The 144,179-nt window shown below is 37.8% G+C and overlaps 9 protein-coding genes across 13 annotated transcripts; 4 read left to right on the forward strand and 5 right to left on the reverse strand.

Moving 5' to 3' along the window:
• Positions 1 to 1,806: 1,806 nt before the first annotated feature.
• Positions 1,807 to 34,870, reverse strand: cemip2 (cell migration inducing hyaluronidase 2). Its single transcript, XM_087794734.1, has 24 exons — positions 34,439 to 34,870; positions 31,516 to 31,873; positions 30,118 to 30,258; positions 29,472 to 30,042; positions 24,934 to 25,103; positions 24,437 to 24,628; positions 20,157 to 20,326; positions 17,184 to 17,396; positions 16,863 to 17,068; positions 14,117 to 14,186; positions 13,689 to 13,817; positions 13,112 to 13,200; positions 10,484 to 10,615; positions 9,554 to 9,589; positions 9,322 to 9,477; positions 8,574 to 8,751; positions 7,513 to 7,728; positions 7,227 to 7,438; positions 6,269 to 6,451; positions 4,875 to 5,094; positions 4,717 to 4,818; positions 4,508 to 4,653; positions 4,323 to 4,429; positions 1,807 to 3,116 (listed from the first exon to the last, which is right to left on the reverse strand). The coding sequence occupies exons 2-24, from the start codon at positions 31,853 to 31,855 to the stop codon at positions 2,920 to 2,922; spliced, it is 4,176 nt and encodes a 1,391-aa protein (XP_087650860.1). The 5' UTR covers positions 31,856 to 31,873; positions 34,439 to 34,870; the 3' UTR covers positions 1,807 to 2,919.
• Positions 34,871 to 36,103: 1,233 nt separating this feature from the next.
• Positions 36,104 to 50,818, reverse strand: abhd17b (abhydrolase domain containing 17B, depalmitoylase). The gene is made up of 4 exons (XM_087794735.1): positions 50,445 to 50,818; positions 45,859 to 46,335; positions 38,935 to 39,114; positions 36,104 to 37,398 (listed from the first exon to the last, which is right to left on the reverse strand). Exons 2-4 carry the CDS (start codon positions 46,323 to 46,325, stop codon positions 37,179 to 37,181), a joined length of 867 nt encoding a protein of 288 aa, XP_087650861.1. The 5' UTR covers positions 46,326 to 46,335; positions 50,445 to 50,818; the 3' UTR covers positions 36,104 to 37,178.
• A 548-nt stretch (positions 50,819 to 51,366) lies between these two features.
• On the forward strand, positions 51,367 to 53,497 carry c1h9orf85 (chromosome 1 C9orf85 homolog). The gene is made up of 4 exons (XM_087803404.1): positions 51,367 to 51,525; positions 51,616 to 51,722; positions 51,959 to 52,072; positions 52,786 to 53,497. Exons 1-4 carry the CDS (start codon positions 51,424 to 51,426, stop codon positions 53,021 to 53,023), a joined length of 561 nt encoding a protein of 186 aa, XP_087659530.1. The 5' UTR covers positions 51,367 to 51,423; the 3' UTR covers positions 53,024 to 53,497.
• Positions 53,498 to 57,579: 4,082 nt separating this feature from the next.
• gda (guanine deaminase) lies at positions 57,580 to 67,769 on the forward strand. Its single transcript, XM_087803497.1, has 14 exons — positions 57,580 to 57,713; positions 57,802 to 57,890; positions 58,294 to 58,465; positions 58,556 to 58,643; positions 62,687 to 62,792; positions 62,864 to 62,891; positions 63,790 to 63,897; positions 63,971 to 64,078; positions 64,904 to 65,001; positions 65,146 to 65,213; positions 65,493 to 65,645; positions 65,848 to 65,966; positions 66,050 to 66,077; positions 66,835 to 67,769. Exons 1-14 carry the CDS (start codon positions 57,597 to 57,599, stop codon positions 66,909 to 66,911), a joined length of 1,359 nt encoding a protein of 452 aa, XP_087659623.1. The 5' UTR covers positions 57,580 to 57,596; the 3' UTR covers positions 66,912 to 67,769.
• Positions 67,770 to 69,044: 1,275 nt separating this feature from the next.
• Positions 69,045 to 76,793, forward strand: entpd4 (ectonucleoside triphosphate diphosphohydrolase 4). Of its 3 annotated transcripts, none has more exons than XM_087794736.1 (13): positions 69,045 to 69,116; positions 69,369 to 69,485; positions 69,551 to 69,745; positions 69,820 to 70,025; positions 70,235 to 70,385; positions 71,599 to 71,702; positions 71,823 to 71,882; positions 71,955 to 72,109; positions 72,481 to 72,647; positions 73,556 to 73,880; positions 73,961 to 74,046; positions 74,125 to 74,286; positions 75,899 to 76,793. In XM_087794736.1, the coding sequence occupies exons 2-13, from the start codon at positions 69,478 to 69,480 to the stop codon at positions 76,131 to 76,133; spliced, it is 1,854 nt and encodes a 617-aa protein (XP_087650862.1). In that variant the 5' UTR covers positions 69,045 to 69,116; positions 69,369 to 69,477; the 3' UTR covers positions 76,134 to 76,793. The 3 variants fall into 3 exon arrangements, with proteins under 3 accessions (XP_087650862.1, XP_087650864.1, XP_087650863.1); XM_087794738.1 differs by having other exon boundaries at positions 71,955 to 72,085; XM_087794737.1 differs by lacking the exon at positions 69,045 to 69,116 and having other exon boundaries at positions 69,136 to 69,485.
• A 2,148-nt stretch (positions 76,794 to 78,941) lies between these two features.
• On the forward strand, positions 78,942 to 86,720 carry slc25a37 (solute carrier family 25 member 37). 2 transcript variants are annotated; one of them, XM_087794741.1, is made up of 5 exons: positions 78,942 to 79,218; positions 82,065 to 82,293; positions 83,128 to 83,184; positions 84,979 to 85,323; positions 85,410 to 86,720. In XM_087794741.1, exons 1-5 carry the CDS (start codon positions 79,048 to 79,050, stop codon positions 85,580 to 85,582), a joined length of 975 nt encoding a protein of 324 aa, XP_087650867.1. In that variant the 5' UTR covers positions 78,942 to 79,047; the 3' UTR covers positions 85,583 to 86,720. The 2 variants fall into 2 exon arrangements, with proteins under 2 accessions (XP_087650867.1, XP_087650866.1); XM_087794740.1 differs by having other exon boundaries at positions 84,979 to 86,720.
• A 6,366-nt stretch (positions 86,721 to 93,086) lies between these two features.
• nkx3-1 (NK3 homeobox 1) lies at positions 93,087 to 94,005 on the reverse strand. Its single transcript, XM_087803622.1, has 2 exons — positions 93,858 to 94,005; positions 93,087 to 93,773 (listed from the first exon to the last, which is right to left on the reverse strand). Exons 1-2 carry the CDS (start codon positions 93,979 to 93,981, stop codon positions 93,385 to 93,387), a joined length of 513 nt encoding a protein of 170 aa, XP_087659748.1. The 5' UTR covers positions 93,982 to 94,005; the 3' UTR covers positions 93,087 to 93,384.
• Positions 94,006 to 100,005: 6,000 nt separating this feature from the next.
• On the reverse strand, positions 100,006 to 101,635 carry nkx2.7 (NK2 transcription factor related 7). Its single transcript, XM_087779209.1, has 2 exons — positions 101,389 to 101,635; positions 100,006 to 100,460 (listed from the first exon to the last, which is right to left on the reverse strand). The coding sequence occupies exons 1-2, from the start codon at positions 101,633 to 101,635 to the stop codon at positions 100,006 to 100,008; spliced, it is 702 nt and encodes a 233-aa protein (XP_087635335.1).
• A 14,606-nt stretch (positions 101,636 to 116,241) lies between these two features.
• stc1 (stanniocalcin 1) lies at positions 116,242 to 120,483 on the reverse strand. 2 transcript variants are annotated; one of them, XM_087794743.1, is made up of 4 exons: positions 120,033 to 120,483; positions 118,422 to 118,561; positions 118,132 to 118,343; positions 116,242 to 117,704 (listed from the first exon to the last, which is right to left on the reverse strand). In XM_087794743.1, the coding sequence occupies exons 1-4, from the start codon at positions 120,211 to 120,213 to the stop codon at positions 117,404 to 117,406; spliced, it is 834 nt and encodes a 277-aa protein (XP_087650869.1). In that variant the 5' UTR covers positions 120,214 to 120,483; the 3' UTR covers positions 116,242 to 117,403. The 2 variants fall into 2 exon arrangements, with proteins under 2 accessions (XP_087650869.1, XP_087650868.1); XM_087794742.1 differs by having other exon boundaries at positions 118,422 to 118,564.
• Between the last annotated feature and the right edge of the window lie 23,696 nt (positions 120,484 to 144,179).

A 144,179-nucleotide genomic window follows, 5' to 3' on the forward strand; every position in this document is an offset into this window, starting at 1 on the left:
CACAGGTGATCACATGACACTCCTGTAGCAGCGCGACGATAAATAAACATAAAACATTAACAAAAACTCTTTAATGTATTGTAGCTGGTATGATAGTTTCCTTCACGTCTGATTAACGTTAATGACCGCATTCCTTATTGGACCAAAAACTTGCTAAACACACAAATACATGTTTATTCGCGTTAGCTTAGCTTAGCTTAAGAAGTATATAGTGATGGTCTGATGAAGCTTCATGAAGCAGTGTCATTATTCTCAGAGTCCACTAGATGGTGGTCTCTGCACTATTTTTCTTTTGTTTTGAACAACTGTTCTAATGAAACATAATTTTCAAAGTGATGGCGCCACCTACTGACCTCTAAACAACATGACACTGTTTCATGAAGCTTCATCAGACCATCACTAATGTAAAGGACATGTAACTAAAGGAGGAATTCAACGGGAGCTCCTTCTTGCTTCAGGTAAGAGAGGAGCCTACATGGACCATGATGTTTGCTTATTATATAGTGATTTGTAGTGACAGTCAAAAGTAGAAAGAGTTGAAATTAAAAGTTGTTTCTTAAGGAGATATTTTAAAATAAATATATATAACATTGAAGTGTTTTTTTTATAAGTGAAGCGAAACTTTACGATGTCACATAGAGATTATATGTGGATAAGCTGGTAATAACTGGTAGTCACTGGTCCTCACAAAGCGATGGAAGGTAAAGGTCCATGAAAGTACACATTCCCACGCTGGGTCCCCGCCCTTCCCTCCTCCGTGTCCCCGATAGGTCCGTCTTTATTTTTAGCTCTGGCATTCTCTAATTGTATTTGCTCACTTCAAACACAGCTGATACATAATTCAAAGTCTGTACCGACGACACCATCAAAGTGCTATTTATCAACTCGGGGTCGATGAAACTAAGATATCAACCGTCAGCCTGCACTTGATGAATGACTGACACTCGTCACAGCTGTCATTGTTCTGGTGTCAGCAGAGGCACTTCTAATAAAAATCACAGGTTTTTATTGACATTATCAGTGAAGGGGTTCAACAATTAAGAATCAGCTTAAGTACAATATGAAAAAACATCGGAATATTGAGATACTTCACGATATATATTCCCTTTTATATTTAATTAATTATTTAAACAATACAATTTCCAGACTATGTAAGAAAATGAGGTAGAAGAGAGGAGAAAACAAATCAATAAACTGACACAGTAATTTTTGATTGGATTATTACAATGAGAATTTTGGGGGTGAGATTTCGCAAAAAAAAGATTTAATTGGTTTATGAAAGAATACAAAACGAAAGTCTCGTTTTTAGTCTTAATCCTTATGTTGCCCCCTAGTGTATTTATAGTGAATTACACCTTCCGGAGTTCCAGAGTCCATTAATGCAATCGTAAAATAACAAGAATTAATTTACACGTGTTAGGTATATAAAAGTTGTTAATAGAATAAATAACCGTGGTGACGGCTTGTGTTTATTTTTAAATGAACAGTTATTAAAATAGATTCACTTCTGAATTGACACAAAGAAAAGGATAATTAATTGTATCATAAACAAATAAAAAAAAGGGATGATAAATGCGATAAAAATAAAACTATATATGTGTACGATCATAATTAATTTAATCAGATAGATAAATTAATACATTTGTCTTTGGGAGTCACTTTTATACATAAGAGATATCAATAAATATGAATTAAAAACAATGTCAACAAGTGAATAAAAGTGTATTTAGTATTAATGGAATATTAATAGAATATGAATGAATGTAGACATTATGTCAGCTATTAAAACTGACTTAAGAAGCAAGGTTTTGTTAAAAAGCATAAATGTTTATTTCACATCCAAAAAAACAAAAACAAAAAAAAATCCACTTACAGTACATTCCCCAAAAAAATCGCATCTAGATTTTTACCTTTAAGTCTCCAACACTACATATATTAACAAATCTCAGAAGAAAAATCTCGTGATCCTCTCGCCACGAAACTTTCTGCATCGGTCGAGTGGTTAAAATCAAAATCACTCGCTCAGTGGGGGAGCCCTGCTCGCGTACACACACACACCTGGAACACACACTTTTCTGCCGACCACGAGAGCGCACGGGTGAAGCTTGTTCATTGGAAAACAACTGAGGCAGATTGAATAAAACATTCAGAGTATAAAACAGGAAAAAAAAGGGTTGCGTGCTGTGACCAGCACTCACATTCTCTAGAAGATAAATAAAAGCATGATCCAGTTTCGCCCGAGTAGGAATCCACGTAAAGGTGCTTGTAGAGCTGCGCTGTGACGTCCAGTTACATAAAGAGTTTGTCGAAAATCATTAGAGCTTGGAATAAATAAACGGAGATACAAAAATCCTGCATCCTCCTCCATCTTATTCCACCTGCAAAACACGCCTGATTCCTAATTTCCCTCAGGCCAGGTGAGACTAATGACTCCGGATGAAATCCGTGTTGTTGAAAATAAATATATGATTTATTCTTGTTGCTTTTTTGATTAAACACGGGTAGAAAATTAAAGCTTCGGTTGAAGAGAAAATAGTTGAGAATATAAATAATAATTTTTGAAATGTTACATAAATACATGAATTTAACTGAATAATTTCTTTACATTTAAAGCATATTTTTTAAGTGAAAAAAAACGTCTATATTGCTCATTTTTTTTAAGACAATTTGATAATATTCTGAGTAACTATTTAAATCACTGAACAAAGCCTAAAGATTAAGGTCCTGCCTGAAGCGTGTTGTTTGGAAAAGTAGAAAAGTGCATTGCTCAATAGCCCCGGGCATAGATGTGCGCGCACACACACACGCATATAAAAAAAAAAAATCTCCCTTTTACTATAAAAGACGGTCGCTTGACGGACAGGTAATAAATTAAGGGTTCAGCAGTTCACATTCATCAGCTGGTCGTGTTCACATTGGTCATTGTGTGGCTCGCCTAAGCAGCTCCAGGTCTCGGTGGCTGTCGGCGGAGGTGGCCGTGCAGCCGTAGGTGTCCAGACCGAGCGGCAGGTAACGCTCCAGCAGACCCAGGGTCTCGTCTCCCTGACCAGCCTGGAGCGAGACCCACGGGGGCGGAGAGAAGGAGCCGCTTTGGAAACCCCAGAGTGCCAGACTCTCTGCGTGGACAACCAAAAAAATGAATAGTAAATAATTGATCGATTCCAAAAGCTGAGGCCAAAAGTTACGCAATCGATGAAGAAGCTTCTATTAAGGTTTTTAACAGCCTTTGAATTGCTCCGTTTAGATGTAAAACACTGTAGGAGATTTATACAAAAGTAACTTTTACTTATTTTTAATGATGTTTTTTTAAGTTTTTGATTGAGGCTGGGAAATTTGCTTATACTTAGTAAAAATACCAATAAAGAAAAAGTATTTTTATTTGAATAAGATACTTTATTTCGCTGTTGAGAAGAAAAAGAAAATCGGAGAAAAATAAAACAAATAGGTCCTCTAGAGGGCAGTGTTTCAAAAGTGACGTTTTAAAATTGAAATGGATATTATAAGTACGTAATCACTGCCATCAGACTATTGACTAGTTAAATTTGATATTTCAACTCTTTTTATTGAATGATTTAGTTTTTAATTATTTAATTCAATACTATTTATATTTAAAGGTTGAAAAATGTTGTATTTAATAATTTCATTAAATAAAATTGTATGTTCAAATTGTTATTTTTTTACTTTATTTTTAAATAATAATAAAACCAATTATTATTATATATATATATTTTTAATAATAAATAAATATACGTTTTTAATACATTGAATTGGATATTCTAATAATGTTTTAATTTCAATATTTTTACATTTGTATTAAATATGTTAGTATACATTTTTTATATTAAATTTAAAAGGCTACAAACGAAAAGAAATGAATTCAAAAATGATTTTTTAATATACAAAAGTGTGTAAAAAAAGGCATCATTTTGAAAATATTGAATTTTAGAAATTAAATTATTTAAAAAAAATAAAATAATAAAATTTAGAAATGATCAACGTCAATTATTTAATGAAAACCAATGAAATCTTTCATAATCAAACTATTTAAAAAAATGTATACGATGTACTGAGAGACTTTTTTAAGTTACCAGGAAGATAAAACCAGAAACCGACACAACAAGAGTCTTAACTCATTAGTGTGAACAGATATACAGGCGAAAAATTGTCAACAGGAAAATAAAATATTAACAAAGTACAATATTGTAGTTAAATTCTTCCGACAATAGACAGAAGAAGACAGAAACACTATTTTTAAATCTATAATAAGAAGTTAAAACAAACTTATTCTTAATGTCATTTGTTTGAATAAAGTTTCGACAAACCTTTCATGTGCAGGTCGGCAGCTTTAGCCAAACCAAAGGAGACGAGTTGCGGGGCGAGCGCTGACATGCCCTCAGGTGAGCCTCGTGTTGCCATCAGGAGCACAGATCTGATCCGAACAACAAGAAAACAACATCATTAACATCTTAACAAAGAGTAAATAAGCAGTAAAATCTCCTCGGTCCACCTCTTTGGTATGGCGGTCTTCAGGTACTGCTCCATCTTCGAGTCCATCCTGCTGAACAGAGTCTTCTTGAGAACTTTCCCAGAGCAGGCGTCCACAGAGACCAGGAGGTAGCCGCGCTCGGAGAAGCTCATCTCCACCTGGTTGACCTGAAGGACAAGAGAGACGTGAGCAAAGTCTTCTCGCTGGTGTTCACCCGTCAAGGTTCTCACAGTGATGAAGGATCCGTTGTCTCCTCGCTGCTCCTCTCTGCTGCTCAGAGACTTGACTTGCGTCTGCAGGTACGACGTCCAGGGCTGGCTGGAGATCACCAGCTGCCAGAAGAACGTTTGGTCAGAACGGAGTCGGAAGTCTGGTGGGGATCGCTCACCTGTGACGCTCCGCAGTCGGGGCAGGGTTGAGTTTGGAGGGCGGGCATGGGGACCACGGCCGAGGGGGTTCTCTTGTACTTGGGGTACGCCTTGTCGGTGCAGTTGCACGTCTGCTTGACGGAGGTGGACACCGTGACCTTCACTCTCTCGCATCCTTTGACGGAGCAGTAGCTGTGACCCCGGCGTCCATGTCGGGCCCTGAGGTAGAACCACAGCAGGCTGGAGGACAGACAGATGTCGTTTTGGTGAAAAAGGACAAAGAAAAAAAGCCTTGAAAATCTTGTTAAATTGGAAAAAAGGATAAAATGCAGAAAGAAAAAAAAAAGGTCAAAACATCATTCACTGTATATTATTTAATTGTGTACTTATAAATCAAGTTTAAAATTAAATTATTAAAGCCTTTTATTTTTAAATATTAACTTTGTTTACTTTCATTTATTCTAAGTAACAAGTTATACTATAAATAAATAAAAACATGGAAAAATCAGAGATCACATGGGAAAAAAAGTTTTAGAAGTTATATTTAGAATTGAATTAGAATTTAATTATAAGAAGGTAGAAGCTTCAAGAGGTTGGAGATACTAATCCAGGCGTGTGCAACTAAATTTCCTCAGGGGCCACATATTATACAGTGGCTGTTGTGAGGGGCCACCAAGCTGAAAATAAAGGGCAGGAACCCTAAATATAATAGGAACACAACAAAAAAAAAACATTTGTTACAAAAAAAATCTATAATAATCCATCTAAATGGGCTAAACAAACTTTATTTATTCATTTTTAATCTGATCTAAAAATTACTTTTAATTTTTTTACCTAAATATCTCCTTGAATGACAAAAAAAGTAAAAAGCGTTGTAGTCAGATTTAGAGTTTAACCAGTAATAAATAATAAATGAAAAATTAAATTAAAATAAAGTTAGTTTCTACATGATCTGTCTGATGGGTTTAACCTCCTGAGGGCCAAATAAATACAGTCAAAGGGCCGAACGAGTCCCACTGGCCGCACTAACTGGGCCACAGAGAAAGAAAAAAAAATGTATATGATTTCTGATCTATTGACATTTACCGTCTGTTTAGTCTTGAAAACATATTTTCTCTGATGCAACCAAGCCTGTCAAGTGAAGTTTAATAAAACTGTAAACTTGTGGAAAAGAGTGAAACAAAAACTTCATATGATTAACTTTTACTGATTTTATCTGAAAGTTAATATAATTCTTGTCTACGGTGTTTAAAAAAAGTTGGGCTCCCTTGATTTAAACAACCACGAATATAATGTAGGTGCGTGTTTTCAATCCACCGCTAGATGGCGCCTTCGCGCGCTCCCAACAGGCTCCTGTTAAAAGGATCCTGACTCTGGTGTCTTATAATAATAATATATAATAATGTCTTCCTACCCTGCGCTCTGGTCGAAGAAGTACTTCCTGTCCATGGGTTTCTTCTCCAGCTCAGAGAGAGACGACACGGTGCCGTAGTCCACGATGTCGTCGAAAGTGTTGCTCTGCCGGTCGTTGATGTCGGCCATGAGCTGGAAGGTACTGTCCGAGGGGTAGCAGAGTCCCACCAGGACCCAGTCCTCCCTGCCAGGACCAGGAGACATCGCTTAGAGATTCTTATGTTTTAAAAGTAGGAATTGTTTACATTTTGAAACATTGTTTTGAGAATGGAAAAAATTGAATCATTTTCATATATATAATTTAGCTAAAGAGGCTTGAATGATTGTTTTATTGTATTTAATTTAACTTTTATATTGTTTGTTTGTTTTTTCTGACAAAAAAGCACCCTTTAAACTATATTTTTATACAAATATTCACTATATTCACATATAAATATTATAATATATTCACTTAAATAATAAAAGGGAAAAACAGAGGACAAAAGTCATAAAAAAAACAACCTTATAGTCATATTTAGAGTTGAACTAGTTGAATATGGTATGAATAATACCAATAAATGAAATGATCTGTCTGATTTTCCTTCAACCTTAAAGGGCCAAATAAAAACCCCTTGACTGCACTTTGCTCATGTCTGTGGTAATCCATTTAAAATAGCATTTGTATGTGAAAATAAAAATCAATAAATAATGATTTTGACGTTTTTATTTCCATTCCACCACTTTTCATTCTAACATTTCTATTATAACAGAATTGTGTTCTGTCAGTATTCTTTTGGGGATAAATTATTTGTTAGTGGAAGGAAAATTCAATGCATTTTTTCATTTATTTTTAGAGAATAATTTAGTTTTTTCACTGGTTATTACCGTTTATGTCAGAACTGACCCCACAATGGTGGCAAAAGGTCCAACAAATGTCTCGGTCTTGGATCTCTCAGTTTGCTCCACAATGCGTGACTCACTTGTCAAAGTTGATGAGGGAGAGGACGACCTCTCGGGGGGCGGCGCCGCTCCAGTGCAGGGTGTAACTCTTGCTCATCATCAGCACCGGCTGGTACTGCTGCGAGCTCGCCGTCTGGCTGTTGATCCCCCTCAGGACCAGAGGCGACTCGGGGTACTCGTCTCTGAGGATGGACAGGCTGAGAGTGGGGGCTCCTTGCGTCTGAACGTAGACCTGAGGGAAAACGTCCGATGAAGGATTTAATCCGAAGAAAAGAAAGAAAAAAAAAAGGCTTCTGACAAACGTACTTGTGAAAAGCGTCCGCTGCAGACGACGCCGCTCCACGCCGACTCGGATTCACATCCGGGGTGTCGGATCAGGTAGTTGTCGGCTCTGCCCACGTAGGTGTCTCTGTAGCCCGTCACGGATCCGTCCACGTCGTGGAAGATGGAGTTCTTGTCCCCGTCCAGGTCGTTGCCTTCGAACCACTGACCGGGACGACCGAAGAACGTCCGCAAGCTCACCTGAGACACAACAGTGAAGGCGTTATTGAGGCGACTGATCTTAGAAGAGCTACATTTTATACGGACATTACATTTACTGGAATATGATTTCGCTTTCCTTTAGACACGTAAAAATGCCCTGGGTTTAAGACAAAATTCCCAAATAGACAGTTAATAAACTAGATTTTTTTTTGCTTTCTTAATTGTTGATTTGGAAAAAAGTGTCAATATAGAAAATGTGAGTTTTATAATTATGTAGTAAATGTAAATAAAATAAAACTATAGCAGGGCAAATGTGGAAAAAAAGGAATGTTAAGTTGAATATAGCAAATGTTGAGCTAAAGAAATGATAATAATAAAATCATTTTTTTAGTTGCAAATAATGACATGATACAAGACAATGATGTGTAACAATTAAAAGTTACTTAAAATAATATACAGTACATGTACGAGATACGTATATATATATATATATATATATATATACATACATACATACATACATACATATTTACCATGATAGATCTGTGTAAATAAAGAAATACAAGGATGCATAGGGAAAAATAAATAAACGTATAAATAGCTAAATAAATATACTTAATGGAATATAAATAGAGTTTAATATTTATGGTTAAATATCTACTAAATTTAGATGCAAACTGATAATTACACATCAATATGTAAAAAAGTGTATATTGAAATAATAAAATCCAAAACACATTAACATGTTGTTTACATATAAACAATGGATATTAGCACACAAACTTGTTTTTAGGGATCCTCCAAATTAATTAAATGATTGATGCATCTTGTGAGCGACACCTGGTGGCCTCACGGTGAAACGTTATCAAACGATCATCACTCACAGACGGGTGGAAGTGGATCTGCGACAGGTTGTTTCTGGGCGAGAGCTGCCAGTTGTTCTTCAGGCTGAATCCAACGGCGCTGGTGTATCGCTCCCGGGTGGAAACGAAACCACGGAAAGTGCTTCGCGTGAGCCGGACCGGACCGTCGTAGATCTGAAAACCTCTGATCGGGAAAGTCCTAGAGAGGAAACAAATCCGCTGTCACGCTAAACGGAACCGTCAGAGAAAAGTAAGAATATTTGAAACAACAATAAGTTGAATCACAATCCCCTCCACACAAGTTTTTAATCCCTTCACACGCCCAACTTCTGTCTTAAAATCGAAACCTCAACTTGCAGAAATCCATTTTTTTTTCCTGAGTCAACTAAAAGCTGGCAGCGACCGTGATGACGACCGAGGGACAGAGTCACAGCGTGGACAGGAAGCCAATAAAAGGTCTATAAAGTAACACACAGTGGTCACAAACCCACTAAACTCTAGTTCCTAAAGCCGAGGAGGCTTCTAATTGCATGTTCACTCGCTTCAGGTTTCTTCTCCGGAGGGTCACGGAGTGAGTGACGGGACAGAGACCAGAAGAGACGAGGAACAGTAAAAAAATAAATAAAAGGTTTATTCACTGTTACTGTGTTTCTTTCACACACACAACTCTCCCAAAATAACATTAATTACCAGTTAGTCTCGCCCCATTAAGCCCAGGTTTCACTTTAATTTCCCTCATTAAATCCACCCTTTTTTTTTCCTCCTTTACCTATTCCTGGGAAGAGTTCGCATCTTTCCATCGGTTCCTCCTGAGCCCCAGTATTTGTTCTGCCCTCCGTTGCTGCCTCGGTTTCCACTTTCACCCACAAACAGAGACTGTGTCACTTCCTGGCTGGAGCCCTCGTCCTTCGGGTAGCTGCCGTCGCTGTGGAGGACGAGGACGAAGAAAATTAGTTTTTTAGAAGAGGCTCAATGTCAGAGCAGTTTTGAAGGTAACGTACCTCGCAAAGGAGAGTCCAACTCCGTTGTCAGCAAAGCTTCATGGAGACAAAAATAGATTATTTGTTTGTCATGGTTTCTGCGTCACGGTGTCATTTTTCTTCATCACTTTTCACTAGCAGTTCAAGGCACCTCAGATAAAACTGGGCTTTTTTTAACTTTTAAAACTACAGGGAGATTTGATGAGTTTTTAATCACATGGTGGAAAGAAATGCTAGTTAAATTGTATGAAAAAAACGCTTAAATACCTAAAATGCCATATGACAGTTTTTAAAGAAGTTAATTTTTGAAACCCCTTAGATATTTAAGATGTTTGTGACTTAAGAAAATCACTTGTTTTTCATCAAGTTTGTATTCCAAACTGGGACTTATTCTAAAAATTAGGGACTCAAAAATTTATAAAAAGATTTAAAAGGTACAATCAACAGTAAAAAAGTGACTCATTTTTTAAATATCTATTCTTTATTTAATTTTGGTTCTTGTTTTTTTTTTAAGTTCTACTGTGTAAAACCAATTAAAAATTAGCAAAAGCAATGAAACCAAGAAAAATCTATTTAAGATGATGCCAAAAATACCTTTTTTATAGTTGAAATAATAATTTTTGGAGGTTAATCTATTCACAAGTCGTATATGACAGACGACCCTATGATAGCAGACTATATTTTAAGAACAAATCATGATATTTAATCACTTAAATGTATAAAATAAAGTTTGTATCTAAACTGGGACTTCAAAAACGGGGCTCAAAAATGCATGCACATTCTACTCTGTAAACTCAATTTAAACGAAGCAAAAGCGTGGAAGTAAGAAAGGGTGTCGTCATATTCACAGAAGTGTGTAGAAACCAAAGCTAACTCCTCATTTTCATCCTGGTAGAAATCCAGAAACGCGTCATGTGTTCCGGCTGCTGGAGAGGGATCGAGTCATCTTACCCAGAGTTCTGGATCATGATGTCACCGCCCCGGATCCACGCTCCCAGGTCGTTGTTCTTGAAGGACACCAGCGTGTCCACGACGGCGGTCACTCGAGGGCGGCTGGGGTCGGCGTTCTGATGAGGTCTGAATCTGAAACGTCCACAATTGCACTTACTCATGTAAGTAAGTAAGTAATTTAAATTTATAGAGCGATTTTTCAGACCAGGGTCACTAAGCACTTAAACCATCAAAAAAATACTCAAAAATATATACTAAAAAGATCAAGATAACACCGAGACAAACACAGGTGTCCCAGAAAATCAGGGAAAAGCCTGCACGAATAAGAAAGTCTTAAGATGTTTCTTGAAGGAGTCAGTAGATCCATCAACCCAGAGAGAGAGGAAGATCGTTCCAAAGCTTCGGAGCAACAACCTGGAAGGATTTCTCTCCTCTGGTCCTGAAGCATGTGTTCAGGAACCATCAGTAGATTCTGATCCAAAGACCTCAGAGCCCGAGCTGGGGTGTAAGGCTAGATCAGATCACTGATGTAAGGAGGAGCCTGACCATGAATAGCTCCAACAGCAAGAACCAGAATTTTAAAATTGATCCTGAAAGAAACTGGCAGCCAGTGAAGAGTTTTAAGGATCGGGGAAATGTGAGTTCTTCTACTAGATCAAGTCAGAATTCTCACAGCAGAGTTTTGTATTAACTGCAGGCGTGACAGCTCCTTCTTGTTTAGACACGAAAATAAACTGTTATAATAGTACACACGAGAAGACACAAACGCATGGATTATAAGATCCAGATCATGTTGTGACATTCATTTTTAGTTTAGAGATTTTCCTCAGTAAAATAACACTTAATTTGTGAAACATTTGAGGAATAATTTGGTGTTAAAAAAAGGTGAATTTAAGTGTGGACTGGATTAGTTCTGCACATGTTCTTCAGCACAAAAAATCTGATTCGTTTCGTAATTCTTTTACAGAAACGGCCCAAAAAACGAAAATCGAGCTGTCAATGACTTGAACGGAGGTCATGCGTAAAGAGAATGAAAAACAGACTCTCCACACATAGAGGAGGTTTGCTGGATGTAAAACCTTTTTTCCGTCTGCCTGACAGCTCTGTTTGGACAGTCGGGCGAAGAGCACGGACTATCTGTGACGCCTTGTTTTCTCTGTCAACACGACGCTGGCGGACTCTGCACTGAAGGCGACAGTGTGGCAGCGGGGCCGTCCATCCTTCCCGGTCCGTATCCATATCGAAGAAAGTACATTATCCCGGCGGGTGTCGTAAATATCTCGTCGTTACACAAACACATTAGCAAAGCCGCTAATGAATAAATGTTGACTTTTTGTAACCGAGCTTGTGGTGGCGCAGAAGGAAACTTTTCTTTAAGTTGCTGATGACTTTACTCTTTACATACAGTCTGTGCAGCACGTGGTCGAGTGAGCGGCGCTTTTTAAAGATACATTTTTTATGTTTTAAAAATACATTTTTAAAGAAAATATAATATTCAATATAAAATACTAATGTTGTTGCCCTAAATTTTAAGTGTAATCATTTATAACCAACATTAAAAAATTATATAAACCCTTTCTATGTACATATATAAATATGTATCTTTCATTTCATTTCCCATCAATATTAAAGAAGATAAATGAATATAAAGATAAAAGAATGCATGTAAAAAAAACGTAGTCACTTTAAATAATAACTAAAGGGTTGTTTTTTTTCCCATTAATCCGTCTTTGGACAAACATTTTCGTTGCTCAATTGTGATCATGGGAAAGAAAACCTTGACGGAGTCCCTAATTACCATCTGGATCCACAAATGTCTTGGGGAATATTTTCTCCCTTTAGTCGAGTAAAAAAAAAAGCAAAATGGTTGAATTTAAAATGTTTATATGTTGAAACTTTAATTGTATTATTGAATAACAGAATATAATATTGAGTGGTTGAGTACATTTTTTTCATTTTTATAATTGAATTAAAATTGTATTTTTTTTTATTTTTATAAATATAGTTTGATATTCAAATTCCAATAATTCTACATATTTTTATCCATAGCCTATTAAATTAACTTTTATGTGAACGTTTTGTTTCAAAATTTAAACAGCAACTAATATAAAAAATAAATATTAAATATCAAATAAAAATGTAAACACCAAAGTCTATGTGTAGATTTCTAAAATTAAATTATAAAAAAAAAAACATATCAATGCAAAAATGTTTGAATTGGACACGTCTTTCTTATTGAGGTCATCCCTTATTATCTCAGGGTCAAGGTGACCTGATAGCACGAAAACAAATATGTTTGTGGTATCCCTTGTGTTATCTCAGGGTCAGGATGGCCCGAAGGCCCGAAAACAAATGTGTTTGTTGTATCCCTTGTGTTATATCAGGGCCTAGGTGACCCAAAGGTCTCAAAACAAATGTGTTTGTTGTATCCCCCGTGTTCCATCTGGGTCAAGGTAAATGACCTCCCTGGCATCCAGAAATACATATGAAGTGGTGGAGGTCTTTCACCTTGACCCAGACACAGCAAGGGTTAAACATGAATTAAAATACAATTATAAAACCAACGTAATACTTGTAAAAAAATGGGCGTAAATTTTTATGACTTCTTGACTGGAATATTCGACCAACCTTGCATTGTTATCCAGACACAGATATTCTCGAGGATCGGCTGCACTCGCGTGTGTCGTCTTCACTCCTTTATCGATGAACAATCCAGCCTTTAAGGAGAAACATACGGTTCAAGTTAAACATGATAAACATTTTTTTCTAAAAAAAAAAAGTATGTGAATCATTTCTTCCATGTACACTGAGTTTATTTTCATAACATGTTCCGACACTGAATATGCGCTTGTGCGGGTCATGCGTGTGGAAAAAAAAACCATATTGAAACGCGTGTGAATGAAAACCTAGAGTAATTTATACAGTAGCCTGTAGTAAAAGCGAGGTATAGTTTGGACCCGGAGGCCCCGTCCTCTGTGAGCAAGTGTGCTGTGGTCACGCTGGACAAAGAGCTCACAGTTCACCTGCCTGACTTCTGTCGCGACACAACACACGGCAACTGTGGGTCCAAAACTCAAAAAGTGTGTGTCTCTCTCTAGACATGTGTGTGTGAGCACATGTTCAAGAAGCAAGTCAGGAGAGAGTTTGTAAACACGTTTTTTTTTAACGGGAGTAGCTTTAAAAAAAAAAAAAAAGGTGGCGATACCTTGAAGTTGGAGTGGACCCGGTTGTTGTAGAAGATTCCCAGGGGGGTCAGCTCCGCCTTCGTCTCTGGTAACAAGCCGTGCGAGTCTCCCGTGGAGGAGCTGTGGAATACGAACCATATGCCAGCATCCTACGAGAGGAAGGAGACAAAAAAAGCTCAGCAAAAATATCCAAAGAAGGGAAACAGAAGATAAAAAAGCAGGAGATGAAGGGGTTAAGAAAACGAAATGGGGTCATGCTTTGTTTTTCACTTTATTCCCTTTTTAATCCTCATTTTATTGATGGATCTTTTTTGTTATGAGCATGAAAGCATTTAATTTCTCATTTACCGAAAGTTCATAAAATGCCAAAGCCGGAGTTGATTCCTCCCAACGTCACTCCGCTTTATTCCTTATTGGTGAGAACTATTTTCTAATATAACCCGCTTACCTGAGAGCCCGCAGCTGCGTTGCTGATGAGGTTGTTGTTGGGGTTGGCGATCCAGAACGTGGACACTGCCCTGGAGAACACCAACATGAAGAAGTATATTAAAAAAAAGGGCAGATGTTTGGAACATGTTTGACAGTCGGGGAAATTCATTGGTCTCCCGAAAAAATTCCTCAATCATTCATCACAACAAAAAAAAGAATACTCTGCGGGAGAACACACACACGAACACACAACTACTTCTGAAAGCTTTCAGTGGTTTTCTTGCTGTTGCTAAGAAAACATTTGCTCCGGAGGAGAGATTGTTTTTACTTTACTGATAAAACCACCTTAACTCAACCAATCTTTGCTGACGTTGAGGTTTTTTCCCCCTTCACTTCCACTGTGACCTCGGAGTGAAAATAACACTTTGACCGATTCAACAGTGGCATACATCAGCAGGACAAGAAGCAGAAGAAAGTGTAAAAGATAAACCTTCTAACCGAGCCAAAGAATACTCATAAATAAATGCTTCTCGATATTAATTGCAGATTGCTGTGAAAAATACTGAATTCAAGGGGTGTTGGAATATTTGAGGCAAGACTCCAGATATAAGTAGTGACGGTCTGATGAAGCTTCATGAAGCTTCATTATCTTCAGAGTCCACTAGATGGCGGTCTCTGCACTATTTTCCTTTGTTTTGAACAACTGTTCTAATGAAACATCTTTTTTTAACTGATAGCACCACCTACTGACCTCCAAACAACATGACACTCTTTCATGAAGCTTCATCAGACCATCACTAGATATAAGGAGCTAAAGAAAAAATAGACACACTTAAATATTGTGATATTTTTATTCAACTAACCCTATCGATATTCAACAGCACTTTTTTTTGTCTTCTTTTTTTTCATTTTGTTCATCCAATAAAACTAGCAAATGCTTGTATTTCTTTAAAAGACATTCTATAGTAGTGATGGTCTGATATAGCTTCATGAAGCAGTGTCATTATTCTCAGAGTCCACTAGATGGCGGTCTCTGCACTATTTTCCTTTGTTTCTAATGTTCTAATGAAACATCACATGATTTTTCAACTGATGGCGCCACCTACTGACCTTTAAACAACATGACACTGTTTCATGAAGCTTCATCAGACCATCACTAGTCTATAGTATATCGTTTTTCGTATAGTATCACAATATATTGTGACCTTGTATCGTGATATGCATCACTCACCACATTCTTGCAAATACACAACCCTGCTAGATTTATTATTTCACATCCTTAAAATCTTTCATGTTTTACAAAATATTACCGTTTTATCGATTTTATTGCATACAGTGTTAAGTGAAGAATTCTTTAGTCCACATGGTAACCCGGAATATAACCTTGACTCTCACACACACTCTACCCACAGTGACGCTTCTATCAACATCTCCAGGGATTTTAACCATGCAAACCTGGACTCTTACACGACTACTTTCAACCAGGTGGTGTCCCACCAAGACAAAAAAAAGGACTTCTATATATCAACCTGAAGAATGCGCACAGAGCCAAACCTCTTCCTCCACTGAGGAAGTCTGATCACCACCTGTTCCTTCTACAGTCACAATACACGCCTCTGGTGCAGAGACAGACTGTGACCACTCGGACAATCAGGACGTGGACACCAGTTAATTTACCAATTCCCCGAAGCAGATCTCCAGAGGGATTAATAAAGTTTACCCATCCATCCATCCTTGTCTTGGCCTTTGAGGGTTTTTAAATGTGTATGTATTTTTAACTGTGTATTGTTTTTTGATTGTTCAAGCGCTTTGTGACTCTGGTCTAGAAAGGCACTTTACAAATAACTATTACTTACTTACTTACTATCTATCTTTGATATGTTCGTATTCTTTTAGAGCTTTGTGTCTTTCTCCTTGGATCAATGCTCTTTTTATTTGCACTTTGTTTTTGTTCTTGCTTTAATAAAACCTGCTGTACCTTCTATTGTCTGCTGTGACCTGGGAATCTAATTTCCCGAAGGAGATCTCCAGATGGATTAATAAAGTCAATTTAATCTAACAATTCCAGAAATTGTCAATGAAATCTGTTCATATCCATTTGAGGGTTTTTAATAAAAGACAGGGATTTGCGAAGTAAAGCACATGGACCACTTGCGGCCCTTGAGGCAGCAGGATTCGTTATAAAAATGTATATCTCAGGAGACTTTTTAAACCTCATAAATATCTTCAATGAATTCAACAAATAGTGAAGCTGCCAAGTGTTGATGCTAAATGCTAAATACTGAAAATATTTGTGTCTATGTGTGAAGAAAAGTATACACACTTTATCTAACGTCTGATAGAGAAAGGTGTTGTTATGATGTTGCTGTTCTCATTAGACCCCCGGCTCGTTTTCACCTCATCTAATGTGTCCCCCTGCTCTAGATCCTCTCCCTCTATATATATATATTCAAGAGGATCTTCCAGGCACACAGTCACACCCCAGCTGGCCCCAGACTTTATCGCTACTCCCTGTGAAAGCTGAAACTCCTCCAGCCTAAACATAGGTGAGGTTTATTTAGCTCGTAACAGTCCAAAACCCCTTTGACGTCAACTGCTTTCATAGACGCTTAAAGCCTTTTGAATTCACGAGCTCTGTTATCGCTCTTTTATTATGGCAGACAGTGAATCCATTCACATGTCAGAGTCCTATCTCCACGGACGTAAAGCTATCAGCTTACACACGCACTTCAAAGATGTTTTTCCTGATATCCAATAATGCTTACTTGCACTCGGTGCTGGGCGACGGCGTGTATCCCTTGTACACTTTGTCCTTGATGCTGGTGCACACGGTCTCGTTGCGGTCGGTGGGCAGGAGAGTTCCGGGTCGAGTCAGAAGGCCCAGGTTGTGATAGAAAGTGTTGCGTTGTTCGATGCCGTCCTCCAGGAAGAAACAGTGACCCAGGGTGTCGTAGCCCACCGTGTCCTTGACCTGCAGGAAGGACGGATAACCGTTTATATTTGGAGCCAACAGCACAATCGAATCACAACCTGAACTCTACAGGGAAGAAAATGACTTGGAGTTACGACGAAGCATCATTACGTACCAGCAGCCCGTTGGTAGCGTGGACGGTGACACAGCGCGAGAAGGAGTGGTGAATGGATAGTCCGTCGAGGTAGGTGGGCTCCCGGTAGCCTCCCCTCTGGTCCACGTCTCCGCACATGTGGAAGTGGACCGGGTAGCGACCGATCTGCCCCTGCTGACCCATGTTCTTGAGCTCCACCTGGGACAGATGCACCGACGTGAAGTTGGCAAAGATCTAGGAGAGAGAGAGGAGATGGAAGTCGATGAGCCAAACTGTTCATATTAGAGATGGTAAGAAGAAATGTACTGGCAAGACTCATACGATACGACACAGTTGCAAACGATCCACTACGTTGTGAAACATTTACAGACCTTATGACTCTTGAGGAAGTTGAAACTGCTTTCTTTTGTTTTCAAACCAAAATATGTCCAAACATCAGCTTTAAAAGCTGCCAGAGACGACTGTATCCTCTCGTCCTCAGTCACCACAAAGATTTCATTGGCATGCATTAGCAGCGAAGGGTTGTAATGACTGCAATCTAGTGGTTGGAAGTTGAATTAAAACATATATCTTTCTCTCTCTGAATATACATATATAGTTTTCCTTTAACATTATGATATATAGACATATAAAGGAACTGTGATGTAAAAAATATGATTTCAAAGCCAAAGCAATTTTTTTTTTTTAAATAAACAAAAAAATAGAATGAAACGAAAAAGATAAAGTGCTGTTGAATATCGATACAGTTTTGTAAAATAAGAATAATACCACAATATTTAAAAATCTCCATAATACCCCCCTACTAAAAAAGAGTATAATATAAATTAACGATTTCATATTTTTTATACATTAATTATGCTTTAATTGGGATAAACCAGGCATTTAAAAAACGTTTACAAAGATATTTTTTTGAATGAGTTGGTGATATCACCACATTTAACATGACCCTAAGAACAGTGAGAGACCAAAGTGTGACGCAGTGATCAAGTCTTCTAGTAACACAGTGAGTCACTTGAGTAACTGTCAGACAGCGACAACTCCCTCCTACAAGTGACTCAAACAAGATTGTTCACAAGTTGTAAGTCACTATTTAACAAGCAACATGAGTCGTTTTGTGTGTGTGTGAGCAAGAGAGAGTGAGGTTTGTGAGACTAAATCTGTAGATCTCAGTAGACGTAGTTCGAATGAAGAGATTCACTTGTCATGAAATCGAGCTTAGCGGCTGAGACAGGCTGTCCTGAAGGAAGGAAGTGAGGTCACTGAGGACGGTCCATTAGTATCGGTTGTGTCATTGCATATGTTTCCCTCTCAGTGAAGCCAGGCAACTTTTAAGGATTTCAAAACCATCCACTCAATTCTTATTCTGCCCAACTTTTGAAGGCAACACAGCTTTTCAGTGATGAGGTGATGGTTTAGTAAACCTTTCAACTTGGTAAGTAAGTAAGAAACTAAGTAATGTTGTAAGATGAAGAATTTTCCGAACTTATCATGACTCATCTGAGCTATAAATATCTGCATTTCTGTAAATGTTAAATAAAGATTTTCTTTTGGGAAAATATAAAACCAGAATGAAAACAAAGAAACAACATTTATTTTTAATCTGGTTACTCTGAAAGACAATAAATGGCATAAAACTAAATACATAAATGCAAATAAATACACAGGTTTATACATTTACAAATGTCGAGATAAAATAGAAACGTTCAAGTAAAGAAAATTACACAAATACATTTGGAAATGTATGTAAACCTAAATAATTAATTATAAAAATTCAATGAAAATAAAAGCAGAATAATTAACATATAATAGTAACTAAATGTTGTTATCTATAGATATGTTAATGTATTTTTGAGATTTGTAAATGTATAGTAACAGTATGTATTTTAACATTTTATTATTTATTTATTATTTGATGTCAAGATCATGAACATTTCAGTTATTTATTTATTTAATCTTTTCAATTTCTTTTAGTCTCCACTTTAATGTACAAGTCATATTTTATTTCAATACGTTTATATTCAATCAGTAATTACATAGATACAATAATTCATTTCATTGCATCTATATTTATTTTGTTCATCCCATTTTACAATGTAACAAAAACACAGCAAAAATATACCGTGTTGTTTTTAAAATACTGGAAATAAATGTTTTCTGATTTTAATGTAATTATTCTTCCCTCATAGTTACCTACTGTTGGGTAACTATACCAACTAAAGTGAATTCCATCCCGTAAGAAAGCGAGTCAATTGTGATTACAAAACATAACATTTGATCTTTGTGTGTTTATGCAAAGAATTATGTGTTTCCTGTGACATGAAGTCACAAAGTTGCTGCACCTCTCCATAAGAAAAAGAAAATCACTCCTTGCAGTTTCAAACGGACGGCTGGTAATATAATTAGACAGGAAAATACAGTGCAACTCCGCTCTTGGAGGTCCTCTGTGGTCTGGCATAATCCAGAAATCTGGTTTCACTTAGAACGAAAATCGGCAAAAAACCCTCAGTCAACCGACTCACCCAGACGTACAGTGAGCCCAGATTAACACACACACACACACTGCCTCTGGCAGGATTTAGACTTCGCTTATGTCTACGTCCAGGAGATAATGAAGACAAATAGAGCCCAGTCATTTCCCGAATGCTGCCTTTTTTTCTTCTTTTTTTTTACTGCACAATTAGGCTACCAAGCTGACGTCAAGTGCAGAGAAGAAGTGTGTTTATTTTATCAAGCGCATGTGGGACAGTTACTGTTGCAACGTTTAAGGACCGTCAAAGCGGTTCTGAGATGATCTCAGCTGGTTATCATATTGCTCAGATGTGGAGCAAATCTTCTAATGAATGACTGCAGGCCACAAAAATGCAAACTTGAAAGATTGGCAGCGAGAAAAGTAGTCCAGTGGTCAGGAAAACTCAAATAACCTCACACGAAGGAGGAAAAAAATGATGATGTGGACCGTCTGGTAGAAGCCAAACAGGAGAAAAAAAAACGCACCTGAATGTGACCTCCGTATGTGTCGTGGTTGTAGAACTGGCAGGCGTTGTTTCCATAGCAGGAGTTTTCCATTTCCCCGTGGATGAGAATGTTCCTGGAGAGAAGAGCCACTTCAGCCCTCATGTCCACCCCGTCCACGATCTCTCCAACGTGGCCGTACAGAGGCTTTCCTGGACGATGGAACACAAACACATTAAAGATAGATAATGAGACAGACGTTTGCAGTCAACAACAGCTTCGCGTTTTCAAAGATGTATGATTTTAGAGAAAACAATACACTTGTTTAGTTTTTTTCACAAAGGTTTTTGAGTTCATCCAAAAAAAACATTTTTTATTCCAAACAGTATTTCAAGCACCGTCATGGTTGAAGAACTTCTTGAGTGCTGGTTACCAACTCAATTATTCTTGATATCCACTGGCGGATGATAAAGGAATGTTCAAAGTCATGCACCAAATATGTTCTGCAATCTTCTCGATCCACAAGATGAGAAACACTGGATGGAAAAAACTTCCATTACGTGTCCCGGGGAAGAAATACATCATTAGTACTTGCTGCCAAAATAGCAAATGAGTCTCAAACTTGATCTTCACGGAGGCTAAAACAAACCAGTGCCACCTAGAAACAATCTCGAAACAAGAAGAGACACAGAAGTCCAATGATCCACTCAAAGAACGCACACCGTTGTGTTCATATTCACACTATTTACCTCATTTTAAGGTCAAACTTGTGAGTTATTGTCTCGAAGTAAAGTTAGCCAAGATATTTACCGCAAAATCCATTGCCAACTGTTCCTTTTAGGAGACAACCAATGGTCGATAAAAAGAAAATCAGTTTATAGCTCCAGCTGTTGTTTTTTTGTGTGTTGGCTTTTGGCAAATATAGTCTCTAGCGAAGAAATGTATTTTAATGAGTAACGGTTCTGATATAAACTGGAATAACCACATCAAATATCCACACAGAATATCAGTGCTTTTTTTTGTATTTAACTTTGGAAAACTATTGAATGACATTGTATAGAAATCTCATCATATCTGTGGATTTAGAGAACTGAGAAAATCCACAAACAACATTATTTTGCCCACAAATAATACTGACAGAACAAAGCAGACGTCTCAACGACAATGGAAAACGTATTCGACTTACAATTGTAATTTGTCTCTATTTTAACCAACCCAAGAAACACCAGCAAATCTTCCAATAAATGAGACATCATTTCCACTTGCACCATTATTAAAGCATAGTTTGTGGGACCTTTGAAGCAGCACCTTGGAGGTACAGAAATGGGAGGGAAGGGAAACTAAATAAATATAAATAATAATAAATAAATGGAATTTAATATAATATGGTATAAAATAAAATGATTTTCCCTGAACATACAAACTATCTTGTTCTTCATATTCTACAGTTTAGGACTGTCTAACGACACCACTAGTGACAATGTCAGATTTGGTGTCAACCTGGCTGTTACCAAGAAGCTTGTAGCTAGCTAGCTAAGTAAGTAAGTAAGTACAAAACTAAGCAAGTAAGTAAGAAACTAAGTAAGTAAGTAAGTAAGAAACTTAGTAACTAAGTAAGTAAGAAACTTAGTAGGTAAGTAAGTAAGTAAGTACGGAACTAAGTAAGAAACTAAGTAAGTAAGTGAGTAAGTAAGAAAGTAAGTAAGTAAATAGGTAAGTAAGTAAGAAACTTAGTAAGTAAGTAAGAAAGTAAGTAAGTAAGTAAGTAAGAAAGTAAGTAAGAAACTAGGTAAGTAAAAAACTAAGTAAGTAGGTAAGTAAGTAAGAAACTAAGTAAGTAAGAAACTTAGTAAGTATGTAAGAAAGTAAGTAAGTAAGAAAATAACTAAGAAACTAGGTAAGTAAAAAACCAAGTAAGTAGGTAAGTAAGTAAGAAACTAAGTAAGTAAGTGAGTGAGTGAGTGAGTGAGTGAGTGAGTGGGTAGGTAGGTAAGTAGGTAAGTAAGTAAGAAACTAAGTAAGTAAGTGAGTGAGTGAGTGAGTGAGTGAGTGAGTGAGTGAGTGAGTGAGTGAGTGAGTGAGTGAGTGAGTGAGTGAGTGAGTGAGTGAGTGAGTGGGTAGGTAGGTAAGTAGGTAAGTAGGTAAGTAAGTAAGTAAGTAAGTAAGTAAGTAAGTAAGTAAGTAAGTAAGTAAGTAAGTAAGAAAGTAAGAAACTGGGTAAGTGAAAAAACCAAGTAAGTAGGTAAGTAAGTAAGAAACTAAGTAAGTATGAAACCAAGTAAGCAAGTTATCATTATTCATAAAGCACCTTTCTAGACCAGGGAGCAGAAAATGGAAAGGTTTCTGACAGGATAAAGACCAAAGCAGCAGAACAACAGCCCTTCTGTGGAAGATTCTGCTGAGATAAAAATCTAGTATGACTTTCCAGCCGTATAGAAAAAAGGCCAAGATCGGCTGAGATTGTTAACAAATATAAAATATTCAAAAGCGACTCAAAGTAAGAAAATACACTCTAAAAGTATTTTGAAGTTTGTTGCCTTGGGCTAATGGTGTTTGCACGGTTGAGACCCCATCTCTAAACCAGAGTTGAGGAAACTTTCTCCGGGTCAAACATCTTCTCGAGATCAAAGCTGGGGTCACCGGTGCACTGAGAGGATGGGAAATCATCTCGTGCCGCTTCAGCTGTCGAGAAGATTAATACACATGCGAGAGCCGCTTCCTGTTTTGGTACTCCAGCCTGGTAGACCACCTCTGCAAAGTGACTCCGGGGTCAGATACCGTGTCATCAGTCGAGTGCCGTTATTTATTTATGGAGATTTCTCCGACCGCTCCAGCCAGAAAAACAAACCTCCAGCAGGAGCCAGTGACAAGCCCTCCCTGGCTCGCCATGAGAATGTCTGGCTCAGTAATAGCTGGTGGACCGTGAAGCAGCCTTTTTTCATGGATTTCTGGTCCTCTCTCTGTGCAGGGCCGGTTGCTTAGCATGAGGAATGTAGCTATGGCAGCGTTGGAAAAAGAGAAAAAACACATCCAAGAGTTTCTTGGAGCACCGAGAGAAACAACAGACGCAGCCAAACCAATGAATGACATTTAGTAAATAATGACATACAACACAAAAGAAACCCACATGAACTAGTGGGTCGATGATGCAGAGAGTAAGAACCAGAAGACAATGATTGTTGAAACTGTTCAACAGCTGCTGTACACTTAAATCCTTTCTCGGCAAGGCTAAGTAGTATTATGAGGCGAGGCTCTGTACTATTACTCCGCGAGGCTCAGTAGTATTACTCTGGGAGGCTTCATAGTATTACTCCGGGAGGCTTCGTAGTGTTACTCTTCGAGGCTCCACAGTATTACGCTGTGAGGCTCCGTAGTATTACGGGGCGAGGCTTCGTAGTATTACTCTGAAATGCTCAGTAGTATTATTCGGCGAGGCACTGTACTATTACTCCGTGAGGCTTCGTAGTATTACTCTGCGTGGCTTCGTAGTATTGCTCTGCGAGCCTTCGTAGTATTGCTCTGCGAGGCTTCGTAGGATTACTCTGCGAGGCTTCGTAGCATTATGGGGCAAGGCTTCGTAGCATTACTTGGCAAGGCTCAGTAGTATTATTCGGCGAGGCTCTGTACTATTACTCCTCTGCGAGCCTTCGTAGTATTGCTATGCGAGGCTTCCTAGTATTACTCTGCAAGGCTTCGTAGTATTGCTCTGCGAGGCTTCCTAGTATTACTCTGCAAGGCTTCGTAGTATTGCTCTGCGAGGCTTCGTAGTATTACTCTGCGAGGCTTTTTAGTAAGATGCCAAAGTATTATGGGGTGAGCCTCTGAACTATTATTCTGTGAGGCTTCGTAGTATTACTTCATGAGGCTTCGTAGTATTACTCCATGAGGCTCCGTAGTATTAATTCATGAGGCTTCGTAGTATTAATCCATGAGGCTTCATAGTATTACTCCATGAGGCATCGTTTATTACTCCGCAAGGCTCAGTTTTATTACTTCGTAGTATTTAATAGTGCGCCATATAATCCAGTATGCCTTATGGTCCAAAAAATGTGGTACAAATAATATTTATTCTAATATATGTATCAATCTTAACAACGTTAGGGGCCACATTAACAGTCAATGGGCCACAGGTACTGTCCACTGCACTGACGACAATCTGGAGCTTCTTAAAAGTCAACGTTGAGGTTAAAACGCTTGAGAAATATGTGAAAAATCTCAACAATCCTCACATAACATGAGCACCTTTCTTGTGCTTGTTAAACACGTGTATTGGGTTTCAAAGCATAGCTCAGGCGAACTTCAGGGTCTGCTCAGCGTCTCACCTTGGATCCGGACCTGCCGGCTGGTGCAGAGTGGGCAGGGCAGCAGGGTGAACTCCTCAGCCTGGTGCATGGAGTAGTCGGTGCTCGCCATGACGATCTGATCGCCAGCTCTCCAGCTCTGCTGCACTTCATCGTGGAGGTTGAGAACCAGCTGGTCCACAGCGTCGATCTGGAAGCCAGTGATGGGGAAACCTGCAGGAAAAAAATTAAAAAAACATGTCATCATCATCAGCATAGATGTGTTGACGTATTGAGCAATAACAAAGAGTTCCATAGTCCACCTGACGAAATGTGTTTCACGAGGTGTGTGTGTAGAGCAGAAAGAAAACAGCTCACGGTAACATGACCTGGTATTTGTCGTCGCCACACGACTCTTTTGACACTTCACCTCAAGAATGTCTTTCATGTTAATGCGACTGGTTTCAAAAAAAAATAGTGGGCACTAAAAGTCAGAGCTCCAGGATGTTATTTAAAAACTTTGTTGACTGGTCTCTTACCGTTCTTCCACTCGCTGTAGCCGGTGACCGAGAACCTGACTCCGTTCACGGTGGTGAAGTTCCTTCTTGCGAACGCTTGTCCTCCCGTGTCGTGGTTTTCGTGTTCCCTCACTTCCTCCGAGCAGGAAGCGTTGCCACCGCCGACCACCGATACCAGAGCCCACGCCTGTCTGAGGAATACATCTAGAGTCATTTACTGAACACAATGAAGTTACTAATACATTGGAAAAGGTCTCAAAGTATCCGTTTGCTATTTGACTTTAAAAATATTACGTAAAAGTCACCATTATGCTCATGTTTACAACTTGAAGTTCAAAAGACTGGACTCTGAACTAAGGGTGCGGACGGTGAGATCCGATGGGTGTTGGTTCAAGAGCCAGTGACTTAAAACCAGATGCTACGAACACGAACAACAAAAACGATAGTTTAGCTCTTCCCCACAAGAAATAATAGGAATTAAACATGTCCATGAGTGAAAGTGTAGAGGTTTCCAAACTTCAATCAAGGAGCCAAAATCCTTTTCTAAATTGCCAACAAAATGCATATTTTCCACACTGTACAAAAAAAACAAATCTTTTTCACGTGACTGTTCGTTATTGAACAGTACCGTTACGTTTTTTAGTCCCATTAATTCACATTTAAAAATATGTTTTCTTTATAGTTCTTTTATGGCTTATATTCAAATAGTGTGTATTCAAATAATTCGATTTCTTTGGAATTTACAATTACCATGCAAACATTGTGGGAAAACCTGCAATATCCCGGCCGTGACTGAGGATGAGAGGATACTACAAAGCTGATACTTAGACATATTTTGCATCAAGTTCTATTTATTTAACCAAAATAGAGTAAAACAATCACAAGATGTCAGCCCAATTTAACACATGTGATGTAAACAATGTTAATTTACGTGCAGGAGCAGCAGCAGTTTGAGGCCATACAAGTAAATGATGAATCTATGAATGAAAAACCTATGTTAATCCAGATGGAAAATACAGAACCTGAGAGAAGTGTGAAATTAAAATACTGCAATGTTGAGTTCAAGAGTATGTCCTTCATCGTTAAAATACAACACAAGAATTTTGTAGTAAAAGTGTAATTTGGAAAAATACTAGGAGATCATGTCCTGCTGCTTTTTAATCATCACCTCATTCACATTTGTGTTCTAAGCGAGACGGAAGAGTGATGTTGCCGTCAGGGAGTCTCTGAAGTAGTTCTGACACCTCACGATGAGCCGTTCTAGACGATACATCAGAAAAAGGTGTTTTTCTCTCGACATCTATACAGATCACTTTGGATGTTGACAAGCACACGTTGTCCTTGTTCGGCAGAACGACTCCCACCGGATTAATCACTGCCAAGTGTGCCAGCGTGGAGATGAAAGACCCCGTGTCACGTCCCCTCGTACCACCGTCATAGATTCACAAAGCGGATCCATCTGTCAAGGAAGCCGGGTTTGGCTCGAACGTCCACTTTCCAGCTGAGAGTGAAAAGAGGAAACCACCCGCTGCCCTCTTTTCGGACCAGAGGCCAATGATCTAGAACATGTGAGTGTGCACTTGGCTATCAATCTGTCACTACTTCATTATCTCACAACACACTTTTGTGAGAAGTCAGATGTAGGTAAGACCTTAAAATGCTGCATCCAAGTTACTGATCACAGCCAGAATTTAAACATTTAGCCAAAACATGTTCATAAATATGTTGACAACAGGAGCATCGGGGCTTGCTCTACACACATTACTAGTTTGTGAATAGGTCATTTGGTTATAGATCAATTCAGTGAAGATTGAAGATTACAGGAGCAAAAGAAAAGTAAGTAAGTAAGTAATTTGTATTTATATAGCGCTTTTCCAGACCAGGGTCACAGTAAATGTTTTCTGCAATGGATCAACATTTATTTTGGATGATTCAAATGTTAATACTTTGTTCATAACAGCTCATGAACATCTTATGCACGCCCAATAAATGTCTTAAAATGGCAATATAAATAACCACATCCTTCCTCTCCATTTACAGTCAAGTAATTCATGTAGATCACATGAGTCAAGCTTAAGGCCCGGGGTAGCAAATCTGGCCCACAAAGTCCTGCAAAATGGTTAGCGCAAAGTAGACAAATGTGAATTTTCGTGACCAATAAGGATGTTTTACGGTTTAATATAAGATAAGGAACATTAAATAATGATGTCTACAATTACACAGGGACTTCCAATAACGGTAAAACTGTTGTCAAAGGAAATAAATTGGTTTAAGAAAGGATAAAAAAAAAGAAAGAGATAAATCGAGTTTCCAAAAATTTGTCATAGTTCCCGTAACAGAAAGTTTGTAAGGTACGCAGTTCAGCTCGCAATTTACATTGTAATATTTTGAGAAACGTTTTGTGATTTCATTTGAAATCCTCGAACTAGACAATGCTTTTCATACGGAAGTAAAACCATTTTACATTTACAAGAAATATGTATTATAACCTTATCTTTGCTCCGAGACTCAGTTTTTGATGTCAGTCAACATCCAACATTCCTTTGAGCAGATTAGATCTCATTTTCCTGTAGACCACTATTTGAAATTTGACTGATATCAACAATTGTTTCTGCCAATAAAATTATTTTGAAATAAAAATTATATTTTAAATCTTGTCAGACACTAGGTTTTGCTTAATGAACATTTTGTTATGAACTTTAAATATTCTGAACTTGACTCATTTTTGCATTAACAAGTAGTTGTTACAAATAATAATAATGAGTAAAACAACAGGACATAAATCATAAGGCAATTAGGAAATTTATCTCCACAATTTAGTTGTATTTTTTGTCATTTCGGAAACGCAAGAGGTTTTAAAAAAGAATAATCTGTTGCGTCAACTTTAAAGTCGACATAAAAAAGGGGGCTTTTGAATTGAAAAATACATTTTATTGTATAAAATAAAGATTTTTAAACTCTAACATTTCAGAGAAAAATTACATTTTTAGAACCTTCCACTTGTCATGCGAAGAAGAGGTGCATTTAGAGGCCAACGTCACAAGAAAAACAAATAAAAACCATACATTTCCATAAATGTCAGTTTGCATTTATCCCAGAAGTGACTCTCGTAAATCATTAGTTGACTTTAATGAGACCTTAAAAAGTTCCCGTCCCAATAAATTGTTGCTACATTTCCTCCTGCCACCGGCTAATCCACAGCGAGCTAAAACAACAACCGGCTCTAATAAAGAGTGAAAGGATTAGCAGAGTGTGCACACTGTTAGCTGACACAGGAGCACCCGGCAAAATCAACTCTGAGCCCTTTCAAAAACCACACGGTTGTGGACGGCTGTGGATTTGTTGGAAGAACCTCCGAGCTGCCTTGGCGTCCGCCGCCACGAGAGAAACACGGCATGGGAGAAGCGAGTAAAGTGGTTTGCCTTTTTTTTTTTTCAGCACCACAAGAGTAAAAAAAACTCCTTCAGATAAATCAAATCAACGTGTGGTTTGATTTAAAAGAATCACTCGGGGGTTTGTTCGAGAGAAATTCAGGACAAACCCTGGAAACTGGGTATCAGTGAATGTAACCTCGGGTCCCGGCGCGAGCGGGGAAAACAGGAAACAGGAAGAGAGATATCAAGATATTGAGGTGGAATCCCAAATGAAAGGGCGGAGAAAAAGGTTTATTTTCCAACGCAGCAGGAACATTAAATGCTACATTGTTTTGTCTGCGTGCGTATGAAGGGGTGTGAAGGTGAAGGTCCTTCATAGAAACAAGGGGTTCATCAACTTCCTTTATCGGACCCCGTGGAGCGTAAGTAAACAACACACACCTAACAATGTGTCATTATCGCTACACCTTGGAAAATGAATTCAACAATCTCGATAAAGTGGGAAAAAATTCTAGTCAGTTGGTCAATTCTAAAATAATGCAAAAATACTGTATTTAAAAAAGATTAAAAAAATAAGTAGGAATGTAAAACATTTACACCGATAAAATGCTGTATTTTTATTTTTCTGTAATGATATTCAACAGCATCAATTTATTTTTTTCAAAATCCTTTTCTTTGTTTGGCTTTTAAATCATATTTTATTTGATCATAGTACCTTTATCGTTCATTTTATAATAAAGTGTGTATACAATAAAATATATATATAGTGTTAAACTTGGAATTTACGTGCAAATATTTTTAGTCGTTGTGTTGAATTTTGCGATATAACTTCCGGCCACTAGATTGCAGCAGTCAATAAGTCTCCCGCAGCTTAAGTAACAATGAAATCCCTCAAGATCTGGAGTCATGTGGTGATGACTGAGGACAAGAGGATACAGTCGACTCCCAGCGGCTTTTCTAAAGCTGATTTTTGGCCATATTGAAAACAATAAAAGCAGCTATGAATTCACCAATGGAAGAGGCAAGTACTCAAACAATATTCCAACTATATCCTTGTTCCTACAATATCGCAATCTATCGCAATATCGCAATCTAATATATGGTATCGTCACCCCTGTATCGTGATATTTACTGTGCAAAAAACACACCCATAATAATGAGTAATATTATATCAGAAATATTTACCTGTACTTGAGATCGTGGACCAGACTACTACCCAGAACCTGAGCGATGGCCTTCTTGGTTTCCTCCAGGAGGCTCTTGACGGCAGAGTCTCCGACGGCCAGGGTGACGATGCGACCGGCCGGCAGAGAGCGAAGCAACTGCGTCAGCTGCTGACTGTCGTTCCGGGAATCGTGCGTGTCGTAGCGTTCGGCCAACAGCAGGGCGGCGGTGTCCTGGTCCACCACGCGCAGGTTGATTCCGCGGCTGAAGTTCTTCTGGAAGGCGTAGCTCCCCGCGGCCAGACCTGAGGCCGGGATGCTCCGGGTCAGCAGGGACCACGACACTCTCTCGGTGCCGTGGAGCTCCAGGGTCCCTCCGCCCATGACGGCGATGAACTTCCCGCCCAGACCCGGGACCTCCTCCGGCGCCGCCTTGTCGTCGGAGCGTCCGACGAGGGAAATGGTAGCGCGCGAGCGGTAGCGACATTTAGGCGCTCCGACATGAAGAGCTCCGCCCTCTTTGATCTGTATACGACCTGTTCTCAGGGTGATGTTTTTGGAACCGTCGGCGTTGTCGGCAAAAACAACACGACCTTGAGAAGAAGAACTATTAGATTCGTAGCAAGAGGAAACTAGCGTTATGCTACACATAGCTTCATGAACTTTACCTCCGGACTGGATGGTGAGGGAACGGAAAGACGCCGAGGATTCCAACAGAAACAAGTTTCCCTTCCCGACGACCACGTCCTTCTGCGCTTGATGACCAGGAGTCCAGCTGCTCAAGGACGGGTGGTGGTCCGGGCAATTTTCTAAACAAAAACACAATTATAAACTTTCAATATGGATGTGAATATTATAAAAGGTTGAAATGTAATTAAAAATAAAAATAATGTAAATAATTATTTTTACAATTACAATAATTTAAGATCAAAATCAAAGAATCCTATTCTCTAAACACAACTATTATATACTCAAAAATGTATTATTTAAACACATTGATATTGCACCAAGTTTAATCATTACATGTGTGTATGTGAAAGGTATAAAGAGGAAATAATTTGATATATTGAGATACTGTAGGAAAACAAAATATTAGGTTTCTCTTTTAGAATTTCATCACAGAATAACTGTAATAGCATAGTTAACACAAAATACTTTTACATGCTTAACATAATCTTATTCAGACAGGGTTATATTTCTATTTGACAAGAGAACAAAACAAATAAAATATGTTGAATACGTGCATTTTTATTTTTTATTTTTTTCAAATCAATACAGTTCTTATAAATATCGATACAGAATTGTGAGAAAAACACATTTTGATGATCAAGTGTATCAATATTTTCTTACACTCAATTCATATCAATTACAATCTGAAAAATTGAGTAAAACATGGCACAAAACAATAAATGAAAGAACATTTAATTGCAATTACATCAATAAAAAAAGATATAAATAAAATACTATAAACACAACCCAAGACTGACGGCAACGAATAAAGGATTGTTTACAAAAATATGACTTTAAGGGGGATTTTTTTAAATCAAATATTTATTCGAACCTCCACTGTTTTGATTTATTTCTTTTTAAATCCACATGGTCCCATAAAAAAAGGATTTAATTAAAAGTCTGATGTTCTCAGATAAATACTAGTACAATTATCTTTGACTGTTCATGAACACGCTCCGTCAACTCCAGCGATTCATCCTCCAACCAAACAAGGAGCAAAAGGTTAAAAGTGCTAAATTAAATTCAGAATGAACTGTAATCTTAAGGGTTTTTCCAGTTCAGCTTTGAAAATAAAAACTTTCTTCGAAGATCTTTGCGAAACCGTCACCATGACCTCGTAACTCATCTCATCAGATTGGATCTGACATTTACTGAACAGCAAACTCTAATAAAAACCCTGTGAGTGACAGATTTGGATGGGACTTCCTCTTTTGTTATCCATGAGGATGACAGCGAAAAGATTTCTATCGTCAACATGTTTTCAATGTTAGTCCCATCGAAAAACCGAATCTCGTCTGAACTTTTAAAGAAATCAACTTAAAAAAATATTGACTCACCGTCTAAAACGTTCCGGCTCCTGAGGCAGAGCACCAGGATGAGGACGAAGAAGAAAAGTCCCGCCGACACCCCGAAGCAGATGAGCGTGTTCTTCCTCTGCTGGATGTTCTGAGCTCGTTCTCGCCGCTGGTTCTCCATCGACACGCTGAACGTGGCCTGCCTCTCCAGCGCCGCTCCGTGGCCTGCTTTATGGGGCGGGGGCGGGGGGGCTTTGGCAGGTGGGGGGGAGCGCACCACCGGAGCCACCCGGACCGGAACGTAGCCGGGGGATTTGGGATGGTTGCCGTTGGGCGGCGCCGCGAAGACTGCGTTGCGGCCCGGGCCATCGCTTGTCGGCATGGTGCAGGGGTCTGCTATCTGAGGGGGGAAATGAGACATTTTTTGCTCGGTGAAAAAATGTGACCCCCTTTTTTGTGTCGCCTTGAATTTTTAAGAGGTCACTCGGCAGGAGGGAAGGAAGTAAACAGTTAAGAGTGAGCAGAATCGGGCTTAAAGGTGGGGGAAAAGGGACCAATTCTTAGGAAATGACTAATACTGAGCCAGTAAACTTCCTCTCGGAGACACAGGAAATGATCCACCCGAAGGTAGACAAATAAGGGAATAGTACAATAAAATATTCCTACTGTGGTATCAACAAGTGATTTGAGAATTAATTCATTATCACAACATTCCTGAGACCATGTTAACACATGGCACCAATTACAGTTGGGAAGGAGTTCTCCAGATCCCCTTTTTTTTTTTCTTTTTTTTGTGGTTAATCCATACAAATATAGAAGCAGAAGTGAGGGCCTCACACACAAACACCTGTGAACACAAACAGAACTCAAGGAAATGACACAGCAGAAAAAGAAAAAAAAACACTGCTGTAACTTTCCTTGACATTTCGTGGAAGACTGAAACTCGGGGACATTCTCACTTTAAAAAAATGACAATATAAATAGATTACAAGCTCAATTTGAAGTGGAGAACAACACACTGGTGCAAACCTCTCGACAGCCGACTATTGTCTCCTTTGTCTGTCCGACTAGTCATCGAGTCGAGCCAGAGGGAGACAAACGTCTCAGTCATTACCAAGGAATTACAGCAGAGTGTTTTTTTTTTTTTTCATAGCTGAGAAGCGAGAGTCAGGATTTTCATTCCAATCACACGAGTGATGAACTCCCTGTTAATTTAATTTGATCTTCCAGGGGCTTGGATGAGTCGGATGAAGAAAATTGGAGAAGGTGAACCGCGAAGGGAATGGATTTATTACAAAAAGTACTTGCGTTTTTTTTTTTTTTAGAATGAAAATAAAGCTTTGGTTCAGTAGAGTCCATTATAACAGGGTGTGTACACTGAATATCAATAATTAAATTAATCCAAATGAATATTTAAAGAACAGGAAACATTTAATAAATAAGAATAAAACGTTCTTTTTTTAATAGAGCGTTACAAATCCTCGGTTTCTGTCACACACATGGTTTCAACGAGGGATTACTACAAAAGTACAAGCTTAATAGTTAATAGTTTGTTTCATTTGTGTAATCCTGCAATTTTAAAATGACTGGTGTACATGAGAGTGTTTTAAATCTTCTTAAAACACACTTTTACTCTTTGGCTTGTATCCAATCACACAGCTGATCACATACTACTGCTACTTATACACTTCATTTAAAATTGAGTAGTTTTATATGTTATTAGTTGTCTTATTGCATTTTATTATTTACTTGATGGATTTTATTGTTGGTTTTACTTACTTTTGTAAAGCATTCAGTGACAAAACGTGTGTTGTTCTTAAGGGCTTCATGAATAAAAGATGGTAAAGTTTGAAAAAAGATTAAAATGAATACATCTGAGGAATAGTTCACGTGTAGAAGTTACGCAACTAGTTGGATTCCAACACTTGCAGAGGAGACGTGTAGGAGGAGGAACATCGGAGATGGAGATACCAGGCGTTTATAATATGAAACGGACTCAACAATATTCAACAAAGATCACGCTTTAAACGGCACAACAAAGTTATAACTGAAAACATAAACCTAGCTACTGGAAAGCTTAAAGATATTTTTGCAATTACGAGCCAACATAAATATGCCATTATCTCCCTGTAATTGCAGGGTTGGTCAATCCAAACTCCATTTACCAACCACAGGCTAAAACCATGCAATCAGGTTTGGTTTCGACTCCCCGGAGGTGTTGAGAGTCGAGAGCGTTCCCCCGTCTTTACATGTGGTCAGTGATGGATGGCGGCATGTTCCACGGCTGTCACCGGGATGGATGCTCAAAAATGAACAATCCAGCATCTTTTCTACTTTAATCTAAATACCTGGTTTCCCCTTCTGTCTCCGTACAATCCCGGATAAGTGGGATCTGTGCTGTGGAATTATCCTCCAGGCATCTTCTGTCCTAATAACCAGGTTTATTGTCTTCAGCTCTGTCCATAAAAAACAGGGGGGGCCCTGTCACAGGGACTCACCTTCATATATAAAGGATGTGTGTGCCACAAACAATTCTCTTGGGTCACAAGACTTTGCACTTTTCACGTTAACCCCTCATGACTTTGTCTGCTGCTGATGTGTAAAGACACTTTCAATAAACTGAACTAAATAATAATGAATGATGTGTGCAACTGGAAACTAAAACTTAAATTACTCCAAACCCGATTATCTAAGTTTTTTATGTGTTTTTTTTACTTTAAAAACTAGAAAAGAGAGAGTTAAAGATATAAATGAGAGGCTAAATATTGCGTGTTTAAACCAGTGTTGCATTAAACAAAGTATCTCGTCTGACAGTTCATGGTGTAAAGGATGCAACAGGAAATGTTACAAAAAAACTTGTGTAAACTAAACAACCAAAGCATTCATTAAAACCCCTTTTTTTTGTGGCTCCACTTCATCCAGATCTTGACCCGGGTTCACCTCCCAAAGGTCGCTCCAAACGTACCGTCCGCGAGGCTGTCCTGCTCCACCTCCGCTCCGGCCATTCGCTCGCAGACGAGCCCTAGTTTCTCCGACTCCAGGGGGGCTGAGATTCGAGTGGAAACAGCCCCTCAAGATCGCACACTCAGCGTCCTATGTCCCTCTATATATACTTTTCCTTTCACATGGCGTTTTTTGTTTCCGGTCGGTGGGCAGTCGTGCTGCCGATGGTCAACCCCCAGAAGTCTGACCCACCGAGCAGCAGCCGCGGCCAGAGGCAGAGAGAGAGTGGCGGTGCGTTCAAGTGCTGTCGGGAATCAAAGCTACCATCAAATGTAATCGTGGAATAAAACGCAGTCAGAGATTCTGATTCAATTAATTATATATTTTAAAAAGTCCATCCGCGAAAAATCGTTTTTGACAGTAAATTTAATGTCGAAAATCTGATCAATTCGAAGAAAGTCATGAGTAAAAGGGAATTGATTTCGAAATTCTTTGAACGCCTCCTCGAGCAACGTGGGTAGATGGGAGGAGCCAGTCGAGAGTAAAGCAACACCGCCACCTGCTGGAGAGAAAGAAAAACAAAGCGGACGGGAGTCCCAGCTATACGTCACTTTCTTCTTGGACCAGAGACAAGCAATGAGGTCATTAGAGATGAGGAGACTGTGGGAATAAAATGTGTGACATTGGACTTTTAAAACTTAATTTTTACACCATTAAAATCAGACTTTGAATTTGAAAAAACATAAAATGTCTGTAATTTTGTTTTGCCATCATTTTTTTTTCAATGTAAGTAAGTAAGTAAGTAATTTTCATCATTATATTGTATATAAGTGTAGAATTTATATGTAAATATATATTCAGTGTAAACTTTTAACAGCATCAAAACTGGGAATTTGAAATTGAAAAACCATCAAATTTAAAGCTCTGACTATTTTTTTGAATGCATAAAAAAAGTGTCAAATTAAATGTGTAAAAAATATTCAGTGTAAACTTTACCAGCATCGAAATCTGACTTGGAATTTATGAAATCATCAAATTTAAAGGTCTGTAATTATGTTTGCTGTCCATTTCCAATCCATACTTCTTTTTTTAATATTCAGTGTAAACAAAAAAATTGTAAACATGAAATGTTTAAAAAAATAAATAAAAAGAAGACATTTTTATTTGTGCAGACTTTTCCTTGATTTTCTGGAACTCCTGTGTTGTTCTCAGTATTATCTTGACCTTTAAAATATATATTTTATTGAGTATTGTTTTGATTGTTTAAGCGCTTTGTCACCCTTGTCTGGAAAAGCGCTATATAAATATAGATTACTTACTTACCCTGGTCTGGAAAAGTGCTATATAAATAAATATTACTTACTTACTTACATTCAGCGTAAAATAATTAGGTGCCAACATCCAGGCAATGAAAGAGAAGCAATTGATCCGTGCAGTTGGGTCACACACCTATGTCACGCTAAGGTCATGGAAGTAGGCGTGTTCCATAGCAACCAAAACTTGTAATGGTGCTTCACAGAGTTTGTTATTGTTTGTAACATTATATAATAGATATTACTTGACACGTTGCACCAGTGCGTGGCATTTAAAAAAATTGAGTTTAAAGATTTGTATACTATATAAATTGATCGTTACAAATTCAGAATTAAAAATCCACAACCGTCAATCAAACAATACTGCTTATACATTATGTTTTGAATATACCATTTTATTCTCCATCAACATCATGTTTGTCAACATACTAGCTCCTTCTGTGCTGAAAGAAAAAATAGTCACAAGTTCCAGGGTTAACTGAAAATCCATTAAACATTCGGGGGAGGGAACATGTAAGATACGGTTAGTAAAGGAGACACAAGATTTGTTTCCATTTAAAAAAAAACAAAAAAACAAAATAAAAAAATGAGACATCCAGTACAAATATTATTTACAACATGACAAACATTAACAAAAGATCCTGACGGATCGATTGAACACATTTCTTCCATACATCTGGTTGATAATCAGACCTGAATGTTTACAGTAGCACCCATAGGCGTGATGGTTTCATCTGTTAGTTGATAATCGACCTGGTGAACACTACGACTGCATTTCTACCCGAGTAGTATGACATCAGGTTTCTAGAGTTCTCATGGAAATGAACATGGGTTTTTTAAAGATTTTAACAAGAAATACAATTAAAAAAATAAAGGACAGAAATATGGTTGGATGATAAGATTTTAGTACGTATGGGACACCATTTTTTTTTGTTTAGAATAAAAGCATTGGGCAACACTGGCACTTCTTAAACTAACCATCAGTTTGTCATGTTGGTTCTCCAGTGACTTCTGACGTGTGCAAATTATTGAAAGTATAGAAAAAAAAAAGAAAAATCATTGCCGAGAGTGTGATCGGACCACAGTGATAGAACTCAAGTTAGACTGAGGAATCTGGCACACGCTCAATGATCAAGGCTGTTTCTCAGAACCTGGCGAGTGGATCAAGAGGTTCAAAAACTCTTTCAATTAAAGGCAGCGGAAACGTTACACACACACACATGCCAGCTGAGCTGTGGCTTGGCATGTTCCTTCTCTAGCATTCAAGATATGTGCAAGAGTGCAACACGATAAAACAAGAACAGAACAAAAAAAAAGTTTCTAAAGGTAAATTATCTTCAAGTTCACAGCAGTTGCATGTGGCGTGGTTGTTGTTGTCGTTGTTGTTGATGATGATGGGACTTTGGCTCGACAAGCACTGAAAACTCAACCAAGCATTTCTGTCGCCCCCTACAGGTTGACCAGCTCCTGTGCGACGAACTGTTTGAGCCTCTCCAGGTACTGTCCGTAGAGCTCCACGTCATTGTGACCGGCCCCCTCCACCCACAGGGGCTCCACGGGGCGCTGGCAGCGTTCGTACAGGGCCAGGCCGTGCGAGAAGTCGATGATCTCATCCTCGGTGCCGTGGATCACCAGGACCGGTGACGTCACCTTCGAAATCTTGTCGATGCTGCAGAAAAAAAAAGAGATTGAGTAAGGATCATGTTCAGTGAAACCAGCAGAAGATTATAACGATAATGTTTTTCTATATGGAAAATTGCCTTAAATAAAAGCAGAATTAAAAACTGGGTACATTTAAAATAAAAAATGGACATACTACAATAAAAACAGCACAATATTAACATCAATATGAAACAAGACCAGATTATGCGAGTTAATAAAATAGAACATAAGAACACATTGCAAAAAAAAAACAAGAAAATAGTTTTAACCAATTGATTGTCTCTTGTTTTATTTTAATTTATCGTATTTTATTGAATTATTTTTTCTCATTCGTATTTCATTTTTTATATTCTGTAATGAAACCACAACGAATTCCTGTGTTAGTTTTCTGATTATGAAGATGAATCCAGTTTAAAAAGTTAAAAGAAAAAATAAATATAAAGGAAAAGTGTACTTTTAAAGGAGCTTTAATATATATATATATATATAAAATAAAATAATAATAATAATATATATTTCAATATATATAATATTTAATATATTATACATTAAGAAACAGGTTTACTTGTTTACATGTTTATGTTTCTATATTATGCAGATCATCTTGATTCTAGATGATGGCATCGCTTACCAGCAAGGACTGAGGTCCCAAACTTGTGGCCCGCAGGCCATTTGACGTCTAAGATTTTATAGGTGCCGGGCTGCAAGATTAGGCTCCATCTTTGCACATTGTCAGCTAGTTAAGAATTTAGATCATCACTGTATCAATTGTTATCATTCATATGGCTTTGATTATGCGGTTTGTATGGATTTATTACAAAAATAAAAATAAACTATTCTTACAAAACGTGTTTGTGTAAATTAAATTTGATCAAAGAGCCCCCAGGCCAGAGACCCCGCCTTTTGTTTTTCGATCCAAGGCCTGACCTCTCGAAAAATGGTGTTTAAAGAAGATCAACCTTTATTTTAATGTAATAATTGGATAAATCGTTTTTTTTTTTTTTTTTTAATCAAAATAATTATATTTTACATAAAAATAATAATTAATATATTTTAACATACAAAATTGCAAATTGCTTACACATTCTAAGCAAATGACAGGACTTTACTTTTGATTCACCGTTAATCTTGATTTTTTAAATTCTCCATAAACAAATCCCTGCTTCTTCTTATAATAAAATCTTGAACGTTCTCTCCTGACATCTGCAGGCAAACTTCGTTATAACAGAAATATCTAAAAAACATTTTGAAGAAATTTCTTCACCCCCTTGATTCTTGGCTCATGCATTCCATGTAAAAACACATTTTTTACGTTTTACGTTTTAACGTTTCTTAGTTTTAAACACCAACAAAGCCAAGAGAACGAAAACTTCACAGATATTTTCGAAGCAGTGCCAATACGAACGCATGAATAAACGTGCTACATGACATGATTACAGTTTTCCACCAACACAGCCAGGAGGGCAGATGTAAACATCGTGATAATGTCTTCACTCCATCATGGAGGTCACATGTCTTTAAGATGGAAGACCGGTGTACTCACTTTGGAAAGGCATCGAAGCAGTAGGTCTTCTTCGTGTCAGGGAACGCCACTCTCATGCCAGAGGTGAGCGGAGAGTGCAGGATGACTGCGGCGCTCTCGTAACGTGACGCCAGGTCCACAGACGGCACGGTGCCAATGCTCTGACCGTAGACGATCACATGCTCGGGCCGGATGCCGTACCTGCAGGAGAGCAGAAAACACACATCATTACAGACTTCTTTAACGTAAACACTTGAGGCACTTTCAACACCACAAACACCTGCTACATTATCATTACTGTAATACCACGAGGGGTGTGTACTAGCAGTACAATATGTATTACAATACCGGGGCATTGATATGATATCTGGAGATATGTTGCAATACTGTAGTAACAAGGGTATATTTGTAGTATTGTCCAAGTACTTGACTCTGGTGTTGCAGAATACACAGACCACATGACATGTAACTGCTTTCGTTTGTTTTGAAAACCAAAATGTGTCCAAACATCAGATTTTTAAAGATGCTGGAATGGATTGTATCCTCTTGTCCTCAGTCATCAATCTCATTGTTCCTGAAGCTGCAGAATGTAATGATAGGTGACATCCAGCAACTGGAAGGTTATTTTCAACATTAAAATTAACAAACGCTGTGAATATTGGCATTTGAATTAGAAATGAAAGAAATCGAATTATTTTATGAAAACATTAATAATAAAAAAAATGATAAAAAAAAAAGGAATATGAACTGGAAGCCAAAAAGCCATTTTTTCTTTTTTAAATCGATTCAGTATCGTGAATAAAAAAATGTAGTGAAAGGTGTCATCTAGCAACTGGAAGTTTAATTTCAACATGAAAATGAACAAACACTGTGAATATTGGCATTTTAATTATAAAGTATAAAAAAATCAAATTATTTTATAAAAATATAAACAATAAAAACTGATAAAAAAAAAAGGAATATGAACTGGAAGCCAAAAGCCATTTTTTCTTTTCTAAATCGATTCAGTATCGTGAATAAAAAAATATATATATATATACATGCAAGTATAGAGTGTTTCTCACACAACTCATTAGTATTAATACTCCATTTTAAGTTCAAAGGAATGTTCATTTTGAAACAGTTCCTTTGTGTATAACTTCCTAAAAGTCTAGAAATGTGTTTCACAAGAACCACAAGCCAGACTGTGAAGAAACAGGAAGTGGATTGTTTGTCAAGCACTTATGAATATTTATTAAAAAAAAAGAAACTTAAAACAAAACAGTGATCTTGTCTTCGGCAAGAAAGATTTACACATAGAAAGAAATAAACTAATGTTTATTGCTTTTAACTGATGCTAATCAGCAGAGTGTGATCGTGAGAAACTATTTTACTAAATCTACAATAACCGATTTTCAGATTAAAGGCAGTTGTTAATCGTCGTAAAAATCGTAGACGACTACTTCAGTCCTGTGACTCATGGAGAGAGGTGAACAAGATGTGAACAGATAAAGGGAAAGACTGAATACAACAGACAGAAGCAAAGAAAAGAATGAAGGAGAAAGGGGAGAAGAAGACATTCCTCAGATGATTATGGAGAATGTGAGCCACTACGACCAGGGAGTCAGCTGATGACCTGGAAACATGCTCCAAGAACATCACTGTCTCGCCTGACACGCTTCAACTCGACCAAACTAATTAAAACATTATTTTGCTACAGCTTTAATCACAAAACGTAACATTAGTCGCACAAAAATGTGATCTTTTAAAATGTTTACGAAGTCACCGGCAGGAACTGCAGAAGTGTTTACCATCAGCGTGTCAGCTGACCTCGCCCCATTATTATAAATAGTGGAGAAAAGTGGAGGGCGTGAGAGAGTTGCAGAGAGTAACGACAGCAGTGTCAAGGAGGATTAGATGAAGATGGATTAAACTGGCTATACAAACTATTTTTTTTCCAATTCAACTTATTATATGTCAGGAAAATTGCGAACATATCTCCATGGAGGTGCTGAAATATTGCAATAAATTCAGTGAAAGTAAGACATTGTCCCGTGAGAGCATTTGCAGAAATGCAAACATGTATTTACACAACTCATAATTAAATTAGGCATTAAATAGTAATTAATTTAAGCAAGTAATTTATATTTGTAGAGCGCTTTTCTAGAGCAGGGTCACAAAGCGCTTAAACAATCAAAACAATACCCAATAAAATATATACTTAAAAGGTCAAGCAACAGCCTGGAAATACTCAGCCAGAGTCACAATGTTAAAGGAGGACCACAACTTGTAGGTTTTGTGGGTCATGTTTGGTAGCGAGCTGGCTTTACAATTAAAATGAAAAAACACTTCTGTTTGATCGATCATAATATTGCTCTACTCTGAAGACAAGAACAAAATGTGCACACAAGCAAGTCTAAACAGCGTAGGTGGTTATGATTTACTACTTAACTACGAGTTGAAAACTGAGTTTTTGTGGTCCCGCCTCCGGTGGAATAGTGTGACTGCAATGTCGTCAATGATTTGTTTTGTGTTGTTGCCAAATTTACTCTTGTTTTGCAATATTTGTTTGCTATACAAAATAAAGACTCTTGTCTGTCCGTTTTTGGTTTTATCTTGCTGGTAACTTTAGAAAGTCTCTCAGTAGATTCCCATATTATCTGGTTGTGTTCTGAAATAATCACATTCTGGAAGGATGTACTTTTTAAAAAGTTTAAAAAAACTGGCATATAATTTCCCATAGACTTTTACTTATAGGTATCTTTGTAATACATTTTCCAATACAGTACTGAAGGAAGACAAATACCTTGTAAAAAAAAAACCTATGGTTGTGTGCTGCAAGAAAACCATCAACGATTACTGGTACATGGAAACACCAAAAAAAACTTTTCTGGATATCATCAGATGCATTTGCATTCACGGAATAAGAAGAATAAGAAGGAAAATGCTCCAGGAAATGGTATTAATGGACAAGAAATACATCTATGCGGCTTAATGACTATTTCTATTCCATCTTTTGTCCTGTTCTGTAAAGCAGTTTGGTGGTCACACAACACAGAAAAGAACGACTTATCTCCTACTATCTTCTACTTATCTGGGTGAAGCACCTTCAAAAACAACAACTGAAAACTGGCCGTAAACCTTTACACCACCATCGGTGTCACAACATCTAGCTGGGTCATGGGAAACGAGGAACCGTCGTTCAGGGTCTCTCCACGGACGACAGGAAGTTGGGTTAGGTAAGACGGAGCGCTACGATTCACAGATATCTTGTGACTTATCATTCACATCACCGCCTGAACTTGTGACCCGTAGACTATAGAAAGCCACAGCTCCATGGCAACAGCCCCCTCCCCCCACACCGCCATCCATTACTGGGTTAGACAGGATTCCGATTGATCAGGCATCACATCCTCCTTCTACTTGCGACGCCGTGTCCTTTTCCGGCTTTCTGATGGAAAGTGATGGGTAGATATTCTAGGATATCCTGGGCATATGTTCTTCTTTTCTGCCATCTGCACTACAGCGGGGGATCCCCCAACCTGACGCGTACGAAAAAAGGGGAGATTTCAACCTTTTTTTTATTCTCACCTATAAATAGTCTCCGGTTACACAACACCTTCAAGAAAAAAAGGGTTTGAAGTCGTGACTTGTTTTGAACACACCGTAGAGTTTAATTGGAAGTCGGTTGCCGGGTTACCCGATCAATGCCGGACCAGCAGAACCAACTGCTGGCCTGCCTCCATCTCAGAAGGGCAAGGAAAAAGGATACAAGGGCATTCTTCAGCAGGGACAAACACACTGTACCCGGTGTGTAATCCTTGGTGTCATAATAGAGGCTGTAGCGCTGCTGACTCACACGCCGACAGCCACTCCCTGCTCAGGTGAGGCGAACCTTGCTCCAACAACTTCACACAGGAGGAATGTTTGAGTTGGTGTAACCTAAAAAAAAACAGTGGCTACCATCTGTCTGAGTGAATAAACTTGAAGTCCAGAACCAAAATCTGATGTTGACACAATCCATCCTTAAGGAGAGTCCTTTCTATCTTGCTATACACGTTAAATATTCCCACCCAAATACACGACTAACCTAAAACCGTTTAGCTGGTCTGAGTCACTGGGCATCTTGGACATGACCTCGGGTTATAAGTGTGACTGTTCGTGATACATGACTTCAAGATACATGTTAAAGCACTCCTGCTTTTTATCTGCTTTCCGCTGCTGGGAGTTAATAAACACCAAACAAAAGATCGACCCCCGTAAAAAAAAGGGCCTGGATACGTTGATAAAACCACACACGACACTCCAGACAAAATAGGTCACAGCCTAGAAACATGACAATCACGCCTCGGTACAGCAAGTCATACAGAAAATAAAAGTAAAACATATCAGACACAAAAGTGTAGACTATGTATGAAACAATATAAGGTATTATACAGTAAAAAAAACTCGCAAACACATGATAATCACACGAGCTCCAATACAAACTGAAATCATAATCATAAGGTCTAGAAAATCTGCACATTCTATGTTAGGTCCAGTGTAATTATGATGATAATAACATCATAAAACCTAAAAAACGTCACTTAACACACATCCAGCAGTCGTTATATTTAATTGATTTGTAATCCGAAAGGTCAGAGAATTGGAAAACAGACAGCTGGTCAAAATCCCTGATAAACAACCATATTATGATTGAAAATACGGGAAAAAAAACGTACATTATTATCAATGTTGGTTTTAAGTTGATTCTAAAATGTAGTTTTTTTGGTTGTGAAAGAATGTTAAACAAAGGACGGATTTCGATCGTTGTGTGATTTGAACGTCTTTCCATGTTTCAGTACTATTTACTAACCTAGCGCTAGTGCGACAATAATCCCATCTGCAGCTGTCAAATTGTGAGACGTTTGTCCCATATTCTTTAAACAACACGCCTTCATCACACAAGCCTGTGGTGAGCATGAGACACTTGGATTCCTCTCGTGATAAACATCATTTGTCAGCGATGACCTGGAATATTTCTCTAAAATTTGGTTTGCAAATAGGGTCGCAAAACAACCCTTGGGCCAAATTTAAACGTACCTGGTTCAGGGGTCACATTATCCTCTAACAAATTCATTAGGATGTTTTTTTTGTCCTTGCTCATAGTCACAGGACCTCTTTTTTCAGGTCATAATAGCTCCCAGTTTTTTGTTATGATAGAAATAAAATTCAATTGTTTTCTGAAAAAAAAATACAATATTTATACAGCACTTTTCCAAATGTTAAGAGCTTATTTTCAGTTATGCTGCTCTGGTCTTAAACCCACAAACCACGAGGCGAGGGACGGACTTTGTACCAGGCTTTTGAAATATCTGGCCAATTTTCTGGGGCAGATTTTAAAGGGATTAACTTGGAAATAAAGCAAAAGAGATTGATGTTAAGCCAAGATGTGTCCTGCTGTTGAAGATAAACAGACGATTAGCGCGAGGGCAAAACTGAGTGTGCTTGAGTAGAAAACCATTAGGGAAATATGCACAGTGCAAACAAACTTGTGTTGAGGTTTTCAAGAGTACATCGCGAGCCAAGGATTTGCATCTTCTTTCAGACACCGTCTCCTCTTGATTCACCTTCATTACTAGGATGCGACGGCAAATTTGGACTTGAAGGAATCCATCCGTTTGTATTGACAACTGGTCCTTCAAAACAAAAAGTGACAACTACAAACATAAGCGTCGGTTCAGAGGATCTTCATCAAGCTCGCACAGGAAAAGCAAGTTCCTCTTTAGAGAAGAGGCTTCTTCCTGTATTCGGGAACTTTACAGTCAGGAGCTTCCTGCTCAGCTTGTCCAGCCCCATAGCTACGTCGACAATTAGTATATTTTGGAAACAAGTTCAGCAAAAGAAAAGGAGTTGAGCAACGCCGGCGTCAGCTTTTCTGCTGTTGGTATTGCTAACAAATTGTATGTTTTTATTCACAAAGACGATCTCTTCACACATTTAGCTATGACGACTCATTTTTTAGTGTCATTAAGTTCACCTTTTTCGGGGATGAATGCAACAGTATATTGCTGATCCTTAGATGTGAAATTAAATTAAGCAAAACTCTTAATTTAGACTTCAAAAGTAAACATTTTGAGAATAATTTTTCCTAAAATTGTGGCATTTCTGTGAGACATTTAGTCCAGTTTCCTCCAACAATCCCCAACATAAAATGGCAAATACGTAATCTGTATTTGTGCGGAAAAAAACTGTTGTTGGTCTACATGTGTATATATAAAATAGCAAAAAACAAACAGCTAGAAGACCCAAAGAAAGAAAGAAAAATAGACCAAACAATGTTTTTCCACCTCAAAAAACTTCCATTTATCATATGAAGGCCGACTCCTGAGATATTAACACTTTAGATAAATAGTCAAATAGACTGAGTTGGTTGAAAAGGTTACTAAGTAATTAAAGTGTATCAGAAACTAGGTCACACCCGATACACTTTGCCACCATTTATTACTTCCTGTTAGAGGTGAGCCAGTAATAAAATGTTAAATATAGATTCTGTTCCATAATACGTCTAAGCTGTGTCTAACATTTGGCCCCTTGTGTTATTAGGCTACAGATTGAACAAAATTACTTTAAAAAGGGTAAAGTACTTATTTATGACCGACCACGTCAAGTCCCTTCACATTTGTTTTCTGCTAAATAAAAACAGTAGATTCATGTGGATTCCATGTGTAGCAACTGACAACACACTCACCATTGTGGTGTAAAGGGCAGAAATGACAAAGATCTTGTTGTTCATAATTTACCATAACACATATCATGAGTTACTAGTGTGCGTTTGTTTGGTCTATAATGCAATTCACAGTGAAATCCTCCAGTAATCCAGAGGTGTCCCAACTTGAACCACTTCTATAGACTTCGGAACAGCTGCATTTATCGCATCACTGGGTTTCGCCCTTAACTTCATCAGTACATCTTCTTCCTTCTTACCGTGATCTCAGCGCCTGCCACGCGGCGTCGACATCGGCGTACAAGTTCTTCTCCGACGGTTTCCCGGAGCTGGCCCCGTACCCGGAGTAGTCATACGAGAAAACGTTGCAGTTGATGCGCGATCCCAGACCGATGTAGAAGCTGCTCATCTGGCCCAGATCCACGGCGTTTCCGTGGGAAAATAACAAAGTATAGCGGGCGTTCGGGGAGCAGCGGACGAACATGCAGGCGATCCGGTTCCCTCTGGAGGTGCGCGTCATGAAACACTCGATGGCTTCCCGCTCGCGCGCCGAGTACTGCCAGTCGGCGCGCTCGGAGAGGTGCAGCGTCCACCGGCTGCCGCTGTCGTCGCTCATGAGGCTGTAGGTGGGCTCGGGGGGAAGGAAGGCCAGCTTGGAGGCGATCTTGCTGGGGCATGGCGGACAGCAGAACAGGCAGCACAGCTCGCTGAAGGACAAGTGGTTCATCCTCGAAACACTGCGAAGGACAAATGTTACATGTTGAATACAATGCCATTTTATTGTTAGTTAGTGTCGAAAACTGTTTGAAAACTTCATCGAGAAGAAGCGTTTCTCATGACTTAGGGCGAGGTGTCAAACAAGTTTAGTAGCGGCTAAAGAAAATATTTACTTTACTTTATTTATTTGATCATCATCAACTTTCTTTCTTTCAAAGTTAGTTTTAATCCTACTGGAAGTTTCATTAACGTACAATCGTTGATCAAGGAAATATCCGTTTCTAATGTTACCTTCAACACAGCCTTGTTCATGGGTCACAATATCAACATGAAGGCCAGGTTTTTGGCCTTGAGTTTGGTTCTTAGGTCGTTCAATGTTGCACACTAAGAGTAATAGAAAGTATCAATAAAGTGATATATCACAATATTTGATTCAAGACACTGTATTAATATTAGACAGAACTGCATCAATTATTTTTCTTTCCCCATATTATTTTTTTTACTTTAGTTATTTTAAGGTTTACAGTTCAAAAAAAGTAAACTCATCATTAAAATAAAATAATTCGATTTTTTGTATTTTATTTTAAATTAACATGCAAATATTGATGGAGTTTTTGTGTTTTAATTAAACTTCCCGCCGACGGGAGCAATCCTAGCCTTCTCTGCAGCTAAAGAAGAAAATCAAATGCCACGGGATCCCAGTGATGACTGAGAACGAGAGGATACAGTTTACTCTAGCAGCTATACATTTTTATGGCTGGAAATATTTTGGTTTCAAAACAAATTAAGGTTGTTACGACTTCAACGAGAGTCATGTCAATTCTGCAACGTCAACGATTCAAGTACTCGGGACAATACTACAAATATATCCTTGATCCTACAGTATCACAATATATAATATTGTTGTCCATTTATCAAGATGTGTATGGTATCGCTAGATTCTTGCCAATACACACCCCGCACAACAAATTGAAATGCTTATCTGTAAAAGACACACACTAACAGAAATCTGCTCAATATAGTCCATCTATAAGGCTATTCAGTTCTCAAAACAAATCTTGTCAAAAGAGGTCAGTTCTTTGATCCTAAGTGAAAAAACCAACTTGATTTTAAGAGCTTGAAATGCATGAAACCAGGGTCACAAGCCTTTCAGTGCATCACATTTGCACACATGAGCAAACACTATGGAGGAGAAATAACGTCGAGCATTTGTCTCTTGTTACAGCCTTAAGGCTTCAACAAACCGAGAGCATTTACTCTCCTTGAAATCCTGCACCTTCGACAGAAACTGGCCTTGTAGAAATGATACTTTCTAAACCTGAAATAACCATTTACTATTGAGCAGCAATAATTTAAGAACCGATACTAATTTGGAAAACAAATCAACCGCTGGCACAGAGGAATGAAACAGATTTACCTCTCACGTCTACTAAAGGCACTTTCCTGTGTATGTCATGGCAGGAGAATGTCTTCTGTATTTGCCACAGAGCTGCTAAGAGCCATCACACCTTTTTGGGAAACACGTGCATTTAAAGTGCAAATCGTACGAATGCTTTACCAAGCACGCGTCTTAATTTTTTGTCACTAAGCCAGTAAAGCTGACGGGTTGCATTGAAACTGAGGAATGCTGACTTAAGGGTTCTGCCTGTGTTTACCTCGGTGTGAGCCTGGAGGTAGAAGAGATTCCTCTTCATCTGTGTCTCCATGTCACACATTATTGAAAATAAAAAGGCAACCACAACCTATGGTGACGTGATGAAGTATTCCATTACTACATCAGGCAATCTTGAACTGGCCACTGAAACCATGATGCAGACATTCGACATCTATGAGCAGAGTTGGTATTGGTTAGGAGTGTAAGTAAATATCGATACACTTAAATGTTGCATTATTTTTTCATGTTACCTTATTGATATTAAAACCCACTGTAACAATTTTTACATTATTTTAGATCCTAGGCTTGAGACATATGCAATGAGGAAAGAGCATAAAAGGTTGTAAAGACAACTTTTAAACACTCAACAGCAGGAGACTATTCTAGGCATTGCCAGTCACAGGCGCCATTTTGACCGGAAGTTTTATAGCATTTCAAATCATATCTTATTCTTAACATAGTTTTTTATGGTTTATATTTTCATAAAGTGAGCATAAAATAACACGGTGTTTGTTCATTTTATGTTGCAATTCATCATAACATCCCCAGCAGCTAAAGGAATAATTAAGTCCTGTGTCCTAAGTGTCCCAGGAATGAATGAGGACGAGAGGATACAGTCAACTCCAGTAGCTTTTAAAATCTATTCTTTTTTGCAACGCCAGAGTACTTGGGCAATTCTACAAATACATCCTTGTTCCTACAGTATGGCAGCATATTGCAATATATTGTAATATTTCACCTGTACAGTGATATGTATTGTTACTACTGGTTCTTGTGACTCCGATTATATTACATTTTCATAAACTCACATTTTTGTTATGCACACCAAAAATCTATTGGTTTCTTTGTTGCAAACACAAGACCCTGCTTAACAGCTTTAGCTTTTCTTTCTGTTGTGAAATGTTTACATTTTCTGTGGATTTGGGATGAAAAGGACCCAGTTATTTATATAATAAGTAAACTTCATCTTTCTCAATAAAGTAGTATTTGAAAAAATAGGGGGTTTTTTTTATGTCCACTGGTGGATTATTTCTACATTTAATACCATTATCTTTTACCATTCCTTTAGATGTGTATTGTTCAAGCGCTTTGTGACCCTGGTCTAGAAAGGCGCTTTACAAATAACTATTACTTACTTAAGTTATGATGCTGTGTAGAACTAGAGATTAACTGTATGTAAAACTGTTGACTTTTATCACTGTGTAGTCACTGAAACGATGGGTACGTTACAAAATCAGTACAGGTGTCTCTCTTTATGTAGCCATTAGCTACTCAGCCAAAGTAACTTCTTTTCATTTGATCTCTCAGTATGTCAGTCCTCTTTTATCACATTCAAAAACCTAATTGGTCATTTTCTCGCTTCTGTTACTTCCACCATAGTTTGGATACTTCTCTCGATGTATCCAAACTATTTTATTTCAAGAACTTTGTGTTCACATCTTTTTTTTTTTTACCAACAACTGTCCCTCAAACACTCATTTATGTAGTAGTCCTGTCTTATAAATACCAATGAAAACACAGGCACCTTCAACTCTGACACCATTGATCCCAGAATAACAAAAACTAGTCCATTTTCCAGGAGAAATCTAAATGGTGAGATTAAAATTCAGAAATAGGACTATTAAACCCTTAATATATATTTAAGTATAACTAAAAAGTAGTTAAACCCAACTTCCTTATTCTGAAAAGTACTGTGGTGGAACCGAGTGAATGACAGAGGGAGGAAACCCAACACAGATCCAAAACAAACACACCGTTTCCTGGATGTCCTTTAAGATAGATTCTTAAATCGTTTTTTTTCTTCTTTCATTCCAGGTCAAAACACACTTTACAGACATCCCTCCTTCACTCCAGAGTACAGATCCTCTCTACTTATGTGTTCAATTTGTGTCCTCGGAAGAAAACCTTCTTCCACTTGATTTACCACGTGCCTTCTGGCAAAAAAGAAAGTAGTCCAACCCCATCATGTGAGATGTTTAAAAAAAAAAAATAGAAATGGTGGTTTTCCCCCCTTTGTAGTCCATGATTGATGATGTTTTAGTAGAAAAAATTTGATAGCCTTGTTTCAACCACCGAGTCATTCTCATGACTGTCACAATTGGCCTACATTTAAAAAAAAATGTGACAAGATAATGAATCCATTGATGTCGAAAAGTAAAATACTTTTCTTAAAGAGGAAACTATCATATTATTTTTTTTGCCATATATTTTTAATACATTTTCCACACAGATAAACTGTAAATTATTGTAGGGTTGGGGGGAATTTAAACTGAACATGAATACCGAGTAGATTAAAGGAATAAACTACAAAGACAAGAAGGTAAAACATCCCTCACATCGACTGAGGCTCTTCTAAAAAATGGTGGTAATGCAGCAGATACAGAGCATTGATTTTCAAGTGGATTTAAGACACTTCACCACACAATTGAATAAATTCTGTATTAGTGAGGAAATAACATCTGTCAGTCGCAGTACCTGGACGTGAGTGGTGTCCTCTTGGTTTTTTTTTAGGGGGAGCTTCTGTGCTGGCCGGCAGTGGTCAGTGGTGTTCTCACCGGCGGTGCTTATTTCCTCCTCCTCTCGACGTCTATCGCTGGAATGAACTTATCTTCGGTTCGATCGGTGCCGAGTGTATGTCAACAACAACAGCCACGAACCGCGCCGTCCTCCCGTCAGTCAGACAGTCTCTGCCGCTCGCTTCCCCTAACATATGGTCCCGGATGACAACAAGGTCGAATCGAAGGGAAAAAAATGTCTTAATTTTTTTTTAAAGCGAAATTAAAACGAACCAAGACTAAATAAAGTAGTGTCTCCGGTTGACGAGCGAGGCGGTTATCAGCACTTGACTCACGAACATCAGCCTGTCGATGGGAAAATTATACAGTTTGTTAACAGGGGGGAGGTTATTGACAGGTACGTCGACCAACCACGAGCGTATCTGTTTTATAAAGAGCCAATCGGGTAGGAGCTGGTTGCTTTATGGGTGGTTCATTCGACTGCAAGGAGTGGTGGCTTGAGCGATGACCAATCAAAGATTACTATTAGAGGGCGTTAGCCAATCAGAAACTCGGTAGGCGTTGACAATGGCAGTGGTTCCGGCGATAAAAAATATTTGTTATAACCAATTTTTATTTTTTTTAATATTATCATTATTATTAAATTAAATAAATTGTAGATTATTTGGCTGTGTGTTCATTTTTTAGAGGATACGAACCGAACGAATTTAACTAGAGCGATAAAACCAGATATACATTTTTACATATACATATTTATCCTTATATTTATTATTTTAGCAACCAATAAATGATCTATTCGCACGTTTTCTAATTATTACTGTTTTAAGCGCAGTTGTATTTTTGACCGGAAGTGAATGAAGTATTTCCGGGTTGTGGATCTCCTCGGCACGGAAGTCTCATGTGAAAGTTTGGACATGTGAGATAACATTCTATTAAACATGAGCTCACAAAAAGGAAATGCGTCGAGAACCCGCGGCCAAAAACACCAGAACTCTGTAGCTTACCGCAACGACAAGTATGGAGCGTCCGCGCAAGTAAAGGTTCGTAGGATGTTTCCACTGTTTACGTATTACACGAAAAAAAACAAACCATGCTGATAAAAATGTGTGTTTTATTGTAATCCTACTTAGCTTGCGAACGCAAAGATTCACGATGGCCTCTGTGAGCACTGCAAAAGTATTCTGGAGTGGAAAGTCAAGTACAATAAATACAAGCCTCTGACTACAGCTAAGAAGTGGTAAGTACTATTTTACTGACAATACAATAATGTATTGTGCCCAGGAAACCATTACAAATAGGTTTTACTGTGTATAAAATACACATCCTTCTTTCTTTTAAAAACAAGTTTACAAATTGTATGCATTTAATTAATTAATTACATTCTATTTTATTTGAAGTGTCTTTATAAATACAGCCTTCTTACAAGAGGAGTTAAGACTGGTTTAATGACAGTTTTGTTGTTTTCTTTTCTAGTGTCAAGTGTTCACAAAAGAGTGTGAAGGATGCTTACCACATCATCTGCAAGGCCTGTTCATTGCAGCTGGACATTTGCTGCAAGTGTGGAAAGAAAGAAGAAATTGTCGTACAGTAAGTATCCCCGTGAAAATTGACTTTTCCAAAAATGTATGAACAAAATCAGGCTAACCTATTCAGTAAGAGATGTTATACCCTTAGCTATGTGTGCCAATAGCTCTCTCTGGTGTCTGTTTGTTGATCTCCCGAGAGAGATATGTGTGGACACTTCATCATCGAGGCGTCCTACCTGAATTCTAACCTCACCTGGCTTCTGTCATAGTACATACATAATTAGATCAGATAAAGTTTTAATAAAGTCTGTCTAATCTCTCTATGGAGATCTTCTTAAGGGAAATTAGGTAATTAAGATCTAGATGAAGAGAAAACATTGATCAAGAGGTGATTGAAAACTTTTCACTTCTGGCTCTGCTTCTCTGTCTACAGATGGGCATAAAATAAAAGCCCTAGTCACTGAAAACACTGAAGGAATATGTGACATTCATGCTCAATAAGAAATGTGTTATTAGACTCAAACACCATTTTTACAATTATAAAAAGGAAAATTGAGTCCGAAGTTGACAAACTCTTGAGTCGTTGAAGCTTTATAAAAGAGAAGCAACAGAAGCAGTATTTAAAAGCTTCAATGGATCCCGACTCCAGTAGTTATATTAACAAGACCGCCATCTTGTGGACAATATGTATTCATCACATCTGTGTACCTAATGAAAAGCAAACGACCGTAGTAGGATGAATAATGTCGACAATCTTTTGTGTTTCCTCACTAGAATAAAGACTGATCAGGACCGTGAAGAGCCATTGAAAGAGGACCAAAAGAAATGCAAAAGCAAATGTAAGAAGGACAAGAATGGGCTTGATGATGATGATGACGAGGAGGAGGAGGACGACGATCTTGAGGACTTCAGTGAAGATGATGATGATGATGTGCAGAAGCTTCATCCAGTAAACGGACCAAAAATATCAGCCGCATGTCTGAATGTGTCAGGACTGGACATTAAGAGCTGAGTCAGCTGGTGATGCACTTCAGTGACACCCGTGCTAAAGGAAGTCAAGACTTGACCTTTGGAATTTGACAAAGTTTTCTTTTTTAAAAATAATACTTCCTTTAAGCGTGAAGGAATTTCCTGCTGTTTGTATCATATGAATATTTGTCATTATGACGTATTGACATCCACACGCAGTGCTCTGGTGATTTGTTCATCAATATCATGGGCTATAATGTTAGATAACTGTTGAAAAAGAAGAACCGTCTCACATGATGCAACCAAGCAATGTGTAGCAAGCTTGAATTGCCGTGGTCATGACAGGAACCCACTGAAGTGTTTTGAAAGCAGGCTGTGAAATATTTGTCAATCTATAAGTGGTATCAAGTGTTATAATGACACATGAATAAAACAAAATGGATTCAGAATTAAGGAGTTTGAGTGAGGTCACATAAACTGGTTTTACCGAATTATTTTGCCACATGTTGAATAAACTTTTAGAAGCAGTGCTGTGTATTTTCAGAAGCGAAAGAAGTGTTTGTTTTTTTTACTTTACATCCTGAGGATAAGACTGTTCTATATTGATGTCAAACATCAGGGGTAACTGAGGACTAATGGTTACATGACTAATGTCAGGAATAATGTGGATTTTGAGACATGTAGGAATGAGGAAAATATTTGGTCTCACATATTATATAAATTGTGCACAACGGTTTGAAAGTAACACACTTTGTTACCATAGTTATGCTAAGTGAAGTGAAACGAGCTACTTCATATTGTTGGTTTTTAAACGCATAGACAGGAAAGCAAATACAAATGAGAAATTAAGCATTCATCACATCTTAATAAAGTAATATGATCACTGTTTGAACTAAAGCTCAGGCGAAAAGTTTGGATACGCCCTTTCTTTCAATGTGTTTTCTTTATGATAGATTATCACTAAAGGCATCAAAACTGTAAATAAATACACCAGGAATTATGTTCTTGACAAACAAATTTGAAATAACTGAAAATATGAAAATTTACTAGTTTCTTTATAGTAGCCACATTTTTTTTTCAATAACTGCTTTGCATATTTCTATCTTTTGCTTGATGAATTCATAATGATGCGATTTTCACTTCACATGTGTTTTTTTGTCAGTGTTATTTTGTGGAATTACCTGAGAATTAATGGAGTTTGGGCCATCGGTTGTGTTGCACAGAAGTCAGGTTAAAACACAGCCAACGACTGTTAGAACCAATCAGCTAAATTAAATAGGAATCGTGTGACCATCGTTACTATAAGAGACGAAGGTCAGGCAGGCCGGAAAATTGCGTAAACTTTGAAAGACCCCATCAGGTGTGTCTAAACCTTTGGCCTGTGCTATACATATAACAGATCTATTTCCCTTCGCTCCATGTGATATTGAAAGTGAGTCGGTTGTTCCCCACGATAATGAATATTCATGGTGAATGTGTCTTCTTCTCCCTCCGTCAGTCTCACGAGTGACCGCTCATTCCGCGATTACTATTGAAACGCCTCGTGCTTTGTGAAAGTGGAACAAAGATGAATAAACTTTGTGTCACATGGGAAGATGTTTTGTTGGCTGAAAATCAGGATGTCAGTCACAGCAGGAAATGTGATAATACAATATGAATACAACCAATATATGTGAAGGTGCAGCTTTCCATTCCATTCCATTATACAATTGGTATTTATCATTTAATTAGGGCAGAAAGGTCAGATTCCGCTTGGACAAAAGTCTTGTCGTGTCTTTAATGATTCAACCAATCACAGGTCAGAGCTTCACCTGTGACAAATACTGTAATTAACACATTCCTAGGTGTGTCTTAAAAGAGTCCCAGCACACCAGACATTCATGTGACCTGCAATGTGGCCTCTGACAAAATAAAAAAGATTCAACCTCAGACCAAAGTGCTGATCATCAGGAGCCTGAAGACCAAGTCTGCTACTGAGGCGGCAGACATCTTCGATGTATCCAAACGTCAAGTGGAGAGGATAAGAAAAAGATTAGAAGAAACTGGTGTAGTTCATGACAAGTCAACAGTAACTACAACAGTTTGCCGAATTCTCTCACAGAGCGGTCTCCATGGCCGCATTAGTGCTCAAAAAGCAGCATTAAACAAATGAAAACTAAAAAATCGTGTTGCATTTGCCAAGGGCCCACAGCTTGGAGGAAGGATGGACGGAGGAAAAGTGGCACAAGGTTGATTTTTTGCATGGATCCAAGATTCACCCAGAAAACAGTAAAGTTTGGTGGAGGAAATATCTATCTATCTATCTATCTATCTATCTATCTATCTATCTATCTATCTATCTATCTATCTATCTATCTATCTATCTATCTATCTATCTATCTATCTATCTATCTATCTATCTATATCTATCTATCTATCTATCTATCTATCTATCTATCTATCTATCTATCTATCTATCTATCTATCTATCTATCTATCTATCTATCTATCTATCTATCTATCTATCTATCTATCTATCTATCTATCTATCTATCTATCTATCTATCTATCTATCTATCTATCTATCTATCTATCTATCTATCTATCTATCTATCTATCTATCTAACTAATCTATCTGTCTGTCTGTCTGTCTGTCTGTCTGTCTGTCTGTCTGTCTGTCTGTCTGTCTGTCTGTCTGTCTGTCTGTCTGTCTGTCTGTCTGTCTGTCTAATCTGTCCGTCCGTCCATCCGTCTATCGAATCTATCTTATCTATCTTATCTATCTATCTATCTATCTATCTATCTATCTATCTATCTATCTATCTATCTATCTATCTATCTATCTATCTATCTATCTATCTATATATCTATCTATCTATCTATCTATCTATCTACCAACTATTAATCTAATCTAATAATTCTGTTTTATAGAAACTCCAAAACAGCTTGAAAGTCCACAGTATGGTAGTAAGGACGACTGAGTGAAGGTTTTAGGTTCGAGGGCAAGTTGATCAGGTCGCTGGAAAAGGAAAGGCATCTTTGAAAATCCCATAAATATCCAATATATTTAAGTTTGATTATATTAAAATCAGGACATGTATTACCTAGTATAATAGTAAAATATCCATCATCTTGGGGGGGCAATCAGCAAAAGGATCTGAAATCCTGGAAACATTTCTCATGTATTATATTATATAATACTAGAATATTATAGTATCTTACTCTCTTATTCGATTCAATTAAATTCAACAATACCAGTGCTGCCATGTCCATGTGAACCTAGAGAGAGTAGACATAAACCTGTTCCTGTCATTCTAGACATGGAACCTTACGCGAACCTCTGGCCATCTATTAATATTCCCAGCACTCAGCTGTGCTTTTATGTGTTTGCAGGCTTGTATTTGCCAGTGTCTCTTGCTGTAATAATTTGAAGGTGTGTCACTGCTGTGCTCATAAAAACTTCAGATCCCAGTAGACCCTTTTATCTCATGGTCAAGGTGACATTTGTTTTCAGGCCTTCTGGTCACCTTGACCCTGAAATAACACAAGGGTTTAGTATTCACTTACACTTGGGTGACTTAGGTCAGTCTGTCAAACTGAGCCCGACCAAGACATGTCTCAGTCAACACTGCAGGAAACTGACCAGAAACTGTTTCCTTTAACTGAGAAAAATTCTCTAAATTGAGGAAAATGATGTCACAACATGATCTGTAGTTTATAATCCATGTGTTTGTGTCTTCTCGTTTAGACTATTGTAACAGTTTGTTCTCATGTCTAAACAAGAAGGATCTGTCTCGTCTGAAGTTAATACAAAATTCTGCAGCGATAATTCTGACACGCTCTAGAAGAAGAACTCACATTTCCCCGATCCTTAAAACTCTTCACTGGCTTCACTGATGGTTCCTGAACACACTTCCGGACCAGAGGAGAAAAATCCTTCCAGCTTTGGAACGATAATCCTCTCCCTATGCATTTGATGGAGTCTTGTAGAGTTTTTAAATTTGGATTCATTTTTAACTGTGTATTGCTTTTGATTTTTTAAGCGCTTTGTGACCCTGGTCTAGAAAGACGCTTTACAAATAACTATTACTTACTTACTTACATCTAGAGAAAAGTCAAATATTCCACAGATGTCAGAATCAGTTACTACCAGTATTGAAAAAAACAATCCTTTTTTTTGTGGTGTTTTGGATACATTATGAAGTAGAATTAACTTAATGTTGATAAATAAAATGAGATGAGTAATATATATATTTTAAAAAGAAAATCCCTTTTGGTTACCTTTCCAGTGTGTCCCGTGTAATAGGGAGATAATTCCTGCTATTCAATTGAGGGAATAAATAATATTGAATTAATAAATACTTGATATTTGAATACTGTCCTATACAATTGAGTGTATGTAAGCAAGTACACTGGGGGGGCTCATCGAAATATCAACTAAAATCCCGCATTAATTTAGAAAAAAAAAAACCTCTCTTTTCGTAATAGCCGTGTAATGACAAGTGCGGCGCGCACACCCTGACTTTCCCTGAGCTGTGATTGGCCGTGACCGTGGGATCGTCTGCGACTGCGCGGCCGCTGCGGTCTTAAGTCAGAGCAGCGCTCTGGGCACACTGAACACAGCTGACGGAGGAAGGATGGCGAACACAGCGACCCCAGTGCTCGTCTTCAGGGGTACATTTATTCATGCCACCCCGGCAGCTGCAGTGCAGATCCTGGAGGACACCCTGCTGGGAGTGGACACTGAAGGAAAGGTCTGGTTTTAAAAAATAAAAGGTGGAATTTTACTTTAAAATAACAGACATTTAGTTGTGACATGTTGTCCTTTTGTTGTGTTTTTAGATCGTTTTCATAGAGGAAGCAAAGGGATTGGAACGTGTTTCTCAATCATTTGGTTTCTCTTCTTCTGATGTCATTCAACTTGCGAAACAGTAAGTAGTTTTATTATCTTCCATCATGATTTTTCAAGATGATTTTTGATAATAACCTTGTAATGAACTATTATTTGGTAACAATGTGATACTTTGTGAGTGTGGTCTCTTTAAAGAAAGAGTGTCTTAAAATATATTGACAACTTATTTCTCTTGTAGGAATAAATTCAATTAAATAAAAAGTCTATAATCTATACTCATAGCAAAATGAAAATGTTGAGAATATATTTTATTTTCTAATCCATCCATGAAGTACATTCTTGTAAATTAAAAGTGTATCAAAGTTCATTATAGTTTTGCTATCAATAAAAAGGTCATGTTAATGTATAATATAATATAAATGTATAGATCATCCAGGTTGGTATAATAAAGCAATAAAACTGGTTTAAAAAATTACTTTCAGTGAGTTCTTCATGCCAGGGATGGTGGACACGCACATCCACGCGTCTCAGTACAGTTACGCCGGCACTGCCCTGGACCTCCCTCTCCTCCAGTGGCTCAATACCTACACCTTCCCTGTGGAGTCCGGTTTCGAGGACCTGAAGGTGGCGAATCAGGTCTACACTCAAGTCGTGGTGAGTTAAACAAAAGACAATAATTATGCCTTCAAACGGTCTTAACAAGACAAACTGGAACTTGGTCATTCAATCTATGTAATCCTGCAGAAAAGAACCTTGAAATATGGAACGACCACGGCGTGCTACTTCGCCACGATACACACTGACGCTTCTCTCCTGCTGGGCCAAATCGCAAGTAAGACGTAAAGTAATGAAGATATGGCATCACGTCGCTCACATTCATTCCGCGTTTTAAGTGTGACCTCAAGGATAAACAGTTACGCTTTCATCAAGTTCACACACTCCAGTTGCATCAGGCTCGGGTTGAAATCAAAAAGGCTCCTTGCTTTCAATTCAACCATGATTCATGGTGGGTCGGGAGTCTGTCCCAGCTGAATAGGGCGAGAGGCAGGGGACACCCTGAACAGGTCTCCAGCCTGTCAGAGGGCACACAAAGACACACAACCATTCACTTACACCTACAGAATATTAACAGTTTTTTAAATCAATGTCTATATGTGTTTTTACTGTGGGAGGAAACCGGAGTAAACCCAAATCTGCAACTTTTCTTGAGGCGACGATCATTTTTAATAATAGAAAAAGAGTACAAGAAAGTGTAGAGAATGGTTATTTTATTGTTAAATTTTCTGATTAGCTCTGTCACTGCAAAACAAAGCTGCTTGAAAATTAATATATTTTCAATACATTGGAAATGCGGAGATGGTAGATCAACTCAAGTATCACAAACAAAACATTCAACAAGTAGTAAATGACTTACTGTATGTACTGTTTTCGTTATTATCTAAACCCCACCACTTCAGGTCCAGGTTTTTTTTTCCCCCTTTTTTATGAATCATTGACTGGTGCTGAGAGTGTTCTGCATGTCACACCAATTGTAAAATAAGCCTCTTTACAACAAAAAAAGTAACACAATGAACTGAAAATAACCGACTCATTTCTAAGGGTTAACTTCAGAATGTCTTAACTGAAGTGAAGTCTTCCAGCTGAGATGTATTCATATCATTTTCAAACTTTATTTTTCTCTTTAAATTGCTATTTTATGTAAATATTTATTTATAATCATATATTAATACATTTAATTTTGCAATAGTTTAATTACAAACAAAACACCTATAATGCTCTTTGTGGCTAAAAAGATTTCAATGTAAACGTGTTGTTAAGAAATTGAATGAACTTAATTTACTTTTATATTCGCTGCATTATGATGAAATGAAAGTGGAACTTAATAAGAAGAACTCATTGTTCAAATATGTTCTAGTCTATTTTCTATTTTAATAGTGTTACTTCCTGTTATTGCTTCTTTGTCACTGTGACTAATGTCCAACTGCCACACGTCCAACTCGCTTGAACTAGTTCAAGTCCATGAACAAAGGTTAATGAACAAATAAATGATATAACTCTAATAATATATTTATATTTAAGTTCATACTACCGACTAGAAATGTATTCAAGCTACCCCATGTCTTCTGTCCACCATTAACGTTACTTGTTATGTAATCACACACACACACACGCACACACACACACACACACACACACACACACACACACACACACACACACACACACACACACACACACACACACACACATTCAGAAGTGAGCTGCTACTATCACACATTTGTTCAACATTTCATGCCATTGACCTTTGAACTTTGTCCTCATCAAAAACAGTGACGCTTGTTTGTGGGGTACTCTGTTCGGTTAGTGACGCACGTACATTTATTTCACTCGTAAATTGTTTTCAACAAACAGTGTCGTCTAATTCAGATGACTTTTGAGCGTTGAAGAGTGAGAGATGTTAGATCTTCCGCCACAAACGTGACAAGAGACAGAAAATGGGTCAAAGTCCAAGTGGTCTACTGGTCATGTAATTCTGATATGTGGCCCGGTCTGAACCCGCTTACAGGCAGGTGCATGAAGTTAACTTTTATCTTGTTTAAATGTTATTTTAATGTCAGAATCACAAAGAAACCAACCAGTTTGAAAGTTCTCATAGACCAGTTATATCTGGTTAACAGGAAAAAAGTCAACTAAGTCTACTTTTGATTGAAAAACTATAATATTGTAATCATCTGTTATGTGGGATATTTTGTTAGCATCATATGTTAGCATATTAGCATCAGTTGAACAAAATGATGACTGCAAGAATGTTTTTTTGTTTTTTTAATTGTGTTTTATATGAAATGAGACTTTATAAACAACTTTATAATAGCTCTTTTAAACCTTAGGATTTTAACAGCATGACTGAACTAGCATAACTTAACGCTCACAATGTTGAGAAGGAGCAGATGATGATTATACATATTTATATACAGGTACTAGCTAAGTAACTGCAAAATGTTGACTGCAGGAATGTATTTAAATCTATCTATAAAAAGCTAAATATGTGACTGAGTCTCAGAATGAAATGCCTATGTGTATTTATTAATAACACCTTAAAATTCTTAATCCAGTATCAATAAATAACTACATTTTCCCATTGTATAGAGGAAGAAGTATCAGATTTCACATATTTATTTATAGTTAAAAGCACATGTTGTGTTTTCTAGTACATTTAAATGTGTTTTCTCTTTATTATTGTGTCATTAAAAAAAGAAAATGCTGTTCTAAATGTTTTAACAATGCTTTAAATTTATAAATATATTATTTGACTTACTACAGTAGTTGTTATGTAATCACACACACACACACACACGCACACACACACACACACACACATTCAGAAGTGAGCTGCTACTATCACACATTTGTTCAACATTTCATGCCATTGACAAACATTTGTATTTTGAGTTGTAATACTCCCCATGTAAATAAGAGTACAGCTCCCGATCTAAGCATAGGCTAGCCTGGCTCAGACATAGCACTGGTTAAAAAGAAAGGACTAAGAGGTTGAAGGTTCAATTCCTGCCCTTGATGTTGGAGTGGTTGTGGCCCTTAGGAACCGTTTGTTAGCTCCTGGTTGTTGTGCTGGTGTTCTGCATTGCATCAGTATATGGTTGGCTTTATTATAAAGTTCCATCTTCCTCCCGTTATTTTTCATATAATTGTGCTTTTTAAATGTAGTTAAATCACACCTACATTGATCTTTATAATAAAATAGTTCCATAATAATTAGAGTTTGCTAATCCAGTTATTTCGCTAGCAACAGTTAAAAAACAAAGATACACATAAAGTGTTGGTGAAAAAGAATTCAAGAGAGTGTTTAAAAATTCACAGCCTGCCTGTTGGGGATTTACTTGTTTTGAGGAGCTCTTTAAATTAAATTTCCTTTTGCCAAATCAGTCGATCAAAAGTATTGTCACCAAGGACAAAAATAACTCCTCAGAGCTGACACGATAAAAACAATCTGATTCATGGTAGACTATCCTTTATTCCCACTGGCAAAGAACAGTGTGTACGGTATGTGTCGTGAGAATGTTGTGGGCAAGACGCGTGCCAGGTGCTTGCCAATGCAGAGCCGTATCAGTTGGACGTGACCGTAAACGAAACTTAACAAAAGTGGCTGTTTCTCACAGCTTTCTGTGTCTGTTTACAAAATCATTCAAAAAACAGATTTTACTAATGATAATCAGGACAAATAACAGTGCTTTTGTCACCGGTTTTACTTTCACTTTTGTGGTTTCGTTTCAGGTATGATAAGGTTTGAGGAAGAGCTAAACCAGGACAATTCCAAAATAGCTTTGACTCAGACAACGGATCTTTTGGTCGTCAAACTGAGAGTAAATGTTAAAATATAAAAGCAAAATCAGTTTTGAACCACGTGTTCATGATACAAAATCATAAGATCAAATGTGAAAAGGTAATAACAAAATAAAAATTGGTGGTCTGAAAAGGTGAAACAATGATACATATCAGAGCACCATAAAAACCTTATACATTCATATTGTTATTTATATGTTGTTTAAAATAAGGACTTGACTTTTTCTCTAAAAACATACGTCATTAGCGGTATGTTCATATCTGACAACGTTACAAAGCCTTATTGTCGAAACAGGTTCTGACAATATTATGTAACTAATCCCATAATTATTCTCTGGAATCCTCGTGCATGAATCATCTTGGTTCTACTGAAGTTGATCAAGGAACAGAATAAACAGCTGAGTACGTGCAGACATTAAACGCACCACAGGCACACAAAACCGTTCATCAACTTTACTGTTGTCAAGGTGTTTTTTTGAAGTGTGTATATAAACATTCTTCCATGTGATCTCGCAGATCAGTTTGGACAGCGGGCCCTCATTGGTAAGGTGTGCATGGACAGGAACAATTCAGTGAAACATTACAAAGAGACGACGCAAGACTCAAAGGATGAAACCCTACGGTACACTTAACTTAACAATTATTAATTTTTTTAAACTCAATTATGATTAATGTTTCTTTTAATCTGTTAAGGTTTGTAGCTGAGCTGCTGGAGAAAAAGGTGAGGGTTATATAATGTATTTATTTTGACGTTTAAACTCCTGTTCTGTTTTATTGTTTTTCTATATTGTTGTTTGTTATTTGGTCTAATTACACAATTTTGTATATAAAAGGAGCATGTTAATCCTTTTTCCAATGTACATTGACACTTCAGATTCATGAGTCAAGATTCTTTATTGTAATTATGCAGCATATGAAATGCACATTAATGACTTTCAGCATTAAAACTAAGCACTAAACACACACATATATATATTTTTATTTTATTAATATTTTATTCTATTGAAATTTAAAACAAACGTTCTTTTGCCATTGCCATATGTATAATTTAATTTGTACAATTTAACCATTGCATTATGCATTTTCTGTAATACCTTCAAGCTTTTTTTTCTTTAAGGTTTACTCTCAAATATATTTATTTTATTATATTTTATATTTTGTTTTTTCTTCTTGTCATTCTTTTAAGCTTCAGTCATTTGAGTGTTGCATAATAATAATAACAACAATAATAAGAAGAATATGAATAATAAGAATGATAATATTATAAAACAATAATAATAAGAATTATTATTAATATTATTGAGTAAGTAAGTTCCATTTGTAAAGTGCCTTTCACAGACAGGGGGTTGTTTTTGTTATTATTATTATTATTTTATTACATTAATTATTGTAATTTATTATTATACTAAAAATAACAATATTACTATTACTAATAACAATAATGACTTTTTTCCCATAATGCTCTGAAACAGTTAAACACGAGAGATAACATTGAAAAATCTAATTTGCATGACTTATTTGCAAGTTAAGTTATGCAAATTCTAGAAAATGAAATTGAATACATTTTGTGAAAAACATTTTTCAATTGTTGATTTAGTTCCCTCTGTGTTCTCACCTAGTATCCTCTGGTGAAGCCAGTGGTGACTCCTCGCTTCGCTCTCTCCTGCTCCAGCGCTCTTTTGGGACAACTAGGAGCCATTGCCAGAAATAACCACCTGCACATCCAGGTGAGCTCCAGGCATATCCTGGCAACAGAGCGCCATGGCAACATATCAGTCTAATTAAAGGACTTTCGTTCAGAGTCACATCAGTGAAACTGTGGATGAAGTGAACCTCGTGAAAGAACTGTTCCCTGATTCCAAGTCCTACACCCACGTCTACGAAAAGCACAACCTGCTCACAGAAAAGGTGAGATGAATTGTGTGAAATGTTACACACTTTTTGTTGGGGTGGTTGAAGTAAATAGTGTTTAGTCATCTGTTACAGTAAGTAAGTAAGAAATGGGTATTTGTAAAGTGCCTTTCCAGACCAGGGTCACAAAGCGGTTTAACAATCAAAAACAACACACAGTTAAAATATAAACTATAAAAGCCGAAGACAACATAAGTCAAACACAGGAGTCCCAGAAAATCAGGGAAAAGTCTGTACTAATAAAAATGTCATAAGATTTTTCTTGAAGGAGTCAGTAGATCCTTAAAACACAGAGGGAGAGGAAGATCGTTCCAAAGCTTAGGAGCAAAAGTCTCGAAGGATTTCTCTCCTCTGGTCCGGAAGTGTGTTCAGGAACCATCAGTAGATTCTGATCCACAGACCTCAGAGCCCGAGCTGGGGTGTAAGGCTGGATCAGATCACTGATGTAAGGAGGAGCCTGACCATGAATAGATCTGAAAGTAAGAACCAGAATTTTAAAATTGATCCTGAAAGAAACTGGCAGCCAATGCAGAGTTTTAAGGATCGGGGAAATGTGAGTTCTCCTACTAGAGCGGGTCAGAATTCTCGCTGAAGAGTTTTGTGTTAACTGCAGGCGAGACAGCTCCTTCTTGTTTAGACAAGTTTAGAGATTTTTCTTAGTTGAAGGAAACAGTTTCTGGTCAGTTTCCTGCAGTGTTGAACTAGAGAAATATCACACTGAGAAGTCTCCATTTATGGATCATCCCAAATGTCTAAACTTGTATTTTGTTGTATTTAATTCCATTGTGAGACAAAACATACAACGTTTTTGGTTCTCTACAGACGGTGATGGCTCATGGATGTTACCTCAGCGACGAGGAGCTCACGTTGTTCAGGAAAACTGGAGCGTCTCTGTCTCACTGCCCAAACTCAAACATATCGTAAGTTTATTTTATGTACCCCCTGATGTGATGGTCGGAGCCACAGTTTCCCTAAGTTCGTCCGAGTCACCGAAATAGCTGACTGGACAGGCAATTAAATAAATCTACAACTTTTCAGTTGAATTTTATTCTTTTTTTTCCCAGATTGTGCAGTGGAATGCTGGATGTCCGGAATGTACTGAAGCACGAGGTGAAGCTGGGATTGGGAACAGGTACGACTCAAGCAATTCACAAATGTTTCCTGATCAGTTTTTTTTAACCTCACTTAATAGATGTCATATTTATGGCTCATGGGAAAAATCTCACCAGGAATTGATGAGGTTTTACTGGACTTTGGTCATAACACAAAACATCTAAACTTAATATTTAGTTAGTAACTTTGTTCAGACATCATAAAGCAAGTAACCTAGTTTACCCTATAGTTGTATCTTCTCCGTGAATCATCACAGCCTCGTTGAAAACAATTGTCGATACTGGATGTGTCGTTGCAGACGTGGCGGGGGGCTACTCTTCATCCATGCTGGATGCCATGAGAAAGACTTTGGACACATCCAAGGTCTTGACCATCATGAAACAGGAACAGGATTACGACACGCTCTCCTTCGAGGAAGTGTTTCGGCTCGCTACACTCGGGGGCAGCCAAGGTGAGAAGTGAATATAGTCGACTTTGCACCGGAGAATGAAGAACATTCCCTGTTAACATCAAACTACATTTGGTTTAAGAAGGAAATAATTCAAATGGGCCAAAAAAATATTAAATTTAGGGTTAAGAATTTATATTTTGAATGGAAAAGACAACCCAGCAAATAAATTAAAAAAATTTTGCCTATCTTTTTTAATTTCTAGCTCTGTCTCTGGATGACCAAATCGGGAACTTTGAAGTGGGAAAGGACTTTGACGCTCTGAGAGTGGATGTTGCTGTTCCTAACGGACCAATTGATTTATTTAAGCAGGAGGAACCAAAGGTAAACTAGCACGGATATTACATTTTTAACTCATATTTGTAAAACTAATTGGAATACTATTCCATTTCATTCTTTTATTTCAGATCATTTTGGAAAAGTTCTTGAATTTGGGTGAGTGTCTAAAACATCTGTAACTACATAGGCACTGATACTGTGCATACCACTGCCAAGGTGCTAAATTGTTATGACTTCACAGCAGACGATTAAAAACTTCAATGATTTAAGAATATCGATTATTTTTTAATTTTTTTAAAGGTTCAATCAGTGTACAATCAAGAGTTAAAGGCCCTATCCATGTTTTTGTAAATAGTATATTGTCTCCATCTAGTGTTTAAATAGTGCATATGCAATGTCCTTAATTGTTGTATTGCTGGCCATTTTATTTGTGTACCATTGTTTACAAAACGGGTAAAGAGTTATTGTTATGTCTTTTATGTATGTATTTTTGTCTTCCTTCTAAGTTAAATAATGTCTCTAAGTACCTCATATGGGAACACTGTATAATAGCAAGAGACTTCTACTACAAAAGTCACAACTGTTTAAAATAAACAAATCATTATAGAAAATATGACCATATATTAATAATACTGACAAAATGTTGCATATTGTTGTTTTAGAGCAGTTTTGAATGAACACTTGCAAAATATTTTTCACAAGAATCAAATTGAATTCAAGTTATTAAATTACAAATATTTATATTGCTTATTTTGTGTGTTATCTTATTTCATTATTTTATTCTTTACTGACACCACAAAAGATCCTATGTTGTGTTTGCCACACAGCAATAAAAGTTTCTGATTCTGATTTGTATGCTTTGTTTCCGTTTTCTGGCTTCTACCTGATCTTACTGTAACATGGTCTCTTGCAGGGGATGATCGGAATATTGTGGAAGTTTACGTTGCTGGGAAGAAGGTTGTCCCGTTACAAGACCAACGGACCGATTGAAAGTCGTCAGCTTCTCAGTTAAAAATGGAAAATTGTCTTGGCGTCATCTTACATGCTGGATGAGTCTGCTGCAGGTCACGGGTTCGGTTGAAAATGCGTCATAGACGATGTGCACGCTCAACTTTTCTCTAAGCCTTAATGATTTATACTGAAAAATCTCGATTGCTGTTGATCTTAAGAATTCAGGAACATGTTTTTTCTTTTTTACACCAAGTGACCTTCATATTTCTTAATTTATTTGCAGTGGTCAGTCTACTTTACAAGGGTGCAAAAGGGAATCATGGGTAAATCATGTGTTGAGAGCGAAGGGTCCGAGAAAATTAGCATAAAAATTGTTTTAAAGAGCAAATAATGTGAAAACTCAACTTTCCTGCCTCACATGTTTCAAATGTTGAAGTCTTCCTCTCCAGGATACATAGCTAATTTAATAATGTTATCTTTTTGACACTTTTGTTAATTTTAAGTTTTTCCTTATCCAACATGGATTTTAGTTCAAGCTTCAAGCTAAACACTCCACGCGAATGTTGGGGGAAAAAATTCTTTGTTCTTACTCTAACACTTTTGTTGATGGTCCTGTCAGACAGTAAAATGAAGCGTACTTGTAACAATACTTTGGTTAATGTAACCAAGACATTCGGTGCTTCATGGTTCAGATGAAGACAGTACAGAGGTTAGTCAGGGCTATCAACACCTAACTCTCAGTACTTAGTGACTTCTTAACTTTGCTATTGTCATTTGAACCTCTGTGAATTTATATCTTTACACATACATAATGTGTGCATGATTCAATGGTATTATGATAATGATTTATTTTTGTTTACCTGAAAATGAAAATTAAATGTGCAGTGAACAAGAGAACCATTGTTTTATTTGTTTTTCCTTATAAATAAAACTATTTTACTCTACAACTACTTTAAATATCCGTTTACAAAAGAGGAAGCATCTGGTCTGGACAGATGATAAGACTTGGGAGTAAGAAACATGTGGTCCTGACAGATTTCAAGGTTGTCAAATGAACATGTTATCCTTCTGTCCATCCATCCATCTAACCATCCATCCAAAAGTACATAATATCCCAAAGTAGATCTCTGCAGGAATTAATTAAGTCTATCTATCTAAATTAAAGTTTTGGTTGTGTTTAATAACACAGTAAGTTAACTGAATAAAAGACGTTATGCCACAAAACCAACCTTTGAATCATTACAAACAAAACACTCACTTCCTCATACAAAAGTTAAGAGCACTGCATGACACTATGGCAGCTCAGAAGAGTAACCACAGCAACAGGCTCCTCTCCATGCACTGCAGAACGGAACGTTTTAAGACGTCCTTTGTTCCTCCTGCCATGAGGTTCCACACAGATCTCTCCCTCATGCTTGACATGCACTTTTACTTTTTTTCTGGCCACTTTTGAATAATTTATTTGTATCATGTATTTTTATATGTGTTGAATGTTTTTATTTGAACGTATTTATTTATTTATTTATACCATGTTTGTTTGGATGGATGTATTTTTACTGCTGGACAAAATAATTTCTCCTCCGGGATCAATAAAGTATCCATTATTTATTTTATCAGGCGTGACGTATCAGGGTTGGTTTGGTGAATCACCAGTGCAGAGAAACTCGACAGGTTTAGTACAGCAGTAATATGTCTCCCCGGAAGAGGGCGTACGTGAAACAACTGTTTCCTATTACCGTTTTTTTCCTTATATTTTTGACATAAACCCTCGATTAAATGTAGTCAATCACCATAATTTAAAGTTTGACTGAAGATTTGACTGAAGTTCAAAATGTAATTTGTGCTAAACACATTCAGATAAAAATATGAATTAGACACAAGAGGAGCTCTATATATAGTTATATAAAATAAACATTATATTAATCATTATTCGCATGTGGTTTGATGAATGCTATTTATTACGATCTTATTCTTTCTCTTTATTTCTCTTTGTTCTTGTTCTTATTTTTATTTTATGAATAACTGCTGTGTCTAATTGGAAAAAAAACAATTTCCCGAAAGAGACCTCCCGAGGGATCAATAAAGTTCTATGAGAGTTCTTACGAGAGAGCATCTTAACCGATAGGGGGCAGCAACCGTCACGGTAACGTCCAACTCCTCTTCCGGGCGCAACAGCGAAGAAGATGAAGCGCCCACTCAAAGCAACACGTCACTGACAGGAAACCTGCCACATCGTCTTCGACTGTAAGCATATCATAGTCCAATAATGTCATTTTTAACCGAAGTCCACGGGTGACTCGCTACTTAAATACCCGTGAATTGTTGCTATTAACCGCTCCTCACGACGTTTTACTCCATGTTTACGTTGACTCGTCGATGAATGCTAGCTGTCATGTTAGCCGCAGTGTTTGTCAATAAGCCGGTTTTGTGTGTCGATCATACTCTAGCAGTGTTACAAAAAAACGTGTTTCTCGGGACTCGTGTCATCTTAAACAGGTGTTGGTCATGGATGTAAACAAGCAGAACGGGACGGGGCAGTGGAAGAAGCCGAACCGCCCTCCTAAAGCTCGCTGATATTCTGTGAATTCAGCTTAACTTGACAATCATGGGGAGGTAAGTGTGTCTGTTCTGTGCCTGTTGTTCATCACTGTTTATTCTGTCTCTGCTTCTTTTGACAGGATCAACTTTTGGTGCCTTTTCCCAGCCTCATGGCATTTCAGCATTTCGTCTCAGCTCCCTCCTCGCCTCCTGACTCCTTCTCTCAGACAGCTGTTTGTTGTGACCTCGGTGCTCGGCATTATCGGGCTCATCTACCTGTTTTTCTCTGGCAAACTTCAGAGCAACTGGGTCAGACAAGACACCCACTTTCACAGGTGCGATCGGGTGTTTTTATGGCAATGTTGTAAAGTGATTTTACACGTTTAACTCTCGTCGTTGTTTTCTGCAGACGTTTGACCAGGGTCACAGACGTGGATGTGACGGATACAAGTAACCCTTACATGAACTACGGTCTTGTGGTGGATTGCGGGAGCAGTGGTTCCAGAATATTTGTGTACTGCTGGCCTCAGCACAACGGTAATCCACACGAACTACTGGATATTCGACAGATGAGGGACCAACACCGGAAGTCCCTGGTAATGAAGATCAAGCCAGGTAAGACATTTTAAGCGTACAATTGGATTCATTTTTTCTTCTCTTAACTGTTTAATATCTTGTTGTTGAAATTCAAAATGTATGAAAAATAAGTAAGTTGATCCCCAAAAATGTATAGGCCTGTTACTTAACTAACGAATACTTCAAATTCCTTTTAATCATCTCTTGCGTAATAATAATGAGGAAACAATTTGCATATTTGTCTTCAGGCATCTCCGATTTGGCCCGAACTCCAGAAAAAGCCAGCGACTATATCTATCCACTGTTGAGTTTCGCAGCTCAGCATGTTCCCAAATACAAGCACCAAGAAACCCCCTTGTACATCCTCTGCACAGCCGGAATGCGAATCCTTCCAGAAAGGTAAATATAATCTTTTGTGATCATAGATTTATAATCATAATACATCGTATCAATTAGCGCTTTGTGGACACGCTAGGACGTTTACAACAAAGGATTAAAACCCACAAGAAAAAGTATTAAACGAGTACAGAAAAAATGATGTATCTTGTGCATATTTACACATAAAGTCTATGATGGCCGATGATATGACGAGGGAAAGCGTGTAGATTTTAAAGAGGAGGGCAACAAACTATGTTGCCACAGCATGATCTTGAGTTTATAATCCATGCGTTTGTATCTTCTCGTCTGGACTACTGTAACAGTTTGTTTTCATATCAACGCTCTTCCTCTCTCTGTGTTTTATGGAGTCTACTGACTCATCTTTTATTCATGCAGGCTTTTTCTTGATTCTCTGACTCCTGTGTCTGTCTCGCTGGTGTCTTGATCTTTAAAGTATATATTTTATTGGGTATTGTTTTGATTGTTTAAGCGCTTTGTGACCCTGGTCTAGAAAAGCGCTCTAAAAATATTACTTACTTACTTACAAACCTTGAGGAACACCAGTGGAGATGGTGACTGCCAACCACAGAGCCAGCCCTTCTGATCAATCTGTCCAACCTGTTGACACTCCTCTTGGACACATTCCCACCCCAACACACCACAGCATAGAACAGGACACTGGCCACCACAGACTGGTAGAACATGCAGAGGAGTTTCCAGCAGATGTTAAATGATTGGAGCCTCCTCAGAAAGTACAGTCTGCTCTGAACTTTCTTATACACATGGTCTGTGTTGCAGGACCAGTCCAGTTTACTGTCCAGCCACACACCGAGGTACTTATAGTTGTCAACTATCTCCTCACCCTTTATTGACACTGGACGTGGCTTTGTCCTGGACCTCCCAAAGTCCATGACCAGCTCCTTGGTCTTTGAGGTGTTCAGCTGCAGGTGGTTCCTCTCTCTCCAGTCCACAAAGTCACGTATCAGACTGTTCTTGGTGTCACAGTGTCGTCAGCATACTTCTGGACTCAACTCAATTCGGAGTTGAAGCAGAAGTTTGAAGTGTATATGGTGAAGAGGAGAGGGCCCAGTGCTGTCTCCTGAGGTGCTCCTGTACTGCCCATCACATTGTCAGACATGATGTCCTTCAGCTTGACGTAATGTGGTCGATCAGTGAGGTGGTCCACAATCCCGGAGACCGGGCATCAGTAGTAACATGATACGTTCTTTTCCAGTCAACAGGAGGCTCTTCTCGAAGACTTGCGTACCGACATCCCTGTCAACTTTAATTTCCTCTTCTCAGATTCCCACGTTGAAGTGATTTCTGGAAAACAAGAAGGTACATTATTGAAGGGTTTTGAACAATCGGAGCTCATGTCGATCTATTCGATCTTGTTTTTGGTAGAGACATTCGAAAATAAGTGGTTGATTAATCGAGACGCAATGTTTTTTCTTTTAGGTGTCTATGCCTGGATTGGGATAAACTTTGTCTTGGGAAGGTTCGACCATGTTCACAATGGTAAGACTTTTTTATTGGAAGATGGTGTAATTAACTGGAAAACCAACTTTGTTCTTGTGCTTGCTTGACAAGATGGAGAACCAGTGGTCGACGCTCATGTCCAAGGGAACGATCAGCAGGAAGTGCGGCTGAGGAAGAGGACTGCTGGTGTCCTGGACATGGGCGGAGTCTCCACACAAATTGCATACGAAGTGCCCAAAAGTGTAAGCTTTGCTTCTCCACAACAGGTTATTATCCAATACACATTCTGTTTTTGTGCTGTCTTTGTTTTTTTCGTCGTTTACCGTTTATTTTTCTCCCTCTTCCCAATACTGTCATTGCCTGAATCAAACTGAACCATTTTATGTCTGGAGATTCTCTGCTCTCCATTCATCTTTTGACGACTCATTGTAAGCTGGTTGCATGCCCCCTGACGCACTCAGACTACAATGATTTCTTAATGATATTTATTTACAGTAATTATTTCTCATTAAAATAAACAAATCAATACTTGTTTAGGATCTTCTGAGCATCCAATATTACATTAACAAATCAAATTTTGTCCCACAAATCGTTTGCCTCATAAGTACCGGGAGCTCATCGATTTTTGTGCTTTCAGGAAGAAGTTGCCAAGAACTTATTAGCAGAGTTTAATCTGGGATGTGACGCACATCGCACAGAACACGTGTATCGTGTTTATGTGTCCACCTTCCTGGGTTTTGGAGGTAATGCAGCTCGCCAAAGATATGAGAGGGACCTTGTCAGAAATATTGCCGCCCGCAATATGTAAGTATCTTTTTTTTTTTTCCATGATTAAAATTCATCAAAAAAATGCAGTAGTAGAGGAATATGCACAAACCATCTCACGACAAGAGCCTTGCTAAGCATTAGTCTATACCGGGATTCTACAGGGTTGAAAATGTGGAATTCCCCATATTCTAAAATTCAAAGTTGAAGGTATTATTTTTTTTTTAAATGCCTCACATATAAACTTGTGTGAGTGAAGAGTATTAGGATCAGTTTAAAAAGCATTTTCAAAATTGTAAACAGAAAAATCTAAATGTGTGGCGAGCTGATCGTTGGTTCTAAATAAAAGTAGATTGATGCTCATGTTTACATGGTGACCTATAGAGATGCCCTTGTTTAAGATAATTAAGAATCAGAACATGTTTATTGCCAGTGTTGTAAACACAACACAGGAATATGAATTGGTTTTGATCGTACAGAATAAAATGAATAAAGTAAATGTAAATTAATCAATTTGAATGACGATTATAAACGAAACAAAAGATTAGTGACTTGTGTATAAAGTGAACGTATAAAAATGAATTATTGAATAAAATAAATTAATTTGTACAGCAGACCAAAAGATGAGGGAAAATAAATGTCAATTTCAATAATTAATCCCAAACCTCCATTAATAGTACAACTGAGAGAACGAGGAGATAATAAACATTGGTTGAGTCTGAAAAAAATTATAATAAAATATCTCAGTCACTGACACTGCCTGTTTTAGACAGATTGGTTAATGTACTTTCCTTGGGACCCGTGACCTTGACTGCAAAAAGATTTTGCCCCCTTGTGTGATGGAGTTTAACTCGCACAATGAAATATCAGTATTATGAATCGTCATAAACGACTATGTATGCGACGGAAAACATGTTGGTGTGACACCATGTTTTAAAACGCTTCAGGCTTTTAGGTCAGCACGTGGGGGAGTCGGCACAGACCCCGCTCCTTGACCCGTGTCTACCAACCGACCTGATAGACCAAATTGGTCCATCCTCGAAGCGACTCCACCTCCGTGGAAGCGGGGACTTTGACAAGTGTCGGCAAGTTCTGCAGCCGTTGCTGAACCGCACCAATGATACCCAGACCTCGTTGAGCGGGATCTACCAGCCGGACATCAACTACAGCAACAGCCAGTTCTATGGCTTTTCAGAGTTTTTCTACTGCACAGAAGACGTTTTGAGAATGGGTGGCGATTATAACGCCACTAAATACTCTCAGGCTGCCAAGGTACATGATTTTGTAACAATAATCCTGTTAAGGATAGCGATAAATGGACGACAACACCTGACGTGAATTTTTTTGTTTAGAGTTACTGCGCCACCCAGTGGTCGACGCTAATGCAGCGGTTTGACTCCGGCTTATACGCTTCACACGCCGACCTTCACAGACTTCGGTAATGCTTCACATCATGTTGAAACCCGGTCTCGTCGCTCGGTCGGTGTTCAGGAAATGTTGCCCGTCATGTCTGCAGGTACCAGTGTTTCAAATCGGCGTGGATGTACGAGGTGCTGCACACGGGCTTCTCTTTCCCCAACGACTATCAGAACCTGAAGACTGCACTTCTGGTCTATGATAAAGAGGTCCAGTGGACGCTCGGGGCGATTCTTTACAGGACACGATTTCTACCTTTGAGGTGAGATGTTTGCATGTGACGCTGCAGGGGATTAGCAGGAAGCGGTTGTGACATCAAACGGAATAGTAACCACTATTACTTTGGATATAAAAATGAAACATGGAAGCTAATTATTTAATTTTATATTAAAATGGCTTTAATCCGTATATGGTAAGTTTCTTTCTTATTATGTTTAGTTTTTGAATCCAAAGATAAGCCTATACATTTTTTTTATTCTAATTGTCATTGCAATTTAATAGATTTTAATTTTGATTTTGAAGAGCCTGCAGTTTGATTAAAAACAAGTCGAAAATATGTTAATAAATTCCATTGTAGCCAAAACTTTCTTCTTGCCAAAACACACTTTATTTTGTGTGACTTTTTAATGACTGTAGATTTGAATATTTCCATATTTGAGTTGTGAGTCATTTATTATTATTTATTAATATATTCATAATAATTGGATATTTTATTCCATGTGTTTTGACAATGCAGGGTCAAAGTGACCCAAAGGGGTTCATTTTGACCCAGAGACGAAACAAGGGATACCACAAACACATTTGTTTTTAGGCCTTCGGGTCACCTTGACCCTAACATTACACAAGTGTTAAATATATTTGATTTATATTTAAATACAAATATTCAAATCGATTTACGCATGAACAGTTCATCTGATTTCATCCTAATATGCAGGCCTGGCGTTCAGGGAAGTAGAGTTGTATGTTGATTATATCAACTATTATCTTGGTCATAATACAAGCTCGCTTCTGTTGTATCTGTAAAAATGAAAAAGGTTCCCTAACTTAAGGTATAATGGAAGCTTGTGTTGAGATAATGCAGAAAGTGCTTAAGAAGTTGGTTTATTTTGACTGCATTTTCTGAAGAGGTTGTGCGATGTTGCACGAAATTCAGGGAAACTTAAGTAGCGGAAACACGAACCCAATCAAGTGAAGGGAGTTTAAACAAATATTAAAAGTTGCATCATATTTTCAACATATGTTTGATAATGTTAATTTTACATCACAACCAATAATAGAAGTAAATGAAAGAGTGATGAGCTATAAAATATATCACACCAAATCCCCCCCTTTAATAAAGTGACAGATACTCAAGGAACAAGAATGTAGTTTATTCAGGCGGCACTTGTTTGCCTCTCTTAGTGTGTGTGGGGGGGTGTTGTCTTTCTTCATGTTCCCTGAGGTGAATTGGCCTCTTGTCAAGAATTCTTTAAAAAAAATAAACTAGAAAAATTGTAGTTAAGTTAACATTTGGGATGTCAATCAATGCTGCTGCTTAATATTCACTTAAAATACCCCAATTTGTGGAGATTTAGAAAATCACTAAGACTTTTTTTGTCCTAATGTATCTATTTTTAAGCACTTTCGTTTGGTCTCTTTTTGAAGTTCTTGCACATTCAATCAAATGTTTGTGTAAAGTCTGCATGTGAAAGAACATCCTGTAACGTTGTTGATGTTTAATAATGTCATTTATTCACAAGCTTATAAATATTTGGAGCAAAGACTCACTGAGACTCTTTTAAAAGCATCGTCGTAGTTATTTATCTCCAGAGTTGGTTCATGTATTTCTAAGCGTAGGAATGTGTGGATCTGATGGAAGGTTCGGTCTCTCGCAGGGACATCCAGCAGGAGTCTCTGAGGGGAGCACACGCTCACTGGCGGCACAGCTTCAGCTTCGTCAACAACCACTATTTATTCCTGGCCTGTTTCTTCATCGTGTTCCTGTCCATCATGCTCTACGTCCTGCGTCTGCGGCGGATCCACCGGAGGAGCGCCCAGCACTGCTCGTCGTCCTCGGTCACGTGGTTGGAGCACGGCCTCGGCTCACAGACGCTCCCCATCGACCTCTGACCTTTCGTCAAGCAATACGACGAACCCGACCACGGCGAGCTCCGCCCCCTTTTGCCTCCTGCAGAAGTGTGAGACTCACTTCCCGTGTGGTGGTTTTGGACTGTCCTTTGTCTTCAGGCATCACTGGAGACATGGAAATGTTAGTTTCTAATTTATTTAAAATCATGCAATTATCTTTGTTTGATTTTTTATCTTTTAAGATGCTGCTGCTTCTGGATTTGGACACATGTTCTGTCTGTGTGGCCTTTTCTTTACACTCCTAGAGATTGCATGATGAACCTTAAAGTAAAGTAAAGCACTTGTTGACTCGAATGCAAGCGTGGAAGGAGAGAAACTGTACCACTGAATGAAGATGAACTACTGTTAGTGTTCAAGTTTATGCACGGGTCTCTTTTTTAAAAATCCTCACGGGGACAAGTCGCCTTTAATACTCGTGCAATACATGTCTTGTCACTGTTTACTCCTCTGTAGCCCTGCTGAAATCTCGTCTGATCATCTAATCCTGGGATGTTGGCGCATATGTACGTCGGGCTTCGTTTTACGAAGCCGTCGCTGCTCCGACCGGGTTTTATTTATAATAGTTGGGTACTGAAAGATTTGCACCGATGAAATCTCACGTTGAAACATTAAGATGCATTAAATAAAGGTTTTATGGTTGAACTGCCCTCTTTTTTTATTGATTAAATATTGAACGACAACAGATCCAGAATCCACCTTCTCTCAGACAGTCACAGCAGAAGACCGGTCCCTCTGAGTCTGGTTCTGCTCAAGGTTTCTTCCTATTAAAAATGACATTTTCCATGGCTTCTGTCCCACATTTCTCACCGTCCTCATACATGTCCTGCACTACCTTTACATTAGGGATGAGCTGATGAAGCTTCGTGAAACAGTGTCATGTTGTTTAGAGGTCAGTAGGTGGCGCCATCAGTTTAAAAAAAAATGTGATGTTTCATTAGAATAGTTGTTCAAAACAAAGGAAAATAGTGCAGAGACTGCCATCTAGTGGACTGAGAATAACGACACTGCTTCATGAAGCTTCATCAGACCATCACTACCTTTAACAATTTGTCGCTTTGAGTAAATTCAAATTCAATTTAATTCAGAAGTCGTAATCTAAAATGAATGAATGTGTGTATTTATATAAATGAAGTAAACAAATTGCAAAAACGTTTGATATATAAGAGTAGTTGAGGGGATTTATTTATGTCCAAATGTTCCGTCGAAAATCATTCCAGCATCAACTTCTATTCTAAAAGTATGGCCAGAAGGCTTCACCGTATAATGTCACTCATGAATGAGCATTACCTGATTATAGCTTGACACATACACAGATACATTTAGGGAAATTTAGTATAAACAAAATCCTCATTAGTATGAAGATACATTTGGTTAAAATGTAAATTCTTAATATAACATCAGCTGATTGATTCTGAGCGGTTTTACTCTACGACTTGAAAATGCTGAGTCACAGGAGTGTTGACATTCTGCCGACACACCCTGACAGACATTGCGAAGGTCATTGTTGTAATTAAAAGTGCACCAGTTGTGACCCACACACATGTTTTTACTATCGACTACAGTATTAATTCCAATGAAGGATAAATCATTTAAAAAAAGAAACACCCTCAGATGAAATTCCAGACCTGCAGCCCAAAACTAGATAAATAAATAACACTGCCAAAAAGAAGCCATGAATTATTGAGAGCAGGGGATGCAGACAGAAAATGGATCGGTCTCTGACCAATTCTCAACCGAGGGAATTCAATCAATACATTTGTTGAAAGCTGTGTTGATTTTGAGCGTTTTCCTGTTTTTTTCAGAAAACGGGGGCAATAATACAAATAATATTTTCTTTAACTTTTATAAACAGATTAGCTTCACATTTTTCCTTTATGTATCTAATTTTCATTTATAGTTGAAGGTTAATGCCATGAAATTTAATTTTAAATTAAAGCAGACATTTTCCTTTTTAAATGTTCTGGGGTCAAATTTCAAGTGTTATAGCAACATGACAAAAAGACGATGAAAGAATGAGTTCAAGATATGTCATCATGTCGACCCTCCCAACATTCTCACACATTGTTTTGCTGATAAAAAGACAAAACAGCTTATCTTTAAGGCCATTTCTTATCTTTAAGGCCAGTGTTACAACTGGTCAACACCTTATTAGAAAGCTACACATTTGGATGTTTCATAGCTAAATAACCACATATTTGCCTGTAAATGCACCTTGAGATTACCTATGAAAATACATCTAAAAGCTGTTTTTCTCATATTTGTAACTTAAATATGTTTTAATGTATTGTTGTTTTATTATTTAAATGATTTTGAGAAAGGTTTATGTTGGAAAAAGGGGCTGATAGTATTTAGCTCACTTTACTATGGTTACTCGACACGTGTGTAATTTAGTCTCAAACTAACCAGTTAAAGCTTTTTTTCGGGTGTTTTTTTAGTAATAAATGTGCAGTTTAATAGAAAATAGGAATCATTGTTTTCTGCTCTATACATTTTTAAATAGAAAAGTTTATGAAAGTGGGGTCGTTTATATCAGCAGATATAAATATAGTCAATACATTTGACGTTAGTTCCTATAATTTTGTGGATTTTCTATCCGACACGATTAAATCCAGTGTATCTTTATTAACATTCTATCATTGACAGCGAGCGGCAGAAGTGTCAGCGCGAGCCTCGAGGCATGACAACTTCTCATTGGCTCCGCTCAAACACAAACCCCGCCCCCCCGCCAACATTCCCTCCACGCCATTGGTCGAGAACGCCACTCGAGCCACGCCCCCCCCGTCGCGACGACGGACGGACGGATGGGCGCCGGAGCTTCACCCAGGTGATGAAGATGATGATGTTGTGGTCGTCCACGCCGCCGACTCCTCTCTAACCGACAGCGACCGACCACCGCATGGAGTTGAGCCCGAACCGTGTGGACATGTCGGAAGGCGAGGAGCCGCCCGGCAGTGATGTAGACTACGAGAGTTTACCGCCTCATGTCTCCGTGGCGACGCACATGACAGCGGGGGCTGTGGCTGGGATCCTGGAGCACACGGTGATGTACCCGGTGGACTCCGTCAAGGTGAGAGTCCCAGCAGCCCGCCTCAGCTCGCTCGCTCCCCGGGTACAGTTGTGTGCTAACCACGCTTGACTCCTGGTTGCTGCTGCTGCTGCTGCTGTGCTAACGCTAGCTCTGTTAGCTTCCATATTAGCTCCATAAAGTGCACCGGTTGCTCGATAAACACACGAATAATGTCATTAACACGCTTTAACTAAACTAGTGACACCGAGTTAAACTGGTTTAAACCAAAGGAATGTCTTCTTCCTGGTGTTTTTTTTTTCCTACTGTTTAATCCAACTTTGCTAACGTGGCTCGATAAACGTCCAGTTTAACCTGAATCGACCCAAGTTATATTTTGAGACTTTAAGAAGCAGCTGTTTTAGTTTTGGGTAGTTTTTTTTAGTAAAGTTTTTAACTTTGTTATTCTGTAGGTGGACCAAGAGTCAAGGTCAACTTGCTTATGTGTGTCTAAATTAAAGGTTTACTGATGCATTAAGCATCACCTCAACTGACAGTAGAGTTTCTCTTCTTTAAAAATGTATTAAACATACAAAACAAAACCTACAAAATATCTTTTGTTCATAGGAAAAAAAACGATAAAACAAACTTATTTCTAACTTTAAATCTAACTCACAGAACATGCCACTATTTAAATAAGAAAATACTTTTCTAAGTAAGTAATTTGAATTTAAAAGTATATACTTTATTGAATATTGTTTGTATTGTTTAAGCGCTTTGTGACCCTGGTCTGGAAAAGCGTAAGTAATTTATATTTATAGAGTGCTTTTCCGGACCAGGGCCACAAAGCGCTTAAACAATCAAAAGAAAACTCAATAAAATATATACTTAAAAGGTCAAGATAACACCGAGAACAACACAGGAGTTTTCAGAAAGTCAGGAAAAAGCCTGAACAAATAAAAATGTCTTAAGATGTTTCTTGAAGGAGTCGGTAGATCCATCCCTTTGATTTATTATAATTGTCTGTAACATTATTTATAAGCAACTTTAAATGGTAAATAATTAATAAAATGTAGGTGAGTAGTTTCCCTGTGTAACTTATCTAGGTGTTTGATAATGTGTAACTCTGTCCTCGATGTCATAAAATGAATCCACGATATCGGTAAGACTAACATTCTCTTGTTTAAAGAAGTCATTCATTTCTTCCTGCTGAAACGTGTGCTTGTAAACTTTGCCCTCGCAATCCTCTCTCCAACCTTTAACAGTTGTTTACTAACAATGCGTCGCTGTTAGGGCCGGAGTGGAACTTAAGATAATCCAAAAAGGGCAGAGAAAACCTGAAACTAAATGCAGAAAAAAAGGAAATTCTCCACATTTGCATCAGTCCAGCATGGTTGTCGACTTGCCAAATTTGCAACTTTTTGCCCAAACTAATGTCGTCATATCCTGTAGACGTTTCCTCAATCTATGCTTGAAACAAATTGGCTTTAACTAGTGGTTTAAAATAATGATACTTAGGACAGGTTTAATATTTTACTCCTAACCAGAATAAAGCTTTTTTTTTTTTTTTAATCTGATTTCAACCTCTTGAAGATAAAGTGGTCACACCTGAAGATCAGGAGTCACCCAATGCTTAGGCTGGGAGGGGTCTTATCGTTATTTTGCACACTTCAAATCCACCCAATCCAGTAACGGGAGTGGCTGTCGCCTGATCACGTTGATAATTTCCTGAATTACATTTTTATCAATAGTAATAAATGGGGTTCATGTAAAATCAGAATCCAATATAATTGTTTACTTATTGCTATGGTACATTTATTCAATTGGCAAAAAAGGATGTAATATATATTTGATTATTTGGTTAAAAATATGCACCTCTTAAATGACCTTGTCGTAATAATTTAAAATTATTGGATAGATACATTTAATATCTTTTAATAGTAATTTGTATTTAAACAAAAATAATCAATATTTATAGTGGAAGTCATTTGCCCTTCATTTTTTATTTTATTGTATTGCTGCTTATTTTAAACTGTGGCATTTAATTATTATATTTAATTTATACAATACAATAGAAGCTTAATCAATGGTTACAAAAATGAAAAATTTGATTAAAATAAAGTAAGTCTGATAAATATTTTACTTTTAGTAACTTGATGTAATTTGATATGATGTTGATGTTTTGTGTGCAGCAAATGTTTTTTTAAAAATCCCCCAAAAACCCAATACACTGCAGAAAATCAGTCCATGTTTGAGCCAAATCTTTGTTTGTTTGCCCTTGAGCGAAGTTCCAGATGAGAAACTATGTCAAGAAAGGACTTTTAATGGAGAAAAATTGTTGTCTCGTGTCTAAAATGGTGCAGGTTCTGATCATTTATCATCTTTGCCTCAAATGTATTTTAGTATGTATGTGTCACTTTTACAAATGTTTTTTTAATATTTTATTTAAAATGACTATCAGATCCTGTTCTACAAAATTAAAAAAAAAACATTCCCTAAAGTTCCCGAATCTGAATGGAAGGGAAACGTCATTGATATTTAATTGTCATTTCAAAGGAAGGAAACGCTCGTAAACACTGTGAGGAAGATGGATTGGGCCTATCTCTGGAGCCAGCTTCAGCTCCATCTCCTCACTAATAAAAACATGCTTTGTGACGCTCGGATAACTTGACATCGGGAATTAAAAAACAAGACCCTGCAACGACCACGCACACAAACGCACACCAGCCGTGGGAGAGACACACTTCACTCAAACACCCTCGCTGTTGCCAAGAGCACTTCTTGTCAGAACAATGTGTCAGAAACCCCCTGAGAACAATATGTCTACAATCACAGTCTCGCACCAGGTGCCCACTCTGAGTCACTCGCAGTCAATTTGATTTGTCTTTTTTTTTATTCTCTCTTTCCAGACCCGGATGCAGAGTCTGCAGCCGGACCCCAACGCTCAGTACAGAGGGGTGTACGAGGCGCTGAGAAGAATCGTCCAAACTGAGGGTTTCTTCAGACCTCTGAGGGGTCTCAACATCACCATGATGGGAGCAGGTCCAGCCCATGCTCTCTACTTCGCCTGCTATGAGCGACTGAAGCGCTCTCTGAGTGATGTCATGCAGAGTGGAGGAAACAGCCATTTAGCCAATGGTACGCTAATTCTACAAATTTGAGCGACTGAACTCGAGTCTTTTATTTTAGAGGAAGTATGTCGAGGCAATAATTCTTACCATTTTTTACAGTCTTATTGTATATTATCACTAGCGACTGTTTTTAGGTAGTAGGTGTTTTCATATGAAGTATTGAGTTTTTTCAGTTACCAGGCCAATACATCCAGAAACTGACACCACAAGACAACTTGTTTTGTCAACAAATGTATATGCAATTTGGGATAACTATGGATGGAGCTAAGGAGCATTGCAGTTACACTGTTATACCACACGTGGGAGCCAGAGACAATATTTTCAATCTTGCGTATTGCTGCTTTAAGCGTCTTTCATGTTGTTATTTTTTGAAACCTTGAGAACAATGAGCTTAAAAACCTCCAATAAATTAAATTAGTTAAATTGCTAACTTAAAACTCTTAATTCCAATAAATATCCATTTAAAAGTTTTTTTGTTCATAAAAATATAAGCCTTTATCTGTCTATAAAGCTATTTTAATATAGAAAGTAATTCACTAAACTAAAAATGTAGGTATTTAACTTTGATGTAATGAATATTTTTGCTTCTGTTGTTCAGTGTATTCTCTCTATTTCTCACAAAATAGACTTTAATAGATGACTCGTACTGGTTTGTTTTTCTTGCTAATGCTAAATGCACAAGTTATCTTGTAGCATCAATATTTCGATGATCCGGACAAACGACCAGGGATTTTTGGTACAAATGAGTTGTTGATCTCTTAAACACCATCAACACTCACCAGGCTCTGATGACAAAGACTTCCCGTGTGATGAAGGATTCCCAACTGTTTTGTGTCAACAGGTCTCGCAGGAAGTGTGGCCACAGTTCTCCACGATGCTGTCATGAATCCTGCAGAAGGTAAAAAAAAGAATGTTTCTATTCTTTCAAATCAAGACAAAATCAATGTTAATTGACCATCAATGTTCTAAATGTTTTTCACGCTTGCCTGCATGTATTCAAAAGCATCACCAAATGCTTTGTGAAGTGAACCAAATCTCAGTTTTTAACATTTTAATATAATTTTCTCACTCAAACTAAACCGATCATGTCAACTGTTTTAAGTTTTATTTGTCAATATAATTTTGTCGGACAGAAATGGATAATAAAATCACAGTCTTGGTTCCAATAGAGGTCTGTCATATGTATTTTTAAGGCACTACCAAAATAAAATCACCATTTGCCCTTTTAAAACCAGCATTCATGTGTATTAAAAATAAGGATTCATCTGCATAGTCTCTTTGTAAATAAAATGAAAATAGAATATCTCCAGGAAACAAAAAAAAGCTTAGTTACGTTTTATTGTACAACTTAAAGAAATTTAAAAAAAAAGAAACAGTCACTTTGGCAAGTTCAAAAGTTTGTCCGCCCTGAGAGTTTAAACTGTGTCTTATTTTTATAAGCTCAAACCTCATCTTACTCTTGGGGCCTGAAGCGTTGTTCGTCAATTGTCAGTAGGGGGGGGACTGGTGTCAATTCCAGAGTTCCTTAAATGCTTTAGTTCTGCAAGGACATAAAATCTATTGATGCCCACGAGGCAAGAGAAGGCTTCATGAAGAAGGCAAAGCACTACCAGAATATAGTTTCCACAGTGCAGGTCATATACAAGAGATGGCTGTTGTTGAGGGAAGATGTATTAATTGTTGAAGCTGAGAAGAGTGTGGCTTCAATAAACATCATGATCCGAAACATACTTTAAAATCCACCATTGTGGTTGTGAAATGGCCCCCACTGTCTCCAGACGAAGGGGAAAACCCCAAACTCTCCTGACTTATTACTTTAAATCTTTTAGTCTTCCTCTCCAAGGACTGGGTAGGACGGGATTGATGCCGCGCGGTGACAAACCTCGATGTTTGTTTAAGTTTTCATTCCAGAAAAACAAAGTGTTTTCAGTGGGCGGGGCTTCAGCACATATTCTAATGTAAATATTTCGGACATGTACTGATACAGTAGATAGAGATCCAAATATTTGTGGGTAGATCTTGGAAGTCTATTGCAGAACTGGAAGCCAAAATTGCCAAAACAGACTTTTGCAAGTGTCATAATAATGTTTTTCATTGGGGGGGGGTTGTGTTCAATTTATAATATAAAAAGTACATATTCATATTTGTTTTCTTGATAACATTTTTTTTTTGCATTTACCAGAGAGTCTATAAATATATCAAAATGTCATGCTTTTGGAAGGATGTACAAACATGCACTCACAACTTATGCGTGTGCGTAAAGAGTATATAAAGTATAGCTTAAACATTATTTTAATAGTGCACCAAATAAAATGTAGAATCTAGGAAGAAGACATGCTAACCATACAAAAACTAGCCCTTTTGTTTTGGGGTATTTTAACCAATACAATGCCAGTTTGATTGTTTTAATTCACAGTTGGACAAGCTAGAGTTGAAAGTGAAAATGAACCGAACGGCCAATAAAGGCTGAAAGATAATTTGGTGCCTGTTACATCTGGGAGGAAGTTATCCCAAAAGGGGAAAAACCTTCAATATCATCTCAATTTCCGTCTCGAAAAGTGTTTTTGTTCAATTATTTTCCAAACAAATGTCGCCGTCATAATGTTCCCCTGTGTAAACCATTAAAAAGAGGGTGTCCGGTCCCGTCGCGTCATGGAAACATTTTTAACGTTGGCGCGTGTGTTTCTTTCAGTGGTCAAACAGAGGATGCAGATGTACAAATCTCCTTATCGGGGTCTCTTGGACTGTGTCCGGACCGTGACGCGCACAGAGGGTGTGGGGGCTTTCTACCGCAGCTACAGCACTCAGCTGACCATGAACATTCCCTTCCAGGCCGTTCACTTCATCACCTACGAGATGATGCAGGAGCGCCTCAACCCCCACCGGCACTACCACCCCGGCACGCACATCGTGTCCGGGGCGGTGGCCGGGGCGGTGTCGGCGGCCATCACCACCCCTCTAGACGTTTGCAAAACCCTGCTCAACACGCAGGAGAACGTAGCGCTTAACTCGGTGAACATCAGCGGGCATCTGTCAGGTATGGTGAACACCTTCAGGACCGTGTACAGGCTGGGTGGGTTCCCTGCGTTTTTCAAAGGCGTTCAAGCTCGAATTATTTATCAGATGCCCTCCACCGCCATAGCCTGGTCCGTGTACGAGTTCTTCAAATACTTCATGACCAAGCAGCAGAAGGAGCAGGACGCACGACCCGGAAGTTTGTCGTGAAGACGTTGTTCTCACGGGCAGGAAGTCGTCGTCTCTTGCACTCCTCGGGTGTGACGTCAATGTTCCGGTGACGCCTGCATCACACTCCACTTCCTCGTTCAGTGAATGATGTTTAGAATCCTGAGTATTGGATTTTTCTGAATTTATTTGTGTAGCTTCCAAAGGAATGCAGATTATGGGGGACGCAGCGGAAAGACGCCCGTCTTGCTTGTGTGTCTTTTGCACTACGTCATTCCAACGAAAAGCTGCGACACTCAAAGTGCCTCACACACTCCAGCCTAGTTTTATATCATCTTTCTTTATTTTTTTTGGGGGGGGGGGCACATTTTTAGTTTTACATTTTCAGCTGAATATTCATGTTCAACTCACACACTCAACACTTGCTAACTGTGAAGCCGAGTCGACCGCGACGCTACATGGCTGATGAATCACGCACAAAAAAAGGGGGGTGTGGAGTTGAAAAAAGGGGGTGTGGAGTTAAAAAAAGGGCAGCTGGTTTTTACGTTGGGGAACATTTCTGGAAGGTTGGTTGTTACACGGTGCTCCTGTGCCTGCACTGCGACCTGTTACACTGTGTGGGATACAACAGGCTGGTGAAGAGTTTCAAGAGCGTTTTTAATGTTTCTGCTTTTATTCCAGTGCAGATTGTTCTCACTCTACGACAACAAGCCTTTTTTTTTATATATATATATATCTTCAACAGAAGGTCATTTTTAATAAACCAAAGATGATTAGTGCTCTATGCATTTGTCCTTTTTAAAATATTGCCTGTGTGCAGAACTAATGGAAGTCATAGTTTTTTAAATGCTTTTTACATTTATTTTATTCACCATCTGAATACTTGAGGAAAACTGAAGTAGAACTGTGCAAGTGTTAAGTTAGCTTCAGGATATCATTTTTTTTTTTCTGTCTCCTCCTCCAACGAAAGCCATCGAAACATATGCAATAACAACTTGTGAGCCTTGGTTGGTGGTCGAGTTATTCCCTCTACTTTGAAAGAGAATGAAAGAATGATAAATATATTTTCACCATGATTGTGAAGAGATGTAAATATGTTCAGCTGCGAGCGCACAACTCATTGAAATGGGAGCTGGGATCTTATTTTTTTTTTATTTTGCGTGGAGTATATAGACATAAATAAATGCTAACCGTGTGATGTTGCTGCTACAGTTTGTAACACTGGAGCTTTAATAAAAGTGTAAATAAGGATGTCTTTTGTTTGATTAAATATGTAATGTGTGTCTGCTGCAGGAGAACTAAACCATCAGGAAATAAATGAAGTGAACTTCCGGAGGATCTGGCTTCATCTGAGGGATTTTTAAATATGTGAAACTAAATAGTAAAAAAACTCCTTTGAATATCTACTTTTACTTCGTTTGGAGCATGTGGTTATTCACCAACAGAGGGCGGCATTGATCAGATTTATGATTCTCTATGTGGACTGCAGTATTTGTGTTCCTGCCGCTTGCTTCAAGGAGCTTCTTCCTCTCGGACTATAAGAAGTAGAGCATGAATTAATATTTATTCAGCTTCAACGCGTATGTTGATTTGAAAAACTTCCACCACTCCTTGTCATTTAAATTTAACAAGTCACATTTGGCTGGTGTTTTTTTTGTTGTTGCATGAACTGATAAGGCCTCGCCCAAATCAACTTTTGAAGTAAAAAGGGATTTTTTACTGGTGATCATAATCTTAAAAAAAACAAACAACGAAAGATTCCACCCGGGACATTTAAAAAATAATTATTTAAATCAGAGTCCTTGTCGATTTTGGCCTGGAAAATAAATGACAAAAAAAAAAATGTACGTCATCTTGTTGTACTAGAGTAGATTTTAGATTTAAGACCTAATACAAAACGACTTCTTATAAAATATAGATTGATAGCGTGATACTGTTGATGAGGAACATTTAAAAATGTAAAGGGAAGGGGGCGCAAGGGGGGCAGTAGACACCCATGAAAATTTAAATGCATCCAATTTCCATGATAATGTGTCCTACATACTAAATAAGGGAGATTTTCAGAATCTCAGGTGTTTTTTTTAAATTGTAAATGGGTGCAAAAAGAGGCAGAGTACGCCCTTAAAAATAAAGTATCTTGCCCCAAAAAGTGAGAGTATGAATCTTCAGTCTCTCTCGGTCATGTGTGGTTATCCTCTCATGCCACTCAACATGTTGGCGAACACGTACGCCCTCACTCCTCCCTGATGTCCCTGGTTTCATAAGGTTGTTTATTCGGAGCTCACAACCATCCGTCCTCCGTCCTTGTCGTCTGAATCTCCTCACTCGCCACTTTACCTTTCCCTCCCGCAGATTAAAAACGCAGCAGAGTCGCACACACTTGTGTACACCGATGTGTTGTTGCCGACCTGCTGGTAACATGAGGGATCCAGTTACATTATCTGAGGAAGTTTACGAGAGTCCCGACGTGAAAAGATCCGGGTTTTTTCTTCTTATCCTTCTCATCATCTCTGCAGAGTTTGTCCGACAGTCACGGCACATTGCAGCACTGAACAGAGAGCTTCTTTGTGGTCCCTGGTTTGATTTCCTCATCATCTTCTCCGCAGATCGTCCCGATTGTCGGAGCAAAGTTGGCCACCTTGAAGAGATCATTGTGTAACCGCCTGCGTAAATTCCAGATTAACAACCCCAAAAACATGTGTAAATCCTCGTCACCTGTGAAATCTCTAATTCAGGTATTTCTGCTGATGACAAAGACAAGAAGATGTTGACTCAAGTCTTGTGTTTTTGTGAGTCAATGTACCGTGTCTCTTTGAAGGAAGTGCAGGTAATACAATAGCAAGTAAAAAAAAAAAAAAAAAAAGAGTTCCTTGAACCTCCATCTTCCTCCTGCGACAAACTCTTTTATCTGATGCGTGTGTTCGGTCGCGGCCCGGCCGCTGAGAGACGCTGGCCGATACTGTCAGACTCTCAATGCCGTCAAAACAGATGCTATCTGTCCTCTTCATGTCCAATTACTTGTTTACTCGCAGGAGGCTCTGACGTATGGTTGCAGTTTACACGGATGCACAGAACTGTCCTGTGGTACCGCCTGTTAAAGTACACTGTATCAAGCTGCAGTCAGAAATTGCACCTTTGTTCCCACTGTTGCAAGACGTAAATATCATTTGAACAGCAGATTGACTTCAACACAACCACAGAGCTTGGTCGGGAGACACTAACTACCACACCAACCTTACTTATAGTGCAATCAAAACTGTGAAATCCCATAATGCCTTTCTACACGCCTTATTTAGTGACGGCTGATAGTTTGTTAGAATACTGTTTACATCTATTAAAACTTAAAATTTCAGTTTAAATTCTACATCTATGTCAAAATGGATCGACAGGAGTGATTGGTTGGCTGGGCGGCAAAGCATTCTGGGAACTGTTCAGCACACTGTTGGTGAGAGAGATGTTGAGAAACCTCGACATGCTATGTGGAGTTTGCAATTTCAAATTATTGTTGTCAATTTAAACAAATGTGGGATGTTTACAGAACGTAACCCTTGCAATAAACAAGGGACCACTGTATTCTACCATAAAACTAACACCGGTGGGGGTCAGGAGGCATCCTAATCACATGACCACGCTACTTCAACTGACTCTAGTCCAAGACTCTAAAAGATGACTGTGCTTCTTACCCATCATTTCACCCATCAAGCAGTTTAGACACTTGGTTTTTGTTCATCTTAATGGACAACTCGACCTTTCAGTAGAATAGAATATTGTGGATTGGCTTCTCATCTTTCACGCCATATTCCATGAAAGTCATAACATAAGAACAAAGTCCTCTGGATCCAGGTTGTTGTTGATGGTCCGGCCTTGAGGCTTGGATTCTAACAATTGTCTCTTCCAATCTTTGATTTACCTCCATATTATTCACCTTTTCTACAGGCCGAGTATGGCTCAAGCTTTTGTAGAAGCGTAGGGAAGGGTTTTCTCCATGATTCTTTTTTTTATCTTCTTCTTATATCATGTCATTATCATGGTACTGTCCAGCCTCAAATCATTTCTATTCAATAAGAGTTTTTAGTAAAACATGGCTACTGAAAAAATAAATTAAATCCACTTTCGTGGCGCGTCATTTCCTAAACTAACAGACATACTTCCTAATCTTTTTAGGGAAAAAACTAAGTAAGTGTTTCCATTGAGCACAGATAAACGGATCAATTGCTGATAGACTATGTATCCCACTATGCTTTATATTAGTTCATTTGACCTCAGAGGGATCGTAGTCCGAGCAAAATGTTGCAGGTTTGACAAATTCTTTCCAACTAGAGGCTCCTAAATATATACACATGATTTTTTTCCCATCCAGATAACATTTAGATGATGTTTCTTCTTGCTTACACTGTAGATCAGTCTTTGAAAAAAACACAAAAAGGCATGAAAGGACTCATTATGGTCTATTTCATATATACCTTGATGATCCTCAACTCTTCTAATATAGTCTGGAATGCTGAGAATCAATCTCAGATTGTATAAAATCATCTAAGCATCTTCCCAAGACCTCAGTTTTACCCTCAGTCTCTTGTCCAGTCTAGACTATCATGACATCTTCTCGTGCTAAACCCCTCAGACCTCTTTTTAGAAATGATGAGTCACCGATAAGCCCATGCTTGTGCCATGACATCATCAATATCTCATTCGACTCTCTCACTGTCGTGTCGCCTCAATGAACGAGCTCCTCACTGACAGCTGGACGACACCAGGTCTTCAAAAGTCACTTAGCTGGGCCGGGAGATTTGACTGAGCGGAAAGGAGTCTCAATGGCCCATGATGTTTGCTGATGATACGGTGATGTGTAGCGAGAGTGAGGAGAAGTAAATGAGGGTGAAGAGGTGCTGAACACATGTATTTTGAGGGATGCTTCCTGTTCCAGCCTGGGCAGGGTGTGATGGACCCCTGACAGGGATGAGAAAAGGAAGAACAGTCTCTTTATTGTCGAAACCGTCACGTAGGTAAATCAGTCCGATCAGTTAAAAGCGACCACGCGAGTGTAACTACACGGGACGACGAGATGGAGCGAGATGGTGATGATAATTGTTGGATGAGGGCTGCAGAATGAGACCTGATTCTTTTAAAGAGCCTTGAACTTGATCACACTCAGATAGAGCTATCATGATCGGCACTCGGACCACATTGTGGCAGTCATGGGTTTGAGGAGATGAGGGAAAATCTTCGTACGTAAACGTAGCCAATGAGCCTGTTTGACTCGTTGAACCTGTGTATAGAAGCATGTGACTTAAAGCTTTTGTTATCAGTCATTTATAGATTAACACATATTTTTACGCATGGCTGGAAGTTTTTTCTAAAATTAGATCACCTTCAATTTTCTATTGTCTCGGTTCAAGTCCTAATCATACATAATGAAGGACACTTGTTTTCTTAATCCGAACTACTGTAAATACAAAAAGTGTCCTTATTTAATAACAGATTTTTTGGAGTGTATAAAATATACAAAGGCTGAAAATGGCGCTGATGCCAGAGAACATGCCTGGCTTAAGGACAGTTTATTGGTCCTGAGAAACTAAATTTAAGAAGGAAATATTGTGTCGACATATATAGTTAAAGCAGAAACAATGTAATAATGAGAACTAAGAACAATAAAATAAACTTCAAAGTATTGATATTCCTTAAAATGAAATTTTTACAAAGATTGCAAATAGGTTATAAACGTATTTAAAAAAACAAATTAATGTTCTATTTATTTGTTTATATAATTATATTTTAAATCAGTGTCTGTCCATTTTAAACAATTGTACAGTTAAAGTAAGTACACACTTTTTTGCTTTAATATATTTTCTACCAAATTATGAACAAAATTCAAACAGTTTTCATCTGTATTAAAACAATTTTCAAAGAATTCAACGTAATTCAATAGGCAAAGTAGTTATTGTGGTTGAAAAGCGGGAAAGAGTTGTATTCTTACTTTTTTATTATATAACATAATATATACTTTTCTCTGTGATTATAAATATTAAGGTTCCAAACTCAAGGGGGCCGAAGTGTATCGTTCAAAGTTGCAGGTATGAGTCTGATATTAACATAGTCTTTTTATTCTTTCAGGCTTAATTTATCTTAGATATCTTTGTATTTGTTCTCCTTTATTAAACACATTCCTTTCCTTCCACATCAGACTGACTCTTATTGTCGACATCCATCATCTCTGTTATCTCCTTATCTTATCTTAAACACTGACGTCTTTATAGTTCAACTTGTCAACATGAACATCTACTTTGATTTTCAGACAACTGTCCCGTACCATGAGTTTAACACATTTTATTTATTTATGTGCTTGATATGCACATTATATGATCATTTATTAACATATTTTTAATTATTTATGGGTATGTGACCTGTAGATTTCTGAATTCATGACCTCACGAGTGATTTATACTTCTCTGAATTATTCTTCAGTGTTTTAACGTTGTTTTCTTTCACATTTGTTACCAATACTTCTTAAATATTCAAATCAATTTGGAGGTATGGTTTGGAAATTTTAAACACCGACAAAAAACACTGTGACTCACTTAAACACTGAATTTAATTTTTATTGATTTTTACCAACATACTGTGTTATCTTCAAGAGTTTATGGAATTAAATCCCACACGTTTCAAACGTTTTGTTTCCGACACACTGAGAGTTCACACCCTTTGATAGACCTGCATGTGTAGGAGGATTGTTCCAGACTTGAGATCACCAGATCTGTAGACACTTTAAACACAAATCAGGTTCACAGAGGGTGAGACAGGTCAGTCTATCGGTAGCATCTGTCTTCCACTCAGCCTGGTTCTGCTACATTAGACCTTCGCTTTCATTTGTTCATACTTCACGATCCGTCCTCACTATCACCAGCTGGGATGAGTCCAGCAACATTTTTCATTCTGATCTCCTGCCAAAAATGTTATTCTTTCGCAATCACCACATTCTTTGTGTGTCCTGGAAGATTCTGTGTAACTATTAAGTGTTTGAACATGATTTTAGATTGATTCAGACTTGAGTCCATCAACGGGTTGTTGTGGTGAAAAAACATTTTAAAATATAGATTAAAAATTAACTGGTATAAGTAGAGTTTGTTTTGTGGTCACACTCACTTTTGCCAACAATACAGAGTCTGTTTGGGATTTTTTTTTAAGCGTCCACCATGTCTCAGGTATTACATGAGTCATGATAGGCTTCAGAAATAATAGTTGCGAAATATGAATTCAGGTTTTTTGTTTTTCCATCGAAACCAAATGATGCGAACATTTCTATCATCATTTCATTGTAAATCCAACATATTTCTGCTGTGAAATTAGGTCAATTTGTTAACAAAGTATAACAATGTATTATTTGTTTCAGCAGTAATGACAGATCTCACTTATAGGATTCTGTTGCTAGTTCTGTGATATTAGTTAAATGTTCAGCGTCTTTCTTTAGCTTGTTTACTTTTTTTATCTATGATTCAGGTTTCTGAAGATATTGAGTCATGACCTAGTCATCGCTCTTGTCACTCATTATGAGATATAAATATATAAACATATCAAATTCAATGTTTCTGAACATTAATCTGCCACAATCTGTTGTCCATGTTGTAACTGTACAAACAAATCAAACTTTATTTAATGTATATAAAGTTCCATTAAACATATAAAAAGCCAGTATACACAACTATGTAAAAAGAAGAATTCTATGATTTAACTTGTGTTAAATATACATGCAGGTATACAACTACACAAATACATTCATGTTAATTTAATGAGGAAATATACATGTACATGTAGTTAAAATGGAATAATTTTAGACAGAATAAAAATCCACAACGTCCCATTTGACTTTAAAGCTCTTTGGAATTTCACTCAGAAAAGATGACAAGAAACTGGAGAAAGGTCACCAAAGCGTCGTCCCCCAGGGGGCGCTGTATTCCCACAGGTAGGGTCGATGTTGATAGACTTTGCAGAAGGAGCTGAGCAGAGATGAGCGGACCAGATTGTCTCTGTGGTCCAGACCCTCCGCCTTGCACATGTCCCCACATAAGTCGGACGCCTGCTGCCGCCTCTTGGTTTTGTACCTGCGGTTCTGGAACCAGATCTTCACCTGGGTCTCGGTCAGTTTCAGAGTCCTGGCGAGGTGGGCCCTCTCCGGGGCCGACAGGTACTTCTGGTGGTTGAATTTCTTCTCCAGCTCCAGGACCTGCAGGTGTGTGAAGGCTGCTCTCGAGCGCTTCTGCTTCTCCGGCGAGGAGAAGGACTTGGACTCCGAAGTGCCGGGACAGGACTCTGTCGATCAGAGGTCATAGGTCAAAGTAGGTGAGTCGATACACCTTCCTTAAAATACACTCTTGTCTAATAACTGAGTCTCACCTGTCTGCTCTTCTGTCCCCGACGACTTCTGCGACTCTTCCTCCCATACGTCCGTCCCTCCGTCCTTGATGGACAGGATGTCCTCGATGAGGAACGAGGTCAGAGGTTTGACTCTGTCAGACATGTCCCTCCAGTCCTCCAGCGAGAGGTGGCACCGGGTGTGAGTCCTCGGTGCTGCCAGGCTGACTTTATACGAGTGTGGGGGCGGAGCCTCACCACTGAGGAGGAGGGTCACGTGACAAGGAAGTCACCATCATTCATTTTCATCTCATTTGACATCTCATTCAATAACATTTAATTTGATGGATGTCAGTCTAGTTTTGGACAAGTTACTTATAAAACAATTTATTTTGGAGAAATGCCAATACAACTTGTAAAATTGAAATTAGCAAAATATTCTTGGTGTTTATACAAAATTATATTTGTTTTCAAAATGCCCGATTGCAGTTTCCATTATAAAAGGCCTACTTTATACTTTTATTCTTTCTTATACAAGTTTTAAAATAATCATAATTATTTTTAAAATTAGTATAATGAGTAGAATTATATACTTGTTTACATACATTGTAGTTTTATATAGTGATTATACATATTTTACTGAACATATTTTAACATTTAACTTCAGTATCTTTTAAATTCTTCTGATCAAATTTTCGGTGAACTTAACCATGATTATTGGTTTTGATGGAACACAATTATTAATAAGTAAGTAAGTAAGTAAGTAATTTTTATTTATATATATATTTATATTATATTTATTTATAGCTCTTTTCCAAACCAGGGTCACAAAGCGCTTAAACACTCAAAACAACATTCAATAAAGTATATATTTTAAAGGGCAAGGAAAAGCCTAGTTACACTTACTATTATTATCTAGACTATTGAGGATTAAATAGAAAATAAATTGAATTAAAATTAATTAATGTATTTTCTCACAATTTTTTCACGTTTATATATTTTTAAAATAGAATTTAAACAAAAACATAATTAGTGTTGTTTTGCCATCAGATGCATCCGTCTTACCTTCACTAATTGTATATGAAAGTTCATGAATCTTGTTTAACGGGCTCTCCGTGGGACGGCCAGGGGTCTCCGAGTGGGTGGTCACACCCACTGCGGCGCTAATGAGTTCGGCACATTGAGGCCGGCTCCTGAATGGACGCCAGTCATTGTTGGGAGGTTGTTTATTTATTTGTGGCCTTGTTTCGTTGCTCTGACCTCACCGGCCCTGGGACCGAGACGTTTACTAGCAGCTCCTCCGGGACCTCGTGCCACGTTGGTGAAGCATGAATTTCAGGGTAATAAAGGTGCTCCTCTCGTGCCCTCTGCCCTCCGCTGACCATCACGGTTTCACGGCAATAACACGGAGACTCCGACTCCACTGTCTCGCTGACTCTTGACTGACGCATGCTCTCAGAGAGACGTTTTAGTGAACAATAATAAGAATAATAGTGGTTTTTGTAGACATCCTGAGATGTTTTAATTCAAGGAACTGAACTCTTTAACTTTCTCATTTTACCTTTTTTTTTACGTTAAAGAGAAATCAATTAACTTAAGAAAATATGAAAGCATCTTTGATCTATTACAAAATAGCTTTCTTTTGGTTAAAGTCGTTTTAAATACTATTTAAACCAGGCTAAATAAACTATCTAGCACCTGTCGCTAGCTAAGGTGGCTATGAATAGTTGCCATTGGGAGCTGCTGGCGAATATGGAAACTATGCTAATGCTAATGTTAGCACTGGCTAAAACAGTGTTGGCAAGTTACCTTCAGTAAAGTATTACTGTAATACATTACTTTTCGCTGTAAAGCAGTAGTGTTAAGCAATGCTAAAATCAATTTGCACTTTCAGTGTATTAAGTTTAAAGATGTGGAAGAAGTGTTCCAGCAACCGTGTTAGCTACATGCTAAATCTGTTGATACATTTGTTTGTTTGAACCGTAGACCAATTCATTTTGATTAACCATTTTAATATCATTAAAATAAGGAATATCATCGTTGCTTTGATTTTTGATGGAGAACTAACCGTTATTTTGAAATTCTATGTGAACGGAAACAACGGAAATTTAAAAGGAGTTGTGTACGTCCTCCAGAGCTGTAGGGTTTATTTTAGGATATATTTAATAGATAAATGTGTTCATGCAAGACATACTGACTATCTGATAAAATTTTCTTTCTACATTTGCTTGCCCTTTTCTAGAATTGACAGAGAAATTTACATTTGTTATCTTATTAGGTCTATATATATATATGTATATATATATGTATATATATATAAAGAGTCGTAAATGCTGGCATTATAGTTCTGTATTGAAACACCAGACCAATATTTTTGTGAAAGTAATGCACAAGTAATATAAAAGTAGTGTAGAGCCTTACATTCAAAAGACAGTTATATTTTTATTTAACTAATGAGATTAATAAAATAATTAATTACCATCATTAATGCTAATATTAGCACTAGCTAACATAAACCGATAGACAACATTTAAAAAAATGGCACTTTAATTTGTCTTTATATATAAACAAAAAAAGAGGCATCTGTGTCTGACGATGCAAACGGTCGAGCCTCCGCAGATGTCTTGACAACAGCGCATTAAGATCACGAGATAAGGCTCCAAGTAAATCTTGAAAGAATGTTGAACTCGTGTTATCCTTCCGTCTAGACGTCGACGACTTGCGTATTTTTGGGTGATACAGTCGGTGTTGAGAGGGTAAACTGTGGCAGATAAAGGTGATTCATAAATGATGGACGTCGATGCCGATCGAGGCCCGACAGTCCGTCATGTCGGTGTCACACGTGTTCACTCGACTCCTCAGGAAACACTTGAGAGCAACAACAGCAGATAGCAGTGAGAGTGCCCACTGGAGAAAAAAAAAAGACATTCCTCTCCAAAGGTGTTCTAGCCACGATGGTTTTCTTTCAGCTTTCTGTGTGTTTAGAGCAGAATTTGAGAAATGCTGAGCCGCATACTTGAGGTGACGCAGTCGAGCCGCTGACCTTTCTCCTCCGGAGCGCCATTTATCTTCCACAGCAGGTAAAATGTGTTGACAATGTTGTGTTTGAGTCGCAGCCGGTTATTCTGCCATCAATCTTCTGTTGTTTTCCTGCTAATTCTTTGTCTGGGACGAGCCGCGAGACTGTGTTGTTACAGTATTTGTCTCGGACTTTTATCTGCATCTCTTCAAGTTACTGCACCTGGACTGTTGCACAAGCGCTTGACTGCTGCTGTTGTCTGTGTGTAGGATGGTGTATGACACTACATCATTTCACTCGATCCTGTTACACAAGAAACTAAATAAAAAATATATCACTATCACAAAACAATTATCTGCCATGAATTCCCTCAATGGGCCACATAAAGCTCACTGACATTTTATATATACATTGGATATTTTGCATGGAATAATTCCAATTTTTCCAAACATATTTTAATTGGAAATAATTTATTAAATATATATATTACAAAAATGTAAAGGATAAACATAGTTTATTGAACTTCAGGGACAGAATTATACATGGTTAAACTGAGTTAAGAATTAAAATTAATTTGATTCAACATGGTGACATTTCCTTAAAAAACTATAAGGTACTCCATCATCCATTGACGCCTAATAAACCAAGTATAAAAATAGCATTACTACATTGTACTAATTGTTATTTTAAGGTTATTTAATTCTTTGCATATTTCTAAGTCATCACATGAACCTGATTCAATACTTGTGTATTCATGTTATCATAACACTGCGGCACATCTGTGAAGTGGCAAGAATGTTAGCGAAATACTTTTAGAGCACTTCTTGAACAGTAATTCTTGTCAAAGAATAATTAATTCACTTTACCTTAAATAAGTGAAGCATGTTAAGGAACCATCAGTAGATTCTGATCCACAGACCTCAGAGCCCGAGCTGGGGTGTAAGGCTGGATCAGATCACTGATGGAAGCAGTAAAAAACAGAATATTAAAGTTGATCCTGAAATAAATAATGAAGAGTTTTAAGGATCGGAGAAATGTGAGTTCTTCTACTAGAGCGGGTCAGACTTCTCGCTGCAGAGATTTGTATTAACTGCAGACGAGACAGATCCTTCTCGTTTAGACACGACAATAAACTGTTACAATAGTCTAAATGAGAAAATGCATGGATTATAAGAACCAGATCGTGTTGTTACATCATTTTCCTAAGTTTAGAGATTTTTCCGCAGTTGAAGCAAACAGTTTCTGGTCAGTTTTCTGCAGTGTTGAACTAGATACATGTCTTACATACACGGCCCAGATTTCTAAGTTTAATTTTGTCATAATAGATGTCAAAATCGTAATAAATTCCATTTATTTTATTTTTTGAATTATTAAGTAGTAAGTAAGTAAGTAATTTATATTTATAGAGCGCTTTTCCAGAGCAGGGTCACAAAGCGCTTAAACTATCAAAACAATAATAAATAATGACGTATTATTTATTGTATTTGTTTCACAAGCAAAAATAGTGTGTAAAGCGTAAAAAGAACTAGTGCCAGAACGAATTATTCATTAGTATTTCAGTCGTCTAATACTAGTGTCGTCCACCAGAGAGCGCTGCATAGTCACATCTGAACGCGACCCTTCTGGACCTCAGTGTTTATTCACTTCTCAAGAAACATCCGTTTAAAGATCGAGATCAACGATACACGACTGTGACTCAATAGTTATTTTTTATTTAATCAAAACCACAATCACCGCCTGCAGGTGACATCATACATCATTTTATGACGAGGCTGCTGGTGACGTCATGCCGAGTCTTGATTCCAAATAAATGACTCATGAAACGGTGATGACGACATGGCAACTCGACACACACACACACGCGCTTATCTGATGTGTTTAAAGTGTCTCTTGTCTCCTCTCAGTCTACATCTGCGTCCTTATCTGTGAACAGTTGCATCTTCTCTCTTCACTTCCTCAGGCCTTCATCACTTCATTACTTCATCATCAACAAGCTCGTGACGTCATAGAGTAACTAGCTGGTTGTAAGTGACTCGATAGGTCAGTATGGTCAGTACCAGTTTCTCCGGTGTAAGTGGCGGACGAGTCAGTGAGTCTGCAGGTTTGTTTACTAAGCAAAGACAGGACGAGCTCTCAGTCTTATCAGTGGATTGGAGGATGAGACAATGATGAGCACAGATTGATAGAGAGGCTGGACCAGCTCACGTTACACCTGAACAACTGAACTCTGACCCCACCAGAGATATATATATATATATATTGTGTTTCAGTTCATCTTATTTTTACACCAACGACATTATCCCCCATTTTTTTTATTGTGAAGTTATTTTGTTATTCCATTTTGTTATAATAAAGGTCAAAATCGTAATAAATTCCATTTATTATATTTTTAGGCTTATTTAATTCAATTTATATCATTTTTAAGAAATATTCGATTCAATTTATTTTATTTTTTTAATTATTTAATCATTTTTAGCAAGTATTTCGTTCAGCTTTTCGGATTATTTTATTACATATTTTAGATTTGGGATTATTTCATCCAAATTCTTTTTATTTAAACGAAATCTTTCATTCAATTTTTTTTTTCTTCAGGAAAATGTCCAGTCAAGTGTTTGTTTTCAGGTTATCTTTCATTCTTTCATTTTGTTTTCATTTACAGTTAAAGCGTTTTCTCTCCACTTCCGACGCGCGTGCGTGCGACAACTATTTTGAGATTTAAGAAGTTTTAACATGTGATAAAATACGCTATAACAATTGCGTCAAATAATGATCTGATTGATATTTTAAATCATGTTTTAAATAATATGCAAAACGTAAATTATAATGTATAAAGTTAATCTTTGTCCACCTCAATGTTTTTTTTTCTTCTACTGATTTACGATCAAGTCATTGAATAAACCAGACATTTGTAATTAACTATATTTGTTTATTTGTTGTTTTAGTTCAAATATAGCTTAAAGAATGTTATTTATTTATATTGCATTTACCATAAAAATGTGTCAGACGTCACAAAAATAATACATTAAAAATGTATAAAAAACATTTTTAAAGTTCCAGCTTCACAACTTTACAATAATGATAATAATACAAACAACATCAGTTTTAGTTTGTAATAAAATAATGTTTATTCGTCTTTAATTCATTGTTCAAATCGTCCTTCAAATAAAAGCGTCACCATCCTCTGGCCTCTGAGAAGAAGTGAGCCTCGCTGTCCACGTTATACCCGCTGCTGTACACGCCTCCGAACCCAAACCCAGACTGGTACTGTCCCAGAGTCACATTATAAGGCGCCAGGTGTTGCGATCCGGAGCCGCAGAGTCTCCCGTCCCGAACCAGCACCGGCACCGACACCGTCCGGGGCGGGAAGTATCCAGCCTCCAGCTCCAGGCTCCGGTCCTGCCGCTGACGCTTGCACTTGTAGCGCCGGTTCTGGAACCAGATCTTCACCTGCGTGGACGTGAGCTTGATGACCAGCGCCAGGTGCTCCCGCTCCGGACCGGACAGGTACCGCTGCTGTCGGAACCGTCGCTCCAGCTCCGACACCTGAGCCTGAGAGAAGAGGACGCGGGGTTTCCTGCGCGGCCTGCGGCTGCAGGGAGACGAGACGCCGCTGTCGCTGTCCAGGTCTGGAGACACAAACATGAACTTAGTATTTACTTTATTTATATCTATATAACATGCATTTAACACTATTCATGTAAGCTTGTCTTAATTTACAGCAACTATTGAGCCACATTTCAATGTTACTAAACATCTTTTAAACTAGTTTTTTTATATTATAGTAGTGGTTTGTGACATTAAACATATTTTATCATGTTAATAATTCACTTAAACGTCAATTTTCACACTAACAGGGAATACACAAATAGAAGAGATAATAGAACAGCAAATAAAAAGTAAAATAAAAATGCCAAACAACGTGTTTCAGGAGTAAAAAAAAAAAGCAAAAAAAAAAGCAGTGAACAAACACAAACATTTAAAATGTTTAAGGTTTTTCCTGAAAGTTCGACTTTATCAAGAATCAAAACGTAAGGTAATTCAATTAGTCTTTTAGATTTAAAACTAGAAGATTTGATTCATAAAATGAGGAACTTGGAAATTAAATACGCTATTTTTTTTCTTTTATATAAGGGTGACTGTTGAAAAAAAAATCAATCATCAATTAAATATATTTTTTTGAATACTTTACATTTCATTTAATTACAAAATATTATAAAAGCTCCAACATGTGTTAAAAATATATATTTATTAATGTTTTGATTATTGTTCTCAATTGCTTCCTTGTTTATATTTATTTTATTTTATAATACAATCATTTAGAAATAATATAAAACGTCTGCCTTCATACAATAACATGCAATTTATCAACTAAATATGTAGAATTAAGTATAAATCATTATTTAGTTTAGCTTCTCTCAACATTGCTGAATAGAAAAAAAGGAAATTAAAGCGAATTTATCAAACGTTTTCGCGTCAAAAGTGTATCGCTGGTGGTATTATTCCGTGAGTGTTTAGTTCCAGTGTATTTAAATGAATACTGTCAAAGGGTCTCACCGTGTTCCTGCGTCTCTTCCCTCCTCAGATCCATCTTCTCTTCAGCTCCACAGACCAGCTGCTCCTCGTAAAACCCGTCGGTACCGACCTCCCCGAGGGCTCCCCGACACGGCAGCGGGACCACCTGCTCACTTCTGGAGAAGTCCTGCTCATAGTCCAGGTTGAGGATGTCCTTGACGGAGAAGGGGGTCGTGGAGGAGCTGGGGTGCATCCTGGCGGGGCGACGGTACCGGACGTTTTCACTCATTCCGAGACGAGATGTGAGTGTCCAGATAAAAGAGCAGGAGTGGGAGAGATATCTGTCATCCTGGCCCACACCCAGGGTCTGCACCTCATCTTCTCACCTTACAGCAGGTCCAGCCCACTTCAGAACCTCTAATGGGCCAATTAACAGATGAGGTGAGTGATTGACACTTGAAGGAATCCTGCTCTCTTATCTCTGTCGAGGCTGCAGGATGTGACCTGGTGAAGGATCCGTTGATGTAATGTCCATTTAAATTATTATATAGGCAGCAGGGATGAACATTTAGTCCTTTTAATTTAAAAATATTTAACATGCTTGCTTAGTATAATATTTATGTTTAATATTTGTTAATGCTGGAACCCAAATGTCCCTAATTTGGTACGAATAAACGTGTAAAAAATCAATTAAAACCACTAAATTAGGGGCCATCGTTCTCAGGAAATGTAACTTAAAAATACAAATAAAGCATTTATTTTAGGAAATAACTTTGAATGTAGTGTGTAAAGGACAATACGAAGGATGTTTTATGCGTAACTGAATCTCGATCAGAGCTCTAAAGTGGGGATAAGAGCTCGTGAGTGACTGACCTCTTTTAAAAGAGTCTTTTTAAAGATAACATGAGCTTCAACTCACCATGAAGGAGATTTAATCTCCATCATCAAACAACACGAACTGACATCATTAGTTTGCAATAAAATACAGACAATACATATTTGAGATTTTGAATTAAAAATATTCAACCGATTAAATTAGACATTATATAATTTATTAGAAAATCTATATACATTTATTTAAATATATTGACATTAAAACTCGAATATAAGTTTATATATACAGTATATATATATACATATATATATACAAAACAAGTTTTAGGTAATTTTCCACTAATTATTTGGATATCATTGTTTTCTTTTTCTAATTGTTTATTTTAACAGTTTTTTATTTTCCTTATTAAAGAATGCAAATTCCCTAAGGAGTCACTAAGAGCCGAATACAAAATCCGCGTATATCTTCATATATTTTTGTAAAATAAAGATGTTTCTGGTTTTGAACTAGTTGACATTGACAGTAAATATTTATATTTAATAAATAATAATTCCGTAACAAACGTGTCATAAAATGACAAGATACATACTATTGCATTTCTTAAGTTAAGTTGTATGAACACATATTTAAATCAAAAATCAAACATTTAATTTCCAAATTCCCAGAAGCACTTATTTAAGTTCCTGCAGCTTAAGCTTTATTTTGACACGTGATGAATGCGTGTCTTCTTCTGCGGGGCTCCTGGATCCGGAGGCTCCTGAGCGCCACGGATCTGGTCCTCGGGGGTTGAGTGATGCCATGTGATGTTAACCACCTTCCAGCAACAACACTGTTATCCAGACACATTATTAGTGTGGCGAGGCCACAACAAACAGACACTGGACACCTGATGTTGTGGAAGTGGAGGAGCGGCGGCGCCAGCCTGCATGCTTGACTGAGGCCGAGACTCGCGTCCAGGAACAGGGACAGACAGGACGGACCACCACGACCCCGCGGGACACCACACACGGAGGAGGGGCCACTTCAGTCCCTTAGAGCCCCCGATTGAGACTGTTAATCGATCCTTTGTTTAGGGAAACTGCAGCAGTGACAGCAACACAATGGAAACACCTTTAGTGAAGCAGAGAAAGCATCTTTAAAGCAGGTTAGTGTAGCAGGAGGGTCTTAGCGACCCCTGGACGAACACTGATGGGTAATAAGTAAATAGAAATAGAAATAGGAAATAAAGATTTGAAGTGAGTTATTTTAAGGATCGGCCACTAGAGGGCAATGGTTTGAACAGGTTAAATTCTGCGTTAAGAAATACTCAATTTTCAATTTCGAGGGTTTTAAACACGTGAACAATGTTGTATTATTGTATGTTTCCTGTCACAATTATAGTGGATTGGAAGTGCAAAAAAAACTTTAAAAGTCTAACAAGTGTCTTGAAAAAAACACATACATATATAACATGCATTTAACATGATTAATGTAAGCCTTTATTTATATCAACTATTGAGCCTTATTTCAATGCTACTAAACGTCTTTTAAACAAGCATCACACTTGTTTTTTATATTATAGTAGTGGTTTGTGACATTAAACATATTTTATCATGTTAATAATTCAGTTAAACGGCAATTTTCATAGTAACAGGGAATACACAAATAGAAGAGATAATAGAACAGCAAATAAAAAGTAAAGTAAAAATGCTAAACAACGTGTTTCAGGAGTAAAAAAAAAAAACATGGAACAAACACAAACATTTAAAATGTTTAAGGTATCAAAACTTCTAGTTTTACGAACACTGATGGGTAATAAGTAAATAGAAATAGGAAATAAAGATTTGAAGTGATTTGTTTTAAGGATCGGCCACTAGAGGGCAATAGTTTGAACAGGTTAAATTCTGCGTTAAAAAACACTCAACATTTAATTTCGAGGGGTTTCAAACACGTGAAAAATTGTATTATTGTGTGTTTCATGTCACAATTATGGTGGATTGGAAGTGCGAAAAAAAACGTAAAAAGTCTAAAAACTGTCTTGAAAAAAACACATTCTGAAAAAAACCCCATTACATACAAATTAAAACATTATATGTAAAAGTCTACAAAGTTTCTGTTTTTTCTTTTTGTAAATTCGTTTCAAGAGTTTGTAAATTGTTTTTTCACTTCCTATCCACTGCACTTAGTAGTGGTTCCAGGGTTACTCTTGACAAACACAGGGGACATGGATCCAGTCCTTCACACACCACTTATAGGCAAACAACCACCGTCACTCAAGTCTTCTATTTAGAGTTACCGATTAACTTATGGTTGGAATGTGGGAGGAAACCACAGATTAAAAAAAAATGTCATTCCATTTCCTATTTTACCTATTGTTACATTGAAGAATGGAACTCAATGTTGGAGAAAATCCCACTTTAAGATCCTTCTATTTTCAATAAGATGTGGTGTACAAATCAAGGTCCCTGTTTAGCATGTTCACCTTTTTATGACCATTTAAAACACTATTTATAAAGTCCACTTAGATCAATGTGTAAACATTAAACACAATGTGCTTCAAAAAAACTTAACCTGTACATTGTTCGACAGCTCCAGGATATTTGAGTGTGACGACTTAACAACATAATGACTCTGTGAAAACCTTCTTTTTCCTCTGTTGACTCCAGCATGTGTTGCTTCTCTGTAACACAAGACGCACTGCAAGGACAGTTTACCACAAAATGCCCCTAATTCATCATAGGGCTAAATGGATGGAGTGATAGCAGCTGAAAGAGGAGAGCGTCGGCCCGGCGTGTGTGAAACTGAAGCTGTAGTTCCACCGAAGACGCCTTGTCAGACGTGGCGTTTTTGACATTGACAGGTCAATTACACGGAGAGGAAAGACTTGAGTTACAGTGTCACCACGGTCTGTCTGTGGACATCAGAGAACTTCCTCCCCATCATTGTGTCTGGAGAGAGATGGGCTCCTCTGTAGGTGTCCACATGGTGGTGTTTGTCATACTTCACACAGGTGGCCTTGAGAGTCTTCTTCCCTCCAGGTAACCTAGAGTGCAAGTCTATTATTTATAAAAAAAAACTATAATTATGGCCTCAGTCCGTGTGAAAGTCTTTTTGTCTCCTGCAGGTGTCCACACCTTTTAAGACCACTTTCATACAGCAGGTGTTGTGTAAAAAAAATACTTTACAAGATGACAAATCAAAGTGGAAACCGGCTTTGCGTAGAATAAACGACGCTGAGAAAATGTAGTGAAATCGCTTCAGCACTTACGTGTCGCAGCCACTAGATGTCGGTGTGACGCTGTTGTCATTTAGTGAACTATTCAAGTTGAGTAAAATATTAACTTCTGAAATGAAAGAGTCGCGAATTTTCACCAAAAGTGACTGTAAGTAGACATATCATCTCACTTTTATTCTACATTTAACATGAAAACATTTAGAGCAAAAGAAAGTGACAGGTTTATTTTGCTAGCTAGCTTAGTTTCAGACAGCTAACTAAGTCTGCTCTAAAATGGTGGCTTGAACCATCTTTATCCTTCTAGTTAATTTCAATTAAAACCTCCACCTTTTTAAGAATACATGCTATTGACATCACCTTTAAAACTCTTTATTTTCATGTAGTTTTCATGACATAGAGCGATTTGCTGATCATTTTCCAGCAACATAAAGGATGCTAATGCTAGCTAACATTGTTGTATGCTAAGCTTTACAACAGAGCAAGATTTGAGTGTCATGACATCTCGGTGAATCAATTGACGTTTTTAATGTTAGTTTATACAATTTATAAGGCGGATATCCTCCACTCCATGCCTCCTATAGCATCATAAAACTGTCTTTGTCTTTGACAATGTCACATGACTAAAATGGCCAAAAAAAACACATTATTAAATCATTAATTACTCCAGAAGTATATATTAAAATGTTATGATATTTGGTGGGATCATTCCTGCCATCATAAACATCTTGACAGTGATATATATATAAGTCAAAGCTAAAATATTATGATGTATTATCAAGTATTATCAAACAATTCTACATTCATGTTGATTTAAAAGCTTAAGTTTACATCATACGATGTCAGCGCTGTTGTGTTAAATAGTTAAGTTACGATAACAGTTGTGTGTATTGGTGCTGTGATGAAAGATAGATGCCAGGACCCACATTATTTTGCCTCTGATTGGTTGATTTTTTGCAATAAACGAGCACTGCAAAGGTAAATATAAGTGTGGCAGGAGAACGGCTCAAATTACATGACACTTGGCATCTCTGCAACAGGTATCTGAAACTGTGACAATTATAGTCAAACACTACTCAAATATATTTCACAGAAATAAGTCATGTTCTTAAAGATTGATCTGCTTTTACAATAATTCTGTTTTAATCTTTTTAAATAATTTTGTTAGAACATCTTAATTCTGTCATTATACTGATAACTTTATTCCATAATAAATATTTATTTAGTTTTCAACTCCAATACATATTAAATTCAAACTAGAACAATCACTAAACTTATTTTTAACAAACCAATAATGTTTCAAATGTTTTTTTTATACTATGTGACTTTTGCAGGAACATAATGGACCAGCAACTCATAAAAGATGGAAGTTTCTTTCTTCTTTTTCTCAGAAAAGCCAATGAACACAGAAGGGTTCAAATCGGGCTGCCCTCAACTTTCCCGAAGAGCTGTCCATCGACCGCCCCATCACTACAAGCTTCACCTTCAGGAATTTTCGTCTGCGTTCAAAAATCCAGCAATAAGGTGAGTCCCTTTTCTTTTTATTCATTTGGGAGAGGCATCTATTCATCACAACCTCCTGATCTTGGAAGGTGCATGACGGTTTTTACTTTTTATATGGTCATGGTCTCAACAATAACGATCACAATTTCAACTCAAATCATAAATAACAATGTTCTTATGTTCATAAATTTAAAATAATTGACCTTAGTTGGAAAGCAATTTGGTGACTTGTGCTTTTCTTGTATTTTAAAAATGATGGGTTTACATTTTGATGCCAATCTTTTAAACTAACGTAACCTATTGTTTATCATTTCCCTTAAATATACGGAATATACACGAATAATGCGCAGTTAATAAAAAACTCTGCAGCGAGAATTCTGACCGGCTCTCGTAGAAGAACTCACATTTCCCCGATCCTTAAAACTCTTCAATGGCTACCAGTTTCTTTCAGGATCCACTTTAAAATTCTGTTTCTTACTTTCAGAGATATTCATGGTCAGGCTCCTCCTTACATCAGTGATCTGATCCAGACTTACACCCGAGCTCGGGCTCTGAGGTCTGTGGATCAGAATCTACTGATGGTTCCTCACACACAGTTCTGGACCAGAGGAGAGAAATCCTTCCAAGCTTTTTCTCCTAAGGTTTGGAACGATCTTACTCTCCCTCTGTGTTTGATGGATCTACTGACTCCTTCAAAAAACATCTTAAGACTTTCTTATTTGTCCAGGCTTTTCCATGATTTTCTGGAACTCCTGTGTTTGTCTTATGTGTCTTTTAAAGTATTAACTGCATATTGTTTTTGTTTGTTAAAGCGCTTTGTGACCCTGGTCTCAAAAGGCGCTTTACAAATAACTATTACTTACTTAAATCTGCTTGGAAAGCCAACAAATTGCAGTACATCCTTAAATCCTTGTACTTTAATGCCTTATCCAGAAAAGATGATCTAATTTCCTTCAGTGGGTATTTCCCCATAGGACAAGAAAAGATGGCGATTGATGGTAAAAAAGAGGGGATCTAATCATTCACAGTTCCCAGTCACCCTTCATTTCACTGCACATGTAATTTGTCACACTACTGATGAAACCGACACCAAGTTCCACAGGAAGGAGAAGAAATAATGAACATGGAACACAGTGGGAGATGGTAGAGGCTGCAGTCGTAGCATGCAGACCACATTGTTAGTCCAGCCTGTTATAGTTTGAACTCTAACAACTTAGAACAGGTTTATTACTTTTTTCATTGGCAAAAATTTGAGCTAATTCAATTTAAGGTTCCAATTTGTGGCACAACTTATACGCCAACACTGAATTGTTTTCACATTTGACGAAAGGAAAATGTATCGGAATTCCCCCCGTGCGGCACCAGAAGTTCTTGTTCAAGTAAGACAATTGTTTTTCAACACACTTTATATTTCTGTTCATTAAAATATTTTTGCACACAGGGTTTTATCTTAGACTAACAGCACAATTGTTTTTCTTAGCAAAGCACGCCACAGGGGTCACATTTAGTTTTACTGGTGAACGTTCTTTATTTTGACATTTGCCGTGATCAACTCACCATTTTTTTTGAGAGAAATCATCTGATACATTTCGAAAGGCAGTAAAAAGAACATGGATTTGATGGATAATGTGCAAAAGAACAAATATCTATAGATTTTGGTGTAGCAATGGGATAAAACAAACTTAATTTTGTCGTTGAATCAACATTTAAGAGGGTTATGATCTACATGTGATCCTTTTCCTATGTTTGATGTATGTATATGTGTTTAACTCTTTCTCTACCATGTCATGGTGTTCCTGGTGTTTTTTTTCCTTTTTCCTTGTCTAATTGGCGGAGTAGTTCAGAGATACATATTTTACAATATTGGTTAAAATGCCATTTTAAAAAGTGTGCTTGCATCTTAAATATTGTTATTTGAATTGTAAAGTGTCTTAAGATAACTCTTTTGTGATTTTAAACTTTAACCCTTAGGGTATCTCAGGGTCAAGGGGACCCGAAAGGCCCACAAACAAATGTGTTTGAGGTATCCCTTGTTTTATCTGAGTGTGAGCGTGACCCGAAGACAACACAAGGCTGGAATAAAATAGAATAGAATTCAATTAAATCCAATAACTGCGTTGAATTTTTCTGTTTAACTATTAATTCATATAACATTTTAAATATGTCAACTATATAGTTTAACCATATCTAGAGTTGAAGAGAGCTTCAAAGGAGGAGAAATCTAAACAGGTTACTGGTCCAACATAGGGCATATTTTGGAAAACAACATTATCGATACAGTAAAAGTATGTTTTTTTCGACTGTTCAAGGAAAAAGGAGTACTCTTGCATTACGCTTTATAAGTTAACGTTCAGAATATTCCCTTCTATATTTTTGGATTTCTTACAACACATACTTGGGTAAGCAGACAATTGCATCTCAGCATCAGACATTTCCTTATAAAGCTGCATCACAAATCACTTTCAGGTCTTATGTTATAAATGGTTTAAACTCAAGGCCTTTGGAAATTGAAGCTACAGTATCCAAAGGCATCATTGTTTCTCCTGTTTTTATGGAGAATAACTGCCAACAAAAACACAGCGCAGCATTATATCAACGATCGTCTGCGTTAAGTGAAGCAACACCGGTAAACATGAACCAAAGCACGAGTTGACTTCATCGTCCTGGAATGCTATGGGCTACTAGAATCATGGTCTGCGGATTTCAAAATATGGGCTTAACTTTGAAGATATTTAAAGTTATTTCATTTTCTCATCACAGCATTTAGAATAACAAACAAAGTTCAAACGTTTCCCTTTTACTATGACCTAGTAAGTATTTTGCTAAAGAATTTGGAATAGTTTGATACTACACAAAAGTTTTCTTTTTAGTCATGTTGTTGGTCGAGAAGGTACTGTGCTAAACTTCTAAGGTGATACTAATCGCAATATATTTTGTGTTAGCTGGTAATGGCCAATTCATTCATTCATTCATTTTCTTTACTGCTTAACTCTTATGTGGGTCGCAAGTTGCCAACCAACCTCTGTATTTTTTTGGACATTTGGGAGGAAAACAGAGGGCCCGGAGTAACCTCACGCAACATGGGTAGAACATGCAAACTCTACACGGAAGGTCACAAGCCTTTACATTTCAAAAGGTTTATATTTCAAAATAAAATGTGTATAAATTAATATAATTAAATTTTTACACTTTTCACAGTTTTCTGTTGCAATTAAACTTCCAGCTGCTAGATGGCAGCAGTCCTTATGTTCTGCGCAGCTAAAGGAAGAAGTAAATCCTACCAGATCCTGGCAATGCCTGAGGACAAGAGGATACAGTTGACTCAAACAGCTTTTAAAGCTGACGTTTGGACATAGTTGGTTTAAAAAAGATTAATATAGTTACAACTTCGTCATGCAGTCAATTCTGCAACACCATAGTGAAGTAATCGGGCAATACATTCATTCATTCATTGACAACCGCTTTATCCCGGGGTCAGGGTCGCGGGGGGTCTTTAGCCTATCCCAGAAACATAGGGCGAGAGGCAGGGGACACCCTGGACAGGATGCCAGTCTGTCGCAGGGCACACAAAGACAGACAACCATTCACACACACTCATACCTATGGACAATTCCACAAAGTTCTCAATCAACCTCTGTATGTTTTTGGACTGTTGGAAGCAATACTACAAATATATTGTTGTTTGTATAATATCGCGATATATCGTTGCCCCTGTATTATAATATGTATTGTATGTATTGCTAATAACTATCCCTTCTAAACACGTGATGAGATTAGTCTAGTGTACGTCTTATGATGGGTGTATACGCTCTGCTTCAAGGTGACATTATGAAGTACCTTTTCTGTTGGTGTAACGTCTCCTTGCTTCAATCACGGCGTCCATCTGGTCAGATTTAGCCCTGCCTTTATCTGGACTTTCAGGGTAGTTTGCACCTTCATAAGACAGAAAACATTGTGTGCTTCCTTGATAAATCCTCACATAAGTAGTGCAGTCTAGTATTTATTTTAAATGTATGTTGAAAATTAAATGGATAAATGTTCAACTGTAGGATTGTTTTGTTTATTAAACCTACTTCTGTTTGTCTATATTAACTATAGAAAACGCTGCTCATATTTGATTGACAGCACAAAAACAAATCTGGGTTAATTAGGTTAAGATCAGTTTAGAGTGGAAGTGGCTATCAGATGATATCAGCTGGCTTTTGAATTAAGAAGAAGCAGACTCATCCTTCTAAAACACACAAGCAGATGGTGTGAACCGCATCTGCATAATTATATTAGAATTTCCACATCATTGAGTTATTACTCTCAGGGTGGCGATACAGCAGCTCCTGCAACAGGCAATAAAGTGAAGACTCAGGGTCAGCACGCTGTTCAAATGTTTCCTGGCAACAAGACATCTCATTGTGTTCACCCCGCACAAAGGCAAGTGTAGAGACACCGTTTCGAAAAAATCTGAGGAAAGTCAGCATCCATTGATAAGTGAGTGTCTCTTTAAAAATGGAAAAATCTGTGTGCAGAGCTGCTGCATCACCTATCCATGAGGCTGGAGAGTGGCTGATGAGAAAGCCCTTCAGGACTCTTCTCTAAATAGGCATGAAATTATATCTGCCTCTGACTGAGATTAGCGTCCACGGAGCCTCTTCTGCGCTCCTGCCCCCTCTTTTCCTCAGGCTCTTCAACCAAACATGCAGTTTGCAGTTTCAGCTTGTTTTGTGCTCAAGTTTAAGAAAGTTCATTTTCATCAAGAGGTGCTTTCACTCTGTCCTTGATCTTCCTCCCTGGTTCCCAATGGATATCTTCTATACAATGACAATGACATGTGCTCATCATTTGTGGCTGCTCTTTTATAAGGACTTTCTTTTAAACATTCATAGCGTACAACTGCATCACTTTTGCTCAACATATTAACATATCGTGTAGGTATCGAAAGGAGATTGAGAGAAATATTCTTTGCATGCTCAACAAAGAAGGCTCTGCAGCATGAGAGGAAAAAATGTGGTTCTGGATGGACACGCTGTCCAGACACGTTTTAAAAGATCTTTTAAAAAGACAGCAGGACCAGACAACATGTCACCCTTCCAAGACATTTAAAAGGTCTGGAGTTTAGTACAGTATTTTAACTTCCAATCATTAATAAATACCTTTGGTTAACAGGGAGAAAATACATAAGGAGGAAAAGACCAGTCGTTAAACTGTTTTTGCTTTTTTGAAATACGGAAATTAAATTGATGTACATATTACTTTATTTATGTGGCCCAACAACAAATTGTTTTTATAATTTGTGGTATCCCTTGTGTTTTCTGTAGGTCAATGTGCTTGACCTTCTTGGTTTCCAGAAATACATACGCAGAGTTTGACCACACACTGGTTAAACAGATGTCTGTGTATAAATGTCCCCTTAGCCATATAAATAGTTTACTTATATCCATGAGAGCATATTTTGATATATTAAAAAAAATGTTCCTGTCAAGGACTCTATTTACAGTCGCTTTTACTTCATGTAATTGTGGCTTTCCTGGGATTCCACATCAAGAATAGTAATAAAAAACAACCAAAGCAGATGCAAAGTTGTATAGTGGTTATTGTGATTGCCTCATAGCAAATATTTTGTGGGTTCACTTCCAGCATTACCCAAGCTTGAGCTGGTATCACTGGACACTCCAAAAACATACACAGGTTGATTGAGACTCTAATTTCTGTGAGTAGTGGTTTGTCTTTGTGTGACCTTTGACAGGCTGATGACCAGTTCAGGATCTCCCCGCTTTTAATAGGCATCAGTCACCACGACCCGAATAATGGAAGAAGCAAAGAAATTGAATAAATAAACTCCAATACTTGATCCAACCAAATCAAATTTTATAAAACTACTACTACCCTTGCTACATTAGTAAAGTCCATCTAATTCCTCATCCCCAGGACTAGAGGAATACCAGAGGTGTAGTAAACCAGATAGATTTGGAAACAGGTGTCACCATACTGTATACACACATAGAGTAAATGTATGGCTTAACTTATGTATGTTTATGGACAGTAGGTGAAAATCTAGCTGACCGGGGAAGTAAATAAGGAAACAGTTTTACCCTGAAGCCTGGTGAGCTACCCAGGGTGTTCCCTAGTCCCTGTGTAGCTTGGATAAGCTTTATGCCCCCATTAAGCCGGAATCGACCAATAATTGTTGGATATAAAAGGGTAATAAGATGCTGTGTGACATGACCTAGTTTAGTGACTATTTATCCTTGAAATACTTGCTTTGTTTACTTGTAAAAAGTGGCAGGGAGTTCGGATCCTACGTCATTTCATAAACTTTAGGGCAGCAAACAGTCTGGTCATGAGAGATTTTGAGGTCTTGTCTTCGTGACACAAATGAAAGTGGATAACCCGGGTCAAATGTTGGTAATCAGTGCTCCTGGCATCATACAATGACGCACTTCGTAGATCCATGACTCTAGGTGGAGAAGGCAGTGATGACCTGTTACGTGACATTGTCTAGAATGGTTTGTTGCCCATGAATCAAAGCTTTGAAGCTTGGTTTCGAGTCGCTTTGATTGAAATGTGGGTGATGTGGGGTAAAAACAATCATGATATCTATGAAGAAAAGAAGTCGTACGTTAAATTCACATCCACTTTTGTTCTTTGGGATGAATGTCTTGCCTGCGAGCATCTGATTATAACTGTAACACGCTAGTGTTTTCAGACATTTTGACCTTGATATCGGACACATTAGAATGATGAGGTTCTAAAGTAAATATGGACATAGAGAATAAGTTAAACAAGATCCCAGATATGATAAATATTTTATTTCCGATCAGCAAAAGACACACAATTGATGCATTTGTATCTTTCATGACGTTTCAGTACAGAGAGATAAAACCCAAACATATACACAGTTATGGGTATATATGGGTGTATTTTAAAGTGCAAGTCATTTACAAGGGTCAATCATGCGGAACATAGCATCTGTATCAGTAAATTCACCATCATTCTTAATTTGATAGTAAAAATAACTGTCACTTATATATGAATACAAAATAAACTTTACTAGTCACCGAAGCTTTTGATTCTGTTTGAGCACAACAACATATATCAAGTTCAAGTCTTGAGAGGAAAGAGTACCATGACGTGCCAGAAGTGTAGAAGAGTCGTTTTAAGACTCGTATATTAACGAGGAGAAGTTACACTCGTGATGGGTCGATTAAAGTATACTTCAGTAATAACCTACATATTTCAACAAAAAAGTCTGGAACTGAAAAAAACAAACAACCAAATCAGCATTCATGGATCACATAACGTAGGTTTGTCAAAACAGACATTCAGTATACGGGTACATTCTCTGAAATTACCATTACATTTGATGTGGTGAGGAAACAGTCACTTTGTCCTTGCCATAAATTGAAGTAAAATGAAGTGATGTGGATAGACATCTAAGAAACCGATGTGGGCTGAGCTCACGATGTGAGGGCAAAACAACCAGGGGAGGCCACAGTGGAAGGGGGCATTGGTGGGATAGCATCTTAAGTAGAAGGGACAGTATAGCAGCTTGGTTTTTGGACCTATTCGTGGACAACAGACATAAAGACTTGAATCAATGGAACATGAAAAAAAAAGCCCCTAACCTTCCAAGATGCAACGATTCAATCTGATTTCCAATCATTGGATAAAAGAAACAGGTTTCCATTGCACATGTGTTGAATGTTTAAATGCCCTTTATAGTGGTTAAGACAGAAAAAGTGCATAAAGTAGGATGAACTACAGTGTGAGTATAGGTCTAAGCTTCCAGAAAGATTCCATAAGAAACCGCTGCCCTGTCAAATGAAACGACCGTAGTCGCAGAGCAAGACAATCCCCCGCTATCAACCCTTTACACAGAAAAAGAGGAATACACAGCAGAGATGCCTTCCCACTGAGTGTCGTGTGACAACAGAACGATGCTACTGTATCAGTCACACAGCTGGCACTCGGCTTATTAACTTCTGTTCATGTGTTGCTATGAATCCTTTGTGAGAGATTATTGCATAGTTTTGAATTCTTAACAGAGCTTTTTGATTTGACACTGAAAAATAAAACATCTACTCATCTGGTTTGTGCTTCTTTCAACCCAGAACAAAACTTAAATTCACTTTGTTTCCAAACAGGACGGGTTCAATTAAACTCAAACAAAAACATACCAAAACGCATAAGTAAGATATTGGCAAGGTGCATTAACATATTGTGAACTGAACCCAGTCCTGCATAAAAGTTAATCTCTATATTGCATTTTTGTGTGTGCAAACATTTGCTCGATGACCTCTACCATAGAGCAAAAACCAGCATTAGAACCCCATTAGCTATTACTGTGCAAATAATCTTCATATCAAGACCATGAAACATGAAGTTGAGAATATAATGAATACTAATAAAAATAGGGTCTCAGTATTTAATATGATTGTGTTGATGTGATGTAATCTGATTGTGATTATGTCATAGATTGTTTTGTCTCTAAAACTTAATTCATTTCAACCAGCCAGATGAGTTAATGACCATTATGATCTCTTTAAGTGGACTAGTTTTTAATTGACATTCCAAATCCCTTTTATTGGTCAAGATATATTGACTACTCTACTCCAACACAATGCTGTAGTATGACTAATAGCAAAGGTCTATCTATAGAAATAGTCACTCTGTGCATTTCATGGTATGAATGATGGATCTACCACTTCTTTCTTGCTAAAAAAAAATACTTTGCTCTGACTTCATTAAAAGATGTCAGAGCTATCATTCATAAAACGGAATTAGGTTACTTTACCTTTCCATCTAAAGGTGCATTTTTAGACCTGAGTGTTTTTCTTATTGAAAGTCAATCGTGTTAACACAGAACCCATGGAAAACCACTATGGCAGTGTTGCTACCTTCCGAGTATTTGCAAGACTTGTTCATCTATTTTACCAAATGAAAGAGCAACTTAGGTATAGAAGTTGGTGTGTGAATATGTATGTATGTGTAAGACTGGATGTAAAGTATAAAGAGTCCCGAGCAATTAGACCCACATATTTGACACTAGCACTGGAAAAAATGAATCACTGTACTTTCTTTTGCCAGACTTCCAAACGATAGAACCCAATGCTGGTGTTTGCCGTACAGTGCTAATTCCTTTGGAATTCATACCAAATGCTCACATACTCACAGCACAGAACAGTGCATGTAGCAGCTGCAATTTCATTTTTAACTTAGTGATAAAATGAAACTATCCTGTCGTAGTTATGGTCCCATAAAGATCACCTGACTTAAAATGACCAACTTTGTTCCCCTATGACCAGCACAGAGTCATGACATGAGTCCTCTTCAGTCACCAGAGTGGTCGATTAGATTTCTTTTTTTTTTTTTTGGCATAGAGCTCATGTTTAGAGCCATGACTGAACTGCTGTTAAGAGCTATAATTAAAACTACAATAATGCATTAAAATAAACATTTAAATAATATCGTAGGAAAATAAATATCATTCCAACAAGGCTTGTTTTTTTTTTTTTTAAATAGTCATTCTTATTCCCTAAGATGGAAGCAAATGTGTATGTGGTGTGATCCACCTCAGAGATAAACGTGCTAATCAGCTACCACACATACACGACTGCTTCACACTCAACATGGACACAGATTCCACTACGTGCGCTCCCACATACTGCAGAGCTCAACAGTCTTATGCATTACAAGTATACAAGGAATGCAAAAAATGGACTTTTTTTTTTTCCTGACAGATTAGGCCATGTGCAAGATGATTTTAAAAACACACTATAGCCAACGCCACGCCACAACTGTACCTGCCATCATAAGAGAAAGACTATTCTAAGTGCTGTAGCGTTACACTATTTTGGTTTTTTCTTTAATAGCATTCAGGGCAGCTTGAAGGTTTTTTGGTCAGTTTTAAGGAAACCTCTCAAAGGCTACCATGAAACCCCTACAGACCTCTCACACCTCTATAAAGAGGGCTCGCTATTATGGCTGTCTTAGATAAATAGTTTTACAGTACATTTAGGTGTTCTGTTAGTATTGAAAAATAAACATGGAACTCATGGCCACGGCTCATGCTCACAATTCTACTAATCTCATCACGTACTTGTTAAACAATCTCTAGTAAATACCAAATCAGGATTATGAGATTGTCTTTTTCAAATATAGACTTGTGCTCTGAAAATGTGAACCACTATGGTTGATTTTTTTTTTCTTCTTATGAAGGACTTATCTCTTGTAGGAGATGAGGAGGAATGAACAGGACGTCGCTATACAGATGCAACAGCCACATGTTCAACACAGACCGTAGGTGTTTGAAACAGTCGATGGATGGCAGGGCTGGGGTCTCTTAAGCCTTAAGTGTGGAATTAACAATATAGCAACAATCTGATATCAACTCTATGGGCGGTTTTTTCCCTAGAGGTGCATATTTCGGTAGCTTCCAGTTAAGTGGAGGGATGGGTGTTTGCACCCACAAGGGAATGAAGGAGTTTTTTTCTGAGGACTGTTTTCTGAAATTCGAGTTAAGAGCTGTCACTTGCGGAACGTTTTTTTCCAAAATGACTGGGCGAGTCTCTGTTTCGTAGATTAGGCTGGATTTTGTACATATGGGGACCCATGGACCAGCGCCAACTCCCACGGCCCTCGACTCCGGTCGGAATGGCAGCAGCTGCAGCCACAGCAGTGGATGGGCAGGGCTTGTTCTGCAGCAGCTGAATAAGCATGGTCATCTCTGGGCCAAGTCGCGACACCATGCTGGCCCTGACTCGGTCTACCGTCTCCTCGTCGCAGTCCATCAGGCTCTGCAGCAGCCTTCCATAGAACCTTAAGGGAACAAAACAGTCATTCACCTATTAGAAAGCCTGCGGCCAAAAGAGACACCCGTGTGTGACATGGCAGCAATAGATTTTTGTTGTTCTCTTGGACGCGAGAAGGGAATTTCCCTGAACAGTGCTTAGTGTGTAGTCATGCTTTTGGGAGTTACCACTGCTTCACCAGTCACACCTAAGACCTGAGCTCCACCCTTGAACCTCATTTTCACCTTAACTGTATTCCCTTGTGTATGCCAACAACAACAAAAGAGCCAAACTTGCCTTTCCAGTTTGATTATTTTTTATTTATCTTGAAAGAAAATCGGTTTGTCGATGCATTAGAGTTTTATCATGTTTTCATTGGATACTTGATTTGGCATCTATACAATCCTATGATGTCTCCTATGATATTTTAATGTGTGTGTTTGAGGTTGACTCACCTATTAGGAAAATGACTTGGCAGTTGTGCCACCTCTCCGATAGCATCTGGATTAGTCCGGGCGACTGTGCAGATATCCAGCTTGCTGTAGCACTCCTCCTGCACCTCAGATATCATTCTTTGGAAGGTGGAGCAGCGACGGATGGTGGGGAATACCTTGGAGGTGATTCCGTTGGCAATGCACTTAAGGCTTTCTTTGACAAATGCCTTACCCTGTGACACAAAACAGAAAAACTCCTCAGGACATTCCACGTAGACACAAGTGTTTGTGAAAGGACAGTGGGTGTCTACCTGAGTGTCAAATTTAGCAGCGCTGTAAAGGAACGACTTGCAGATGTCATGCATGCCATCCGTGTCACATGTGGAGTTTTCAAGGCAGGCGAAGGCTCCGCATCCCACTTGGAGGGCACCGTTGAGACAGCGTGCCACATCTGCTGTGGGCACAGAAAATTATCCATCAGTAGGGCAGCCAGCAGCAAGCTTCCCTGAACACTCTCTGGACTTATTGCTCAAGGGTTGCCAGGGTTTCAACACACAAAAATGCACTTCGCAGAGAGGAATTTTCATACTATGAAGATATACAAAAGACGAATTGCGACTCAGGGGGAAATAGTGACTTGACTGCAGATTATAGACCTTACAAGTCTGAGAGCTACTCAGACAACTTGGCATTGTTCTGATTTTCTCTTGGCAGGGACCTTAAGTCCACTGTTTGGTTCTTTTCAGCTGGGCTTGGATGAACAGACCCAGAAATACCAAAGAGTTTCCTGAAAATTGTTGGCATGCCTGCAGACACACATAAACATACACTTGTACACTCTCTCAGACACACACATGGCACCAGACTCTGTCTTCAATTATTTGACACTAACCCTATTCTGAGGACTTTTGCCTCCAAACCATTTTTAAATTAACTGTTAACAGCACCAGTTAAACATCCAGAACAGACAATCGTGGAATGTTCATTCAAATGTGGTTTCATCGCTTCCTGCTGGACCCCTTCCCACTATAGATCCAGGAACCTTATGGACATGTTACATGTTAACACACCACCACCGCCCTGGAAGATGGAGAGAAATAAAAGGGGGAGAGTTTTCCATCCCCACAGATGTAGATAAAGAATGATACCTGATCATTTTAGGCCATGTCTGCTCCTAAATTAAACCCACACCTGACTGCACAATAAAGGATTGTAAGATAACCCTCTACATGAAAAACCTGTCAGAGCCACTCAGACCCTGGTCTGCAAGGACGAGCCTGAGCCGAGGTGCATCTGCTCTCTTAATTCTGCTCACTCAGTTAACTGGCATATTTGATTCATCGCCCAGAAAAGTCATTTTAAACCTTGTCTGTCTGCTTATCCTTAATCTTAGGTAAGAGATCCACAAAGGGAATCTTATTTGATACTACAAAAGCTGCTTTGTTGCTCTCTATTTCAGTATGTCACAATAGAAGGTCAACATGAGGATTTTTTACAGGCATTTTGCTATGAAAACCCCATGCAGGCCAGTATTAATTGAATTGTGGCAACTATTATTCTATAAGTACAATACTTGTCTCGCTGCCTACTAGGAATAAATAGCATATTTTGGAAAAAAAAAATGCTGAGAACATTGATAGTGGCAGCTCTGCAGCATCCAGACCTGAGGACGACACCACCAGCAGGACTGACACTCTCAGGTGTCAGCGCCGCTTCCAACGCTCATCTGTTGCCGGCAGGACACCGCAGCCTCCTCCGCCGAAAACCACAAGGCTTTTTTTTTTATAGGCCAAAAAAATGACAAGAGGATCAAACTACACATAGTGATGGAGCGAGACGCGGCCGTGCGTGATCGAAAACCCCGTGCGCGGAAAAGATGTAGAAAACAGCTTCAACACAGATGGAAGCAGCGTGTGACTTACAAGGGCTGTTGGCAGTGAAGCGGGCTCTCCGGGGCGAGTGGGACTCGTTCTGATCCAGTTCGTATGCAGATGCGTTCAGCAGCATCAGGAGAAAAAGTCCGCTCCTCAAAGGCATCGTCCTCTTCACGCAGACGAGACAACTAAATGGAAAGAAACGCCTCCTCGTCGGCGTGTAGTTCATGAGAAAACAGCGCTCCAGATTCAAAAAAAAAAAGAGAAGCCTCCGCAGCGCCGGAACCGGGTTGAATGGTTGAGGATTCAGGCTGGCAGCAGTGTCTCTCTGGACTCTGTGTCTCTGCTCTCTGTCCCCTTGACTTGCATGACAGACAGCGGCGATGTCAAGACTGCACTGGTTTATATAGGAGCGCTGAACATAGCGAGCCGAGAGTCTGGACCAATCAGGAGGCAGGATCCCAGCCCTGGTCCTGCTCTCCTCCTGCTAATTGATAAAGAATTTTAAATAGCTATTAGGGACCCTTTGGTTGGGTTTTCAGTTCTATGATGTGGTGTGGCAGGATATAAGAATACATATTTGTAATAATAATAATAGTGATGAATAATTATCTCCAACAGATCAAACACATATCAGACAGATATGTGTTTGTGTCCAGTGTGTCCTCAGCTATGTAGTTGGAAAAGGCTAATTGTGGTATAATAATTAAAAATAATTAATTAATTAAAATTTAAAGTGCATCCCTACATGTTAAAAATGTATTTCACAAAGATGCCCAAGTATTAAAAGAGAAATCAGACTGTAAAGGGGGGCAGGTGTTGACGGTTTAATGTATAGATATTGTGTTTGGCTTGGGAATTTACTTGTGAATCAATAGGGACATTTAAGCAACACCATGTAAGAATACATGACACATGCAATGTTCACAGGACATACATAAATGAAAAAATAATCACATGACACACATGCTTGATCACATGACACGTATAATGTTCACATGACAAACAATGTTAACATTACATGAATACATGATCACGTGACATGTATAATGTTCACATGACAAACAATGTTAACATTACATGAATACATGATAATGTGACACATATAATGTTCACATGACAAACAATGTTAACATTACATGAATACATGATAATGTGACACATATAATGTTCACATGACAAACAATGTTAACATTACATGAATACATGATCACGTGACACATATAATGTTCACATGACAAACAATGTTTACATTACATGGATACATGGTCACGTGGCACATATAATGTTCACATGACAAACAATGTTCACATTACATGGATACATGATCACATGACACACATAATGTTCACTTGACATACAATATTCACATCACATGCATACATTTTCACGTGACACACATAATGTTCACTTGACAAACATTTTTCACATCGCATGAATACATGATCACATGACACATATAATGTTCACATGACAAACAATGTTCACATTACATTAATACATGATCACATGACACATATAATGTTCACATGACAAACAATGTTCACATTACATTAATACATGGATCACATGACACATATAATGTTCACATGACACATACAATGTTCACATCACATGAATACATGATCACGTAACACAAATAATGTTCACATGACAAACATTTTTCACATCGCATGAATACATGATTACATGACATATATAATGTTCACATGACAAACAATGTTCATATTACATTAATACATGATTACATGACACACATAATATTCACACTAGACACATAATGTTCACATGACAATCAATGTTGACATTACATAATTACATGATCACATGACATACTATTCACACTACACACGTAATGTTCACATGACACATTAATGTTGATTACGTCAGTTAACGTAGATAGAGTAAACATTCTGTAGCATTAATCTATAATATAATACAAATCTTACATACTGTGTATAGTATATATATTTTCTTCAATCATCGTTTATTGATAGCAGTCTAAGTTTGGAAAATTGAAAATGTAGTTTAAATGTATACAATTGTATTTGCATGATGTTTATGATGTTTATGATGTGTGATTTAAGGTGTACCTTGTATAAAACTATAAAGAAACCAATTAATAAAACAGAATTAGATTGATCACTATAAATAAATTGCTCTGTGTCATTACATGGGATGGTGAGTCGTTCCATTAACCCGTCATAGGTTTGTGGAAAGAATGATTTTTTTTGTTATGACTATGTTATCTAGAAGACACCCTTTTAGTCATGTACATGTAACCACCATGGAGGTCAAACCAAACAATCTTTCTCACCAATCTCTGACACCAGTGAGCCATTAGTCACATCAGTCATAATAAAAGATAATCGTTAGATACACATTGCTAAATCTGGATCTATTATGTGTGTTGCTGGACCTGAGCTCGTACACATGTCCCTCCCAACAGCTCATTAATACCAATCTTGCATTCATACACGTGGGCAGATTTAAAGTATTATGAGTTAAATCCGCCTGGACATTTTCACTTGCCGTGCCCAGCAGAGAATAAAGGAAGATTTAACCAGTATTGACATGACTTGAGTTCTGATTTTTTTTTTTTTTGGCCAGATATTGAGTTAATTTTTCTACCTCCAACAGGCAGCTGCCGACATCCTGAGGATAATGTGTGGGACTTATTTATCACATAGGCCTCACGCCTCTTCACCCACTGCACTACAGACAACTGAACAGAACAAATCTTCTTGATCTGAGATGTTTCAACGGATAAAGGAATGGGGGCGTGCAGTTTTATATTATATATGGTTGTCAGGAAACCAGACAAACTTAAGAAGGGGATCTCGAAACGGCCTCGCTCGGTCTGGTATCACACATGCGCCACGGCTAAATAAATCCTCTCCCTGCAGTTTTCTAAGATTGAATTCTCTGTATTTATGTTCACAGATTTTTTTTTCTTGGAAGTTTGTGTGCCATCTGACCCTCAATCCTCCCGGAACATTGAGAGCTATTAGATACGACGTCAAACTGTTGACACCTCGCCTCTATGCGGGATTTAAACCTGGTCTCCTGCCAGCTTTTGTCAGGGAACGATAATAGAAATGTAACACTATCATTATCTTCTGTCACAACCAGTTGTTGTCGACACAGGACACAGTTTCAGGTCTTAACTTTGGAGTAATATTTATAAGTCAGAATCCTATCCGTCTGAATTTTTTCTTTTAGGTTTGAAGGTGTTTACGAAGGAACTCGACTGACCCTTCTGTTAACTGGCATGTCAGAATCTGGGCTACGGTTATGTCAGCACTTCTTACGCAAAACCTGACAGAAACAACAATGTGAACAGACTCTGACTTTGCCATGAATAAAAATGTATTTGGGTGGGTGCTTGGCTGAAATTAATGAGAATTTTCAACTTTATTCATGAGTCTAGAGGTCAAGCTCATCCATGCAAGTGCCTCACTACAAAACGCTTCCTTTCCAAAACTCGAACACAAACACATCAGGAAGACAACTTTCCTGTCTTTCAGGAAGGAAGGATAATGAATTCCTCAGATAGTTGGAGTAAAGTTCACCTTCTTGGAGATTCATTAGCAGATCCTGAAATGAGAAGGCAGAGATCAGTCAAAGGACACTTCGGCGTCTAAAGAGACATGGAGAAGTTACATTTTTCGACATTAGTTATATTCGTCACATATTTTACTACCATAGTAGTCCTTGTCTTTTACTTCGAGTTTTAGTTCACCCAAAATTCAAACTTCACTTATTTTCTGATCTCACTCATGTTGACTTTAGTCAGGGATTATTTTTTAGAGTAATCAGTTCCTTTTTAGAGTTATAGACAAAAATGTAAGTTTATTTTAACGTAGCGACTGATGCTCAGTTATGGTCGTCTTTAAGGTCCTCTAAAATGACACAATAAAAAAACATCCAAAAACCTCTGTGGTACTCGTCTGTAATGTCCTTCTTGTATTGAAGCCTTGACAAGAGGAATTGTTCATGAAAAATTATTCAACAAGTCTATATTTTAAGCTTGTTTTTAGCGGCCGATGCTAGGCTAGCAGTATATAATTGCGCATGCACACTGACACTTGTAATGTGTTTCAATGAGGAAAGATGTCAGACAGGAACTGAGAGACTCATAACTTCCGCTACAAAACAATCTAAAAATAAATACTTTTTCAGAGCAATTCCTTTTGTCGAGGCTTCAATACAAGAGCAATATTAAAGCAGTATGGAGCTATTTGGATGTTTTTAATGCGTCATTTTGGATGAAGATGAAGACAAAAACAACTGAGCATCAGTCACTAAATTAGCATGGACATTTTTGTGTATAACTCTCAAAAGGATCAGATTACTCTGAAAATTATATTTGTGTTTGTGTGGATAGCAATTGTAAATAACATACAGAGATTAGATGGTGACTTTAATATGTTTGTATTGACTGTCTAAATGTGCACTGAGGGTGAACACCTCATCTCGCTAAAAGTTAGTGGGGTTTATTCATCCCCCTTTGACCGTGTAAAGAGATTCAGTTTGGGATGATGAATTAAAAACACATTATTTATAATTGTGTATACAAAGTATATGTCCTTGTTTTTGTTAATCTTTGTTTCCCATCAGAGGTTGCCAAATAAATTCACCATTTTCTCTAGTCAATTCTCTCCTGACCTCAAGTATCCAACCACCTAACTTCATCTCCCGATTTCTCTGTATGACCTGTTTGTTTTAAATACTGATCATGACCTTTTGAGTCACTTTCCAACATTATTAATTTGTTCAAACTTCTGTGGTTCGTGATGACAGATTGGTGTATGTTGACATTGCACAAGTAGAGCAGAAATTTTACCCTAATTCTTTACACGCAAAAGTTGAACTCACTCACCTTAAATAGAACCTATATGTAGAATATGAAAACAGCTGGGGATTCATAACATATGTTGCTATAGAAACCAACTGTTCCAGTAACTTGTAAAAGGCACAAAACAACAAAATGCTACTGTCTGTTGTAACAAAAGCTTTCATTTTGCACATTTATTGGCAGATGGTCGTGCATTAATTTAAGTTTGTGGTTTGGGATTGTAGCCATTGGACAGAGCACATCTACAGTCAATGCCAAACTATGCTAGAGCGTACTTTCTAACAATCATACTGAGTAAGTGGTTTGCGGCATTTTGGAATGATCATCTTCGAGCACACGGCCCATCAAAACCGTTTATTTCTCCCCAAACAGTGTGAAACATTCTCTCTTTAATTTCCCCATGTAGAATGATAACTGGCTCAAGACCAGGGTGTAGATTAAGTCCACTCAATGTTTTTCTGGATTTGTGGTAGAATTGATATGAAACCTTAGTTTAGCACAAGCTGATTATGGTTGTTTACTATTATTACTCTTTTGGGCTTATGTCTTGTCATCATCATTTGTAGACCCTAACACAAAAATCAAATTCACTTATATATGCCTGTCCTGGCCATTACTGAAGGAAATATCCTCATAGCTTTTACCCATTAAGAAGATATATTTGATTCCCTGATTCTTTTGTACCGTTTGTCTTTTTCCTGGCTAAGTCTTTCAACTCTCCTGACTCACTCGCATGTTTTAAAGGTTGAAGTTTTCCTCTCCAAGATGCAGTAAGTCCCTCATCATAAAGACGCTTCATTTAAATGTATTACTTCATGAAGTTCTCCCCTGAAATCTTGGCAAACGAGAGGTTAGGAGAGCTATTATGATGTAATAATGGTCTTCACTCCTCTATCCAGCTGTAATCACACAAACCTTGCTTTGTTTATACAACAAGTCCTTACTTTATTGATGATTCGGGGGTGACAAATCTCAACACTTGACCAATGGGTGTGAATAAGACAGTCTGCTGGTATCAGAGATACATTACCTGGCAAATAAAAAAGTATATTCTTTTCTATTTTGGACCCTAAACATGTTTTTTCTCAAGGTTAGTTCGATCAATTACATGAAGCGAACATGCTGGAAAACAAACAAGTATAATGTAACCCAAACCCTATTTGGATTCTAAACATGTATCACTCTGGCCAGGAATTGTTTTCTTTGGGTGCAATTGAAAGAGAATGTATCCTGATTATTAGTTGTCACAGTTGGGAAGGACGGTGTAATGTTCCACTTTCTTCGCCATATGTTGTTTCTATGCGTTTTGAATTAATTCCTGGCTGTGTATGAATGGATGCAGCTCCCCCTGCCCCCAACAGATGTCTGCATGACTCGAACATAACGCCAAAAACTCAAGGGAACTGCATTCAGCACGAGTTACATAGCAGGGATTTACATCTGGAAGCTGGACTGAAAACCACTGCAGGCCCGTGGAAAGAAGCGAAAACCCCAAACATTACATTTTTAGTGAGTGTATCTATACACGCATGTGCTGCTGTGAGGATCAGGTTATTAAATTACATTGCTGCTCTGTCATGGGAGTCAAAAGCACCTGCAGAAAACTTCGAGTGCTGCCTGCAAACAGAACGTCCTGTTTATCAAAATCATGTAAAAGTTATTTTTTTGGCTGCGTTTGGCCACAAGTAATACCAGAGGTCAAGCTGCTGACAAAGTCAATACAAATCAGAGAACTGAATTCAGTAAATGATGGTGCCAGTAAAACTCAATGTTTCAAGTGCACCTGGATGTGAGTACTATCATTCAAAATCGCTATCAGTCACCTGTTTCTATGCGCAAGCATCCAGATCCTGGAAATAACTTCATGGGTCTTAAACTTGTCTTGAGATGATGTTCTGTGAACATCCAAAGGGACTCCATCTTTATATATACCATGGTTTAGGAATAAAGATAATCTCATCGAATGTTATTACTTATATACTGGAGCTTTCATTAATTTGTTACAAAGAAGTAACAGATTTTATATTTTGACAAATATTATGAAAACTCACAGTCAAACCAAGCCAAAAACTAACAATCAATAAATTATATTTGGATTAAAGACATCACAAAAACCAGCACACTGTCGACAATACCCTAGCTTTAAAAATGACTTATCTTAACTAATCTTAACGAGTTTGTTAGCAAGTATTTAAAGCATTGTATTTTCTGCAATAATGCTGAATAGCTAGCAATGGTCTTGTTAGAGACAACACTTTGGAAGTTTGCTTCCTGCTAGTGGTGCAACTACCCTTTTCTCCCCCTGTGAACCAGTCCAATTATTTGACAATTTGAATTGTTTTTATTTATTTTATTGTCTAGCTTACGTTAATAGTCTTGCGCAGTGAGGCCCTTGGTATGTGTTCAATCTATTTATATTGTGTCTTTAGTATTTGAGGTTAGAGATTTTTATTTTACATCATTTTTTATAGAAGACGCAATTATATTAAAAAATAGTATACTATAAAATATATAAGTTCTGCTGTCCAGTTAGACAAAAGCCTTTGTCACAATGTAATCATCTTATTATTGGTTATAAATAATGTTTCAGCTTGATTTACTTGCCTGTAAGATTTTCACAACTGATGAGTGAAGCCATATCGAATAGAACTTGACATCTCGTTGGCTAAAATCTCTTCTGTCAGGCTTTCAAAAAGAAATAACAATATTACATTACTTAAGTCAATAATTAGGAAACTTCTTTGGTCTTAAATGATTTGATTTTCTAAAAGTATTGTAGTTTGGGGTCGACATGCCCCGAATAACATGATTTATTTTGGAACCGGCTGTTGGTTTCTGGTTCTGTCACTTCAACCACAAGTCAGGGCGTCTTTAAAAGGCAATACGTCTAGTTTGATTCTCTGCCTGTCGTGCGTTTTTCCACTTTTGTGTTTGAAAACTCTAATTGAAAACTTGTGCCTTAGGAAGGATTTGTGAGATGGACTGTTGTCCACTTGCGTGCTTTTCAAGATGCATTCAAGAAGCCTTATTTTATCAGATCTACTCAATTTCCCAGCGGCCTCTTACAGAGCTTCATGAATAGAGAGACTTCCGAAGGAACAGATTTTACAGCTTTAAGATCAAACGTGCACAATTAATTAATCTTTGACCTCAACTGCAGTCTTTTTTATTTTGATTATTTTAATATCATGTCTTGCACACACATGTAAACGATCCAGAAGAACACGAACTATGATGATTGACACCTCAAACTTAGAGTCAAGTTTGCTGGGGAGAGTTTTGCAACTCACTTGTGGAATGTGCACTCTCAGAATCCAGACAGATGAAAAGCACATTGTGGGACCAGGAACTGTCACAGAGATTTAGCCTGCATGTCTGACTGATGTAACAGCGCAAACATCAGATCCGTGTTTCAGATTCTGTTTCCCTAGCCTCTTTGTTTTATGCCATTGATATTCTCAGATGTAGGACGCGTTAGATAAACGAGGAAACAAGAGTCCTGTGACAGCACGATAAATGTCACAGCTTGTTAATCCTGCTTGTTTACTTTGAGTGGTTAGTCTAATTCGTCGTTGCATTCCTTCGCCTGCACACTGTGCACCAGTACTCCAACACGCACGTGCAGGCCACTGACAAACACACATTCACCAACGCCGCGCACTGGCTGTACCTCACTCCGGCTTGTATGCAGCAGACACTCGTACCCGGGCCCATGTTCCCCTTCACCCCAGCCATCTGGTTTCAGTTCAATCCCATCTGGATCTGTCTCCTGCACAGGCATCTCAGGAATACATTTTGGAAGGGTGCCCACATCCGTTCACACAGACAAGTGTTTTCAATTACTCAATTTTAAATGCCTCTAAAAACCCAAACGTGATTGAGCTTTTTTAGGCAACAGTAGTAGAAACCCCAGCTCCAGAAAAGGCTTCCTTGAAGGAGAAATGATCAACCAAGACGTCACTTCACTTCTACGCCGATGTACAGAAGGAGCTGTCACCGCTACTTGTTGTAGTTTAACTTCCATCAACAGCATCTAGTGAGATTTGGGTTTGATCTGAAAGTACCTTACGATCTAAAAGCTGTTGCTCAACTGCACCATAATAGGAACGTTGGACAAACATGTCTACAGATCTTACCGTATATCCTAAAGTTTTAACTATAACTGGTAGTGGAGTCAGTCTAGTGCAAACTGGACAAGGTTTGCATTCGTAGTATTTATTTGAAGGATATCTTAGCTATAATAGTTTCAGTGCATCTTAGGGACTCAAAGATAAAATATCAAATATGTTGGTCATTGCAAGCACTGTCAAAGGAAGTGAAGCTAGCTAACGTTGCTCACTATAACACCGGACAACAGAAACCTTGGATGCCATGATGCAAAAGTGACAGTTACTTTAATCTTAATCTACTTTTACTGACCAATTAGTTCCGTCAATGGCTAAGACAAAAACCTACATGCATCGACCAATCTGATGACAGTGACTCTGCTCGTCTTGCGTTCTAGAACCAGGTTGGATGAGGTTCTAATGTAACAGTAATGTGGAAAAAGTAAAAGCAACACCACAGGTGGGAACCAGGCTGTTTTGGTGTAGAACAATGAAATAGAACAATGGAATAGGGTCATTTTTCATTATGCAGCGTCCACTAGAAGATATTGCTAAAATGTGTTCTTTATATTTCAAGTTCAAGACAAACAAACACCAGCAAAATCTCGTTGGCTGTGCTAATATTTGCAAGCGTAGGAAGCATTGCTAATATTCCAAATGATTTAAGATAAACTACAAGAATATGTGTAACTCACCGTTCTTTAAAAGATAAATTTTCTCAGGTTCTTAAGCCAGGGTAGATTTGTGTTGTGGAATTAAGCAGATCTCTTCCTAATCCCCGAAATGTTTGCTGCAGTAATTGAATTTGAGAACAGTTTATGGTAACAAACTAAACCAGATGCCAGGAAGTTCAAGACATGGTTGATTTGCCGGGCAACATTGTACACAACATCCCCTGTGACTTGTTTTATTCAAATTTTATTATATGTCAAATTGAACCTGGATGTCGTAAAATAAATTTCCATCATTACAAGAAAAAGTGTGTTCTTGGTCTGCACCAGGGCCTCCTTATAGTAAGAGATGCCAAGGTATTGTTAATGATTTAATTGTTGTCCTTTACCACTTCAACTCGATTTATTTGATGGCTGTACACTTGATAAAGAAATGTTATCACGAGCTAGTGCTTTTGTCCCTTTTTTTAAGATGTAGTGGATGGCAGTTGTTCAACAATTCACTTCATACATCTAGATTTTCAACTTTTACACATGGTTCGACTATTGTTCCTATCAATTTTGCATTTTTTTTGCTGGTCATGTAGGACTTCCTAAAACTGATATTTATTTGTGCACAGTTTTACATCTCAAATTTGTGACGCAACACAGCCCAAATTATAATAAAATTATGTTACAACTCCAACATCAACACCATCTCTCTTGATCTAGCTTCCTCAGAGGTAACTCATTGCTGCTTTTTGTTATGAAATACATCCTAAATGCGTAACTGCTACCCTTGTTGTGTGCATTAAGAAACTTTTGAGTAACGTATAAGAAGCTTGATTTGACTCCTGCTTGTGTAGAATAATCTGGTCTTGGATTTATGCAGTCTTGATAAAGTTCTTTGGGCTACTGGATATTTTACAAGAGAACCTGCTGCTCTATGCTTTCAGATTAAACTATTTATATTTTAAATAAACCTTTGAATAGATAGTTGAAATGTATCCGTCAATAAGTGGTTTAATTATGTCCTCTATGGGCCACATACAATGACATGTTTGACCTGGTTTAGCAATGTCAAAAGATTTTCTAGATTTTACCCATTGTTAAGCGTTTACTTCTTTTTAGCCTCAATTGTTCAATATCACGCAACAGCAACATAGTTTAATCCTGTTATGATTATTTAGGTTATATTTGTTGTGACATTGCTGCACATCCTTACAGAAAGCCAGTCCACTATGGTCTCTAGTACAACTGCAGTGAGTGAACACAGATGGGAGAGATACCCAGCAGTGGAAAATGAGGAATAAACTAACTTAATGAAAGCATCATGGCACAGTGAAAAGCCAGTTTAAGCCATCAGTAAGAAAAGCCTTAGGGTAGGAAGATGGCCTGGTGTGCGAGCTGGGGGCTGGAAGTATGCCTGGAATCAGGAGCTCTGTTGGTCTTCTGGCAATAAACACCCTGGTCATATAGAAACCCACTTATAGAGAGCTACCAACATCATTAGATGTCATGTCACAGGTATGGCTCCGAACGACTAACTAGTGTGGTCGGATTGTGGTTGTACGTTTTGTTCCTTTCTGGTGACAACAGATTAAAATATTTTTGAAATTCTAATTGTTCCAAACTAATTTGCTTTTCCAGTGAATACTGTCTGTTCCTTTCAATGTCGTCACGTTAGCGTTACTCACACCGCGAGGTGATTAAGGTTTCAACACCCATTTATGGGTTTCTAACAACCAGGATCAGGAACCACTAACATTAAATGATGACAACTGAGAAGATAAGCCAAACAACAATAAAAAAAAGATTCTTTATTTTTGTCCAAATATCCCATTTCTACTCACTTAAACCTAAACGACTTAAATATCTTGTTAGACTAGTACTCTTCTCTAGGACTATTTCAATTGAATAAACTTTCACATTACTAGTCAAGGTTTTATTTCTTTTGTAGTTGAGATCACTTTTTGTTCTCCATGTTTACACAAACAATCATCTTTGAATTTCCTTTAAATAAGATTATTATTCAAAGTTGCCTCCTCCTACAAAGTCATGCTTCAGCTGACGTTTAACTGTCTGTTATGGTTATCATTTTAAAGAAACTACTTAAAATAAACAAATTAAACAGAGCAAATCAACCAAAACACTTTTTTATGTAGTTTTTGTACCAAAATGTCTTTCAACATTATTTAAGTGTTGCAAGATACGTTTGATTGAGACTCGAGAAATCGCCTTAAATGAGCTGCTGTGATCTTTTCCAGTTTGTCTTCTTCATTTCGGCTGTATTTTCATCAATATGATGTAAGGAGACAGTGCACCTGTGTCAGACTGTTGCATGGCCTCTTCTGCGCCACATTAGTTCCAGTCTGGCTGCACACTGGAGGAAAGACTGAGGAGGGAATTGCTTTCTTTCAGCTCTACTGGTGCATAGTTGTGGCTCAATGTTTCACAATATCAACACATTAGAAACCAGTTATGGTCATGGACTAAAGACCAGTTTAAGAAAAAGTTCTCAGTAATCAAAGTTGTTTCCTCTCTGTGTGGTCTTTGTATTTTCCCTCTGTGTGTCTATGAGTTTCCTTGCACACTTCCATTTACATACTCATATTCTAATCATATTCTAATGTTTCCTTGCTTTTGATTTGTACTTTTAACATTTCCTGGTGAACATTTCCAGGTGAATGGGCCCAAGTCATGCCACACAAGTCTCAGCAGCTCAGTAAATGTACGGTAAAAGTAAAGGACAGATACATTCTTCAAAAGGCAACTAATGTGCTGATTTAAGTGTGACTTAAATAGATGTTGGACCTCTATGGTACTCATCAGTATGCTTGTGTTTGCTTTTCATTGAAATAGTTACATTAGAAAATGTGCCTAAGCCCCGCCCACTGAAAACACCTATTCTGTAGTGCTTGGTCAAGCCTCAAGGTTTGTTACCGAGGGTCATCAATCACAGACGCTTAAATCTCCAAGGGACTTATAACCAAAGCCGGCGTGTTTACATTTGGCTGAAGGAGTGAAAACCATTATTACATCATAATGGGCTTCGCTCCCGTAACCTCTCGTTCGCAGAGATTTCAGATGGGGGAGAACTTTATAAAATAATAACTTCAAAACATCATGATGAGGGACTTACTGCATCTTGGAGAGGGAGAGTATACCATTAGAAATATGTGAGTAAGTCAAAGGTTGGAGTTTGTCGTTATTTGCCCTTAAATAGAAGAAGTCATTTTTTTTTTTAAGTTTTCGATACTAAATTGGGACAAAGTTTAATGAGTGAGCCACCAAACAACATGTTTTTGTTTGCTGGCTGTTTCGTGAGATGACGAAGTTGAGTTTTGTGGGGTGAAGCGAGTTTATCTCTACACGTTTGAGGATCACTTAGGAATGACATGTGATATTTTTCGTTTTCTTTGTGGTCTAGCTGAGAAACATGATGCTGCGTTCTAGACATACAAATATTTAAAGGAACCATACCATGGTCCACAATGAATCCAAGATGTGCTCATTTGACTCCCAGTTGGTGTCGACTGTGTTCCCATTAGGAGCGCGAACTATTTGTCCTAAAATCACCCTTTGCAGAAAGCATGGTCGTGCCAAAAGTCGACAGGATAGCTTTTTTCGTGAGAACAAAGATTTATTGAGTATCATCTCTACCCGGAGAGAAGCCGCAAATATCCCAAATTGTTGAGTAACTAAGGAAGGAACCTTTGGTTTCCACTGATCTATCAAGAACTTAATAAATGTGCGAGAGCTATGGAAGTGCAAACATTAGCAGGCAGGTTGCTGTCTGTTCTCCTCTTCCTCCCGTCTCTGTTAGCAGGTGGGTGGATAAAAGCAATGAATGGAAAGAGGACGGATATATTCGGTCAGAAGAGGCTATTTATTCTCTTATCAATCATCTCCTGAACAATTATTTACCACGTTTAAATGTACTGCTGAAGGTCACAAAGCTATTGCAATATCTTAAATAATTATATCTTCGTGTTGCTGTTATTGTTGTTCTAGGGTTTATGTAGAAGTTTGTTTATTCCTCAGACAATAAATGTACCATTAAACATCGTGGACCTGATGATCAAGTTTAATAGAGAATTTTAAGAGTTCTGTTCTGTTGTACATTAAGTTACTACTTTAGTGTTAGAAGGCAATCTATTCCATCATTGACAGACGACCACTATAACATCACAAGACAAATTAAAGTATTGTTAAAGAATAACCTCTAGATCAGAAGCTACAGATGTCCTATCTTGAGCTTTTATTCATTCTTTTTCTAAATTTCCCATCAACCATCTTGAGATGTCTAAGATTCCTTGATGATGTCAGATATATATTGATTTGGATTTTGTGTTTGGGACTTTTGCAGCGATATCTGTCTTTTCTTTATCTCTTATTTTATAACCATAAGTTTTTAATCTGTCTATGGTTATTTAACCTTTTACATATACAAAATGTTCTTTAACTTGAAAAAAAAGATATATAGATCTTTCACTCTTTTTTCCTAATTTGCAATATTTAAAAGATTTATTTATTTATTTCAATTTAAATTAAAATATAGCTTACTTCGAAAAATCCAATGCATATAATGTATTTATATTTTGTTGTTAATCTTTCTTATACTATATATAATTATATATGTGCTTCCCATCTAATGTCGTAAAATAATATTTTGAGTTTCAAGTCCAATTCTTTTTTTCCATATTATATTTGTCATAAATATGCTTCTATTTTGTTTCTATTCTGGTTTTATTTTTACTGAGGTTGATCTAAGTCAAAGCAAAATCATACTTTCCAAAAATCTAAAATGCAAAATGAGGAGTTTTATAATGAGTGATCTTTGTTGTCATAATAAGAAACTTTACCTTAAAACATCTGTGCATGATGATTTGGCTGTAAAATTCACAATATACAATGATTACAGCTGTTTTCATTTGAATTATAATTGGTGTTTTCACTGTGAATCCAATGTCAAATCGCTTTTGAAAGCAAAGTAACCGTTGAATCCTGAACACTTATCTCGTTCGTTATGCACTTCATGCTGGATTTAGTCTCCTGTGGGACGTGAAGCACATGCAGACATGGTTCTGTGGACATCCCACCTCTGGCAGATGTGCTTGATCACTGTATGGCTTTGTGTTTACAACATCTTTCAGTGCCTCTTGTTGGACCTGTTATGGAAATTCTGAGTCCAGTTTACATCCAAACGTCTAAAGTCATTTCAAGTAGAGTACAGTGGACATGGAAGGTTTGTCTCTAGATAACTTTTGTATATACGGTATCGTGTATAGGTTCCATCAGAAAGGATTTGCAAGACTGTATACTGTATGTGCTCACATGCAACATGTGTTTGGAGTTAGTGTGGAATTATGTAAAGGTTTAAATTGGACAACCAGACTATTTTTTGGATCTTGACATGGTCTTATATGTTCTAAAATTGGTTTCAAAAAGGTATTTTGAAATAGAGTCCTTAAAGGGCAAATAATGTGTTGATTTATTGGCTTAACTTGATCTTGGACCTGTATTGTACTCATCAGTATGTTTTTTTTGTACAAAAATCTGTTTTCAATGAAATATTTACATTACAAAATACAATTAATTCCCGCCTCTGAAAATACTTTTCATCTGGTCAAGCATCAAGCTTTGTCACCGCGCATCATTGATCCAGGAAATTGCCACCTCCAAGGAACTCGTTTATTACGTCAAAATGGACTCCATCTCATAGCCTCTCGTTCGCCGGGATTTCAGACGGTAGAGAACTTTAAAAAGTAATAACTTTAAAATATGGTCATGATGTGGGACTGCATCTTGGAGAAGAAGAAGTCAACATTTGAAACATGTGAGTGAGTCGGAAGCGTTGGCCTTCAATCTCACTGTTATCATTTACCCGGAAATGTTACAAGTGTTAAGCCCCGGAGTTTGTTAGTCTCTGTGTTTACATTCCTGTCTACCATGACAGCGAAATATGCTTTAGCTCATGGAAAGTTGGATGAAGTAAATAAATCAATTGATCTAAAACACACCTCTGCGACCTGGCGAACATGACACGGAAATGCTCGGAATTAAAAAAGTACACAGGAAGGTGGAGGCCGAAGCGCCAGCCACAGAGCCGCCCTTAGATGTACCGCAATAATTGGAAAAGACTTTCATCTGACCTGAGTTTTTTGTGTGCAGTTTAATTATAGGAGAATGTGGAAGTCTGCTCTCACTCTGACTTTGTTGGGGGTGAATATTTTCCATTAAGAAATTCATGAGCTCGTAAACAGCTTGGGTCCTGGGCAGCACACTTACATCTGGGATGTTAACCTTCCTGTTGGAAGAAACAGTTTTTTGTTGTGTTCATTTGCATACCCTCTGTCTCATACTAAAGCCTGTGGAAAGTCCAACAATTATCCTATCCTGTTCTTTTATCGCAGCCCTTTTATTTGCGTCAGAGCCCAATTACCAGTCCAAGTTGTTGAGTTTGTGCAGTGTTGTGCAGGCGTACACGCAGGTGCACACTGGTGAAGATGAGTCAGCCCTGCAGCCGCTCTGCGCACCATGTTTGTCTTCTCCACTTGCGAGAAGCCATAAAGCTGCCATTGAGGCCGGGTCTGTTCGAGCTGAGTCGCATCATTTTTGTTGCATTTGTCATGTTGCTCTTTTTTTTTGTGGAAAGCCCTTCCAGGCGACACTGCTTGTTGTGACTAAAACGCTAGCACAGTGGAAAAACTAATTTGCGTTAAGATGTGGTCTCCGTCTGCACGCACTACACCTCAAGCTGTGAAGAAGATAAAACATCATTTATTAGGACGCAGCAGCGGTTCTGGAGCGACTAATGATTAATATCACGGAGTATGTTTGTGCAGGTTATTCAGAATATCCTTCACAAGGTAATACACGTTGAGATATTTGACGTATGAACCATTTATAACAAAGACTCTGTCGCTATCATAAAAGATAACAATTGAACTGGACGTGAGTTTTATGGTTTTCGATTAAAGGATAAATCGCTGCAGATGCTGAGGTTGTTTGTAAATCCTCTCTCCAAGTCACTAGTTCATCACGAGGCATCAAAACAGGTGTGCACGTCAAAGTAATTACGTGTTGCGGTGGATATTTTTATACTTTGTTTTCTTTTTTTTCTTCTTAATAGTAGTAATTGGGTGCAAAAGCCTGGCATTCATTTTGTGTACCCCCATCACCACGCCAGAGGTTTTTAAGCTTTACCTTTACTGGAAAGCTTTGGTTATTTTGCTGAATATGGTCCCTGCTGTTATTCATTTCAGAGCACCTTGTGTACTTAATTTGTGTGCTTTGGAAAGTCTGAGCAGTACTTTAAAGAAAAGAAAAACAAGATTAGTCGTACAGAACATTCTGTGGGTGACAAATACTGACTTGCAGTGTCAATTTTTTTTTCTTCTTCTTCGGAGACAACCTGTCAGGCACGTAAACAAGGGCATTGTTCCCGCCGACGTTATTTTGTGAACGACTGAGCTCTTCAGCGCTCACACTCATTAATACCAATTATTCACATCTTCAACAGGAAGTCGGGCAGCTTCCTGTACATTTGACCTCCTTCCTCCTTTTGCTGTTACTGAATTGTTTGTCCGGTGTTTCTTCCTCCGCACGCTCTGTTCACACGTAGATTCAAAGAAGCTTTTCCAGGATACAGTGGATCCATCATGACCACGTCAACGCGCCGCTGTCTGAGCTGGCTTCTTTTCCTCTCGCCCTTAAGTTGGTTCCCATGTGTTTGTGGGGCGGATCAATCCTCACTTGCTCATACTGGCATTCCAGAGCCATCCAGGCCCAGAATACACAGCTGCTATTCTCTGCTCCTCGTGTTGGAAACACTATCTTTGTACAGATAATATTAGCGGCATTTGTGTTTGCTTAATGCTGAAAACCGAGCCCATGTCACTGGGGCTTTAATAACCACACACACTGTGATGTGGGATGTCCGCTCGGAAAGAGGAACACACATCAGGAACATACTGTACACAATGACAATATTTGGGAAGATTATGCACAGGCGAGGTGATTAAATGTATGATGCAACTATCGGGGACCACATCATGTTTGGTTTGCTTTTGTTGAAGGAGACACTGTGGTGAGGAGACGTTAGTCCTCTAAAAAGACCATCCAAACAAGGGATTCCAACCTATTAAATATATATAATATAATATATGATTTTCTCTCAGCGACCTACAGGTGAAAATAGAAATAATTAAATAGCAAAAAACAAACAAATTTAAGTCCATAAAAAGAAAATTCTAACCATTACGCTATGATCAGTTGGAGATCATTTTTGCTAGTTTACAGGCTTATTATTTAATAGTAATGTAGTCATAAACATGGCCTAAATGTTGGTGTATCAATTATCACAAGCTGTTAATGCATCAGATACTGTCTTTTTTCAAAATAAATGACCTTTCAGACAGTAATAATCCATGCAACTGAATTTGCATTAAGTATTTTTTCTTTGATTCTTCCTGAGTAGTAGATCAATTTAGATAACTAGTACCAAATAAGATTAAGACAACTGTTAACATCCAAATTCAGCCTTGCTAAGAACATAGCATCACTGTACAGTCTGTTGTATTGAATAATAAAAATATGAATATACAAAATTGAACTCTTGGTTAACTAGTAAAGTTACCTCTGCCAATAGGCCTATTTAATGTCACCTAACACAGCATATAATCAGATAAATGAAACACTTATGCCTGAAGAACTGCATTTGCTCATGGTGAGCAAATATAAAAAAGGTTCCAACATGGGAAAGCAATTTCACAATACTTGGTGGTAAACAATGTACCACCAACAACAATTGGTTTTGTAGCATTCCGAGTCCTTATATTTCTACTTAGTGGCTTAAAACAACAATAAATGAACATTTATTACAAATCATTTCACCACAGTCACATGAAATCTGATAGATTTTAGTGATTTTGTCGCATAATGTGCTTTGAAAGGTTTGGTTTTCAGGACCACCATAGTTATAACCAGCAGCAGTGCATAAAAGCAACCACCGTGTTTTCAGATCCGTACAAAACTAAGGAGCAAAACTAAAATTCGATCATCTGTTCTTGATCATCAATGTTTCCTAAATTATTATTCGAAAGACAAACAGAGATAAACCAAAAAGAACATGTCCTTCTTGGTTAAGGTAAAAATACAAATGACAAGAATTTCCTGGCAGTTTCTTACATGTTAAAATTATACCTAATAGTCCAAACAAAAAATGAGAAAAATAAATGTAATAACAAAATTCCAGTGTGTGCCCTGACAATCTTCTTTTAAAGCCAATTTACCTTCATCTTTTGCTTCAGAACCTTTGCCTTGTCCTCCTCAGTGACCTCTACAACTCATTAGCCTATAAATTCAACTCATTTGAAAAATAGCGGAATGAAAAACAAAATATTTTCGTATTTCACTTCGGGCCACTGAGGAATGTGGGCGCATTCGTTAACTTAGACTTGTTAATTGGACCATTACATGATAAAACAAAAGTGTGGAAGCGATGTGGTTTTTCAGCCTCTGCTGAGACATGGCTTCCAAAATCGACCACAATGACTTACTTGTGGGAAATTTCCTTGGCCGTCGCCGCTTTGTGATTCAACATGAATAAGGTGGAAGTGGTACGAGGCATAAGGGAATGGTGCTTTCCTCCCAGCGCGAAAGTTTGTGTGTGTTCTTGTTGAGTCACTGATCCTACTCCAAACCAAACTGGCATGACATAAAAACTGCTGTTAAAAAAGGCTAATATAGAGCTGCAGTGAAACACTCTCCGGGTCACCTTGCCACTCCGCACCTATTCGGAGTAAATTAAACTTGTAGCTGATGCTCTGAAGGAGAATGGTGTTGTTATGTTTTCATACTTAAGATTAACGGGCGTCATTTTCCCACATATTTTAATGCAGTGCTTTATGAATAAGACAGTGTTCAGAACCCTCTCTGTGGGGCAGTTCAGATCTACCTGATTCTAGGCCTGCTGTTAGCTCTCATAATAAAGGCCAGATTGTGGGAAAACTGGTTGTTAATGTGACCCGGCTGTGGCTTGCTGACAGACGTTCCCACCAGCGGTGTAGGACAGAGGCAGCTCCATTTTCCTATCCACAGGAAAAATACTATCGGCTCCCTCGCTGTTGCAGACGCTTTTACATGCATTATTTTCCCTCGAGAGATTTAATAGCCTGCTATCGCGCTCTTGACATCAGCACCGTGATTCATTGACTTCATTTTCGATGTGACGCTCTTCACTGGGTCAAGTCAACTCTTCAGAGATGAGACAAACAGGCAGTCATAGGGCAAAGATAACATGGAGAGTGACAAGAAAAGTGCTTTATCGCATAGATTATTATCACTGACATGTATCACTCTCTCTTAAAAAAACCCACAGCTCAATGTTATAATATTATCTCAATGAGATGGTGCATCTTTACAGGGTTCGTCATGTCACCCCCCTAGACTTCCGCACAGGTCTGCACTTGCTTAACAGTAGATATTGTACCTGGAGTGGCTCCTCAGGGTCTGGCTGTTATCGCACCCTCGTAATGTTGCTCATGTTCTCACCGCAGCTGGTCTAATGAAGACCATAATGACTCCAGAGAAGAAGATCCTCAACGTGACATAGATACTTAAGCTTGAGAAAGGGTTTGACAAACCTGTGGCTATATTGGTTTCATGATTTATAGCTACCCTTAGATCAGGTCTAGGAAATGTTTCCTACCTGTAGAATCCATGAATTATAATGGCTGGCCTTGTTGTTGTCAGTTGCGTCGGCTATAAATAATGTACAACGTGAGGCCTACAGTCAACACTCCATGATATACTTCTGCCACATCATTTCTTTGACTGGAAAATGTACTCCTTGTACTCAAGCTTTGAGTTTCATGATAATGTTCTTAAATAGTTGTCGCTTTTAGGAGAGTTATGGTGATCAAAGTGAAATGTTTAAATCGATTTTTGTTTTCCTGATTGAACACAAGTGATCTACTAGTGATCTTGTTTAGATTTGATTTCGTCTTTTGGCTTCACCATGATTGAGTTGTTGTATTTCTTATAATTAATGATAGATTTGAGTACAATAAGAATAAATCAAATTAAATACAGTTCATTTTGTGGAATTAATTTAAAATTGAATGCAATTTTTTGGGGTTCCAATTTGATTCTTATATATCAATTAATACTAAAGAATTCCATTGATCATAACCATAACTAATACGCTGTCATAATTCAATATTTAATGTAGTTCTATTTCCTTTAATGTTTGAGAAACTTGTGCAGCTTGTAAGTCAAGTTGACATTAAAGAATCTGTTTGATCTTGTTTTGGGTTAGGATTGCATAAATTAAAGCAGTGCCACAGGGAACTCTACAAAACACCCACATTAAGACTCACTTACAGTAAGTTCATATTATTTATATGTTAGCTCTTCCTAATCTAATTGATCTATTAGAAATAATCGCTCCCTCAGCTGAGAGCCACGTCAGTCCTCAATTACATTATAAAGCCTCTTAATTGGCGCCTTTTTGCTCCTCAAATCTGGTTTGCATTTAATTTGCGCAACTAAGTAATAATTCCTTGGTGCCAGGCCAGCAGGTGAGGGCGACGCAGCCTCAGCATCCGGCCCCATTATCCCGGGTCGACTTCCCCGTTTCACATCCTAATAATTATGCATTCTTTGCACAAGTATGGATTTGATTTCATTATTTACTCAAAGAATCACATTTTCCAAATCAAATGCTCATTATAAACAGTAAGTCACTAACTCTGAGGGATAAGAAAGAGAAATTGAGCATTGAATCCGGGAATCTTCTCAAGAAAACGGCTTGAAGGGTTTCACTCTGTAGTGTTTTTAATGAAAGAAGTTGGGCTCTGAGAAGTTACAGCTCATACTTATCTTCTTCTGATCTATGCTCTCGTCATTCTAATCTCCTGAAGTATGAGCAATTAGTTAGTCATCCTTTTTTTTTCTTTTTTTTTAAACAAAGGTTTTTCAGAAACACTCATACAGAAATAGTTTGTTGAAGCAAATGTCCGCATCCTTACAGTGGCATACATTATGTGAGTAAAATATATATATATATATATATATATATATATATATATATATATATATATATATATATATATATATATATCGCACTTTCAACATGGACTTTGTACTGTCAGTATTATTTTGGGAATAAATTCTGTATACGTGAGAGACCTATTTTTAACCCTTGTGTTATCTCAGGGTCAAGCTCCCCTGAATTCCGGAAAACAAATGTCATTGTTCTATCCCTTGTGTTGTCTCAAGGTCAGATGAACAACATCCACCACTGCATATGTATTTCTAAAAGCCAGGGAGGTCGTTCACCTTGACCCAGAGACAACACAAGGTTTAAATACATGTTGAATTTTACATTTTAGACAAGGATTTTCATAAACTTATAAGTCGACATGAAACCAAAACATCTTAGTCATGTGTTCATTAGATTACAACAGTTTATTTCAGAATCCATGTTATGATATCGATTTACAGCAGCCAATCCTATTTTTCTGTCAACTTGACGTTATAAGGACAGAGGCCTGGTGCGCACAACTATACACCTTTTTCTCTTTTGACGTAAGAAAACAATCAATATTTTACAGATGCAAAGCCTTTAAATGAGTTAGTCTGCATAATATTGAAAATACACATAAAAGATACATAACAATTTGCATTCAAGTTTGTGTACTGAAAAAAAATACAACCAAAGCAGTACATCCCAAATTAAATACTAATTTCTATCTGAATAGTTTGTGTTTCCAATTAAGTACTTGTCTTGTAGTCCACCATTGTTGTTGTTGTATGTGACGATTAAATATAAAAAAGAAAAGGTTGGGGCTAAGACATGATTTTTTCTAAAAAATATGTGCTTTCAAAGACTTGTTTTTTCGGCTACAACACAGAAAATAATTAGCAAGTTACTGATCCCATTGGTCAGGAGTGACCACGTGGTAGGGAGATCTTAAAGTTCCTGATCTGTATGATATAAATTGTTAGCCAACTATTAAAAGTTGATTGGTTTGCATATCAAGAGTTCTATCATCTGTGGAATATTTCGGAATTTGATGAAGATGCGATCGGATGGTTTGTTTTCTAAGAGACCACAAGTAGATCTTGATATACCTTCTTGGGTGTTTCCTAGATAATGTGACTTTAGAAAAAGGTTGTTTGACATGTTTAAATGCTCATAAATAAAGGACCGTGTGACTGTTTTTGCAGATTTTTGTGTGGAAATTAGAACCACCACAACTCATTTCTCGGTTTGAACATCACAGGAACTGTGCTGAGCGAAGAGAGACCAAAGTCACCAGAGCTAATAAACAGCACTGGTGGAGCTGATGCTCTTTAGTGGAGGCACAAGCATCTCTCACAGTGGGACAATTATCAGCTCTATAAAAGTACACCGCTGCTTACTGAGGCTGCACAAGGACAAAATGTCCTGCAAGTGAGGCCGACACTGTGCATGGAACAGACAGTTACAAGTGGAATTTTGAGAAGTCTTTCAACACTGGCAAAAAAAGGTCATGGAGAATTAATTTCAGGCGTAAAATTTTTTGAATGGCATAAATAATGTTTCAACTGAAAGCTTAATAGGTATGAATAATGGTTACTGCGAAAGGGTTCGAATCCGTGTCAAGGCAACTCTCAGCTTGGCAGGACATGTGTCCTTTTTGTTTTAGGTTTGTAGGTTGTCTCCATTTTTGTGTTGGTTTCCTCCCACAATCCAAAAAGATTCAATCGAAAATGTCAATTGCTTTATTCCAGGCCTCATGGCTAAGGAGCAGGTGAATTAAATGAATATATAACTGTAAGTTAATACATGTTAGTGTAGGTATCAAGATACTGTAGCAAATGTCAAAATGTTGTATTCTTGTCAGTGGTATATCAGCATCAAACAGCACCAACAATGGTTAGCATTAACTAAAAATAAGCTACACTATATACAGTACACTCTGGAGTGGGTGTGAAGAAATACTGTAGTTCTCTTATGTAACGTCATAGCAAGCCGTCACATGTTACATGATATGTTGTGGCAACAGGGTGCTGGGAAACAATAGGTTTGCTGATGACATTCACAGTCATGTTTCCCAATCAGGCCTGTGAGTATATGGCTGTTTCCATGTGTTGAATCAGAGGTAGGTGGGGTTGAACCTCTATTGTACTCATCAGTATGTGTCTGTTTGTACAAAACTCTCTTTTAATAAAGTTATTGATATTAATCCCATTGCTGAAGTCCCGCCCACTGAAAATTCTTGTTTTTTCTCAAGCTAAAATATTGTTTACTATAACCCTCCCCACTCTGCTGTGATTGGTCAAGTATCGTTGTTTGTCACGCAACGTCATGAATCCAGGAAGTCACCACCTCCAAGATACTCGTTTCATGATTACATCCAGGAGAGAAGCCCATTATTATGACATAATGGACTCCACTCTAGTATACTCTCGTTTTGCGAGACTTCAGAAGGGGGAGAACTTTATAAAGTAATAACTTTAAAACATCATCATGATGAAGGACTTACTGCATCTCGGAGAGGAAGACTTCAACATTTGAAACATGTGAGTG

Source organism: Callionymus lyra, chromosome 1, assembly GCF_982586985.1.
Source record: "Callionymus lyra chromosome 1, fCalLyr1.hap1.1, whole genome shotgun sequence".
Taxonomy (NCBI): Eukaryota; Metazoa; Chordata; class Actinopteri; order Syngnathiformes; family Callionymidae; genus Callionymus; species Callionymus lyra.

Coding starts and splice junctions, on each gene's coding strand:
- cemip2 (XM_087794734.1), bottom strand. CDS start 31,855: ATGCCGACAAGCGATGGCCCGGGCCGCAACGCAGTCTTCGCGGCGCCG. Junction 24,629..24,933: donor CTACAGCGAGTGGAAGAACG/GTAAGAGACCAG, acceptor TTTTTCCTGCAG/GTTTCCCCATCACTGGCTTC. Junction 8,752..9,321: donor CGAACTCTTCCCAGGAATAG/GTAAAGGAGGAA, acceptor TTTCCTCTCTAG/GACTTTCCCGATCAGAGGTT.
- abhd17b (XM_087794735.1), bottom strand. CDS start 46,325: ATGAACCACTTGTCCTTCAGCGAGCTGTGCTGCCTGTTCTGCTGTCCG. Junction 39,115..45,858: donor TGGCAGGCGCTGAGATCACG/GTAAGAAGGAAG, acceptor GCTCTCCTGCAG/GTACGGCATCCGGCCCGAGC. Junction 37,399..38,934: donor TGCTTCGATGCCTTTCCAAA/GTGAGTACACCG, acceptor TTTTTTCTGCAG/CATCGACAAGATTTCGAAGG.
- c1h9orf85 (XM_087803404.1), top strand. CDS start 51,424: ATGAGCTCACAAAAAGGAAATGCGTCGAGAACCCGCGGCCAAAAACAC. Junction 51,526..51,615: donor GAGCGTCCGCGCAAGTAAAG/GTTCGTAGGATG, acceptor AATCCTACTTAG/CTTGCGAACGCAAAGATTCA. Junction 51,723..51,958: donor CTGACTACAGCTAAGAAGTG/GTAAGTACTATT, acceptor TTTCTTTTCTAG/TGTCAAGTGTTCACAAAAGA.
- gda (XM_087803497.1), top strand. CDS start 57,597: ATGGCGAACACAGCGACCCCAGTGCTCGTCTTCAGGGGTACATTTATT. Junction 64,079..64,903: donor ACAACCTGCTCACAGAAAAG/GTGAGATGAATT, acceptor GGTTCTCTACAG/ACGGTGATGGCTCATGGATG. Junction 65,002..65,145: donor TGCCCAAACTCAAACATATC/GTAAGTTTATTT, acceptor TTTTTTTCCCAG/ATTGTGCAGTGGAATGCTGG.
- entpd4 (XM_087794736.1), top strand. Junction 69,746..69,819: donor CAAGACACCCACTTTCACAG/GTGCGATCGGGT, acceptor TGTTTTCTGCAG/ACGTTTGACCAGGGTCACAG. Junction 70,026..70,234: donor GGTAATGAAGATCAAGCCAG/GTAAGACATTTT, acceptor ATTTGTCTTCAG/GCATCTCCGATTTGGCCCGA.
- slc25a37 (XM_087794740.1), top strand. CDS start 79,048: ATGGAGTTGAGCCCGAACCGTGTGGACATGTCGGAAGGCGAGGAGCCG. Junction 79,219..82,064: donor ACCCGGTGGACTCCGTCAAG/GTGAGAGTCCCA, acceptor CTCTCTTTCCAG/ACCCGGATGCAGAGTCTGCA. Junction 82,294..83,127: donor AAACAGCCATTTAGCCAATG/GTACGCTAATTC, acceptor TTGTGTCAACAG/GTCTCGCAGGAAGTGTGGCC.
- nkx3-1 (XM_087803622.1), bottom strand. CDS start 93,981: ATGTCTGACAGAGTCAAACCTCTGACCTCGTTCCTCATCGAGGACATC. Junction 93,774..93,857: donor GGGGACAGAAGAGCAGACAG/GTGAGACTCAGT, acceptor TCTGATCGACAG/AGTCCTGTCCCGGCACTTCG.
- nkx2.7 (XM_087779209.1), bottom strand. CDS start 101,635: ATGAGTGAAAACGTCCGGTACCGTCGCCCCGCCAGGATGCACCCCAGC. Junction 100,461..101,388: donor GGAAGAGACGCAGGAACACG/GTGAGACCCTTT, acceptor TTGTGTCTCCAG/ACCTGGACAGCGACAGCGGC.
- stc1 (XM_087794742.1), bottom strand. CDS start 120,213: ATGAACTACACGCCGACGAGGAGGCGTTTCTTTCCATTTAGTTGTCTC. Junction 118,565..120,032: donor CTTCACTGCCAACAGCCCTT/GTAAGTCACACG, acceptor CTGTGCCCACAG/CAGATGTGGCACGCTGTCTC. Junction 118,344..118,421: donor CTGCTAAATTTGACACTCAG/GTAGACACCCAC, acceptor TTTGTGTCACAG/GGTAAGGCATTTGTCAAAGA.